The sequence below is a fragment of the Cricetulus griseus genome, chromosome 2 (assembly GCF_003668045.3).
Source record: "Cricetulus griseus strain 17A/GY chromosome 2, alternate assembly CriGri-PICRH-1.0, whole genome shotgun sequence".
NCBI classification, from domain to species: domain Eukaryota; kingdom Metazoa; phylum Chordata; class Mammalia; order Rodentia; family Cricetidae; genus Cricetulus; species Cricetulus griseus.
The window spans coordinates 344,875,627-345,003,544 of record NC_048595.1 but is presented as its reverse complement, the minus strand read 5'-3'; the positions used below and the strand labels follow the sequence as shown (position 1 = coordinate 345,003,544).

The 127,918-nt window shown below is 41.8% G+C and overlaps 2 protein-coding genes across 3 annotated transcripts; one reads left to right on the top strand and one right to left on the bottom strand.

Annotated features, from left to right (window-relative positions):
* Positions 1-11,236: 11,236 nt before the first annotated feature.
* Npr3 (natriuretic peptide receptor 3) lies at positions 11,237-75,301 on the top strand. 2 transcript variants are annotated; one of them, XM_027401263.2, is made up of 8 exons: positions 11,237-11,990; positions 22,004-22,126; positions 32,484-32,650; positions 62,423-62,558; positions 69,115-69,209; positions 72,154-72,289; positions 74,001-74,085; positions 75,064-75,301. In XM_027401263.2, the coding sequence occupies exons 1-8, from the start codon at positions 11,237-11,239 to the stop codon at positions 75,173-75,175; spliced, it is 1,608 nt and encodes a 535-aa protein (XP_027257064.1). In that variant the 3' UTR covers positions 75,176-75,301. The 2 variants fall into 2 exon arrangements, with proteins under 2 accessions (XP_027257064.1, XP_027257063.1); XM_027401262.2 differs by having other exon boundaries at positions 73,998-74,085.
* A 25,414-nt stretch (positions 75,302-100,715) lies between these two features.
* On the bottom strand, positions 100,716-101,336 carry LOC100773511 (peptidyl-prolyl cis-trans isomerase A-like). Its single transcript, XM_027401264.2, has one exon. The coding sequence runs from the start codon at positions 101,293-101,295 to the stop codon at positions 100,801-100,803; it is 495 nt and encodes a 164-aa protein (XP_027257065.1). The 5' UTR covers positions 101,296-101,336; the 3' UTR covers positions 100,716-100,800.
* Between the last annotated feature and the right edge of the window lie 26,582 nt (positions 101,337-127,918).

Here is a 127,918-nt window from a genome sequence, read left to right as displayed (position 1 = left end):
AAGGATTTTGAGCACTTTCTTAAGTGTCTTTCAGCCATTTCAGATTCCTCTGTTGAGAATTCTCTATTTAGTTCTGCACCCCACTTTTTAATTTTATTGTTTGGTGTTTTGGTGGCTAGCTTCTTGAGTTCATTGTATATTTTGGTGATCAGCCCTCTCTCAGATGTGGGGTTAGTGAAGATCTTTTCCCATTCTGTGGGCTGTCGTTTTGTCTTACTGACTGTTTCCTTTGCCTTACAGAAGCTTCTTAGTTTCAGGAGGTCCCATTTATTAATTGCAAATCTCAATGTCTGTGCTACTGGTGTAATGTTCAGGAAGCAGTCTCCTGTGCCAATTTGTTCAAGGGTTTCACCCACTTTCTCTTCTAGAAGATTCAGTGTGGCTGGATTTATGGTGAGATCTTTGATCCATTTGCACTTAAGTTTTGTGCATGGTGACAGATATGGATCTATCTGCAATCTTCTGCATGTCAGAATCCAGTTGTGCCAGCACCATTTGTTGAAGATGCTATGTTACGATAAATCTTTCCGCCAAAGCCACTCAAACCCTACCGCCATGTGGCCAGCTGTCCTCTGCCCGCTGCGTGGATGGACAAAATAATACATAGGCTTATATTAGGTACAAATGCTGCTTGGCCAATGACTAGGATTCTCATCTGTTAGTTCAGTCTTAATTATCATAAATCTATATATTTTTTAACTTATCTTATTGGACACATCCCATTGATGTCCCTCCTTGCCAGTGGATCACATTGTTCCACTGGAGGAAGAGCGGAGGGGAAAAGGACACCTTCTGTTTTTCCTTGTTTGAATGAGTCTCTTTGCTATGTCACTTCCTGCTTGGATCACCACTTCTCTACTACATCTCCCAGAATCCTCTTTGACTCTTAGTCCTGTCTAACTTGTTGCCTCATTGGCCAAACAGTATTTAATTATCATCCAGTAAGACAAACACATACAGAAGCACTTCCCCCATCAATGCTATCTTTCTTCCATTGTATAGATTTAGCATCTTTGTAAAAAATCAGGTGTTCATAGGTGTGTGGGTTAATATCAGGGTTTTCAATTCGATTCCATTGGTCTATCTGTCTATTTTTGTGCCAATACCAAGCTGTTTTCAGAACTATGGCTCTATAATAGAACTTAAAGTCAGGGATGGTGATACCGCCAGAAGATCCTTTATTGTACAGAGTTGTATTGGCTATCCTGGGTTTTTGGTTTTTCCATGTAAATTTGAGTATTGTTCTTTCAAGGTCTGTGAAGAACTGTGTTGGGATTTTGATGGGGATTGTGTTGAATATGTAGATTACTTTTGGCAAGACTGCAATTTTTACTATGTTGATTCTACCTATCGAAGAGCATGGGAGATCTTTTCATTTTCTGGTATCTTCTTTAATTTCTTTCTTTAAAGACTAAAAGTTCTTACTGTACAGGTCTTTCACTTTTTTGGTTAGTGTTACCCCAAGATATTTCATGTTGCTTGTGGATATTGTGATGGGTGATGTTTCTCTGATTTCTTTCTCATTGGATCTATCATAGGTATATAGTAGGGCTACTGATTTTTTTGAGTTAATTTTGTATCCTACTAGTTTGCTGAAGGTGTTTATCAGCTGTAGGAGTTCCCTGGTAGAGTTTTTTGGGTCACTTATGTAGATTATCATGTCATCTGCAAATAGTGAAAGTTTGACTTCCTCCTTTCCAATATGTATCCCTTTGATCTCCTTTTCTTGTCTTATTGCTCTAGCCAGAACTTCAAGTACAATATTGAAGAGATATGGAGAGAGTGGACAGCCTTGTTTTGTTCCTGATTTTAGAGGAAACACTTTGAGTTTCTCTCCATTTAGTTTGATGTTGGCTATTGGTTTGGTGTATATTGCATTTATCATGTTTAGATATGTTCCTGTTATTCCTGTTTTCTCCAAGATCTTTATCATGAAGGGATGTTGGATTTTGTCAAAGGCTTTTTTGGCATCTAGTGAGATGATTGTGTGTTTTTTATTTTTTACCTCAATCTGTTTATATGGTGGATTACATTGATGTATTTTTGTATGTTGAACCATCCTTTCGACCTTGGGATGAAGCCTATTTGACCATAGTGGATGATTTTTCTGATGTGTTCTTGGATTCGATTCGCCAATATTTTGTTGAGTATTTTTGCACCAATGCTCATGAGGGATATTGGTCTGTAGTTCTCTTTTTTTAGTTGTATCGTTGTGTGGCTTGGGTATCAAAGTGAATGTTAGGCTTGTAAAAAGAGTTTGGCAATGTCCCTTCTGCTTCTATTGTGTGGAATAATTTGAGGAGACTGGTATTAGCTCTTGTTTGAAATTCTGGTAGAATTCTGCAGTGAAGCCATATGGCCCTGGGCTTTTTTGGTTGGGAGGCTTTTGATGACTGCTTCTATTTCATTAGGGGCGATAGGTCAATTTAAACTGTTTATCTGTTCTTGGTTTAATTTTGGTAAGTGATATCTATCCAGAAATTGTCAGTTTCCTTTAGATTTTTGAATTTTGTGGAGTACAGGTTTCCAATTATGATCTGATGATTCTCTGGATTTCCTCAGTGTCCTTTGTTATATCCCCCTTTTCGTTTCTGGTTTGTTAATTAGCATGCTTGCTCTCAGGCTTTTGGTTAGTTTGGATAGAGGTTTGTCTATCTTGTTGATTTTCTCGAAGAACCAACCCTTTGTTTCATTGGTTCTTTGTAATGTTTTCCTAGTTTCTACTTTATTGATTTCAGCCCTCAGTTTGATTATTTCCTGGCATCTACTCCTCCAGGGAGAGTTTGCTTCCTTTTGTTCTAGAGCTTTCAGTTGTTTTGTCAATTCTCTAGTGTGACTTTTCTCCAGTTTCTTCATGTGGGCACCTAGTGCTATGAACTTTTCTCTTAGCACTGCTTTCAGAGTGTTCCATATGTTTGGGTATGTTGTGTCTACATTTTCATTAAATTCTAGGAAGTCTTTAATTTCTTCTTTTTTTTCTTTTGTTTCTTCCTCAACCCAGGAATGGTGCAATTGGGTGTTGTTCAATTTCCACGAGTGTAGGTTTTCTGCAATTTGTATTGCTGTTGAATTCTAGCTTTAAAGCATGGTGATCTGATAAGATACAGGGGGTTATTTCAATTCTTTTGTATCTGTGGAGGTTTGCTTTGTTGACAACTATGTGGTCAATTTTAGAGAAGGTTCCATGTGGCTCTGAGAAGAAGGTATATTCTTTTGTGTTTGGATGGAATGTTCTATAGATGTCTGTTAATTCCAATTGGGTCATAACTTCTGCTAGATCCTTGTTTCTTTGTTAAGTTTCTGTCTGGTGGTCCTGTCTAGTGGTGAAAGCTGGGTGTTGAAGTCTCCTACTATAAGTGTGTATGGTTTTATTTGTGGTTTGAACTTTAGTTGTCGAGACTGCCTCGACCAGCAAGGAAGACCCAATGCTGAGACTCTTCCTTAAGCAGTTTACTCAGGAAACGTAAACAATCTTCTGACCCTGGGGAAAGCGAGCCCACAGCTTAAAAGCACTCTTGCCAGTCAAACCCAGAACGCCACGTGGCTAAGGTGGATAGGCTCGCATTTGCTAATGCAAGTTTGAATCTTAGACTAAGCCAAATAAGGAGTTGTTTATTCCAGAGAGCGCTCACCCTCAGCATAGTGGAAGGCGGAAACCGGTGCCATCTTTAAGGTGCGGCGCATTGCAGCTCTCCACATTTAGTAATGTTTCTTTTACAAATGTGGGTGCCTTTGTATTTGGGGCACAGATGTTCACAACTGAGGCTTCATCTTGATGGACTTTTCCTGTGATGAGTATGAAAGGTCCTTCTTCATCTCTTTTGATTGATTTTAGTTTGAAGTCTAATTTGTTAGATACTAGGATTGCTATACCAGCTTGTTTCTTGGGCCCATTTGATTGGAAAATCTTTTCCCAACCCTTTACTCTGAGGTAACGCCTGTCTTTGAAGTTTATTTGTGTTTCTTGTATACTGCAGAAGGATGGATTCTGTCTTCATATCCATTCTGTTAGCCTGTATCTTTTTATGGGCAGGTTAAGACCATTGGCATTGAGGGATATTAATGTCCATTGATTGTTGGTTCTTGTTTGTTTTGGATTTATTGTTGTTGGTGTCATTGTTTGTGGATTTCGCTCTCCTGTGTCTTTTCCTGTTTGGTAAAATTGGATTATCTATTGCCTAAGTTTTTGTGAGTGTAGTTATCTTCATTGGGTTGTAGTTTTCCCTCCAGAACTTTCTGTAGTGCTGGATTTGTGGATATGTATTGTTTAAGTCTGGTTTTGTCATGGAATATCTTGTTTTCTCCATCTATAGTGATTGAAAGTTTTGCTGGGTACAGTAGTCTGAGTTGGCATCCATGCTCCCTTAGTGTTTGTAGGATATCTTTCCAGGACCTTCTGGCTTTCAAAGTTTCCATTGAGAAGTTGGGTATGATTCTGATAGGTCTGCCTTTATATGTTACTTGGCCTTTTTCCCTTGCTACTCTTAATATTTTCTTTTTATTCTGAAGATTTGGTGTTTTGATTATTATGTGTTGAGGCACTTCTTTTTGTGGTCCAGTCTGTTTGGTGTTCTGTAAGCTTCTTGACTTTCATAGGCATATCCTTCTGTAGGTTGGGGAAGTTTTCTTCTATGATTTTGTTGAATATGTTTTCTGTACCTTTGAGCTGTATTTCTTCACCTTCTTCTATACCTATTATTCTTAGGTTCGGCCTTTTCACGGTGTCCCAGATTTCCTGGATATTTTGTCTTAGGGATTTGTTGGAATTGAGATTTTCTTTGGTCGATGACTGTATATCCTCTAGCGAGTCTTCAACAACTGAGATTCTCTCTTCCATGTCTTGAATTGTATTGGTTATACTCTCATCTTTAGTTCCTGATCATTTATCCAGCCTTTCTATTTCCAGCATCCCGTCATTCTGTGTTTTTTTTTTTATTGTATCTATTTCAGCGTTCCTGCCTTGAACTGTTTCGAGTGCTTCCTTCACTTGTTTGGTTATTTTTTCTTGGCTTTCTTTAGATTCTTTAAGAGATTTGTTTACTTCTTGAATTTTTTGGTTTGTCTTTTCCTCCATTTCATGTAATTTTTTGCCTGTTTTTTCTTCTATTTCTTTAAGGGATTTTCTTGTTTCCTCTTTAAAGGTCTCTATCATCTTTCTAAGAATATTTTTGAGGTCCATCTCTTCTTCATCCTCTGTGTTGGGCTCTTCAGATCTTGCTGGTGTGGAGTCCTTAGATTCTTGTGGTGTCATATTGTTTTTTCTGTTGTTGAGTGTGTTCTTGCTCTGTCTTCTTCCCATCCCTTCTTCCAGTGAGTGCAGGTGGGGTCTCTCCCTATCTCTCGTGGCAGGTGGAGGGCTCAGCTTCTGGTGGCAGCTGGATGGCAGAGGGCGGTGGGTGGAAATGTGTCCAGACTCAGGGTGGGCCTTCCAGTCTGGGCAGGTCCACTCTTGCCCTGGTGGGCTCTGGCAGAAGCGAGCAGGGGTTGATGGGGTAGGTTGGGAGGCAGAGCAGTGCCCAGACTCACCTGAGTCTCAGGTGCCCACCACAGGACCTCTTTTATTTTTTTTAAAGATTCATTTATTTATATGTATACAACATTCTGCCTCCATATATGCCTGCACTCCAGAAGAGAGCACCATATCTCATTAGAGATGGTTGTGAGACACCATGTATTTGCTGGGAATTGAACTCAGGACCTCTGGAAGAACAGCTAGTGCTCTTAACCTCTGAGCCATCTCTCCAGCCCCTAATATCTACATTTTAAAAACAACAAAATTTCTGTGTGTAGTGGTGCATATATGCAATTCCAGATCTTGGTAGGCAGAAGTAGGGGAATCAGGAATTCAAGGTCATCTTTGTCTACATAGGGAATTTCAAAGCCAGCCTGGGTTACATGAGAGCCTGTCTCCAGAAATGAACAAACAAGCAAGCAAACAAAAACAAATGAAAAAACTGAAGGTTTAATTTGTTGGATGACAAGGTACAGATATGTTTGTGAGGTTTCTAAGGGCATGTTCTTCCCATAGTACACTAACTACACTGGAGATTGAATCCACACCTGAATAGGTAGATAGATAGATAGATAGATAGATAGATATCAATGCAACTTAGTGTGATCATAGACCCAAGGAATGTTTTGGATCTCAGATGAAAGAGCAAACATCTCTGAGGACTAGGGACAACTCCAAAGGCTTAAGGAGAAGTTGTTCATCAGATAGCAAAACTCTGGAGGAGGCTATGCATGTGCCTAAAATTTCATTTTATATATTTGTGCACATTTCAGGGTTTTTTTTTCAGAGAACACAGTATACAGCTTAAGAAAACCCAAACCAAAACAAACCAAAAACCAAAACTCTAACCAGATATAATCAGTATTGCTATGTATGAATTTAAAGCACATATACATTTCAATTTTTTGCATTTACATTTTTTGTGTGGGTGTTATGTGCCATGGAACATGCGTGGGATCACAAGGCTACTTATGAGAGATCATTGTCTCCTTCCACTATATGTGTCTGAGGGGACTGAACTCAGGTCATTAGGCTTGGAGCAAGCACTTTTATATACATCTCTCTGGCCCATATATTTGTTTTTACTACATTAGACTAGTTGTCTATAAATTAACAACACTATATTGTTTGCATTTTTTATGTCAGTACTCAGACCAAGTCACAGATGGGGATAATCGGGTTTCAGAAATCTTTCTACTGTCATTGTGTCTCAGAACATCTTCAGAAAAATGAAAACAGTATTGTAATAGATGGAAAGCTCTGCACTTTCAAGAGAATCCATGGAAGCCACATTTAACTATAGCTTTTAATTAAATTGAGTCATAAATTTAAATAAAAATACATATTTACTATTATTTGTAATACTGGCAAAAAAAAATCACAGATTTGTATACTAGAAGAAAGGGGTCAATTAATAGAGTCCCCTAAGGAGAGCCAAAACCCAGAGGCAAATTTTTACTTTAAGGTTTTTTTGTGTCCACTTATTTCTCTCTTACTTCTTGAATAGCTTCCTCTAAAACATCAACTATTTGTTTAAAAACAAACAAACAAACAAACAAAAAAACACGAAAATCTCAGTGCTCATTTAACTACAGAAAGGTTCATGGATTATGTGTCTTGTTCTTTCATCTTTTCTGCCTCTAGGGGGAAGTGTGTTTTCAACAATTCTGTCTCCAGAAAGTATGTTCTTGTGGGTTAAGGCTTCACTGTGGCATTCTTTAGTGTGACTTCAGAATTGGCTGAACAAGAAGGAAGGATCTTTGAAAATCTGTAAGGACCCTCACTTTACAGGTTTTATTCGGGGTTCTGAGGCAGGATGATTATAGAGAAAAAGCCCCAGTTTGTTTGTTTGTTTGTTTTTCTACATTAAGAATCATGGTAACTTTTCCACATGGTAGTCTTTCTTGGTGATAGCTGAGAAACATCTGGATACAAACTTCACTCCACAGAGCTAGAAACAAAATGTCTCTCAGATATTGACAAAAACATTTCTAAATTCTATAAAAGTCTTTTGAGTTTTTAACATCACATTTAACACTAATGTGTTTAGGATTTCAACTGGCTAATCCTATTCCTTTGTTTTCTTTGACAATTGAAGTTGATAATTGAATTCTGAATGTGAAAAACTTGCCCCCTCCCCTGAAAGGAACAATATTTAAATCCCGAGTTCAAGGCTATTTCTGTTCCCTTCCCCCCCCTCTCTCTCTTGCTTTGCTAATATTTATGATTAAAATATTATAAAAGTTATATTATCAGGTGGTATTATTATTTTCAGTTTTACTGTTCTGGAAACCCTGAAAATTTATTTTTACATAAGATGTTATGTGTATGTCTATGTGTGTGTGTGTGTCTGTGAGTATGTGTGTGTATGTGAGTCTGTGACTGTGTGACTGTGTGACTGTGTGCATGAGTGTGTGTGTGTGTGTGTTACTTAGGCAAATAGTCCATTGAGCCCTATCTCCAGCTTTCTTTCTCTCTCTCTTTCTTTCTTTCTCCTATTATTTGGTGACAGGACCTTACAACATTAAATTGCCCAGGTTGGCCTTGAATTACTCTATAGCCCGGCAGCCTTTGAATTTGATATTCTCCCAAGGAGCTGGGCTTTCAGGCCTGTGTCACCAGGTCCAGCTATAAGTGTGATACAAAGAATATCACTTACAGTGGGAACCAGCTTGGTTACCAACCCTGTTTTACATAGTATTACAGGTGACCTTACCCAATAAAAAAAATATTCTCAGGGGACAAAGAGGTATTTAAACATAACACGTACAATCTTTGGGCTACGGTTCTTCAACTACAGAAGCAGTGATGTCTTTTCCAGCCTAAGATGGCAGAACTACATGATAGTCACACATGATAGTTCCAACTGGTTGCCTAAAAGCAAACAAACCCTCCTTACACTCAAACCCTTTGGCTCGTATTACTGTTTATAATCTTGTGCTTGTTTGCATTTGATTTTTTTTTTTTAAATCCCGGCTTCTGTTCATTTGGAATCTGAAAGGATGTGTTGAATACAAGGGTAGCAACATTGTGCCTCCCCTCTCCTCTGTTACTGGGTAGATCCACAGCTTCCTCTTGCCTGTGCTCTTTAGCAACAAACTGGAAAACTGAGAGCTCCTACCTAAAGGCCACAGGGAGGATATGGTCCCAGCCATAACGTAGTTGCACTGCCCTGCTGTTGACCCAAGGGCAAGGCCTGAGATTCGAGAGGCACTCATACTGGGTGCCACTGAAATCTCACACTCTTCTAGTGAGCCCGCACAGTACACTGCAGAATCGTATCACTGTTGGCCTGTGTTCCCCAGACACAGGGCATACCGGGTGGTAACAGGAAACCTCCGTCCTTCATGTCTCCTGGCAACCAGTTGAAATCCACTAAGACCCTTGGAATCCAGGATTTAGCTGTTGTCTTTTTTTTTTTTTTTCTTAAATAGCTATGAGCCTATAAACAAATGTTTGCGCTCCCAAGAGTTCAGGAAGGATTTAATTGCTGTGAAGAGTTAAATGTCAGCTTCCAATGTGTGTGGATAACTCTTCAGAATTAAATTTTATATGGAAGCCTCTTTTAGTACTGGTTAGCAGCTCTAATTAAATAAACAAAAGCTCACCCAGGATTTAGAAACTCCTACTTACAGCGAAGGTTTAGGGACCACAATGCAGAACTAAAATCTAAATGGCTCCGGGAATGAAAAGCTACCCTGAATTACATTTTCACTGCTAGAAAAAGCGATGGAGAGAATGCTGATGACTGGAGTTGCTATGTCCCCGGGCACCTTAATCTGCCATTTCATAGCCACAGATGAGAGCAAAGACACTTTAGAGAGGTCTCGGAATAAAAAAAAAAAAAAAGAGCAGCGCCAGTGAGAAATCGCGTGCAAGTTTCTGCCGAAAGAGGGCGTACGTTTTAGACTAATAGAATTCATGCACACACCGACATCCTGCTAAATGAAAGAACATTTTTAAAACATTTTAAACTTAACTTTAATTTGCGGGACTTTAGTTTTAGAACTACATCGTGCAATACAGCCTGTTCCCACCTCAAATGTCTTTGCTGCGTTACCACGAAAAGAGGGTGCAGGTCCTTTTGGACCTGCGCAGCTGCGCCGTGGGTCCTGCGCGGCGCGCCTCTGGTCTGGGACATCCCCACAAGCGTTTCCACTCCGTCGGCATCGCTGTGGTAGTTGTGACCAGTGGGAAGATTGGGTCTCCCAGGCAGAACCTTTTTGGGCATCCCAGAATCTCTGGCATCCTGGAAAGAGAAGCGGCTGGATCTCCCAGCACTGGGGTTGGAGCAGACTGCTGTTCGGTACTTAGGGATTCTCTGGAGAAGATTTTTTTGAAGGTGGGGAGTGGGCGTGGGGGAGAACCACAGTCCCTTTTAGTTACCGGGTTTAGCAAACAGAACCTTTGCGGGGGGGAGGGATGCTTTTCAAATTCCGTGGCATTTCCTGGAGTGGAATCTTCGGAAGCAACAAGTTTCGCTTTTCTGGTCTTGGTGACCCTGCGGAGGGGTCTGTGCCCTGAGACACGGCGACGGCTGAGGCCGCTATGTGTCCCAGCAGCCCGGAGAGGGGGACCCACGCCTAGTGGGGGAAGGACGGGTGCGGAAACCGCCCCGGCCAGATGGGCATACTAGGTCCGCAAATGAATCTTCTTCCTGCACTGGGACCTTGTTCCTTGTTCCCCGACCTTGCTCCGGGGACCTGTAAGGTCAGGTGCGGGACAGAACTGGGCGCATCCAGACAGAACCAGGCCGGAGCAAGAAAAGAGGTGAGAGCAAGTGAGACCTGTGGAATTTTGCACCGAAGCCACCAATTTGGAGACACCTCGCCCCCTTTTGCAGATTGTGTGTATGCGTGTGTGTTTGTGCATGTGTGCGCGCGCATTTCTTTCCTTTCAAACTTACATACATTTTTTTTTTTTTTTTTTTTTTAAAGCGGGGGCTAGAGTGAGCAGAGCCAACGAGAGGCGGGGACCTTAGAGTCGCGCTGCGCTGCGAGGGCTCCCGCGGGTGTAGACGTGGGCGGCTGCGGCTTTGGGCCAAAGCTGAGCACCGGCAAGGAGTGGGGCTTAGGGACCCGGCAACAGCGAGTAGGCCAGGGGTGCGGGGAGGAGCCCTGATGTAAGAATGTTAATGAGAGGCTCCCCCAGCCCAGCCCCCACCCTTCCCCACCCCACCCACCCCACCCGCTGCAGAGACAAGCCCGGCCTCGGCGCGCCATGTGTGGTAACGCGCTCCGCCGCTGCCACGCTATTTAAACGCCGGCTATGGATCCAGGAACCCGCGCGAATCAATGGGATCAAACGCGAAGGAGGTGCACCATCAATTACAAGCACCTGGACAAGTCTAACTTTTTTTTTTCTTTACAAATAACGCCTTCAAATGCAACCTTAGCAACGCCCAAATAAGAAGCCACCTCTGAGCCAAATAGCCTATGTGCAAAGGGAGGGAGAATATATATATTTATAATAAGTCTATACGTATATTACAGACGCACAGGTTTACATTCGGTGAACTTTTCTTTTTATCTTTGCTTTTATTTTTTTCTTTTGAAAACCTAGGGACACTGCAGAGGAGTCTTCCTCTCTCTTTTGGCGCGTTACTCAAGGGGGTATTCTGTTTACTCGGAGTGCCCAAGAGGGCGCAGGGACAGAGGAAAGAGGCAGGGTGGGCGGGGGGCAGAGGGCGAGCCGCGGCCAAGGCTAGGGCTTGCTGGCAACACGATGCGGTCCCTGCTGCTGCTTATTTTCTCGGCGTGCGTGCTGCTGGCCCGGGCGCTACTGGCTGGCGGCGCGAGTGGTGGAGGTAGGGACACCGGGCCAGGCAGCGGGCGCCGGCAGAGAGAGGCGCTGGCGGCTCAAAAGATCGAAGTGCTTGTGCTGTTGCCCCAGGACGATTCGTACTTGTTCTCGCTGGCCCGGGTGAAGCCGGCCATCGAGTACGCTTTGCGTAGTGTGGAGGGCAACGGCACCGGGAGGAGGCTACTGCCTCCGGGCACTCGCTTCCAGGTGGCTTACGAAGACTCGGACTGCGGCAACCGTGCGCTCTTCAGCCTGGTGGACCGCGTGGCGGCGGCGCGCGGCGCCAAGCCGGATCTTATCCTTGGGCCGGTGTGCGAGTACGCCGCAGCGCCGGTGGCCCGGCTGGCGTCGCACTGGGACCTGCCGATGCTGTCTGCAGGAGCGCTGGCCGCCGGCTTCCAGCACAAGGACACGGAATATTCTCACCTCACACGCGTAGCTCCTGCCTACGCCAAGATGGGCGAGATGATGCTCGCCCTGTTCCGCCACCACCACTGGAGCCGCGCTGCCCTGGTCTACAGCGACGACAAACTCGAGAGAAATTGCTACTTCACCCTCGAGGGGGTCCACGAGGTTTTTCAGGAGGAGGGTTTGCACACTTCTGCCTACAATTTCGACGAGACCAAAGAGTTGGACCTGGACGACATCGTGCACTACATCCAGAGCAGTGAGCGAGGTGAGTAAGGGCGCGATCTGGACGCTTGGCTCCCACCCAGAGGTTCTCGGTGGCTCCCCACAAGTCCCATCACCTCAGCCTTTTGCAGATCTCACCCTCTCCCGAAACCCGAACATCCCAAGAGGGTGCGCGCAGGGACTTGCTCAGGTGTGAGCTGCCTGACCTAGGGGCGGGTTGATGGTAGCCCATCGCTGTGCAAGGGGTGTGCCTAGGGAGTCCTGGGGGAAGTGGCTGGCCATTCGAGGGAACCTCTGAGGTCCCCAAGTATGTCAGTTGTTGCCAAACACCAAGAATTTTCCCTATCCGACAGCTCTGGGGTCCCTAGCGGTCCAGGAACTTACTCTGTCCATTGCCGTCGAGCTCCCCCCTGATAGGGTGACATCCAGCAGCAGAGCGCAGCTTCTTGACTACCTGGGGGTCTCCCGGCTACCCTGGCTGCTCTTTTCACAGACCCTAAGTCTCTTTTAAAGGCTCTTTGTGTTACTCTCCCATGCTCCCTCTAGTCTCATATAAACAAGCTTCTGTGGTTTCCACCGAAGTGCGTCGCGGTGTCTGGACTCAGGCGACACTCACTTCCCCCGGGTGCGTTGGGCTTCGCAGACTCTGAAAGAGCGCAGAGCTAAGCTTGGCCGGAGCGCGTGCGGGACGATCCTGCGTGGAGCCTCCTTCCCACTGGTCCCCTTCCCGGGCTTTTCTCCCCGAGTAGCTGAGGGCTTGAGACAATAGCCAAACTAGACAGAGAGCTCAGTACTGGGTGTTGTGACCTTGGTTAGAGGGAGCGTGTGAACCTCCCCCCACTCCCACAGCTGCCACGTTTCTGTCGTGAAGACAGCTGAAGGAGTCGGAATCCCCGCAGAGGGCAAGGAGTCGGGGTGTCCCGACTGGGGTTCACAACATTCCGGGAATCCCGCCTCTGCTTTCCCTTGGTGCGCAGGCGCCCAGAATGTCCGTGGTATTCCCCCTTTCCCCCCTCCTTGCAAAGCTTCCGACGCCCCGGGGTGCTGTTCGGTTGAGACCTAGGGAGACCGGAGCCAGCTAGGCACCCGACTTGTCTTCAACTTGAACGTCTGGGGCCTGCCTGTTTCGGGCCAGAGTAGCATGAAGCATGGAGATGCAGAACAGGTGAGGTGGGCAGAGCAAGCTTCCAGAGTGGTATCACCGCGGCCTCTCTCTCCAACTTGGCCACTCTGAACTGAAAGAGCATGCCCTGTAGAGCCAAGAGGTGTTGTAGACGGTGTGGACAGGACAAGTCTGACCATAAGAACTCCAGGCTGTCTGTGCAGAATCATTGTTAGGTGCTGAAGCAGGGCACTGGTTAAGTGAAAGGAAAGTTCTGCCCTATGTGGCAGATTGCCCCTGCTGGGTGAGAAACCCACATCTACTTTTCTCCCACTCTCAGTCATCAGGCTACTGCAGCCTCTTGTGGTCCTGGTAACTCCTTCAGCTCTGGGCTCCCCAAGATGGAGCTAAAACCTGTAGACTTCCTAGGACAGGCTGGAGATGGGGTGTGACCCCTCCTGGCTAGATCAGAGGTTTGCAAGCCTTATCATTGCCTTGTTGAACCCAGTGAGACATTGACCTTGGCACAGTGGCCTGGGATGAGAGGCCTGGCAGATCTGTCTGTCCTGCTGTGTGGCCCTGTGCACTGTGCTCCGGAGCCCTGGTGCTGGGAGGGTCAGAGTGTGGTAGAGGGCCCAGGGATTGGTGCGGCCTGGTTTAAAAGGACTCCAGCTTGCATGCGGCCCATGCTATTATTTTTAAATACACCACGTTTGGAGGTATACCCAGATCTCTTTGCTTTTATTTACCGTCCATTTTAATGGTGAATGTTTGCTAGACCGGTGTGTGTATCTTATAGGTGATAAGGTTATAATCGTACTATTCTTTCTCTAAAATCTGTCTCTAACAGTGAGTGATATGGCAGATTTTCCAAAATACAAATAAAAATAGTTTCTTTTCCAGGCTGACCTCCTCTCAATTTCCTACTCTTTGTAGAGAAAGTGTAAGTTCTCAGGGTGTTTCCTGTAGATTTGAACCTTTACTTCGGAGGGGGCGTCACGGGGTTTAGTGTATGCTTTCAGTGGAGTTTGTGGCTCAGCCACATGCTAGCTGGCAGGATCCTGGGCTGTTAAACTGTACCCCATGCTCTTCAGGCAGGTAAAGCCGGCTTCTGCAACAGCCACATCTTGGGGATGCTGGCAGAGTTTAACGAGCAAAGCCACCAGAATGCCCTGAAACCATGCCAGATCCATGCAGTAAACTTGTGGCTTCATTGTAGTGGGTGTTGTTTTATATATGATAATAATCACCTAGACAGGGAAGCCATGTCCTGGGAAGCACTCTAGGTTGAGAAGCACACACCCCAGGATGCAGCTTCTCTGCCTTGCAAGGCACTGAATCTGGAACGTGTTTCTTCTGTGGAACAGAGAGCTGGGTGAGAATCCAGGTTGTTCCAATTGATGATCTGGGGTCTGGATTGTATTTCTCCAAATGTAAAAATGTACCTGCATTCCACCACAGTGCATCTTCTATCCTTATGAGCCCTTCCCACCTCCTCTTTTGAAATTTTTTTTTGAAAAAAAATTTCAACTTTGAAATCAAATTGTGGATATCTGGATATCTTTACTGTCAAAAAGTGACCTGTGGCCACCCCAGTAATAATATTATTAAATTTTCTTGTGGTTACATGATGCCCTTTAGAAAGGAAACCTAAAAACCAACCAACCAAACACACCCCCCAATCCAAATAATTCTTATCTTCTAGGGTTTATCATCTAAGTCAATAGTTGAAAACTTTAAAAAGTCTAATGTAATTAAAATACATATGCCTGAGCATGTGTGATTTAGAAAAAAAAAAAAAAACAGACCGGTGATCTTACAGCATGCATTTATATTAGTGGCTAAAGTGATGACACAGTCAATCTCAACTCCCAGACATGAGGGCAATAGAGAGTTTACCAAGCCTAGCTTCAGACAGCCTTGAGAACTAGGGAAAAGTAGATGAGATTTCTCTAGGGGCTGTTTGGCTATGGTGTTTATCACAAGATAGCGACCTATTTTTTATATACATGGGGTGGTGGTGGTAGAGAACACTTAGATGGTAAAATCAGAATATCCAAGTCTTTTCATAAAGTTTCTGTGTTTAATTCCAGAAAAAATTTGCATGTAAAGGAGACGCTATTATTTTTTTTTTCCCAGAAATCCAACAGAAATTGGACGTGATGACACCTTAGGCAGGTGGCTAAGTCTTGCTAGCCATTTACACTCAGGATTTGTCTGTTTCAGGTACTAAGGCTATTCTAAAAACACTTTAGCAAATAGATGTCTGGTGGCAGACATTTGTCTGTGGCAGAAACACAACCCCCCCCACTCATCCCACCAGGAGATCTTTGATGGGTGTGGTGGTACAAGTCAGTAATCCTCGCATTCAGGAAACTGAATCAAAAGAATTGTGAGTTCAAGGTCAGCATGGGCTATAGAATGTGCCTTGCTGTCCCACAGTACAAACAAACAAACAACAGACAAATGCTTTTTTACTTATTACTGGATTCATTTGTATAGCTGACTACTGACCTTGATATGTCAGTTGAAATGATACATTTACTATAAAAAGACAGAGAGAAATACATTTTTCAAGCAGTGAAAGATCATAGTTGTTTTGTTTATGTGTTCCTAAGATGCAGAACTAGAAATGATCTACACCACATCCCTTGCTCTGTAGTGTAGAAACAGAAAAACCTGCTTTAGAAAGAAATTAGATTTTTGTTTTTATCCATGTTAGGTATATATCTATGTAAATCCAGAGAAAGACATGTCATATCTTGAAAAAGTCTCTGGCCACTTACTCCCTGTTTTGGACTTACCAGAGGCATCTTTTCTGACTGCTGTCAATGTTCCATAGCAATTTGCCGTTAGAACTCCAACTAATATTGCTACATTTGATTTTTTTCTTTCAGTTTTAGGTTTTAGCTGTTGGAATGCCAGTGGAAAGTGGCTGAGTTCTCCACTAGTATTTGCTATCTGCTAACTACATATACAAGTGTTTCCTCTCATATTCATTCCTCTCATATGGTCACGTCAGCATTTTTTTTGCTTAGCTCTGTAGACAGCATTGGTATTTATTCATATTATCTTCTAAATGCTGCTCACAGTTGACCCAGTTGGGGTTATTAAAAAGAAAGCCTTTTGTTTGTGTAGTCACTTATGGACTGATGGCTAAAATCATCTGTAAATTCTCTGTAAACAACTCCTGAGTTGTTTCAGCTTAGTCATTTTCCTGGCATTCTGTATTATTATCATCCTGAGTTTTTTACTTAGTGTTTTCCAAAGACTTCCATCACCTATAATTTTGAGCCTGTTCCCTTTGTGCATCCCTTTCCTGACTGATGCTCTTGTTTTGGTGGACCACATCCTCCAGGAGCTTTACAAAGGGTGGATTACAGATACACTTTGAAATGTTTCATAACTGAAAATTTACTCCTTTTGTCCTTATACAAAACTGTAAAATTCTGCACAGAATCCCATGCTATATGTGATTTTCCTCAAAATTTGATAGCATGACTCCATTGTCTTCTAGATTCTCAAGTCAATGTTAGTTTGAATTGATTTAGATTCTGGATTTAGTGTTTATAATTCCTACCCCACCCCCAAAACTTGGGAATTTTCTTTTTGTTCTCTCTAGCACTTCACCACCATGAATATTGCTGTCAGTATTTTGCCTTGTGTCTTGGTAGGCCCCTTCCCCCAGAAACTCATGTCTTTTAATTCTAAGAAAATTTCTTAAATTATTTCTTTGATTATTTTATTCCCTTCATTTTTACTATGTATTTTTAACTCGATGATAGACCATTTGACTGATTCTCTATGTTTCTTGTCTCCTACTTTTTGCCCACTTAACAAAAAAAAAATGTCTTTTTTTTTGGCGGGGATTTCTTTTGGCTGCTCTTCAAAATTACTATCACATTTAAATATTTTTAGATTTATTTTTATTATTTCATGTACATGAATGTTTTGCCTGCATGTATGTTGTACATCACATGTGTGCCTTGGTGCTGGAGGAGGTGATGAGCCTCCATGTGGGTGCTGGGAATCACGCCTGGGTACTTTGCAACAGTAAGTGCTCTTAACCAACTCTCCAGCCCCTACTATTGCATTTTCTTATTTCTATGATCACATTTTCAGTATGCAGCATATGGCATACTCCATGCAATAGCTTCTTTCTTCCGTGTCTAAGTATAGGTCTACTTGGCACATGAGTATAAGAGTCAGGTGGAGAGCTGGGAGGTGGTAGTGCACGCTTTTAATCCCAGCACTTTGGAGGCAGACTCGGGTGGATCTCTGTGAGTTCCAGGAGCTCCAAAGCTACACAGAGAAACCCTTTCTTGAAAAACCTAACCAAACCAAAACAAAAAACAAACCAAAAAAAAAAAAAAGTCAGGTGGAGAATGTGGGAAATGCTCTTTTTATTGTTCCTTTAAACTAGTTGGAGAGCATGCATTTAAAAATGCTGTCAAAGGGTTCTCTCACCATCAGCTGTAGTTAGGAACAGCCACAAACCACAGAAAGTGTACTTACCTGAAAGTCCACTTGTCAACGGTAGCCTACAAAGTGTGTTCTGTGCATGTGGAGGTATCTCAAAGAAGAAGAAAGAGCCCAAGCCTTGACTGGTATTTCAGACTGACCAGTAAGGAAACTCACTACTTTCCCTCTTGCTGGGACTAGTGAGAGGACAAATGAAAGCCTCTTGAGAGGCAGGAGATGCTAACCCATTGCAGTTGTCTGAATGGAAACCCAAGGCTGGGGAAAGGAGATTCCCCTAATGCATGTGTGGGTACCATTTGGAATGTGTTTATCTTTCTTAATTAACATTTGAAGCCACTCCTGTGCACTAACCTCTTTGATTACAAGAACAGGCTGCAGTAATGAGAAACCATTTATGGGGGACAGTGTGGCATCCAGAAGGGAAAGGATGACATCTAATATCACAAGTTAAAGTGGGGGTAGGTTAAAAAAAAAGGCTACTAAGAAGCACTTAGCATCATGTCATTAGCCTTTCTTTCTTAACTTTAATATTTTGATCTCAAATAAATATTTATGAATTAAAGCCTGGCTTGGTGGCACGTGCCTTTAATCCCAGCACTTGGAAGTCAGAGGCAGGTAGATTTCTGTGATTTTGAGGCCAGCATGTTCTATATGGTGAGTTCTAGGACAGGACAGGGTCACACAGAAAGACCCTACCTAAAACAAACAAAAAGATCAATTAATATTTATGTATTGAGATATACATTGAAACAAGAAAAGCTGTCTGCCTTGATACCCACTTGTGCAGGAGGATTGGCAGACCCTGTTCCTCTGTAAATCTTACCTATTGTTGGGAGGTCCAGAGAGCTAGTATGTTTTCCTGAGTGTGACACACACTTCTATACATTTCCACATTTTTCTTTTTTCTTCTTCTTCTTTTTTTTTTTTTTAGAAAAGAAAGAGTTTACTTTGAGCTCACAGCTCCAGAGAGCTCCAAATGGCAGGGAAGCATGGCAGCAGGAAGCAGGCATATAGTGGAAGGAGCAAGCTGAGAGCTCACCCACATTTTTTTTTTTTAAAGATTTGTTTATTTATATGTATGCCTGCAGGCCAGAAGAGGGCACCAGATCTCATTACAGATAGTTGTGAGACATTATGTGGTTGCTGGGAATTTAACTTAGGACCTCTTGTAAAGCAGTCTTAACCTCTTAACCTCTGAGCCATCTCTCCAGCCCCCACATTTTTCTTAAGACTTGTACTGAACCTGCTTATGCCACTTGTGCTTATTAACTATGTAATTTGGTTACTGTATAAAACAATGGAATGTGAGTGAGAAAAGAAAACTATCTCAGGGAAAACATTTCAAGCCTTTGATAAACGGTATAAAAGAAAGTCTGCTAAAAGTAGCCACAGTTGAGTTAAGCATGAATGAGACAGCCCTAAAAGATGGAGGACACCATAAAATGCCAGCTTCTTTATTCTGGGGGCTTTGTTGGTGGTGTTAAATTTTTGCTTCTACTTGAGCTGAAACTAGATGACGATGTGTGCTATGGGTTTATATCATCTGAGAGAAACAATGCCTTGCACCCCGACCTTGGATAAGAGGATTTCCTTTTGGGAGTAAACCACATATACTTGACACAAAATAGGCAAGACTGAAAAGAACCAAAGCCTAAGCAGGTAGACGAATGTTACTCTCTGACACTCTTGCTCAGCCACACATGGGAAAAATTTATCGGAAGCAGTGGCAGCAATAGGGGGAGAGTGAAGATAAAGAGGCAGAGCAGGAGCATAAAATACAGATGCACCATGAAAGCCAGGTGGTCCAGGACTTTGGGATGCTAGTCCTTTGCCTTCAGGGTACAGTCTGTTCTAGGGAAGGTATAGCTCTCAAATGGATGCTTAGCATCAAAACCTGGTGCCTTTGGATGCTTGAATCACCCCACTGGCTTCTCTGACTCATATGTCCTCCTCTGTAGAATCCCCCTGCTTATAATTTGGCTCCCCAGTTAGCATGCCTAGATATAGGAGATATTGACACAAGTGTACTCATGGCCATTCTGTTCCCTCACATCCATGGAACTTAAGCAACCCATAGTTCTGACAGTCTATTTGCAAACATCATGTAGGCTATGTGCCCAATGTGCCAATAGAGTCAATTTCTACATGTGGCTGTTAAGAGACACTGAACTCTAAACACATGGTGCAAGTTGATAATGATAAGGGCTCCTTAATAGACAGCCAATCAGAGCTTCCTGGGTCCCTCTGGAGATGCCCACTCTTGGAATCCATGCTCTTCGAACTTGCTCAGCCTTAGCCTCTTGTTGGCTGTTTTACGAGATACCCTGCCTGTGATTTTTCCCATTGAAGGGGCTTGATCTAAAAATGAGGGCCCAAGTTAGTAATTAAGAGTTTCTTTGAGAGCTTCTTTATTGAGACATCTTGGGATTTTCCTAAAATCCCAAATGTATAATTATATTTCCAAAGGAAACAACACCTACTCTCACTGTTATGGGCTTCAGGAGTTTTGCATTGTCTCAAAACCATGTTTTCTAAAGTGCTGTTACCCTGTGCATGAAGCCTTTCTGTAATAAAAAATGTTGGTCATAGCCTGACATTGCGAGCTAATGTGTATAGTGAATGGTGTATCAGCACGAACCCAGGCCTCAACACAGAATGCCAAGGCTGTTCAGGCACAGCCTACAGTTTGTTTTATGTCTTTTAGCACCCATACTTTTACAAGGAACACACACATCTCAGAGGGCTGGTGTGTATCCTGATAAGGCAGTTTACAGCACCTAGGCTTCTGTGGGTCTCCTCGAATGCTGTGTAAAAGGCAAATACAGCTCTCCTGGTCATGGGGCCTGTGAGCCAAGAACTAGCAGATTGACTGGACAGTGGCCAAGTCACCACTTCACTCTAGCCTGAAAGACTGTGGAAAATGTGTGTGTGTGTGTGTGTGTGTGTGTGTGTGTGTGTGTGTGTGTGTGTGTGTGTGTGTGCTTAGATCTTAGTATCTATTACCTCTGTATGTTGGACCTCCTTCAGAGTAGTGTCTGTAAATGAACACAGAAGAAGGTGTATACCCATGGTGGATTTGCCGGAGAATGTTCTTTCTGAACCCATCCACTCTGCTTTCCCCAGACAATGTGTTTACTGTGTTATTAAGAATGAGGAGCAGTCGCCATTCTCCTGTCTTTTTTCATTTGCTTTGTTTTTGAGGCAGGGTCTCACACTGCAACTCAGGTGGCCTAGAGTTCACTATGTAGCCATGAAACTCATGGCAATCCTCCTGCCTCAGTCTCCCATGTACTGTAATTACAAGCACAAATCACCGTTCCCAGTTCTTCCTGCCATATAGCCTTCACTCAAATTTCATCAGTTGTTAATTCTTTGTTCAATCTGTCTTAACATCTTACATACCTCCTTTTTCTTTCCTCTGTCTCTTCTGATTTCCTATGTATGTATGTACATACATAGGCATGTATTAGGAATCAATAAAACATCCATCTACCCATCCACCCATTGTCTATCTAGATCTATTTGTTTTTCAGACAAGGTCTCATTATATAGACCATGGTAGCCTTGAACTCATGATTCTTCTACCTCTGTCTTCAAAGTTCTCCGATTACAGGCTTGAACCACTATGATATGAACTTTATTGATATGTGTTTATTTAGACATACATACATATAAAATTACAAAGACAATACCAAGATTATGTCATGAAACATTTGAGAATAATTTACAGGATCATGCTTCTATATCACTAAACACATTTCCTTTTTTGAGACAAAGTCTCACTTAGCACACTGTGGCCTCAGATTTCAAGGATGACCCACACAGTGCAGTGTTGAGACTGCAAGTGTACACCACTGTACCCAGTTTTATGTGGAGCTGAGGATCAAACCCATAGCTGTGGGCACTCTAGGCAAGGACTCCACATACTGGAGTCACAGCCCCAGCTTTCTCAAAACATTTAAGAACAAGGGTGTTTACATAAATAACTGCAGTAGTAGTTTTGAAAAACAATAGCTTTAAAGAAAACATACTCTGCTAGCTAGCTACAGACCTTACGTCAAATGTCACTGCTGTCTCGTGATTTGAAAATTTTGAGTGAAAAATTCTGCAAGCAAACAATTCATAAGTTTTAAGTTACCTGTGTTGTAGTGTATTGTTATAATCGTTCTGTTTTATTATTTGTTACTAGTGTTAATCTGTCACAGTGTCTAACTTAGAAGTTAAGTTTTATCATAGGTATGTATGTTTAGGAAAAAAAAAACATGGTATGTTTTTCTACCCAACTTCTGGTAATGCTCTGGGGTCTGGGAACGTACCTCCTGTGGATAAATGGTGACCCTGAATTGGGTAGTTTATGAGGAGATATTCAAGACTATATAAATTGCCCATTCTGCATCTGTTGTCACCTGTCTGTTTGGGCTGGCTATCAGCTTGATGTGTTTGGGTGACTCACACATTGTTTCTCTCCCCAGTGGTTATCATGTGTGCCAGTGGTGACACTATTCGGAGCATCATGTTGGCGGTGCACAGACATGGCATGACCAGTGGAGACTACGCCTTCTTCAATATTGAACTCTTCAACAGTTCTTCCTATGGTAACTCTTTTGAGCTTCTCCAACTCTGTTAGAATGTAAGAAAGCAGAGTGAGGAAGAGTCAAAAGCTTTAGTGAGGTCCTTAGATGTGACTTCAGTTACTATGGGAGCCATATTTGATTTTGAAAATTCATGATTCTGAGCACTTCCACAATGCCTCATAGTTTCTCAAGCTTTTCATCTCTTTCAAGAACCCAGTGGGAGCAAAGCAAAACAAAAACTGTATGTGGGGTATCAAGGAACTTGTGTGGGTCAGTGTAGTCCATTACTAACACCACAGGAACTCATGCAGGTGCCAGAAGTCTTTGTCATGCTAGATTGCCAGAATAATTTAAGTGTGATTTGGGGTAGAATTTTAGGTAGCAAGAACAGATTAGAACATAATGTTATAGGATAGATTATGCCAACATGTACCATAGTTCGTATATGTATTGCTTCATAAAACTTTTAGTAATATAAAATATGTAAATATGTATTTGTTCATATTACACATATGTTTCTTATAGGCTACAATAGGAAATAAAATAACGAACACTGCAAGTTGAGACAAAAGCACTTGGAAATCTTTGTTCCTCACTCTTACTCTTAAGTAGAATTTCATAAGCCATTGACATATAGGGTAAAGGCATTTTTGATTCCTTATAATGGATTTGGGGACACTCCCAAGGTCTGTGTAATAGAGGATTAAATTAAAAAAAAGTTTTTTTTTTCTGTATCTGGGTGTTTTGCCTTCAAATATGTCTGTGAATCACATGTGTGCAGTGTCTGAAAAGGCCAGTACAGGCCATAGGATACCCTGGGAACTAGCCTTATAAACCATTGTAAGCCATGTGGGTGCTGGAACTTGAATCTGGGTCCTCTGGAAGAGCAGCCAGGATCGTAACCACTGAGCCTTCTCTCCAGTCCCCAGTGTAATGGAAGTATGTTTAAGGGGATCATCACAATCACAAATACAAAGCCTTTTCTTCCCACTGTAGCTAGGACTGTCTCGGAAGTTGACACTTCAGGACATTTTCTCATATACACTGGCTGCTCAAGGCCACACAGCTCTAGAGCTGTAAACGTGTACACCACAGATGTCATGTCTATGGTGAGCTCTGCTTCTGAGTGCTTGCTGATGATATATGGTTATTTAGATAAGATCCAAGTCTTTAAACATTCACCATGTTTTCCTGCCCCAATTTCCTGGCTTACTTAAGCAGTGATCATTGTGTATATACAGATAACACACTTCTGGGGAATAAAGAAAAGTTGATGAAACAAAAGTAGCCTCTGCTTCCTGTAATGGATAGCCCTGGAGATGTGGTGCTTGCAGGATAAATGCAGTATTTCATGCTACTCACTATCAATATGGTCTTTTTCCTCCTTCTTTTCTGTTAAGTGGGATGTTGTCCTCACTTACTGACTTAAGGCCAGAATGTCACACTACTAGTGGCTGCAGAATTGAGTTTTTTAACACAGGGGTCAAAACAGGGTAAAGGAAAAACATCTATTCTGTCTTATAAGATGAAATACGGAATTTATGATAATGCTAACAGGGACTGATCCAGACCCCCTAAACGTGGGTGTCAGTGAGGAGGCCTTGGGTAGGAGATCAGTATTTATCCCGGGCATACAAATGGACTTTGGGAGCCCATTCCATGTGGAGGGATGGTCTCTCAGCCTGGACACATTGGGGAGGGCCTAGGCCCTGCCCTGGATGATATGACAGACTTTGGGGATCCCCCATGGAGGCCCCCCCTCGGGAGCAGGGGGTATGGGGGAACTGCTGTGGGGCTGGGGGAGAGGGAAGGGAGAGGGAGCTGGGATTGACATGTGAAGCAGGCTTGTTTCTAATTTAAATAAAAATAAATAAAAAGGTGATGCTAAGAATGCATGCTATAAATAGATAAGCACATTTATATGCATGCAATAACACGTGTTACTGCTTGGATTCCTTTAATCCTTTAATGCTTCCCCATTATTATAATAAATAAGCATTGTAGAAAAATTGGAACATCTATAGAGGCAAGTGGAAGAAAATAAGTTAAAATTCTGCCACTCAGATAAAAAGTTACATTATAATTTCTTAGAAACACATATCTTTTTTTTTCCAGACAGGGTTTCTCTGTGGCTTTGGAGGCTATCCTGGCACTCGCTCTGGAGACCAGGCTGGCCTGGAACTCACAGAGATCCGCCTGCCTCTGCCTCCCAAGTTCTGGGATTAAAGGCGTGTGCCACCAACGCCCAGCAAAACACATATCTTAAAGAAAAAAGAAATATGTATTTGTCTATTATATGTATGTATATTTTACAAGAATATTTTTCAATAAAATGGTCATATGATGGTACAACTATCTAGTATATCTTTAATTAATCTCTATTTCTTAACAATGCTCCCAGACTTTTGTTATTAAGAGTAGTATATATTGAATAGTCTGATGTGTATATACACTTATAGCCACACAGTTACACATATATTATTACATGATATAAATTCTTAGAGGTACAAATTCTGGCTCAGTTGTATGCCAACACTGATAGGAATTGGCAATTTTCCTCATACAGAGGTTTTACCAATTTGTATATTTGGACAATGATGAAATTTTCTGTATTCTTGTATCCTTTATCAGGTTTGCAAAACATAACTTTGCAAAGTTTCTGTAGTTTTAATTTTTAATCTTTTTATTTATTTATTTAGTGTGTGTACACACTTGCCATGGTGTGCATGTGGAGCTCAGATGACAATTTTATGGAGCTGTTTCTCTCTTTTCACCTGTATGCGAGTTTTGGGGACTGAATGCTGGTCATCAGGTTTGGGTGACAAGTGCCTTTACTTGCTAAGCCATTGTACAGACACATTTTATTTATTTATTTATTTATTTATTTATTTATTTATTTATTTATTTATTTTATTACTATTATTTTGTATGTATTTTTTTGTGCATGTATGTCTGTGTACACCACTTGTGTGCCTGGTGGCTGCCTGGGAAGGTCAGAAGAGGGCGCTGTATCCCTAGGACTCAAGTTACAGATGGTTGTGATCTGTCATGTGGTTGCTGGGAATTAAACCTGGCCTCTCTGGAAGAGCAGCCAGTGCTCTTTATTCTGTGCCATCTCTTCAGTATCCCTCCCCAGTTTTAATTTTAATATACACATTTTAAAGTTATATTTAAATTTTTTTAGAACTATAAAATTAACCACTTTTTTGAGACAGAGTAGCTCCTCTCTATGTTGCCCTGGTTGTCCTGGAGCTCGTTATGTAGACCAGGCAGGCCTTGAACTCACAGAGACCCACTGGCCTGTTCCCAAGTGCTAGCATTAAAGGTGTATGGCACTATGCCTGAGCAAAACTAATTTAGCTTGAGCAACTGTGACTTTTAGACTTATAGGAAACTTGCAAATATAATAGAGAGTTCATGCATATATCTTTATATTTAAATTACTTATTTATACATTAAAAGCCTTCTTATTCCATGGTTTCAATTTTTTTCTTTTACTTTCTTCTTGTTTTAGACTTACGTCTTTTTTTGTTGTGTGTGTTGGTATTTGCCTGGCATGTATGTATGTGCACCATGTGTGCCTGGTGCCCAAATAGGACGGAAGAAGACATCTGGTTGTGAACCACCAAACTCAGGTCCTCTGCAAGAGTAGCCAGTGTTCTTAATCACCAATCCATCTCTTTAGCTCTAGTTTGGTTTTCTTGAAAATTTAATTGCAAAATGGTTTCACACAAATCACAACGAATTCTTGATGTTTCTGATTAAATCTGCATTATTTTGCCTTTCACTGTACATTTGCTCAGACTTTGGGTTCTGATCTCAATTAGCCTGAGTGACTGACCCATATACTACTAAGTCTTAACTGCTAAGACCTAAGAGTTAACAGCTAAACCTTTGAACAGTGAGTTAACCTGTCCTCCCCTGCAGCCTTAGTCTGTTCTGATGATACACTAGGCTGAGCAACAAGTGAACACGTGACAGGATGTGTGTTAAATACCTAGCTGATCTTAGGAAATATAATACCTATTTAACAAATATTTGCCACTTACATTGTTGGTCTTAGTTTGCTTGGACCACTGCACATGGAACTTAAAAAAAAATGTACTTAAGTTTTCAAACTTTTCTCTGATGGTAGTTTTTTTTCAAGTGATACATTTTGCTACTGCAGTCACTGACTTTCAGCTAATCTACCCCAAGGGGCTGTGTGCATTATGAATTACACCTGCAAGTGAATAGTTATTACACTCAACTAGAATGACACAAATGTAGAAGTTATTTTACCTGAAATAGCTCTGGAGGAGTGAAGTCCAGGTTAGGGACCTGATTCCATAATGTCACTACAGTTACAAGCTTCTTACGTTTTTTGTCTCCATTTTCAATTATCGAAGATTGTGGCCAGGGCTCCAGGGGCATGCCTTAATTCTAGTCATGCTAGGTCAAGGATAGCAGATGAGCAAGTCTTCCAGGTGCTCTACTCAACTTCCGGTTGTTTGAGTTTAGCTAACCTTGGATAAAACCAGGTCAGAAATTGAATTTTCAGTTGGACTCCCTAATACCCAAACCAGTGTGGGATGCTGCAAGTAAGGAGGGAGGGGTGGAGGATGTAGTGTGGTGCCTCCCTGTGTCTTCCACAGACCCTGGTGCGTCTTCTTCCTCAGAGAGGAAATGGCCAATGGAATCATACAGTGGGCGGAGTCACGAGAACCAGAGTTCCGGAGGATCAATATAAAGGTCTAGAATATAAACCCCCCATAATCAGAGCTGTGATTCCAAAAAGTTCTTCCACGCCTGGCTTTCCTTATGACTCCTCACACAACTGTGTACCAGTTCTAGAGCAGTGGTTCTCAACCTTCCTAACGCTGGCACCCTTTGATACAGATCCTCGTGTTGTGGTGATCTCCAACCATAAAATTATTTTGTTGCTACTTCGTAACTGTAATTTTGTTGCTGCTATGAATCGTAATGTAAGTATCTGATTTGCAGGCTATTTTGCAACTCACAAAGGCCCATGTGTTGAGAACCTCTGTTCTAGAGGAAAGGCATCTGTTTTCACCGGATCTTTCAGAAAACATAGTTGACAGAGTGTCTATATTTTTTGATTACTAAATATCTCCATCTTGGTGAGCCCTCAGAGTTATCTCCAGGCTTGCCGAAATTTTATGGCAACAAAAGTTCAGTGCACAGTATAATGTGGGGGGGGGGAATTAAAGTGCTAAAGGGATTTTAAAACCGCTCTTAAAAAATGTAGAGTAGACAATTATATTATCTTACAGATGCTTTCATGGCATCTACTGGCATTTCTCTTTAGTCGTATTAGCTTTCTTAGTACCTTCGCCAAAGGTATATAGTGGAAGTTACTTGTACAATCCCAAACTGCAACTGTTAGGACTGTCACTGATGCCCTCCCTTTGCCTTCTTGAGAACTAAGACAGCAGGAATTCAGGTGAGGTTTGAAAGAAAGTCGAACACAGACACAAGAAGAGGGATTGGATTTCTAATGCTTTGCCACAAAGATGATAAATGCCCATTAAAGTCAATTTGGAGCAAAAAGGAAAAGAAAGGAATTTTCTTTTTTTTATATATAATTCCATACATTTATCCAATGCATAATGATCAAATTAGGATAACTGGCATTTTCATCTCAAATATCAAGCAAGAAAAGGAATTTTCACACAATCCTTTGGCTGTAGTGATTGCCTGGCAGCGTTCTAGGATTTCTCCAGTTTTTTCTGTGCTACCATTTTCTTTTGCATCCATTCATTGTGCTCTGGAGATGCAGTCTTAAGTCTTGGAGTGCCTTAACTTGGAGGAGCTGCACATAGATGGGACAGAGATCAAGCATCTGGACCCTCATTTGCATTTGCTCCTCTTTCTATGATTAATCTCCTAGCTCCTTGTTTTCCTCGTTTGTAAGGCATCACGTTGCAATCTTTTATGTAGGATTACTATGAGAATCGAAGAATGCAATACTGCAGGCAAAGCAGCTATATAGAGTGGTGAGCAATACTGATGGACTGTCTGGGAGCCTAGCCCCTAGCATTGTGTGACACTGGCACTGTGTAGAGTGAGTCAGACCAGACATGATTGGTGCTTTTCTTTCACATACAGTCACTAGAACTGAAGAGCCACAGTGGTAGTCAGGCAGGGTAGGTGAATGACAGGCACTCAGATCTTGGACAGATTATGTGATGTCACATACATTGAAGGCCTACTGTGTACTCAGTCCTTGGTAGGTGCTGGGAGTTGCAGGATGTCACAGTTACTGGAACATAGGCGGCAGTCACTAAAGCCAGATTCCTGGCCATAGAATTGCTAGACACAGACTGTCTTTCCTTTTTGGGTTTTCAAGAGTTTATAAACATGCTGGTTGCAAAGCTTGTGAAATTACCTGCAGGTTTTGGTTTGGTAAGCACTTGTCATCCTCTAGCCAGGCCTTTTGAGTTCCAGAATTATAGGTATGCATTACTACTCTGGGCTAGCTACCTTCTATTTTGTGTTGCCTGGGTAGCCACTGGTCACATGCTGCATGTGGCTGACTACTGAATACCTGAAATGTGGCAAATATGATGAAGGAATCGAATTTTCAGTTAATATGAATTTAAATGGTAACACGAGCAGCTGGTGGCCGCTACATGAGATGATGTAGCTCTAGGGCAGCCTGGGATGGTTTCTTCCTACTCCTTTCTAGAAATCTTATGCTCCCAGCTTTGAGACCACTGTTCATTTTCTGGTTCTGTTAGTGCTCCTTTATCTCCTAACAATTTCTGTTCACTAACAACTGTCTGTGCTCAGCCTTCTCCTTTTCCTCCTGCATTTTCTTCTTTAGACAGCCCTTGAGCTCCAACCCTGATCTGTGTATAAATGATACCAAATGGCTTTTCTAGCCCTCACTCTCTCTGGCTTCAGACCCATTCCTAACCTTAGCCTGGCAGTATCCTTTGGGCATTCTGCAGTCACTTTGGATCTGCAACGACACTAACTAACATCATCATTTCTTCCCCTCCTCCTCTGTTTCACTCGGCTTTTTCTTCTAGGGAATCACTGTTTTTCTTCTTCCCTTTGGTGTCATGTCATTTGTGATGCAATTCCCTCTCTGTTGACCACCCCTCCCTAGCCATTGTAGACTTTGGGATTCTTCTTGTACAGTTGTCTTGTTTTCATTTTCAGGGGTTGGTTCTATCTCTTTTTATGATTATAAAAGTAAAAAATATTTATTTTTGAAAAAAATTGTTATTGTCTCAAAAATGCCAAAAAGGAAAGGAAATGTAAAAGAAAAAAGAAAGAAAGAAATAGGAAAAGGAAGCTTCTTAGTGCGCTTGACCTCCTGGAGGCCAGTTTGGTGTTTTTGGTGTGTGACTTGCCACATATGACCTCTCTTACCCTCCTGCTTGGATTACTGTGGCTGAGAATGCTCAGTGTCTCCCCACTCTAATCCACTGCTATTTCCTAAGGCACGGTCCTCATCCTGTCTTTCTTCTGTTCCGCTCATAAATCTCCAGTGGCACCTAGTTGTCTGCTGAATTAAATTTGTCCCCACTGATGGGACACCACACAAAATCAATCTTTACTTTCCTCGGTGTTCAACAGCCCCAGGGTGTGTGGGAGAAGAGCTCAATGAAAAAGTTACGGTTGTGAACAGACACCTACTTAGGTTTGAAGTTTTTCAGCACTCTAATTTCCATTGTTTTCTTTCTAGAGAACAAAACCCTAAAGTTATGATATTTTAGGTCATGTTTGCTGCCATTATTAGACTGGATTTCACCTATTTTTGAAACATATGTTCTTACTGTTTCATTTACTGAGATAATTGCTGTTATATTTCTGCTTTTTTTCTAACACAGCATAAGACCCCACAAGGTTAAGAATTTCCACTTTTAAGTTCTGGGAGAAAACTGAACTCTTCTCCATTGATGAAAAACTATAATTTTCTTTATCTAGAAAGATCAGTACTAATAATTACCCCTACTTATGCCTTCTTAACCCTAGTCTGGAGATCAAATTCAGGCACTTGTGTATGACAGGGAAGTAGCATGTGTTCCATACCAGTTCCAGCAGAGTCTTGACACGTTGATTCAATTGAAAACAAGCCAGTAGGGCCCCGAGAGATGGCTCGGCAGTTAAGAATGTATTGCTCTTGTAGAAGATCTGAGTTAGGTTCCCAGCATCTGAATTTGGCAGTTCAATGGTCCCCTGTAACTCCATTTGAGGAGGTCCAATGCTCTCTTTTGGTCTCTGCAGGCATGTGAATTCTTGTGGTACATTATACAGATAAGAAGGCAACATACACATTATTAAAAATAAACTTGAAAACACGAACATTACTTAGTAATAAAATTACTTATTGTGTGTCTGTAGGAAATAGAGTCCTCCATGGGAACTCTTGACTTCAGGGTCTTCCATGGCTAGTGACTGCTGTGCATCCGGGTCTTGGGGATTGAGAATCTTTCTGGGTTCCCCTGCATTTGACAGAAAGTACAGCTCACTGGATCCAGAGCCAGGCAAGATATCTCTTAGGCTGTGGTCTCCTAAGGATTTGGGAGAGGTAACAGAAGAGGAAGAGGAAGAGGAAGAGGAAGAGGAAGAGGAAGGAGTAGAGGAAGAGGGAGGATGAATTTGTCAAACTGTGTTTTATGGCTTGAAATTTAATTTTGTGGTCAATGAACACAAATTTAGTCTTTAACAAACTGTGTTCTCAGCTATGTCTTATTTATCTTTTAGTAACTCCCTGGCCATAGTAAACAATTAATAAATGGCTGCCATTATTAGGATTCTGATGAAACAGATGGTTTCCATAAACACATTCTCCACTTTTGCATTTTCTTTTCTTCTACACTGATATCCATCTTCCTGCTGGATGCTATACATGTTTGCACCTTTGCCTGGTAGTATGGGTTCTGCCAGACCCGCCTTTCTACCTTCTTCTCACCTATTAAAATCCTATTTACACATTCAGGACTAGACTAGTTCCTTGTCTTCACATGAGATGGCTCCTGGTTGGAGCTCATTGTTTGTTTTCTCTGTCTTGTTTTTCTGTCCCCAATCCCTATAGTATGCTACTTGGTTGTTTATATGGTTCAAATCTCTTTCTCAAATTTGATGGAGAATGTTGAAGACATTTATGATGTCCTCTATGGCTATTGTAGAGTTGTGCATGTACTATGCACACAGTCAGATGCATGTGGCTCTAGCTGTGGTGAGATTCCAGAGTCATTCATTCTTCACTGACCTTCTGGAACTGTAGAGTGAGTACCATAAACCTTCCATGTGCCCAGAGGTCCCACGAGGTCCCAGAGGTCTCATTGCTACTGAGCTGTGAGGTTTGAGCTCTCACTGCAGACTGGGTCTTGAGGTTTACAGTTAATGTACATGGTACTCTATCAGGCTGTAATCCTGTTTTCAGAGAGCTCCAGGGTTTATAATGATGCTCCATTTGAAACTCATTATCACAAAATAGAGGTCTACCTTGTCTTCAAGCTGCAAAGATGGAATCAAGAGAAGATAATGATACTTACCCAGATGATTGGCATTCACTTTGTGAGGCAGGATCTGGGAAGCAACAGGCTATTTCAATTTCCATATCTGTCAAGTAGGAAGGATATTATGAGGATTGAGTTTATGCATAAAAGGTGTTTAAGATAACTATCGTCCATCATCCATGTATTTATGTATATATGTATGTATGTATGTATGCATGCATGTATGTATGTATGTATGTATGTATGTATGTATCATCTATCTATCTTTTATTATTTATGCTCAAAATACTCATTATACTTTACACACTTCTTTAGCATTGTTTAATGAGTAATTTTGATGTTGCCAGTACCATAAAGATATAAACCCTCATGTCCACACAAGCCACTTTTCATCCTGGAGAGATGAAAGAAGTATCAATAACCCTCAGCTTTAAACAGTACTAGCTTAGTTTGCATGCTGTCCACCTCATGCCTTAATGTAACCTGCCATTCCAGGTCGAATGGCATTATAGTCATAGACTTGGTTCACCTCTTTTGTGGATCGTAGGGATTGAAAGTAAGTCTGAATGGAAAGGAACCAAAACTTCCCTTTGCTTCTGCAGTGCCCCAGTCCTGGGGTGGTGGTGGTGGTGACAATGGCAGTTTCATAGTTATTATAAGACAATTACATCAACAGAGCTTGTCTATCTCTCTCACATTTCAAAGGAACATGTGTCCAAAGAGCCTCCCTCTCCTTTAATGATTTTGACATTGTCACATCATACCCAAGTGCAAAACTATGACAATACCTCTTGCCTCAGCTGTCAAAAGTACCATGTAGGGACACATTGCAGTTGAAAAGAGAGAATGGCCTCTTTATGGTGACTGGCTTGGAATTATAAATATTTTCATTTCTCCCGTAGGAGATGGCTCATGGAAGAGAGGAGACAAACACGACTTTGAAGCTAAGCAAGCATACTCATCCCTCCAAACAGTCACCCTACTGAGGACCGTGAAACCTGAGTTTGAGAAGTTTTCCATGGAGGTGAAAAGTTCTGTTGAGAAACAAGGGCTCAATGAGGAGGATTACGTAAGTGCTTGATTATGAGCCCCGCCCTTCAGCATCCTGAAAGCAGGCGTCTAATTAAACCAGAGGTGACAAAGTATCCCATTCCAAGTCATTCAAAAATTCTGAGTTCAAGTCTGAATGTCACTGTTGCCTTCCATGTGTGTTTTTTTCCTGGCCACTTTCCCTCCCCCTCCCCCATCCCATCATCATTGCTGCCATTCACTCACTCTTCTCCTTTACAACAGCTGCAGGGTGGAAAACTGCCTTTTGCTGGGGACCTGCAATTGCAGAGCGCGGTGGGAGGAGGCAGTTGAAGGAGTGCCCAAGTTTTGCACGGCTAATTTGTCCAAGCCTTGGTGGCAGAGATATTTTAGGTTTTGGAGGCTCTCTCTTTTGACAGTCTGTGTCCTCTTCTTGGTTGGTCTGCTCCTGTCTCTTGCAGGGCAGTGGGTTTTTTTCTTCTGTGACAAGCTGCTTCCTACTTGGGTGTTCTAGGTCTTCTTGCTCCAGTAGTGCTCTTGACTTATTAATTCATTTTAAAGCAGCTCAGTTCTGGGCTCAGGGTCAAGCCCCTCCCTGGGTGCTATTGTTTGGGCAGCCTTTGGCCCTTTTAGCTATGTTTCTGAAATGTCTGCCATAATGTCTAACCCTTTCTCTGAACAGGACTAGGAAAAGGCTTTTGAGTTAGTAGTCTGGGCATGCTGGTCTCTCTCTCCTTCCCTGACAATAATGAGAATATAAAGGTATTTTATGTTTTCCTCTATGTTATTTTACCTAATGGTCCATATTATCTTTATGATTTGAAAACTCAGTGACAGTGTCATGTGTCTGGATTTCTCCCTGAAGTTGTTAAGTTCAATTATTCCATCATACGTTGTCTGACATTAATGAGACTTATTGGACAACAGTTGGCTTTTCAATATGCTCCTTGGATATTCTGGATTATCACTTATTCTTGGGGAGAAACCTAAATCTTATTTCAATTCTAGTCCAAGTCAAACCTCATTACGAAGGCATGGCTACTGTGACAGTTCTTAGTGTTTTCCAAACCGGATCCTAGTATTTTCAAGAGTATTTGCATCTGTGAATTAAAATATGGCCTCTCCATGCTGCTTGACTTTTAAAGTCAATAAAACTTATAATTTTAAGTAGAATTGTGGTAGTTATAATAATTTATTCTAATTCTGAAGATACATTCATTTTCCTTTCCTCTTTTTTCTCAGTTCTGGGAGTCAACCCATGGTGTTCTCTCTCTCTCTCTCTCTCTCTCTCTCTCTCTCTCTCTCTCTCTCTCTCTCTCTCTTTCTCCTTGTAAATGTGTGTGTGTTCCATCACCCAGCCCATCACCCACTTTACCCTTTCTGTAGTGCTTCGGAACACCAGTTGTTGCTAAGGTTAGTCAGCAGCCTGGGCCCTCAAGGAATCTAGACCAGTGCCACGGGATGCCTCATCAGTCTGAAGGCATCTCGCAGACTCAGCTTTCCTCTAGGTCCCTTAGCTTCTCATATTTGCATCCATGGGCTATCCTATCTGTGTGTGCAGAACTTAAGTTCACAGAGCCTAGCTTGGGCTCTGCACCTCTGTCTTTATCTCATACCCAGCAATTTTGTGGACCCATTAGTTCTCATCTGCCCCAAACTTTCCCCTGACAGTCACAGTCTCTGAGCAGGGTCTGATTTTTTTGTTGTTGTTGTTAGTTCCCTTTTAATGCTTTTATTTTGTAATGCTTATGCTACTGTGCCTATTGCTTAATTAAAATTGCATTTAGTTAAATTTACAAATTATATTAAGTATATTGAATGAAAATAAAATACATCAAAATTGTAACTTTTATGGTGCTGGCAAGGATCCCAACATGGTACTGAGTTGTCTAAACATTAAAATGAAAGAGCATGCCACAGATTTCTTATCTGTTTGTGTCCCTACAGATGACATTATTCTATCTTGCTGGTGCGTGAAGCAAAATGCTTACTATGGGGGGTTGAGAGACTATCTCAGATTAAGAAATTCCCTTTCATTTTTCTTTGGTGAAGATTTTCTGCTTTTCTTAACTGACATGTTTTCTTGAGATAACTGAAACAAAAAAAATGGCACAAGCATTAAGGATTGCATTGTCCAGGGTGAGGAAAGGCCTTGTGCCTTTGAAGTTTTGTTTTAGCATTGGAAACTGAATGAAATTCCTGTTCCAATTTTACATCTATTAGAGTCACATTAATATTAGAATGTTGCCAGTAGTAAAGGTTATGATCTTTTCAAAACTGGAAATATATGAAATTAAATTTTTTTAAACAAGCTATACTGTGACATTGGAAGGACAGAATAACAATGATTTCTTTTAATAGTAAAATGATCTGACTATTTTAATAGTACAATGATTTTTACATTTTTTGCTTGCTAAACTTGGATGGGATAACTCAATTTTTTATGTTTACGTGTGGGCATATGTGTACTCAAGCATGTGTGCCTATGTATGTTGAGGTCAGTGGTTAATGTAGGGTGTCTTTCTTACTCTCCATCTTATTTATTTATTGAGATAGCGTTTCTCACAGAACCTGATGCTTGTTGATTCAGCTAGAAGGGCTAGTCAGTGACTTCCAGAGGCCTTTCTGTATCTGCCTTCCCTAGTCTGGGATTATAGGCATATGCTGCTATGTATGTCTGGACTTTTACATACGTGCTGGAGGTTGAACTCAGGTCCTAAAGCTTTTGCAGTAAGAACTCTACCAAATGAACCATCTCCCTAGGTCTGATTGATAGAACTTTGTTTCTGTAAAATTGGTCTTCATCTCCATCACTTGCTCCCTATTTTAAAATATTAACAGTTACATAAGAAAAACAGGGGAAAGAGATTTATTTCTTATTGAGGACGTGGGCAACAGTAGGTTTCCCATGCTCCAGTGGAGGGAATGTATATATAGACAATAATAACTGGATTTAGTGTTTTTTTTAAAGATATGAAGTTGGGAAGGGGCATGTTTGGAGGACATGAAGAGATTAGAGGTGGGTGGGAGGCAGATAGGATCATTTTTCATTGTGCATATGTAAGAAATTCACAAAAACAAAGGAAAACAGTGACAAAAAAATGGAGTGTAAGATGCCATACAGAGAGATCCCTGCATAGAATGCCCAGTTTCTCCATGGTAACATTTGGGAAGATTATATATTAAAAAGATGTCAGTTTGGTGTGTTCATTGGTGTCATCTTTAATGGCCGCTAGAGGAGCTAGAAGGAAGTTATGGAAGAAAAGCTAAGGACTTTAAGCAAGCTGAACAAGGTCACCAATGGGTTCACAGATGAGGCAGAGTCAGATTGGCGAGACCTAGGGTGGGCCTGAGGACAGTGAGCTTTTCTTATAAGCTCAAGGGACAGAGAACAGGGAATGCCAGACAGGCTGGTGAGGCTTGATCTCTGAAACCATGTACAAAAAGGAGATGTATGTATGCAATCCTAACTTAAAATTCAACTTCTACATTCCCCAGTAGGGTGATTGCTAAGTAAGAAGAGGACTATCATTAATGATTAAAAATGGAAACCATAACTCATACCCCACTTCTGAGGGATCTCAGAAAGTATAAATAGAGAATTCATGTGGTCTGCTAACACAATAAACCAAGAGTTAGATAATCTTAACCAAAAGATAGGAACAATATTTACATAATATAAGTAAAATATTATGTTTCTATATGAGCTGAAGAAATAGTGTGGTATAAATGAGTTTTCATCTAATAGCTTTAAATTATCTAATGCAAAAAACCTCATCCCTTTTCATGTTCTAAAGGTGTCCAAAACTTCCATGACTTGGTCCTATGAGATATTTGGTATTTATAGTCCAGCCATCTGGGAATGGTGGGCACATGGTCACATGGCTGCAATCCTAGCACTTTGGAAGTTACACATGAGGATGAAGACTTGAAAGTTTTCGACTACATAGTGAATTCAAGGACTTGGGCTTACACAAGACTGTTTCAAAAACACACAAAGATTTTATAGCCTGAATATATATTTATTCTGAAGGAATAAACTTCTTTGCAAAAAAAGATGTCAGCCATGTTTTTGGCACTGAAAAATGCCCTCAAAACACTCAAGATTTCTTGTTTTACTTATGCTAGTGTGAATGGTATGCTCTAAATACCTTATTATCTGTGTGGATTTTTGTGTTTGAATTCCATCCAATGCCTTGATTTTTCTTTCTTTAACTTTTGAGATAGGATCTCATGCAGCCCAAGCTAGCCTTGAACTCACCATTTAGTTAAGGATTCCGGATACTCCTGCCTCAACCTCACAAGGGCTGGAATTACTATACTTGGCTCCATGACTACTGTGACAGTTTCTTCACTCTCTTATAAGGTTATATATTAGTTGCATTTCTCATTGCTGTGTGTGGTAGTTTGATAAGAATGACCCCCATAGGCCCATATATTTGAATGCTTGGTTATCAGGGAGCAGCAGGATTTGAAAGGATTAGGAAGATTGGGAGGTGTGGCCTTGTTGAAGTTAGGGGTGGCCTTGTTGGAGAAAGTGTGTCATTGGGGTTGGACTTTGAGGTTTCAAAAGTCCATACCAGGCCAGGTGTCCTCTCCCTCCCTCCTTCTCTTCCTCCTTCCCTCCCCCCCTCTCTCTCTGTCTCTCTCTCTCTCTGCCTGCAGATCAGGTTGTTGCTCTTAGCTATTGGCTCCAGTACCATGTGTGCTGCCATTCTCCCTGCTGTGATAATGATGGACTAAATCTCTGAACCTGTAAGCAAGCCCCCAATTAAATGCTTTCCTTTTGAGAGTTGCATTAGTCATTACAGCAATAGAAAAGTGACTAATACACAAAATATCCAACAATAGAAACTTAAGGAAGAAAGTTTATTTTGGCTCATGGGTATGGTACACCATGGTGAAGAAAACATGGTAGCAGGAACATGATGAGGTGGTGGGAGCATAATGAAGCATCTGGGCACATGGTACACATAGTCAGGACACAGATGAATCGATGAAGTCTGGTGGCCAATTCACTTTCTTTGTTATGTATTCTGGGAAGCCCAGGCCATGGGATGGTGTTGCCCACATTTAGAGTGTCTTTTCACCTTAATTAACTCAACCGTGAGAGAGAATCCTTCGTAAATATGTCCAGAGACTTGTCTCCTAGGTAATTCTAGGTCCTATTGATGATTGCATCAAACAGGTTAAAAATGATGAATCACATTACTGGAGTTTTCTTGTGTTAATTTCTACCCTCCTGGAGTAACTCCAGCATTTCTTTCCTGGTTCATACTTTGGAGAAGTATAATGGCTTGGTGGGACTTCTTAAGCCTAGTCCTTTCAAATGTCCCCTCCTGATCTACCAAACTCTGGTGGTTGGTCAAAGGGTCCATGTGTGGTGTGATAGGAAATAGGATGGTTTAGGCTGGCCTGCCATTGGGAATGTCGGTGCTCAACACCTGGCTAGTTGTTTAGTTATTACTGCACATCTTAGATTCTCCATATGTATTCTTCTAGGTTAATATAATATTGTAAACATACATTGTCCTCTTACTTGTGAACCTGGTAGAAGCCTATGCCATTTCCATTTATTATGCTTTAGTGGGGCCCAGTGGCCATCGCTGAAGGAAGTATGGTACAGTGGTTAAATATACATCTTTGAGTACCAGGTTGTAGTGCTTGTTTGCAATATCAGCACTTTGGGATCAGAGGTAGGAGTATTTCCAGTTTGTGGGCAGCCTGGGCTACATATCTCAAACAAAACAAAGCAAACAGAACATGGAGATGCTCAGATGTGGTCCTGTCTTTAAATATTTCTTATCTTGGACATATTTGTAAATTCTGCCTTAGTTTATTGACTAGAACATGAAGAAATAACTAGTAAAGTTACTGGAAGACCCAAGAACTAATACAAATAATATCCATTGAAACACTAGGCGTCTGGTAAGTATTCAGTACATGGTAACTACTGTTGTTCTTATTTCTTACATTCCTGGCTTGGTGCTCCTGATGCCTCATGCCCTTAGTGGTTCTACTTATCTTTCAGATCTCAAGCCAAATACCACTTTCCCAGGATGGTTTGTCCTGACAGTCATACTACCCATGTACAGTTCCTTTCCATCACAGCTCTCTTGTGTGGGATTTTCTGGTGGACTTTGGTCTCTGCCAAGCTCTATGAGCAGGAGCCATGCCTATTTCTGTTCATTCTTGCAACCCCTCCTTGTATGCTTGGCACATAGGAAGCAGATAACAAAGGTAACTGTTAAAAACAATTTTGCATCCATAATGCAAACAATTTAAACTCTGAAATTGTCTAAAATCTAAAACTTTGAGTGCTGGCATGACATCACAAACAGAAAACTCACATCTTGTGGTGGCTTGCAGTCAAAATACAGGGACAGTTAAGATTTTGTACAAAATTATCTTTAAGCCACATATGTAAGGTGTATAGACATCATTGTATTTTGTGATTAGACTTAGATCCCACCTCCCAAATAATATATATATATATATATATATATATATATACACATATATATATATATATATGCATATGCATTTACCAAAATTGAAAACAAATCTGAAACCCCAAATACTTATGGTTCTAAACATTTCAGGTTCTCAACCTATATTTTGCTTACCAATTTTGTTATTACTGAACTGGAAGGACATCAACCTTAAACTCTTCTCATTCAAATGGCCAATACAAAGGCTCAGGTGTGTTAGCCTTTCCCACTATCTATCTTAGTACAGCAATGCCCATCAACAATGGGTTCTGTGTATTGACCTCCTTAGTAATACAAAGTCATGTGTTTAGCTTCACCAATCCTGTAGGAGATGATGTTTGGTGGTAAAAGGGGTTCTGAAGACTTCTTGGGGTCACTAGTAACCCACACTGACAAGTAATGTCCCATTGGAGAGGCTCTTGGGGCTTAAGGCCTGGCTTAGACAAGGTTTTGCCAAGTGCTTGCCTGGCCTTTGCCATTGGTTTGTATTGGGTCACCTACATGTGCAGTGGCTCTTACTCAAGGGCATTTTAATGGAGCTGCCTGGTCTTTGCCCTAGGAGTGGTTCCAATTCCACAGCGCTGGTATTTGGTTTTAGAATGCGCTGTGTGGTGGCCAAGCTGAGATTAGTTGTGTCCCCTGACTCTTGGGCCAGTGACTTTCTTTTTCCACTGCATCAGTCTGATCCTTTTAACAACAATGTGACCAATAAGGAGGCAAACTTATGACACAGATTAAGTGTATCAGGGCCCTGTTGTGTGAACCCCCTGTGTGAGCTTGGCGGGGTCCACAGACTGAAGCATTGCCTTTCTGTCTCAGTACCCACAATCCAAAGCACACACCTTTGACACACCTGCTTTCCTTTACTCTTTCATGTGTTTGACAAAGTGTGGCCAAGACTCAGTGTCCTCTTCAGCTGCAGTCACCATTTGCCCGTCTTCCTTCCTTCCTTCCTTCCTTCCTTCCTTCCTTCCTTCCTTCCTTCCTTCCTTCCTTCCTGTTTTTCGAGACAGGGTTTCTCTGATTTATTTATTTTTTTCTGAAGCGCAAACCATCATTTTCTTGATCATCAGAGGCTGTTTATTGAGTTCTCTGGGGAGCACAACTGTGAACATGATCCCGGAGAAGGAGTGCTCCCAGATGGAATACTGACCCTCTAAAAGCTCCTGAGTAAGAATAAAGTATCCTCAGTCTTGAGCTCTGGAGTTCACATATAAAACTCATCCTGAGTCAGTACACAGAAAATGTCATGCACCTTAGCACTGTGACATACTGATGGTACCTATAGCGGTCTGGACAGCCTTCCCAAGAAGAACAACCAAAACAGTGGACCCTTTCACAGGCTCTCAGGGGTCCATAAGCACTTTAAGGGGATGAAGGCTTCCTGCCTTATTGTGTATTAACTTTTTGTAATTATGTACCAGACTTTGCAAGTGCACAGAGTATACATTTGGAGAGAGGAGTCAATGTTTCATCTATGGGATCTGTGTAGAAAAAAGGTAAGAATCAGTGGGCTAGACCATGGCTATGGCTGGTCAGTGTACCATTTGTCCCGAGTCCTGTTTATCCCTATGGATAAGAACAAGGTTTGTGCAGGGTTACACTGAAAGAAATAATTTCCCCAGAAGAAAAATGAAGAAAATGTTCAAGTACTAACTAATCTTATATTAGAGAAATCATTATTATTTCTGAGATGAAAGAGACATTCACTCATTCATTCATTCTGGACTAAATCAGCTGACTTTCCAAGACTTGTTGTTCTCACTACTGTTTCTTAGGACTGAGTGAGCCAAAGTTGTAGACACTTTTTCGGCCCTGGCAGCATCCCTGGGTTTTCCTTCCTGTAAATCCCACTCCTGGCCTCAATCCATTCTTCCTATTGTGTTTGGCGGTTCTGAGACCTATTCACCCGCTGCCCTTTAACTGTTGGCTTTCTCCTTGGGTGAACTTCACTTTCTTTCCCTCATGTTGTTAAGTAAAAATAACATGTAGCTTTCCAGATAGAAAGGACATGATACAATGAATGAAAAAAGTGGTACAATTAATTAAAGATAATTTATAGTAGACATGCATGAATTCCCCCCTTGTTCCTCAACTCTGTGCTTCTGATTATACAGGGATGACTATTGTTTTTTTTTTGTGATGTTGCCTGCATACTTTTAAAATAGATTATGTTGTTCTTGATATTATAATTTTGATGCTATATCTTGTTTGCTGAAATGGAGAAAAGATTACATTATTTGACATACTTTTTCTCCACTAATATTTACTTTTCCTTCTACACCTCTAATATTTTATAATACAGTTTCTTGTTAAAGGGATTTTTACAAAATAAAGTTTGAAGAAAAGTTAAAAAAATGACAGTTGGAGCCTTTTTTTCATTTTGCCCGTGTAAATACTTACAGCATAATCATATGTTGTTTTATGAGTACCTGCTGTTTCTCTGGCACCTCCTATGGAGTTTAATGAGTTTTCTTATTTGCTCCCATATAGTTTTCACTATTTCATTTTTATTGCTTTAGTAAAAGGTTTTCTGTAATGATATTAACATTTTTTAACAATATTTTGCTGCTCCAGCTTGGAATAATTTCTTTTTTTTTATACATCAGTTTGGAGTTGTCCTTTAGTTGTCTCTTGCATTGCATGGCCCTTTTCTTGGATCTCACATCTCCTTTTTTGTTCTTAAAATTTGTGTTTGTTTTGAAGAAAGAGGGTATTAATGATAAAACTTTTTGATACTTTTCACATCAGAAAACATTTGATGTTATAATAATAATATTAATAGTTACAACACCCAGTTGACAGTTTAGCTGGGTATAAAATTATAGTTTGAAGATTGTTTTCCTCAAGACTTTGATCTTATTACTCTATTGTTTTGTAGCTCTTGTGGTTATCATTCTGATTCTTTTTTTAAATGCTATTTTCTTTTTCTCCTTAGAGGCCTTTAGTATTTTCTGTGTATGATTGATTGTATCAGTGAGCTTCTAGTCAGGAAAATAGAGCCTAGGCCAGACAATTCAGCAGGAGTTTAATAGAAGGAACAGAGTTTAAGGTGTTAGAAGAGCTGAGATTCCAAATGGAAAAATAAAGCAAGCCAGAGATTGAAATAGCAAAAGTCACTAGCATCACTAGAGCTTGAAGGACCAAAGAAGAGAGACTTTTAGTAGGTTCCCAAAGTTAGGACTGCCCACAAAAGGGAGAAGGATAGAATAAATAACTAGAGATATTACTCAAGGCAAAGAAAGAGCTGGGAGACATGTCCTGGCTTTCTTCTTCCTTCTGGTTCTGTTCTCCTGCCTGTGCTTCATGTTCACTGAAGTAACCAGGAGCCACATGACAGTGAAGTGAGACAGAAGGAGTAATCTTTGTATGTTATAGAACAAAATGAAGCAGATGGAGGAAGGGAAATGAGTTGGAGAACAAACAAACAAACAGAAAACTGGACTGATGGGTGATCTGAAAATTTACAATGATGGGTCCTGGGATGAATTTGTTTATTTATTTTTTTATATTTTGTTGTTTGGGTACAGAGTCTGGCATTGTTGCCCCGGCTGGGCTGGAACTCTCTATGTAACCTAGACTGGTTTGGCATTTGTGGTGAGTTTACCCTCTTAGCCTTCTGAGTGCTAGGATCAGAGGTGTGAGCCATCATGCTGGCTTGGTGTGGGTATTTCAAAATCTTGCTGCTTGCCTTTAGTATCCTTCTTCTGTAACTTTCAGAATAGAGTGTTAGCCATCATTAGCTGGTTCTGTTATTTTCCCTCATTTCCTAATACCTAAGCAAGTGTTATTTTTCAATTTTGCCCTTTTCTTTTCCTTTCTGATTATCTTAGCTTTATCTTCCAAAATACTGGATTTTAAAATGTCTGCTATAGTTATGATTTTCAAGAGCTTTCTAGGTGGGTGCAGTGGTATATGTCCATTATCCTGGTAATTGAGAAGTGAAGTGGGAGTCTCAGTACAAGTTCCAGGTCAGCCTGGGCAACATAGTGAGCTCCAGGCCCGCCAAGACCGTGGTGAAAGACATTGTCTTCAAGAACCAAAAATTAGGAGGAAACTAGAAAAAAGAAAGACAAAGAGAAACATTATACTTTTCTCTTGTTTTCTGAGTGGCTCCCTAATTCAAAGCAGCACCTTGATTTTGATTTGTGAATAAAGAAGCTCATTTCTCTAGTGTCCCTTCCATTAATTCTAGAGTGTATGTTTTAATGTTTTATTCATTTAATTATCTAAAGATGGGGCTTATTTTGTAATTGATTGTCATAATTTAATAGACAATCTGGGTAAATCTTTTCTATTTAAAACATATTAAGCAACTTTTTTCTTCTTTCCTTTTTTTGTTTTTGTTTTTCAAAACAGGGTTTGTCTGTATAACTCTGGCTGTCCTGGAACTCACTCTGTAGACCAGGCTGGTCTTCAACTTACAGAGATCTGCCTGCCTCTGCCTCCCTGAGTGCTATGATGTTTTTTCTTATAATTGATAGTATTTTACATTTGTTGAGATAAGATTCTTCCCATATTTTTAATTGTTTTATTTATCTTATATTGCCCATTTCTTTCAGGTTCTGATTTTTGTTTGTTTGTTAATATTTATCTTTTTGTCTTTCATATTAGAAGTATTTCTTAAATGGTCTGTTTCTATTTCTGAGTGCCTCCTTCAGCACTCCCCAGGGCTCTGGATATATAAGCAACCTGTCTAATGGTGGACTGTATTGTAGTCCCATGAGTATCAACTTAGCTATTCCAAAGATCCTAAATAATTTGAGTATATTTTTCTCTCAGACTGGTCAATTTCATGAAAAAATTTTCTCCTGTATCCCTTTGGAGAGTCATTAGGCTGTATTATCTTCTGGGAGTCAGGAAGGAATATCATCTAAGATTCCAGATTTTCAACTTTTACATCATTCTCAACTTCGTACTTCACCCATCCTCCATCTGTTCCAGGTCTGTTCCTATGTCTTTACTCAGGGACATACCTGTCTTCTGCCAGGATGGGGAGGGACAATTTCTTCTATGTGTAAGCTTGGGGAAGGATCTGACTGTGTGTGTGTGTGTGTGTGTGTGTGTGTGTGTGTGTGTGTGTGTGTGTGTGTTGTGGTGAGAGTGCATGTGTGTATGGGTACATGTGTGTGTGTGTGTGCACATGCACAAGCACCTGCACACCTCTAATAGTCTTTCTTTAAAAAAAACAAATGAGCAACATTGTATGTGTTTGTGTATATATGAATGTATATGCATCCATGCTATATCATGAATGTAGAGGTCAAAGGGCAAGCTTTTGGAGTTGGCATTTGAGTTCCATCTTTTTCTTTTTCTTTTTTTTTGTTTTTTTTTGAGACAGGGTTTCTCTGTATTCCTTCGGAGGTTGTCCTGGAACTCGCTCTGTAGACCAGGCTGGCTTCGAACTCACAGAGATCCACCTGCCTCTGCTTCCCGAGTGCTGGGATTAAAGGTGTGTGCCTTCAACGCCTGGCTCCCATCTTTTTTTAAAAATTATTTATTTTTTTAAGTGTTCATTGGTGTTTTGCCTGAATATATGTCTGTGTAAGGGTGTCAGATATCCTGTAACTGGAGTTACAGAAAGGTGTGAGCTGCCATGTGTGCTGGGAATTGAGCCTGGGTTCTCTGGAAGAGCAAGCAGTTCCCTCTTGTTTTAAGATGGGGTCTCTCTTGTCTTTGCCTCTTGGGTATGTAATCTAGGCTGGCTGGCCCTTTAGCTTCTGGGTGATTGTCTGGCCTCTGCCTACATTTTGTGGTATGAGTGCTGGTGTTACAGGTTGTTACCCCTTTTCACACAGGCCCTGGAGATATGAACTCAGGTCCTCAAGCTTAAACAGCAAGCACCCTTACCCATCAAAGCATCTCCCTAGCTCCACTTCTTGAGCTCTTTAGAAACAATTGTGCATGAGCAATAACTAACACATTAACCATAACTCTTACAGAAAAGAGTTGTTTTTCTTATGGCCTTCATATGTGAAGACTAAAATTTATTTTGCTTTTTGTTTGAGACGAGGTTGTTCCCTCTATTTTAGCTCTTATGTTGGCTTATTTTTAAAGCCTACACAAATAGGAGCACACATAGGAACCCTGTTGTCTGGGGAGGTAGAATTTTAGGTTTCAAAGTACATTTTCTAAAAGCTCTGATGACTCAACTTTAAAATTAATTAGTTAATGCTAATTCTGGGATAATTACATAAAAGTTAGTGGAGATGTTTGTGTCCCAGAAGGTTATTGTATTTATCACAGTGTCATGCAGCATCTGCACACCCCCCCCCCCTCCATGCTGCATTGTGAAATAAACATTTCAGGAAAACATGCTGAGATACCTGGGAGCATAAACACATCTAGAATATCCTAGTGTAGAGCTCTATCCTTCTAACATAATTGGAGCCAGCAGAGACCACCTCCTTAGTAATCTCAAGTTGTAGACAGTGTTATTCTAGTGTTGGGAGGAAGGGTTCCTGATCTTGGACCAGTGCAGTGAGTTCAGGCTGAGAAAGCCCACACTCAGGCTCTTGACTTCTAGGGCTTTCTCTGCTGGACAACTAGAGATTCTAGTATCACCTCAAAGGATCTTCCCATTTCCAGGTCTCTGTCATTTAAAACCCAATGTGATTTCTAACTAATTTTAGTTTAAAAGTTAAGTGTCATTGTCATTATCTATTTATGGAATTTGTTTATTCTTTATTGTATAATCACCTCCCAGTCACCACACTCACAGGCCATTGAATGTTTACACATATGTACACACACACCCCACTCACGGACCCCCCCCCAGGAGAATTTTATTACAGTCATCAACACACAGAGCCCACTGCAGGTTTACACACACACACACACACACACACACACACACACACACACACACCACACATACACCACTGCAGGAGAATTTTATTACAGTAGAGCATTCTGCTGTTTGTAATACTACATCGGAAAAGCTTCTTGGAAATATTATTCTGGATTTAAAGTATACAGAACCAGCTTTTCTTTAGCTCTAAGCTGGCTACCAGCCCGGATTGTTTAACTGCAAAGGCAAATCCCAGTGCTGGACACATGAATTCATTCTACAGCTGCAAGGCTTGCAGATGTAGAATTAGTGCCTAATTTTAAAGACTGGGTCAGGATTTCTCTGATTAATTACAGCCACAGCTTCTTCTGGGGACCAGAGCTTGATCACCAGAACCCCCCTGGTGGAAGGACTCTTGCAAATTGTCCTGATCCCCTATGGGCAGCATGGTTTGTGTGTGGCCCCTCACAAACAAACAAACAAACAAACAAACAAACAAACAAACAAATGAACATTAAAAGAAAAAAATTAAAAGAATGTGTGATGTCCATTTTAAAGCAAAAATAGTTCTGGACCCTTAGTGCTTTGGGCTTTACACTGAGTTTTACAGTTTTCCATGTGATCTGTTTTTAACTTGGGGTAGAATTTGGTAAACACTATTTTTATTTCTAACCAGGTATTCTGAGCATGGATGATATTACAACCTGAGGTATTTGCTCATGTGGTTAGCAGGCCACCCATAGCTTGCTTTTTCTCCTTATTAAAAAGTTGAACATTTGACTAATTAAACAAATACTGCAGGAGAGTCTGATGCATGGCAGTGTTTTGGGGGAGGTGGGGTGGGGTGTACTGGTGCATGCTTCCTCTCCAGGTCTCCCTCTGATGCTCACCAATGAATGCAGAGTTGGGGAATGGGAAGCTTATCTAGGCACAGCATTTGAGAGAGACAGGGTTTAATATATAATTGTTTAAAGAGGCTAGGTGTGACATATTGGGATGTTCAAGATGCTGAAAAATAGTACCATAATTTCTCTGAGGGGGAAAGCCCAGCCATCACAGTATTTGATCTAAGTTGTGTTTTGACACTAATTTTACACAGAAGCTGTGTGGGAAGTGACATTAGTTGAAAATTTATCAGATCATTAATAAATTCTTGACAAAACAGTTCACTCTTGTCTCACATCACTTAATTAGATGTGAATATTCTTAATTGAAGGGTTAAAAAGTTAGGTCTTCAGCCAAACTAATGAAAGAGAACAGAATACAGCTGATACAAGATGTATCTGCCCCACATCTGTGCACAGGCAAGCCTTTCTGTGAGGGCCGCTAGAGTAGGAGGAGGTGCCCTGGAACAGGGTTACCTCTCTCCTTTCTCTCACCCCATTTCTTCACAGTCAGCCAGGGAATTGTTTTTTTCCAATGAAAAGGCCTTTTCAGACACAAGAGGGCCTTGCTAATTTGTGAGAATAAAATCAAACCTCAAGTTTTTTTTTTAATAGTATAAGAATGATGAGTATGTATGCCAACATTTTAATAAGATTAGTCTTATTAGGGAAATGGAATCAGGAGGATAGAGGCATTGTGTCGGGTTTTCTCTCACTAAAGAAATATTGCTTGACCTTCAAAGCATTTAAATGAAGATTATTGGATTTAAAAAACTTACTTTCATTTTCTTAAAGGAAAAAATTGTTTTAAATTATCCAGGCAACTTTGAAATAGCACTGAATAGCACTAATAGATTATTTGAAAAAATTGGAATATTCTGGGTTAAAGTGTTTTTGATTATAAATAAGCATTCATTTTCTTGTGATTGTTACACGTCGGTGGCTGGTGGCTTTCTATCTAAAAAAACTTCTAACCTAGCACATTCTGAAAATGATTAGCAAAGAGGCATGGGGCTTATGCAAAAGGACTTCCAAGCCAAACATCCTATTCCATCCCTTTGAAGGGCAATCTCTGTTTTGTGCTGCTGTTAGTATGTGTGGTGATGAAATTATTGTGAGCCACAAAGACATTTTGCAGCAATGGCGACACTACACTCAGATATTCAGGAGTGAAATAGCATAGTGGTGTGCAAAACTATTCACTACTGAAAGGCAAAAGTGAAATAGCATTGTGGTGTGCAAAACCACACAACTGAATGGTTTTACAACTGAAGAAAGTTTCTTCTTTTACTGAGTGGCCTAGAAGTGCATGCCAGCTCATCTGAGCAACTTTCTCACAACTGAAATACAATGTAACTCTTTTTAGAGAAGTCGGATCAACACAAATCCACACTGTAGACCCAAGGCCAGTTTCACCTGTAGGAAGAATGTGTATCAGCCTGAAGAATTGAGTGTTGGAAGGACTTGGAGAGAAATATTAGAGAATGAAGCTCAGCTTGTTTTTTCTGCATTTTTCATCTTTTCTAAATGCTTTGTGTCCTCCAGGGCCTTGGCATCCCCTTTCCACTTGGTAAAGACTCCTTTACACAAGATGTTAGGGCTGTAGCTTAGCTTCATCAGGAGCCTGAACTTAAAGGGAGAACCCGGAAAAGGAAGGTCTGAGGTAAATGAATCTAGAAGTGGTATTGTGATGTTCTTTGAATATCAGGGCTTCTTCCTCTATGGGAAAGAACTACTCATGAAGTCATCCAATGGCTAGAGGAATATGATACTTTCATAATTTAACCTTTCTTACACGAAAATTTGATTATTAACTCAGTGTAACAGCAAAAATAACTCGTACCTCAAATCACTTGGCAGGAGCTAGAAGGTAATACCATATGTTCCAATTTGGAAGCAAGGATGCTGACAGGCCCACATCCGCTTCCCTGGCCTCTGGGCTAATAGAGGACTCTGATATGGGATGTTGACAGCATCTACAGGGTTATGTAGCTAAAGGCCAAGATTATGAGGCCTAACCATTGATGTTGCTGTCTGCATGGGTACATGTGGTGGGAGAGCCCAAGGTTGTGGTTCAATAATCTTGGTTGGCCTTGCTCGGCCCATGTTTAGGCAGTCAAGTTTATGAGACTTTATGGGTGTAGCTCCTAGGAGACATAATCTCACATCAAACTCCCTGTTTCTCTGGCTATTCAATCTTTCTGCCCCTTCTTCCACAATGATCTTTGAACAATGTTAACATGGAAGAGGTTGTGGGAAGTCCAGGATCTCAACCCTACACAAGAACTACAGGCAACTAAGGAATGCTGAGAGTGGGAGAAATGGTGTTCCATAGGGAAGAGCACATCAATTGGTTTTCCAATACCAAATCACCTGAAAACACACATACAAGTAACATTATACAGAGCAGCTAGGTTGTACGTATGTATTTAGGAACACATACATACATACATACATACACACATGTATCTATTTAGCAACAATTAATGAAAACAGAAGCCATAAAATTGAAAAAGAGCAAGGGATATATGGGGGTTTGGAGGAAGGAAAGGGAGCAGGGAAATGATGGATTATATTATAATCTCAAAAAACAAAGGAAATAATTACAAGAAGTTAGCGGATGGGTATAATGGTCATTTTTAATTGTTATTTTGACACAACATATACCTACTTGTCAAGGGAGATCAGTGATGAATTGTTTAGATTGGATTGGCCTATGGGCATGCCTCTGAGGGATTTTCTTGATTATGTTAATTGACATGGGAAGAGCCAACATGAAAGTGGGTAGCGGCATTCCCTAGGTCCTGGACTGTATAGGTAAGAGGGGAAACTGAGCTGAGCACAAGTGTGCATGCACCTATTGTTCTCATTTTGACTGTGGACATAACATGAGCAGTTTTCTCAAGCTCCAGTCACTGTGGTATCCCTGATACTGATGGACCATTGGATACTGATGGACCATTGGATACTGATGGACCATTGGATACTGATAGACCACAATCTGGAATTGTGAATTTAGCAATCCTTTTTTCCCTATTTTGCTTTTGTGAGGGCATTTATTTTTCATAGCAACAGAAAGGAAACTAAGACAATGGCCATAACACAACCAGTAACATAAGGGCACCTGTGTGCCAGAGACTTTAATCTGTTAAATGGATAAAATCATATTAAGTTACCCTTGGGAGTTATGAAAAATGTTTGGAAAGGGATTCTATAACTTTAAGTACACAGAGTGAGGGTGTCCAAAGGAAACAGCTCAGCAGTTGCAAGTAGAACATCCCCAGGCCCTGCAGCAGCATGAAGGGACAGTTTTAAGTGACATCTTTTCTGGGACCTAGTGAATTGTTAATTAGGAAGAGCAGAATAATGTACTACTGAGGATTCAACCTTAACCAGCTTGCAATTTGAAAGTGGGCTGAGCTTTAGGATATTATTATGAATTAGTCTGTTCTCTCTCTCCACTGGGGCAAACTTGTTTCATTTGATAACAATCTAAACATCTTGGCCCCATGGATTGTGATTTAGAGGTAGGAATTTTTTTTTGGTATAACAATTTGGCTTTTGGCTTTAATTTTAGACTTTTATCAATTACCTCTCCCACTCTGCTATCTCTATGGGGAGTGAAGTCGGATATGTGTGCTTCTGTCTTATCGTAAAGAGCTTAAAGAGATTGGGCCCTGGGTCATTTTAACATATTAATTTGAGCCCTTTTAATAGTATAGCCTCTTTCACCTTAATCTTTGGACATTTCTCCTTTTCCATACTCAGTAGTGACATACATTGATGGCAACCATCTGCCTACTCCTTGGATTGACCCAGATTAAGGGCTGTCTTATTTATTGGTGTCTTCTAAATGCATGTACCTTTGTACTGGCCAACCACTTGACCTGTGTATCAGCAGGAATATGTAGTTGAACCTGAAGACAATTGTTGATTGAGCCTGGTGAACATCAACAAGCACTTTACTAAGCTCCTCCTTGAGACAAAGTGTTGCCCTACAACTCTGAGGACAGCCCAGTGCCTGTGCAGGTGGCTTTTGATGGGTAAGGATCAATGAGCCCTTTAACTGAGACAAATAAAAGGGACACAAGCTTGGAAGCAGGAAAGCAGTAGACACAGCTGGGGGACAATGACAGCACAGCTCCAGGGGGGGCCTCTTCAGAAGAGTTATTTGGAAAGACAGCTCTCTCATTTGGAAACTTGCTCTTACCCTGGCTGCCCAAGCACCACCACGTGCAAGTTTTCCAACCAGAGTTGTGTTTCTAGTCTTCCTTGATGATTTTTTTTTACCACTTGCTCCACAAATATTGCTATTTTGCAAGTTTCTTCCTCTGGCCCCTTTCTCTCTAAACATATTGTGTGCGTGTGTATGTTTGTGCATGCGTGCATGCATGCCTGTATGCGTGCACACGCGTGTAGCGTGGGTTCTCATCTCTAGTCAGAGGTTACAGCTTCTCTGTGGATGACACCTAATTTCTATGTCCAACTGCAACCTGTCACCTGAGTGGTAGGCTTCTACATGTAGTTTCCCTTTGGCAACCGGGTCCGAATATGTCTATCTACAACTTTACTCTCTTGAGATGGCTCCATTCAGAGCTCATCACCTGTAGCTATTTTACTACTTCACAATGGTCTACTCAGTGGTTTAATGCGTTCACTAAGAGTGGATTCAAAATGAGGTCTGGTCTGTTGGCTGTAGGGAGTCATCCTAGCCCCGCCCAATAGTCCTGGGGCAGGTACCAGGTGGATCCGGGGACTCGCCCAGAAGGGCGTGGTGAAGGAAAGCCGGGGTGACGGGGTGACGTAAGGGAGCTTCTTAAGGGACTGCACGTGGGGACCGGGGCCCTTTTGTTCTGGCCGAGCTGGCTGGGTTCTATAACCTAGCTCTGGCCTGTGTTTTACCTTGGTGTCTTCTGGAATAAAGAGACATTAATCCTACAGTTGGCCTGTTCTTTTAAGTTGATACTTGAGGCCTGTAGGTATCTTTAAAAAAAGTTTCAGTTTGATGATAAGGAAACAGCACAGAAAAAGTGCTAACCTTATTGTTAGGATTTTCAAATGTTTTAAACACACCCATTGCCTGCAGAAAAGCTTTCAGAAGTTTCTGGGCCTTTTTTTCCATTTAGGGAATTGATTAATAAAGAGCCTTGTAAAGCTGGGAGTGGCAGTCTGTGCCTATAGTGTTAGCACTGGGCCACTGAGGCAGAAGGATTGCCATGACTGAAAGCCAGCCTAGGTTACACTGTGTGTTCAAGGTCAGCTCTGGACACAGAGTGACATTCTGTTTCTAATAGCAGCAATGACAATGGCGGCAGCAGCAGCAGCAGCAACAATATCCCAAATAAACAAACAAGAACAGAAAGTCCTCTCACAAATAGAGAGCCCACTAATGTGAAATTCTGTGTGTTCACCACTTAGCATGCTTTTATAGTGACCAGACATCTGATTTCATGTGCAGTGTTAACCCATCTTCAGCCCCTGATAATCTGAGGTATTGCTAGCATTTCACCTATGGATATTTTAGTGTGCTTCTAGAATATAAACTATTATTTTTTAAAAACTCATGTGAAGTTAAATCCATAGATCTAAGCATATAATATAGTTTTGATATGTACATATATATGTAACTACCAGTCTATTGAACATATAGGACATTACACACACACACACACACACACACACACACACACACACACACCTTCCTTCATGTTGCTTTCCACTTACCTCCTACCACCATTATTTTCATGCTTTAATTTTGCTAGTTTCTAAATTTGCACAGCACATACTGTGTGAGTGGAATCATGTAGACTTTGTGTGCCATATAATGCTTTTGAAGTTTTGCATCCTGTCACAATTATTTATATTTTATTCTTCTTTTAATGGCTGAGTTACACTCCCTCATATAAATATACTATAGGTTTGTTTATTCTTTTAGGGCACATATTTTTCCAGTTTGAAACTGTTTTAACCACACCTGTAGTGAGCATCTCTATGAGTCTTTTGGTGGATGTATGTTTGCATTTCTTTTGTATAAATCATTTGGAATGAAGCTGCTGAATTAATAGCAGAGATGGATGCTTAACTTTGTAAGAAACTGTCAAAGTAGTACCACTTCACATTCCCAGCAGCAGTGTGAATACTACAGCTGTTGTTCAACTCTATCCACTGTCTGCCACACCAGCCTTTCAATCTTAGTTATCTGATGGGTGTAAAGCTGTTCCTCATGAGTTTTGGTTCCATCCCTCTGAAGACTTGAAGTGTGGGCTCTCTTTTCAGGCGCTTGCCCTCTTCATCATTTCTGTGACCTGTCTGTTGATGTAGGCTTCTTGTTTAAAAAGATTGTTTCTTTTTGCTCCTGGCATGAAAAGCTGTTCATAAACATTCTGGGTGTAAGTCAGATGGCTCTTTAATGGCTATTTTGTTTCAGTCTTTCACTTGCTCTTTGGTAGTGTTTATTTTTAAACATTTATTTATCTGTTCATTGTGTATGGGGCAAGTTCCTATGTGTGATTCCTGGCATGCATGTGCTCTGGGGTTTGTGTGGAGGTCAAAAGACAATCTCTAGTCTTGCCCTATTCTTTTCCAAAGCAGGGTCATTTATTGGGTCATTGCTGTGTCCTCTAGTCCAGCTGGCTAATGATGTAGATCCTGGGGCTTCTCCTGTCTCTGTCTCCTTGCTGTAGGAATGCTGGGAGTATAGGCACATACTTCTGTGTCCAATGGGTTCTGTGGATCTAAACTCAGGTCCTCACATATATGCGACAATCACATTACACCAAGCCATCTCCCAAGAGCTACTTTTTTTCTTTTAAAATAAAGACATATTTAAATGTTCAGTGCTTTATCAAAAATTTGCCAGTGCCAAAATCGCAATGATATTCCATTTTCTTTTGGAGCTGATAAAAGTTTTAGCTACCATACTTATGTCTATGACTCATCTCAAATGAGTTTTTGTATTTGTTGTGATTTGAGAGTCAAATTTTAGTTGTTCCCATTTTATTTTGTCCTGCCATGTGCTGAAAAGACTTTTCTGCCTGCTGAGTTGCTCAGGTGTCTTAAACTCAGATGACTGTGTAAGTGTGTGTGAATTTTAGATTACTTAGCTTTTCTATTGCTCCTTATACAAATCTCACACTGTAGGCATATAGTAATAATACAGCATGCCTCAAAGTTGCCTATAATTCATAATTCATTTATACATAATTTCCAAAATGTAGAACTGTGAGCTTTTCATGAAGGCAGTGATAATTGATCTAGTTTTGTTATTTGGTAGCAAATTTGATGGAAAAGATGTCTTAAATTAAAATTCTGCTTTCTAATTCACCGATTGAACTTGCTACTTTCAGTATGAGCCTGCCTCTGTTGGCTTGGGAGTCCCTCCCTTAAGGTGTGGAACCAATATTACAGCAATCTCAATCAACAATGTGCAAAGAAGGCCCTTGAACAGCCATAACACAATGCCATTTATTGTGTTCATCCCAAGAGAGGCTCTCAAATTCTTACTTCACAACCATTTATTCTGTGTCTGTTCTGATTTTAAGATGGGATCTCATTGTGTTGCTCAGACTGGCCTCAAGCATGTGAGCCTTAGCAGTCCTGGTGCTCAACCTCTAGCATCCCAGAGACTCTGGGTGCAAGCCCTCTGCCTGCTTTCCCCTCACATTAAACATCACTGTTACACTGTGATTTCTTCCCCTAGTTCACAGAACATCTGTATTAGCAAGCAACCAAGAAAGTGGCATGCTAGAGGCAGGCATAAGTGAGAGTAGCAGGAAGTGACAGGTGACAGTGGTGTCAACTCAAGTGAATGCAGTTTCTGTAGTTTTTACTGGTCATCAGACCTAGGAAAAGAAACATGCTTGTGATAAGGTTTGTATATTCTGTAGCTGTGCAGTGCCTGTGTACACAGCCATGCAAATATGTAAAAGAGACTGATGAGTGAAACAGTACGAATTAATGCTTAGCGTAGTTGCAGAAGAAAGGAGGGTTTGGCTGGCCAGAGAAGGTTTCAGTAAGGACAAGAGTAAGTGGGTCATAGAAGGTAGGTGAATCTGTGAGTGTGCCTGGGAGGAAAGAGAAGATATGCTTAAGGAAAATAACAGAACTTAGTAAAGGTACTATTTGCAAAGATATGGGTGTGGAGGAGGAGGGGTTTAGGAAAAACAGTAAGCAATGCCAAGATGCTATATTGTAGGTTGGAAGGGGTGAAGGAGGGACAGGTCACCCAAACTGTCTTATAACAATTGGAAAAGCCTCCTGTGCTACTTTTGGAGGACAGCAGGCCCCAGCACCCAGCATGGTACCTGCTGTTTAAACCTGCCTTCACCCATCTGAATGCCCTCTCTTGAAAAGGACACAGATCATGGATTCTACATAATATATAGAGATATCAAGGCTAAGGAAAGCTATCACTCACTTTCTCACCTGAAAGCTAGTGACAATTATGCCATTATGGATATTCCTTTTCAACTAAGCCTTCCAGTAATATGGGTGATGGGATAAATCTATAAATTGTGTGTGTGTGTGTGTGTGTGATACACATATCAGATGATGTAATTCCCCATGTGAACATTGGAAGTGCATTAAAGGTCATTGCCACTTGTGCTCTGTGTCTACCATCTTCCAGTGTGAAGCCCTGGAGTCCCATTCATTGCTCTTCTATAGCAGAGCCTGGGTATATTTCCTTGCTAGTGTTTGTTCAGGTCAGTGAGTTCCACATGCCAGTCCTGTGGCCCCCCAGGGTAAGTCAACAATGTCATTGAAGTCAGTATGAGGGATGAGTGGGGACATGATCTTATGATCTTACAAAGACATATTTTTTTTCCTAAAACATTCTGTTCTAGGTGAATTCTGTGACGACAGGACTGGTATAGAAGAGTATGGCATCAGTTAGTAACGGTGAGAGTGGGGAGAGTGTGGTAGCCCTTGGAAAATGGTACTTTCTACTGTTGCCAGGTTACAGACTTTCAGTGTTATGACTTAAAGGGAAACTGAATGAAAATTAGTAATACACAGAGTATGTTTGTGTGGTGTGTGTATGCATGGAGGTAAACATGTATATTTGGATATGTGTATACATGCATTTAAAAGCCCTACATTCATACCAGGAAGACATCCTTAGTAGCTCCCTACCTTATTCATTGAGGCAGAGTTTCTCAATTATACCCAGAGCTTGCCTAATCAGCGAGTGCAGCTAACTGGCCAGGGATCCTGCTTCCATCTTCTGAGCACTATACTTACAGGTGAGCCACCATGCTCACCCAGCATCCATGTGACTTCTACAGATCCAAACTCTGGTCCTCATGCTTCACAGCCAGCACTATATCCACTGCGTTGTCTTCCCAGTCCTCGGTAATATACTTATGAAATAAAAAGTGTATATAAAAGTGTAAAGTATAAAGAAGTGATGTGTTAAGTGTTTCTCAAATGTAGCATTATTGTTGACCTTTGATCCACCTACTCATCATTTCCAAGCTCTCTTGCTGTCTGCTGTGTAAGTGGCACATGGCAATTGGACAAGGTCCACTTTCAAGGCCTTATTATAATATATATTTGACAGGGTGATGCTGTCCCTGTTAGTTACAAAGTGGGAAAAACAGTCCATCTCTTACTTTCTCTCCTTCAAAATTTCACTTTTTCCTATGTAATCTTCAGCTGCATGAGAGGTTAGAAGGCATGTCTTTTTTTCAGAGAAATTAATACCCACAGCTTTCTTTGTGTAAGGAAGATAGGACCACCCTGTGACATGCTTGAGTTCATGTGAATGCCACAAGCAAAACTGCAGGACAGTTTAGCTTGGCATTCCCCTTAGGGAGCCTTCTTCCAGCAGCAACCTCCACCTGAGAGCTTTGTAGGTCTTCTTGGTGTCCAGATACTCTGTTGTTTTTTCCCCAAGACATGGTTTCTCTGTGTGTGGCAGCAGTGTTGGCTATCCTGGAACTTGCACTGAAGACCAGACTGACCTCGAACTCTCAGAGATCCACCTGTCTATCTATGCTCATTTGAAAGAGGGCAAATATGATCATTTTTGTTTGGCTTTGTTCATGAGAGAACGTGGCTAGCAGAACTGGCAGAGAAGAGGTCTTGTCATAACTTCTGTGTGTACAGCCTCTCTGCGTGGGATTGTGATTCTGTCTGGTGGGGATTATGAACTGCCATGTTTTCTTAAACCAACTTGTTCATTATCTAGCGTGGGAGTGGCTGCATTTAGGAATTTAAGACCTCAGCAAGTGATGCTAGGGAGGATTTTCTGGCTAAAAGGATGCTATGATGGTGGGTTTTGATTGTCAGCTTGAGGAGATCTGTAATCTCTGAGGAGACAAGCTTCTGAGCACACCTGTGAGAGACTATTCAGATTAGTCAAGCCTCTGGATGTGCCCATGAGATGTTAGCTAATTGAAGTGGAGAAGCCACACTAAAGGAGAGTGCCAGCTTCCCTGGACTTGGGTACCGGGTTACATCTAGAGGAAGAAGCTAGCTGAATAGGAGCACTCATCACTCTGTGCTTCCTGGTGACATGCAATGTGACTAGCTGCCTTAAGTGGTTCCTTCTATTCTGGAGGTCCAAAGGAAGTATCAAGTTCCTAATACAACTTGATACTGTTCCCCCCTCATTTTTTTCTCCTTCATTTGCACTTCCAATTTACAGTGGCCGTAATGTGCTAACGGGTTTCCCTCCCACTGTGAGAGTGAGAAGTCTCTGGGGTTTTGCTTCTGACTCAAGGGCCTATGAGGTAGGTGTGATGAAACCTCCTCCGCAGGCCAGGGTGCCGCTGCTTCAGCAGGGTCAGCATCCTCCTTCGAAGGGAGAGGGAGACACTCAGCCACTTTGAGAGGAAAGGAGGTAACTGTTGTGATCCACTTGGAAATCAAGATAGTAGGAGATTTCAGACCAGAGTTTCTGTCCAGAGCCTGCCTGTCCTGTTTTGGCATCAAACTTGTTAGGACAAAAACAATCCAAGTTCATCCTTCTTGGGCAGACAATTGTTCTTCCTATTGAATGTGGATGGGAGAGGATGCATCAAGCAGGAAGGAATGGGAAGGGTCAATTAGGGCGTAGCACTTGGTTGCATGACCAGCTGTCTGAATGGCCAACATCAGTATGGTATCCATGAGTGAGGATTTAGAGAGAAAGGATAGGAGGAAGACTATGAAGGAGGAGGAAGAGGAGGACCATGAAGGAGGAGGACCATGATGACAGTAACAACAAAGTAAGAAGGACGAGGGCCAGGAACTCTTCATATTTTAAACAGGGATGCCCTAGGTGTCTCAGGAACACGTGTTTATAGAGCATGGCATGGAAGAATGAAATTCAGGAAGACTGAGCAAAACAATTGTCCTCTCCTTTCCAGTATTTATTACTCTTAACAATTTCATGCATGTATTTGATGTATTTTGATCATTTTCATGTCTATTGTTTCCCCCTCTTATTTCTTTTCCATGGCTGCTAAACTCCCTCTTTTCTAGTTCCACATCTTTTAAAAGTTGTAACCCACTAAATTTCACTAAGGTGACTTGCAGGAGCATGGGTGGGACATTATTTACTGGAACATGGGCAACTTGACAGTGGCTATGCCACTGGAGAAAATGACTCCTTCTTCTGAAGCCAACCATTAGTAGCTGATAGCTTCAGGAAAGTATGGGAAACCTAGAGCTTTTTTTTTAAAGGCACCTACATGCCCCACATGTCACAACTATGATTCTATGACTTTCCCCTCTAGCAAGATGGTTTCTATAAAGCTATAAAAGAGAAGATAGACTTGTGGAGGAAAAATGATCATGTCTTGAGAATTAAATTTAACAGCTAAAGTCTACTTATTAAAATTCATCAGCATGCATGCTTTCTCAAATCATGATGACTTCATGGTCTGAGTGAAAATTTGTATTCCTTTGGAAAATTAAATTAGCATATTCAAGGCAGCTGAAAATTATCTTTGACTGGTAGATGTTATTTCTATGCCTAAGAAAATAGTGTCTCTGAAACTTAAATTTGACAGCTAAGAGTAAAAACCAACATCTGCCCAAGGCTTTCATGGCCTCTGGAACTTTCTTAGGTGCTTTGATACTCTAATTCATTTAATCCCCAGAAAAATCTATGTGAGGTGATCCTTTACTTCTCAAATGAGGAATTGGGAGACTGAGAGACTGAGTGAGGTATCTGGGTTAGGAGTAGACTGTGGATCCAGCTAGTTGCCAACTACAAGATCTCTGTGTACTTGAACCTGTCTTATAGTCCACCTCTCCCAAGGGTCACTGGGATAGACCAGCTTGGATAGTGCTGTTCTAGTAGGCATCACTACGATTATGATATTATAAGAGATCTGTCTGGGGCACCAGAGTGTGAACAAGCAGCTCTACTTTCCATCAAGTATAAAGTGGGTCAATAAGATAGGTCACTTATAGGATGTTGCTATTCAGATTTAGAAGCCAGGCAGAATCCCTGGGTTTGTAACTCCTCATCTCTTGGCAATGGAAACAATGACAGCTGTCAGGGGGCGATGGTGGCAGAAGCTGTTTGAAGTCGTTTACATTTCTCAAGTCAGAGAAAATTGATAGCAATCTCAGGAGGAAGGTAATGTCATTTCTTTCATATTCTTGATGAGGAATTGAAGGCCCAGAAGGAGATAGGAACACAGACAGCTAGAAAAGGCAGAGTTGGAGCAACCCAGACTCTGGGCTTTGGAAAATCTGAAATACATGCTCCTATAGTGCAAAACAGGACTCAGTGGGGGTTAGGATGAGGACAAATGTAACAGGGTGTTGAGTGTGCCTTTGAAACAGGTGACATCATTTATGAGTGTGTCTTTGAACCAGGACACACCGTTTATGAATATGCCCTTGAGTCTGGCCATACTTGAAGATCAGTGGAGGCACCCTTCCTCTGGGCTAGCAGTTTCTCACACAAGCACCCCCCCATCCTCTGAGGAATCCCTCCTCCTCCTGTAGCCTTAGCTTTCTGCCATTAACTCAGACTCTTGAAACAAGGTATGAATATTTTGTGCCTTCTGTACAGAGTTTGTTAATTACCCCGTGTTTTAAGATGGTATTTGCTCATCCCCCTATCCCCATTTATGTTATAATGGTATAAACGTGGAAGCAGGACCTACCCAAATGGACTTACAGTCTTTCTAAGGAGGAAATAATTTAAGTCAAGTGATCAAATGCTTACTAAGGACAGTCCAAGTTCCCCAGAGAGCGCTCTTATTTCAGAGGTCCGAGTTTCTGCTGGTTGTTTCCATGTGACCTTGTTCCTCTTGCTTCAGCCCAGCAGAACAGTTGTTTTCAATGTAGCAATGGTTAAGATATGCCTTTGCCACATTATTCTAGCCATAGTGTTTTCTCCAACTTTCCGCCCTTGCAAACATCTATTCATTTTCAGAATTCAGTTCAACACTTGCCAACACCATTGAATTTCTCTTTATCATGTTTCCCTTGTCTATAACACAAACTGCTCTATTTTTTCCCCCAAGAGATTATTTTTTATTAATTTAAATTAGAAGCAAGCCTGAATCACAAGTCAATCTCTTCTCCCTCTCCCTCCCCTCCCCCACAAACCCCTCACCTCATCCCCCTCTGCTCCCCACGGAGGGTAAGGCCCTCCACTGGGGTTCCCCAAAGTCTGTCATATCACCCTGGGCAGGGCCTAGGCCTCCCCCATGTGTCCAGGCTGAGAGAGCATTCCTTCATGTGGGATGGGCTCCCAAAGTCTCTACTTATGCCAGGGATAAACACTGATCCACAACTAGGGGCCCCATAGAGTGCCAAGGCCTCCTCATTGACATCCACATTCAGGGGTCTGGATCAGTCCTGTGATGGCCTCCCAGACATCAGTCTGGGGTCCATGTGTTCCCCCTTGTTCAGGTCAGCTGTTTCTATGGGTTTCACCAGCCTGGTCCTGACCTCTTTGCTCTTTACTCCTCCCTCTCTGCAACTGGGTTCCAGAGTTCAGTTCATTCTTTAGCTGTGGGTGTCTGCCTCTGCTTCCATCAGCCACTGGATGAGGGCTCTAGGATGGCATATAAGGCAATCATCACTCTCATTATAGGGGAACGGCATTCAGGGTAGCCTCTCCACCATTGCCTAGATTGTCAGTTGGTGTCTTCTTTGTAGATCTCTGGAAATCTCCCTAGTCTCAGATCTCTCTTCGAACTTGTAATGGCTCCCTCTGTTATGGTATCTCTCATCCTGCTTTCCTCTATTCTTCCCCCAACTCAACATTCTTGCTCCTCCATTTCCTCCTCTTCCCTCCTCTTCTCCCCTTCTCATTCTCCCAGCTCCCTCTCCCCTACCCTTATGCTCCCAATTAGCTCAGGAGAGCCTGCCCCTTCCCCTTCTCCGGGGTCCATGCATTCTTCTCTTAGGGTCCTTCTTGTTTCCTAGTTCCTTTGGTGATGAAGATTGTAGGCTGGTAATCCTTTGCTCTGTGTCTAGAATTCATATATGAGTGAGTACATACCATGTTTGTCTTTCTGTAACTGAGTTACCTTGCTCAGGATGGTTTCTTCTAGTTCCATCCAGTTGTATGTGAATTTCAAGATTCCATTGCTTTTTTTCAGCTGAGTTAACATACCACATTTTCTCTATCCATTCTTCAGTTGAGGGGCATCTAGGTTCCTTCCAGGTTCTGTCTATTACAAACAATGCTGAACTGCTCTATTTTATGTCTTTTTACTATATCCTGAATAATATTCTAGCATAGTACTGAGAACATCATATGGTCCATAAAACTATTTAATACTTGATACACACTAAGCATTTTTCTCTGTGATACCATATGATTCTTCCAGAAGGTCTTGTGGAACCCTTGAATAAGGTTCTACACCACATTCATAGGTACAGATGAAAACTGAAAATGATGAAGCAACTTCCCTATGTTCAATGGACAGTGTTTGCATTTATGAAACTAAGTTTATGGAGAACAAGGATACTTTTTCTGAGGCAGAAATCAAACAAAATGTACCAACAGTCAAGTCTGTATTCATTTCTGAGCTTGGGAGAGGGGTGGAAAGACAGACTGAGGTGTTATTGCTAATGCAGGAGAAAACACTGTGTCAATTCTTTGGATAAGTGTTGGCAGTCGGTAACAGTTTTGTTGAGTATAAACAAATGGATACATACATTTTTGTTTTGTTTTTATATCTTGAGACAAGGTCTGGCCAAGTAGTGTAGGCTGGCCTCAAACTCCTGACTTCTCTGCTTCAGCTTGCACAGTTACTATTGTTCTGTTCATGTGGCTTACACTCAGAATGTAAAGAGATCATATGGGCAGTGGAAGTTGGAGAAGACTTCTCTAGGGAGTTGGGCTCATGCTGAGTTGAGGCTGATGGAAGATGTGGGCAGAAGGGTAATTGCATGAAAAGAGGGTTGAAGTTCCTGGGATAATTAACCTGGACAGCAGAATGGTTTCTTTGACTTCTGCAATGTCTTGTTTGCTCTGTAAATTCTCAAGTGAGGAAGGGTTTTTCCTACTTAGTACCAGGAAAACATAAGATAAGATAAGACTCTTGGTAGTTACTTTTGATAGCTCTGCCCACTTCCTTCATTGATCTCACACCTCCAGACTTAGGTTGGACCATTTTGCTTGCTTGCATCATTGATGAACATAAAATATCAGGTTCTCAGGCTCACTCAATGGGTTTCCTTTGCAGGTGAACATGTTTGTTGAAGGGTTCCATGATGCCATCCTCCTCTACGTTCTGGCTTTACACGAAGTACTCAGAGCTGGCTACAGCAAGAAGGATGGGGGGAAAATCATCCAGCAGACCTGGAACAGGACCTTTGAAGGTAGGGATTCGGTTTCCATGGCAGCAGCACTGTGGCTAAGTGAGCCACTGCTTCTGTGGTGGCTGCTTGCTACAACAAAGACTCTTTCTAGAGACTTGCTTTTCCCAGTTTTAATGTATGGAGAATAAGCCAACTCACCTCACCGGCTCCTAAAAATAATATCAAACAATTCAATACATGTAAATATGGCATTGAGCAGATTCTACTTCATTAAGAACTATCTTGCTCCTGGCTTATTTAGATAACACTTACACTATGGTGTGTGTGTGTGTGTGTGTGTGTGTGTGTGTGTGTGTGTCTAAGCTAGAGCTTTATATCAGGTTTTATTTTTCTCCAACTTAGTTTTTGAGGCAGAATCTCACTGAATCTGGAGCTCACTGTTTTCACTAGATTGGCTGGGCAGCAAGCCCCTGAGACCTGCCTGTTTCTGCCTCTGCCAACACAAGGATTACAGATATGAATGATTGTGCCCAGCTTTTCACATGGGGTAGAAAGTCAGAACTTGGGTCATCAACCTGCACAGTAAGCACTTTACCCACAGAGCCATTTCCCCTGCCTTGTGCACTTAAAAAAATCACATTTAACATAAGTGTATTCACCCTAGAACAATGGGTGTGGAAGATCTGTAGTCAGGCTTAAAAGTATGTTAATCCATGTGTACATCCCCATGTTTGGACCATGTTGGTTTTAGTGAAATGCAGAAGATTTTAGCTGTCATATCCAACCTGGTGGTTAGAGGTGGTTAGCAGGTCCAGGCCCTCTGCATTTATTTGACTTTTCAAAGTAGTGAATATTAGTTCCTGCTTAAAAAACAAAACAAACAAACAAAAAACAACAAAACAGGAACATGTAACAATAACAACAAGAAGAATATATTGTCTTATCATTCCAGTGACATACATTGACTTTTAAAAATGGGACTATTCTTGGCTAGAAAGCTTAAACAGTCTAAAAACATACAAAATAAAAAGTGAAAACTTTGCTTCTCACCACTATCTCCTTTAGCCAATGCGATCACTGTTCTAGACGACTCCAGAAGTGTGTATGCTTTCTGATAGCACACAATATATACCATGTAAAATTTCTATGTCTCATTGTAAACACCAGTCTTCATTTTTGTTCCATTTATATTTCACTTCTTTTGGTATTTCAAAAAAATTCCATGTGAGCACTCATAGATCTATCCTATTTTAAAATGAGAGTTAAGAGTGATTCTACTACATAATGATTTCCTTAATTCTTTTTGATAATTTGTTTTGAGGCAGGCTCTTACTATGGAGTCCTGGCTGACCTGGAACTTGCTTGTATAGACTAGACTGGCCTTAGACATGAGGCATTCCCATCTCAGCCTCCTGAGTACTTGGGTTACAAGCCACCCCCCCCATTTCTAATTTACCTTTGATTGGTGGATACTTCAGTTAGTTACAGTTTTTGTTATTCTGCAGTATGGCATCATAGGCTCTTGTGCACCTTAATGGAGTTCTGTGACTATATCTTTCAGAGAACATCCCTAATGGTGAGGAATTTGGGTCTCAAAGTATCTTGGTGCTTTACAAAGGGCATCAAATGTTGCCAAATTTCTTTTTTCTTTTAATAGGCTTTGTTGATTCATTTACCACTTTTTTCTTTCTTCCCTCCAAACCCTCATATGTACTTCCTCCTCCTCTCCTTCACATTCATGGCCTCTTTCACTTTCCACTAATTGTTATTACGTGCATATGTGTATATATCTATGTACATATTTGTATATACACATATATATTCCTATATATATATAACCTGTTCAGTCAGTATAATGTTACTTGTAAGTATGTTTTCAGGGCTGACTATTTGCCAAACATCTTATAGATTCTTATAGATTCTGCGAATCTATATTTTTTGTCAATAGTGTATATAGGAGCGGTGGTTTCTTCTTACCTCAGCAACACTCCAAACTGGCTTGAGCTGGTTCCTAGAACAAGCTCATCTAATACATCCAACAGGCATCTGTGATATACCAGGCACTGTTCAAGGAGCCTGGGATGAAGCAGAGAACAAAAGATGTTGCCCATAATCAGTTTGTCTTATGTGCAAATGTGTGTGTATAGGAAGAGACAATACCCCCCCCCCCAGGGGCTGTAAATTAAAGCAGAGTAGGGAGACAGGAAGTGGTGGGATATGAGCAGTCAAGGAAAGGCCATGAACATGGCAGCTGATTGGGACCTGAGGGTGATAGAAGTCATCTTGTTTAGGAGACAATGCCACAGAGGAAGCAGCAATTGCTTTGTAGTCTGAATGTATGTGGTAGGAGATTGTCCCCTGAGGATCTGGGAGGTATATGTGACTGACATCTGAATAGATGGGGCAATATCATAGGACCCATAGCTCAAGATGCAATGGGGCCAGCCCCATGGACCTGGAAACCCACTGAAATAGAAAGCCATTTTAGTTTCCTTGGAGGTGGTATGCCTTATTGGTGCTCTGTAGCACCTAACCTGTAGCATGCTGGGGAGCATCTTTGGCTAACCATCAGCACAGAGTGCAGACTGGGGAGATAGGAGGCAGGAGCCTGCGTCCTCTGTAAGGAGACTGGGTCAGGTAACTGAAAAGGGCCTTTGCAGTTCTCCATCATGCCAACTTGTCCTGGGAGCCCTTTAGTGGACTGGAGTATGCCTATACTTACTTGTAATCACACGAGTGAAACTTTTCAAAGGCATGAACAAAGACAAGTCTAGATTTGAGAGGGGAGTATAGGATGGTCCCCTGTATGTTCAATGACCTCAGCTTGTCCTCAGATATTTAAAGGAAAGGGCAGTAGGGTGGAGTGAAGCTCCAGCTAGGGTTGTCTGGGTAGCAGCTATGGTAGCTACTGGTTTCTTTTCTCTATGGTGATCTCAGTGAATGCCATGTTTCAATCTGGACAAGAGTGACAGCTTTCATTTTAGAAAAGTAGTTGCTTGGGGATGAAGAAGCTCCCTTGATGCACTCACATTGCCTCTTCCTGCTTCAGCTGAGGGGCAGGAATCAAATAGGGCAATTCAGGGGTCATATTAGGACAAAGTCAAATTTCCCAGAACTTGTGCACAATACACCGAGAAACTGGTGTGTGGGGACACAACCTTGGTCAGGCACATCCCATTCTTAGCTATTACTCATTGCATGGTGTGGTCATTTGTTCTTGGTCTTCTGACAGCGGGACAGGAGCCAGAGTTGGGGATGCTGAAAGACACCACTGGGTGAGGTGGTTAAGAGAAGGGCAGGTGCCCACAATGGCTGGGATATAGTTCTTTTTAGAGCTAAGACAGATGCTAAATTTTCTCACATGCCATCTTGATGGTTCCATTTGAGGGCCAGGTCTACACAGTCAATATACACCAAGAGGAGAAAGAGTTGTATAGTTGAGTCTAAAATTAGAATCTTATGTGTTCAAAATGTAAAGACTGATGCCAAGGTGAACTTGGATTTGAATGGCTGGGAGAGCCTATTTTATTTGCTGAGCAGTAGTCCATTTGAAGGCACCCCCCTCAAAGAACTCTAAGGTGGATGTGTGAAGAAAAACTCAAATCTTCCTAACATTAAAAACAGCTTTAATTTTAGTGGTTGCTGTAAGTGACCATTAAGTTGTGAGGAGAAAAAATACCCTGGATGTTGTTTGACAAAATTGGATTTTATTGCCAGGAAGCCTATGATCAACTCTCAAGACTTTCAATAAATGGTTCAAAAAGAAGCCGTGTTTCCTCTGTGTGAGAGGTCAGAGGGACAAGGTAAACAGGACTGTGTGTGGCTCGGGACATAGGCTCCACTCTAGGCAAATAGAAACCGGGTTGGAAAGAATCATTGCTGATATGCAGGAAAATTCTGCTGTCACCCTAACAAGTTCACCTTCTGCTTGATACCCTCAGGTGAAGTCTCACTTTGCAAAGCAGCCACCCTGAGAGTTCTCACCCCATTTCTTGGTAGAATTGCAATCACTTTAGGTGTAATGAGGTGTTGGATTACTAGGGCCACTGCATCTTATAAAATACTCTGCATAGCACTCAGCAGGACACAGCTTCCAAACACTTCTGGACAGAATGACAAGTCATTTTGGATAGCCACATATTTAGAGAACAGATGTGTATATGTATGTGTATGTGTATGTGTATGTGTATGTGTATGTGTATGTGTATGTATATGTACACATATACATGTATGTATATGCATATACACATTTATATGTATGTACTAAATGCATGTGATTTGAAGTTTTATAGGCTCCCAAGGATGCAAAAGTTTGTGATAGGTGCATCCTTTGTAACTTGCCCCTATTAAGAAGACAAAAAATGAAGATGAATGGTAACTCCATTCTGTTTCCAGCAAAGTAACCCAAAGTCTGGAAAAATCAGCGGACCTTCAAACCACAGCCCAAAGAACAGTAAACCCAAATGCCTATCCTCTCCAAACCACACAAGAGGATGGAACTTTCCCTTGGGATGCTCCTCAGTAGACATTCATTTTCCTGGGGCAGTCACTACTTCTGGGGAGAACCAAACTGATGGAAGGAAGGACCAATTAAGAACAGTATAGAATTCTCCCACAAAGAGAACAAATGCTTGTGTTAATTAGAACATGGCTGGTGTACACATCCTGCTACTTAGTGAATGAAGATGCAAATGCAGACTGTGTAATATCAGCCATTGTTCTCTGGTGGCCTTTTGGGCATTAGGTGCTGTGAGCACCCATCATCACTGGCCAAGGTGGGTGGGCTCTCTGTGCTCTGGCTGCTCTGCTCCAGCCTCGTGTTTCACTGACTTTGTTCGTGAACATGAACTGTTTTTATCAGATGCTTCACAGTTCTCTGGTTTTTTTTTTTTGTCTTAGGGTCTTTGTAAATTAAACCAGTTCAGAAACTTACATTTCTTGATAGTGGTTTGAATCATAGGTTTCCTCCTGTGTGCCTGTGTAGAGATTTTATAATTCGATAATCCCTGACTTTTTTTTTAACTTGTGCTGAGTGGTCCTCTGAGTGGTGGAACATGGTCAAGTGCTTCCTATGATACCTCAAGCACAGTAATGATAATGATGACTTTAAAGTAGCATCCTCCATCCTCAAATCTGAGGCTCAACATGTCCCCACACTGGAATAGTTTGTGTGTCAAAATGGCACCACAAATGGAAACTTCCTAATAATGGATATTTATATTATGCAAAAAATTACCACCAAAACATCCGTATTCAGATTACCTTCTGGCCATGAGTGACCGTGTATACGAAATGAAAGAATCTTGTGCTTAGACTTGCATCTATCCCCAAGATGTCTCATTATATGCATGCAGATATTCAAAAATTTGAAAACTTCTGAAATTTGCAACATGTCTTGCCTCAAGTACTTTGGCTAAGGGCTACTCAACCTGTGGGAATAATAATAATAGCAGTAGTGATACTGTAGAGGAAAACAGCTGGTGTTGCTTACGTAAATCTGTTGGAGCTGCCTCACGTGTTTTATCTCATGTACTCATCTCCACAGCCTCCTGGTAGGAACATGACCTTATGCCCGTTTATGCTAGTTGTAGAGGCTGAGGTTCAGAGGACTAATGCCTTGGCCAAGGTTGCAGAGGTAGGGAAAGACAAAACAGCAATTCAGCATTCTGATTCTTTAAGAAAAAAAAGAAAAACAATCTAAAATTAGATTGAAATTTAAAAAAAATTATTCTCTGTCTCTGTCTCTGTCTCTGTCTCTGTCTCTGTCTCTGTCTCTGTCTCTGTCTCTCTCTCTCTCTCTCTCTCTCTCTCTCTCTCTCTCTCTGTGTGTGTGTGTAAGTCAGAGGACAACTTTTGGGAGTCAGTTTGCTCCTTCTACCATGTGGGTCCCAGAGATCTAACCTATGACCTTTGCTCAGTTTGGTGGCAAGCATCTTCACCTACTTCTCTGGCCCCAACCAGTTTGATTCTAATGCGAAAAGTTGAATCCTTAGTCCAGGGCCCTCCTTGAGCAAAGAGTCTGTCTGCTCTAACTTAACCTTTGCTGCAGAACTAAGTCAGCACCTAGGAATCTTCCGGATAATGTTTGGATAAGCAATGAATGCACACACATTGGGCAATGAAGAATTGCTCTTTAGACATTGGCTCCAAGGACCCACCAACCAGACTTCCTGATCTCCCATGTATTAATGCAGGCTGTGTGAAGCGTGTTCATTGAATCCTGGGCCAGCCTGATTTTCCTCAGGAGTTGTCCAATAACCACATGAACCTATGTAGGATAAGACATCTTCTCTGCTACTTTTCAGAATATAAAAACCCTCAAAACTCTAGAATAAGTACACTGCCTTCAGTGTTAGCCTTAATCTATTTTTTAAAACTATTCCCCAAAGATCCTTTCTTTCTTTTTCTTTTCTTTTTTAAATGGAGAAATGTTAAGAATTTAGGAATGCAGACACAGATGAAATTACAATGTCTTTTCAGATGCCAACAAAAATGCTTCCAGACTGATGTGATTCCCTGTGGCATGAGTTTGTTTTAAAAAATCCCATCAATTTGTTCTCTTGGCAGGCAGAGGTACCATAAGTTACTAACGCAGAGTTCTTTACCTCTTCCATAGGTATTGCTGGGCAGGTGTCTATAGATGCCAACGGAGATCGGTATGGGGACTTTTCTGTGGTTGCCATGACTGACACCGAAGCAGGCACCCAGGAAGTGAGTAAAGGGAAATTCTTCATTGGTCATTCTTGCAAGTGGGCACTCTGAGTGTGTATTTGTCCTGGTGTTCAAAGCACCCTTCAAATAAAACCGAGCCTTCCATTAAGGAAAAACTCACTGTTGATTGAGGGAACAGGCAGAAGGCAGGACATACAGCCATGTGTGTTCTTGGTAGAGAAGTCCTACCTGTCACGCTGTCAAGTGTCACTCCTTAGCCCTGTGTAATAGGGGCACCAGTCGGTACAGGAAGCATACCTTACTTGCCCCTAGCATTTCCAGATTTTTTTCCTTAGTGGTTGCTACAGATTTTTAGGTGTTACTATTTCAAAGGATGGAGTTTCAGGACAGAGAGGTCAGTCCTGGACTGAAGATGAGTCTGTGACAATCATCAGGGGCATGGGGTTTCCTGCTTCAGTTTCTTCAGCTGCAACATGGGACTCATACGATTTTCCTTGCTGGTCTCATGATATTATTAGAACAATATGAAATGAAACCAAGAAAAGTAACACGTGACCTCTAATTGCCAGGTAAAGAGAAAGAAATAGGTATTAAATAAGTATTCAGCAGCTAATGATGACTGCTCTGTTTCCTTGCAAGGTCACCACTCTTCCTTTTAAAACTTATTTTTAATAAGTCTTTGTGTCTTTCACATCATGTTATATAGATCCTATTCATCTTTCCATCCCTTCATATCCATCCACAGCTCTTGCACCCCACCCCAATAAAATAAAATAAAATAAAACAAAATAAAATTTAAGAGAGAAAAAAGAATCTGGTTATGGAAGCTGTAGCGTGACATAGTGAGTCACACATATCTTTACTTTCAAGTGTACATTACAAAGAGTCTGGTCTGAGGCCTCTGGTTTATGCTACACCATCAATACTGGGACCTCACTGGGGTTCCTCTTGAATATCCTGTGTCATGGAAGTCCTGCAGCTTTGAATCTGCAGGATATGCCCCTTCCCATGAACCAGAAGATCAGAGATGGGGTGGTTGTTGGGGTGGGTCAACTCATAACTCTGGTTCTGGGCTTAGGTAGTTGCAGGTTTGGTCAGCCCACCGGCTTATCCCCCACCCCCAACACCCGAGTGAGCTCTCAGGCATTGCTTCAGCTAGTTCATCCTATGCAGCAATGTGCCAGGGGCGGAGCCAGTTCCCCTGGTTTCGCGCTCTCAAGGTAGGCTTATCCATGCCTACACCTTCAGGGCCAGCTCTACCGTGTTGCCCTGGCAAGGTGCATAGGCCACTCTCCCGATCACTGCAGCTGGTGAGGGGCAGATACAGCTTTTCTATTCTAATGACGGCCATCACTCTTGTTGCCTTTGTGGGCACTGACATTTGGTATTTGCTGTTTTCCTTGATGTGGGGTGTGTCTAGCCTTTGTGGAGGGGAGAGGGAGCGGGAGCCCTCTTGCTATGTCCTGGGTCCTGTTTGCTTCCTCCACTGGAGAAGGTAGGAAGTAACAGTCCATCTCATCCCATTGTGAGGTTGTGGTGTGCAGAGCACTTGGGATCTGCCCAGCACAGAGCAGCCACTGTCATGTTCATCAGAAACAAGAATTGTTTTGACCCTGAGCAGATACAGCCTGTGAGAGCCTGCTGTAGCTCAGTCAGGAGGGAGGAGAAATGTCACCGGCCACCCAGGAGCCTCAAATTTGTTTCCAGACAACAGAGGGTAATCCCTGGAAGCTATGTGTGAGGAGACACTGCCAGATAGTCTCACGTGTCTGATCTAATCATCATTTAACTGGAGCATGACCCTGCAATTACATCAGGAATGAATGATGAGTTTTTCAGGGGTCTAGGGTGACAGCTGAAACAGAGGTCAGCCTGATAATGGCAGAGCAAAAGGAGTGAATTCATCAGAGACGAATGTGACCCCTAAGGACATAGCACTAACCAAAAGAGGGTCAACCAGAAAGTTCTTCAAAGATACAATTTTTAAATTGCATTTATTTATTTATTGAGTGTGTGAATGTGTGTGTGTGTGTGTGTGTGTGTGTATGTAAATTAGAGGACAATTTGTAGAAGTTGGTTATCTCATTCCAACATGTGTATCCTGGGTATCAAATCCAAGTCTTAAGGCCTGGTGTCAAGGGCCTTTATCTCCAAAGTCATCTTTCTGTCACTCTTTTTTTTTTTTTTTTTTTTTTTTTTTGGTTTTTCAAGACAGGGTTTCTCTGTGTAGCTTTGGAGCCTATCCTGGCACTCGCTCTGGAGACCAGGCTGGCCTCGAACTCAGAGATCTGCCTGCTTCTGCCTCCCAAGTGCTGGGATTAAAGGTGTGCGCCACCAACACTCGGCTCTAAATTATATTATTTAGTGTTATATTTATCTGCCAGTCTAACCAAGGAGTGTGGGGTTGGGTACCTGTCCCATGCTTAACCTAAGTATGTATGCAGTAGCATTGGTTCTGTCACATATCCCTAAGGAAAGTAGGCTTTATACATGACTGACAGTGTGGACTGGTCTGTGGCAGAAGGCCAGACATGGCCCTATGGGATGAGCCAGGAAAAAGCTGTGAATTTGTGAGTCTGCAGATTATTGTTTCATAGGGAAATGAAAATCCCATCCTCCCCACTATGCAGCAAATGATGAATACCAAGGAACAACATTGGAAGGACTTAGCCTCCAGGCCTCAGTTGGGACTGTCTTTGTCATATCCACACCTTTTCAAACCTACATGACCCTGCTTCCTTCACTGCCATGAGAAGCTGCTGTGACAGTTTGTGTGCACAACAGGGGAGCCTCTTTCCCATTTCTTATGCTTTTTTGAAGCTCTTGCTGTCACTTCCTGCAGGTGGTGATATGCAGAGAAGTGTAGATGTGTAGATCAGGCTACGTTTTGGGAAGCGAATGCAAGTCTGTGAGCTTCTGCCTCCTTTGGGACCAGGTACCTTTGGCCTTTCATTTTGTACGTCTGACTTTTGCCTTTCTGTAGGTTATTGGTGATTACTTTGGAAAAGAAGGCCGGTTCAAAATGCGATCCAATGTCAAATACCCTTGGGGCCCTTTGAAACTGAGAATAGATGAAACCAGAATTGCGGAGCATACCAATAGCTCTCCTTGCAAATCATGTAAGTTCAGAGACGTAATTTACTGTTCCTCCTCTTTAGTCCCAGGTTCATATGAGTCTGACACATGTTGCTCTCAAGGACTCATGTCCTGAAATGCCCATGTCTTTTTCTGATGCCTTCAAACCCATGGTCACCTTTCCTCCATTATCAGAGGTGTCCAGTTTTCTTCCCTTTATTCTTTTCTTCCAAATGGTAGAATATTCTGTCTGGATTTATATTTCTTTTTACACTATCTTAGTTATTAGAGGTTTCCAGTTCAAGAAAAAATAAAAATATTATTAACTGTCTCCTATTCATCTACTGTTACACATCTCATTATTGATTTCAAAGTTTACAGTTGATCTCCAAATCCTCAGGATGAGACAGACACTGCTCTTAAACACCTGGCAACTTACAAAGTGGCAAATAAGTATTGGATATATTATTTACAGCCAATTTCTGGATGTAGTTAGAGAAGCAAGTGTCTCTTCCTCAGAGATAGGAACATTTTTTGCGGTGATTGTCTTTGATGGGCTTTAGTAACCACAAGGAAGAACAAGTGGTATCAATCTTGCATGCCAGTTAGTGATTTTAGGTGAACATATGAATGGTCATTATGTCTCACGACCGGGTTCAACGATGAGGAGTTTATATCCATGAAATGGTTATGAGAAAGAATTAATGGAGTAGTGTGTTGACCACATAGTCTCTCACTTTGCTTCTTGCCTGTTTGGAGATGCCAGGAAGAGTTCTTTCAAGTCACCAACCCTCACTTTTCTCACACGTAAAGTGAAATGTACCCAGCTTTGATCTGAGGAGCCAATGAGACAGTGCCCTGCAGGCTTACTCTAAATTCTGCAAGGAGAGGAGTTGTTGATTTTTCTAGAACTGAGATCCCAATGAGAAGGACGGATCCAAGTGGTTTGCATTTTCACAAGCTATGTAGGACATTTTGAGATGGAATTCTGGTTTTGGTGAGAGAACATCTAAAAACAGAATACTGACCCAATACAGTTTTCCCCAAACCTTCTAGCACTTTGAAGTGTTACCATCCACCTGTGAGAAACAGAAGAGCTGGGTCAGTACCTTTGTCCATCCAGGCATCTTTCTCTGACTTTCAACTAAAAAAGAATATGGATGTGTCTGAAATCTTCAGTTTCCAGCCTCATCAAACTCTTCTTGAATCTGTTGTTTCTTTCTCTGTCCATCATTCCTTCCAACCTTCCTTCCCCCCCTACTGTTCTCTCTCCCTCTCCCTTCCCTCCCTCCCCTTCTTTCTCTCCCTTTCCTTCCCTGTTACAGATCTTGCTATGTAGCCCAGGCTGGCCTCAAACTTGAGACCCTCCTGCCTCATCTTCCCAAATGCTAGGATGACTGCCATTTGTCCCAAGATCAACTCAGAACTTGTTTTGCTACTGTTCTTTTCACTGTCATGTGACAGTGCATATATCTAGTGCTTTCTGAAAAGCATATACCAAGCAAAGAAGACAGTCTAGGATTTCTCTGTATATATATATATATATATATATATATATATATATATATGTATATGTATGTATATGTATATATATGTATATGTATATATATATGTGTGTGTGTATGTGTATATGTATATGTATATATATCAAAGAAAGGAAATGTTGTTTCAACTGGGAGATGAGCACAAATCAAAGTATTTTTACTTATTTCTTTCAAAATGAGCTCTGATTAGTGATGTTTGTTTTTCAAGCAGGTGGCCTAGAAGAATCAGCAGTGACAGGAATCGTGGTAGGGGCCCTACTTGGTGCTGGTTTGCTAATGGCCTTCTACTTTTTCAGGTAGGGACCATTCATGAAGTTAAAATTTTTTTTTTTTTGCCTCTGTCTCCTGTCTTCGCATAATGCTCCCTGTGATTTGCCCACACCCTTCTTTCAAAGAAGAAGGACATGATTAAAATAGCAAAGCCATTCTTGGGTACAATCTTGGGTCTGGTGGCCATCTTGGGTTATGAGTTTCTATTGTAGCCTTGCCACCATGGGCCAGAGAGTTGCTGGGATCTCTGGATCACAGATTTGTTTATGAGAGTCCCTTCTACCTACCAAATGTAAACACGAAGAGGAAATCTGGACCAACGGTGAACCTCTCCTCAGACTTCCCGCAATTCAGAAATAAGTGGTCGTGTTCACCTTGGACAGCTGGAGGGATCTCCCAGTGATCTTTGATCCAGGCTGCAATGTGTTTTGTATTTGGAGAAGTCACATGCTTAGCTGTTGCTGTGGCTCAACCTCAAGGCTCGTAAACTGGTAAAATGTACATGTGCTCAAGGTTTTGGTCGTTTGCTGCAGTGGTGGTGGTCCATTCTTTTGTAATCTCCAGTGGTTGAATTCATGGCTTATTTGTAAGGTTTCTTCATTTTCACATGGAAATGTGAGTCTGGGTGTATGTGGCTCTTTGTGGGAACAATAGTGTTCCTGTTCCTTTGGTCACAGTACCAAAGATCTTTATCTGGGGGCATATCCTGGGAGTTAAACAGAGCTTCTGGGGCAGAATAGATAAGGCTGAACCCACAGGCTCCCAGGGAAGAAGGGGAAGGCTTGTTCTATGGCATTTTGGAAAGCAGGCCAATTTTCCTCCTTGAATAAGGACATGATGCCTCGGGGCACACCGCTTTAATCTCTGACCAGGGTTTCATATGTGTCACTTCTAATTTATCAAACCTAACCCAGATGTCCCCTGAAGGCATTCTTCTAAGAGGAGCTATAGTGTTTTATTGTTGAGTGAGGTTTTATTATTGCATTTGTTCTGCTTTTACCCAGGAAGAAATACAGAATAACCATTGAGAGGCGAAATCAGCAAGAAGAAAGGAACATCGGGAAACATCGGGAGCTGCGCGAAGACTCCATCAGATCTCACTTTTCGGTGGCTTAAAGGCCCTCACCCCTTTGTCTGCTTGAGAGATAGTCGCAAGGAAGGACATCAGTGGGACAGAAGGGGCGTTTGTGGAGAATTCTTTGTTTTAAGCAGTAGTCATTTCACTTTAAATTTCCTTTAGAAGCTCAGGAATGATTATTAATCACTATCCGCCTCCTGGCCGTTCATCTCACGGCAAACACATAGAAGGATATGATGCCATTCTATTAGGTGTTCTGACTGCTGGAAGGGCTCAGGTTTAGATTTATGTTTTGAATATCTGGTGTTTCCATATCTTGATGGCTTTGGGGGCCTTTCACACAAGGATATAAAAATGTGGTTATTCTGAAAGGAAATGTTTTATAGTTAGAATAAAACACTTTTTACAAGTAGAATATTCTTGGAAAGAATTTAACACCCAGTAAGAGGACAATGGAATGAAAAAAAATCTCAAGGCTGAGAATGCAGGGTTACCCTCTCTGGAGCCAGTGGACAGGTTTGTGGTAGACAAGGGCTGTGTCCAGTGTCCACATTCAGGTCTGACTTTGTGTCTCCAGAAGGCATCCTCCCTGTCTCTTTCAGTGTCTCAGAAAGGCTACTCTGGAAAATTGTAAATATTAGCGAGCTAGGAGGATTTATATAGGAAAAGCAAGTCTAAAATGTTTCTTTTATGATGTAAAAAGAAAAGCCCTACTTCACGCTAACATTTTATTTTTAAGTATTTTAATCTTATATTTTGGTATTAGAAATGTGTCTATTTTTTCATTTTGAAGATTAAATTTCACTTATATTTTAAAAGCATGGAGGAAGTGTGTGACAAATCCATGGTGGCGAAGGGATGGCCTATCTCTCTTTGCTGTCCCCTTTCCTTTGGCTATGGACAAAGACTAACTGCTGCTCTGACCACAGACATCTAGAAATGAATTCAGCTTACAAACCTTACAGGAATACATTGATGTTAAGCCAGTTTTCATTTTGATTGTTTTAAATACTGGAGGGCTCCATCCCTTCTAAGTATGGCCAAATGATGCACTTTGAGAAAACTGAGAGATGGAAGTTAGTAGAGTTAAGCAGGGCGAAAATTTGACAGCAAAGCACAGAAATGATACATTAAAAGGTGTGCGATTTATCAAACTGTGGTTAAAAGAGGGGATGTTGGTATCTGCTGTGTCCCCCGAGGCCCGCAAAGTTTTGCAGCCACCATGAATCACCCACGGTGCATTAGGATAGTGCATCCTGGGTAGGATTAAGTTAACTTTAGCTGGGTATCCGATTTGCAATCAGTTCTGTGCATTGACTGAGGTTTAAATTTGGGTTCCCACTTCATCATTTGAGGACAGAACAAGAGCACTGTCCTGTAACCATGCCTCTCTTGGTAACATTTAAGTAACTGGAGCACAGTTTAAAGGGGAGATAGAGCATAATTCCTTGGAGGCCATATTCATTCAGGTTAGCTGAAGTGGGAAGCCTAGCGAACATAGAAAGTTCTGGAAGCTGTCTCATGCTTGTTTCCCTGGGAAGGGATGCATCATGTCCAATTGCATCCCACTCGAGTCAAAGTGAATGGGCTGTTTCTGTGTGAAGTACACTTCTTTTTTATGGTTCAGGAAATGGGATGCAAACCGTGTGATAAAAGAATTAGCCATGGACAACAGGAGCAACTACATTGGTAGTTCTGCAATGGGGCTGTTAAAGGAAAAGTGCCAACTTCAAAGAGAGTGAAAAAGTAGGCAAGAAAGGTAAATTTCAAAATTCTAATGCAGGAGGAGAGTTTTCGATGTAGAACTCAGGAAAGCAGTGGCTGATGGTTGGAAACTCACATAATGAAAACAGAGTGCACAGATTGCAACCGCTTCAGTTATCTGAACCAGAGAGCTGATCTCCCTCTTCTACGTTTCAATAATCTTTTCCAGATATTTCAGAGATACTCAGTTTCTAATGTTTATTTTTTGAACCTGTGTGTTAATTTCAGGAGGTTGGTATTGGGGAAAGTCTGACTATATCCTGACTATATCCTTTGGTGTAAATATTTCTAACCTTTCTTGAACTTATACAGTGACCCATTAATGGCAGCATTGTTACAACAAATATCTTTTACTTCAGCTAGAGGAACTGTTCCAAGTTTAATAACTCATCCCCAGGTAAGGTGTTAAAGATGAGAGGGGAGTTAGCCTTGTAAAGAAAGACAGGATGACTTAAGACATCTCTGGAGTACGGAGTAATTTCTAGTATTATTAAGGTAACTTACATGTCTGCTATGTAGTTTTTCTTTCTTAAACATTTTCACATGGCTAGGCAAGGTCTTTAATCCCAGTACTTGGGAAGCAGAGTGGGTAGATATTTGTGAGTTTAGGGCCAGCCTGGTGTACGTAGTGAGTTTCAGGTCAGCCGTGTTTACACAGTGAGACCCTGTCTCAGAAAAAATAAATCTTCATATGAGTTGCCCGAACTACATTAAATTTTGAAAACACCACTAAGCTGGCAAACCTTTGCTGAGATTATAGATGTCAGTTCTGTGGTAGCCCTGGGTTAAGAACTCTTAAATTCCTAACTGCTGAGCAACAGCATTGACAATTAGTCATTCATAATCTGCCAGTAGCCAACTATTATATAATAAACTAAATGGGGCTTTAGTTCTTAAGCCAGTCTATACATTTTTATTCTTAAATCCAATAATTAAGGTTTCAAAGGGGGATATCTCACTAGTATTTTTCTCATCTAGTCAAATATAAGTTCATACACAAACTAAAATAAGCATATAGTTATGGTGTTGGAAATAAACACACATTTTACAGCCAACATTATTGTCTTAGATTTGGGAGAGAAGACAAACTCAGAAACAAAACTTTCTGTGTGGATCTGTGTCTCTTCCACCCAAACAGAGGTGTTACAAGGAATCCCTTCAATGCTATATTGTTCTTAAGAACCACTGGTGCATCTTTTCCTGAACGACAGACATAGTTCCACAGGCCTTAAAATAGTTCTCTACATCTTAGCACTCACGGGGAGAGGGAGAATCCAATGGAATGAGAGCAGATGCCCCCCCTTTCTTCTCCCATGAGTGAAAAGCTTTGGAATGGCCAAGTCTTTTCCCCTGCTTGAGGCTTCCTACTGAAGACACATGTACCCTTTCTGTCCCTAACTTTCCTCCTTTCTTTTGGTTGGGACTGATTGTAGGGATGTAAGAGGGCAGTGGGAAGTGAAAAGGGAGGCCTTGTGTATTTCAGACATACAGTGAGTGCGTTCAGAAGCTTTTCCAGTGGCACCATTGTTTTCTTGAAGCTGAACTACTTGTGCAGTTCTGTACACACACACACACACACACACACACACACACAAATAAAAAAAGAGAAAGAATAGTGCTTATAAATTGGAAACTACTAGTGCTTATGTTTTTTTGACACACAAAGAACTCTGGATCCCTAGTGGATACAGCTTGGAAGGCAAATGCCAATTTGAAATTTGGTTTCTCTACCTACATGTCATGGATTTTGTTTAGTTCCACCTTGTGGTTCAGGACTTCAGAAGGAAGCTGATAATGAGCTGGATTTCTCATTCAGAGGAATAAAGGGAAACTGTGTAGAAACACAGAGTGCTTTAGGGACAGCATAGAATTAGAGAGAGAGAGAGAGAGAGAGAGAGAGAGAGAGAGAGAGAGAGAGAGAGAGAGTTGGTAGCTCCAGAGGGACCAGTCTGTCTTCCAGTTGTTCTTTAGAACTGAAGAATAATGAACACTTTAGACCTCCTGCAAATAGCCAGTCTCACCAAGAAGCATTGGGCATGCCCAGTAAGAAGAAATCAGAAGCTTATTTCTCCCAAGGCGACAGAGAAAAGAGCTTTGCAGCTGATACTGTCCCTACTGCTTTTCTTCCCAGAGCCCCACCTGCCATCCATCATGGCTCCATAAGTGTGTCAGCACCTTTCCCATGCAGGTGGGAACTTGAGAGGAGGCCTCCACACTTACTCAGAGAAAAAGACAAAATAGCACTGGCTGTGAGGAGATAGCTGACTTCTAACGAGAAGACTTACAGTAACTTGGCCATACATGGCCTTGGACAGTTCAAGCCTGTGATTTACATGTACACTAATGAGCCTTGGCTTTGGTTCTCAGAGTACAGATTTTTCAAATGTCTCCTACAGGCCTACGGGGTGAAAGCAACTCTTAAAAGGTTCCAGGTTGGATGTTGTTCAAATCTCTTATTAATCACTAATGTTAACTTGTACCAAACCCAGAGAATGCATTCTGAACCAGCTGATGTTGGTGTTTATGTTTTAAGACACTTCAAACACAGTGAAAAGGATTTCTGTGAGAGCTGAATCTCAGAGGTAAAATTCCACACAGTACAAAAACTCTTTAGTGTGTCAGGTATGAGATGATTCTTAGCAGAGAGATTTGAACAAGTAGTCCCCAGAGTTAATAAAAAGTTACATATTTTTATTCATATTTAAAGACACAAATTTTATGCACAGGAACAAAGGGTCCATTTACCAACAGGCTACCAAATTAATTTTTATTTTCTAGAACAAGGCTGTCATAGTATATAACTATTATTGGGTAGAGAAGAAATTATTTTTGCAAAGCAAGAAGAAAATGTGGATTTTGTCATGGAGTATATTATTCATGATTCAATGCCTGTGTCTGAAAATTTTCAGTGTGGCATAGCAGATAAGTCATCAGTGAAGTGCCCTCAACAGGCCAGATGTGCTGTGGTTCTAAGAATCAGAACTTTGTCTCCTGTATAGCTGAAACAAGGGGGTCATGAGCTAGGCATTGAAGAGGGTCAATCCTGGAGCCCGTGTCTTTTGAGCCATATTGTCCATGGTTAATTTAAATACAGGACTACCAAACAAATACAAACCTACCATGAATCTGGTAGAAAGGTCAAAGCTGCACTAGCTACATAGAGCTTACTATTCTAATGTAAGTAGAACTATCTGCATATAATGTGATTTAATTTATTGTCATTTTGTGTAGAAAGTGAGAATTGATAACTGTGGATATAGCCCTGTTTTGTATAATATATTTTATTTCTGGTGCAAAACTGGTCACTTAAACAATCTACTTCATTTGGTGTTTGGATATAAATGTCTGTGTTCTTGTAAACATTTCTATTAAGCAAGAATACCGTGTATTCCAAATATAACAATATTTCTCATTAAAATGTACTCTACAGAAACAGTTGCCTGTCTATAATTTGACTAACATATATTGCATATATCCAAGTTTTCTGAGAATTTTCTATTCTCTTGAATAAGCTGAAGTAAAAGGTCAATTAGTGGAAATGAAGGATTGTGTTATTTGAATGACATTCACGAAAGACCTTAAGAATTCCTGCATCACAAAAGGAAACTCACAGAGATAATATGTAATCACAATGAGTCCCAACCTCTGAATACATAGACTTAGCATGCACAGGAAGAAGGCGGCATGGAGAACAACCACTCTTTTTGAACCTGTGCATCTTGAGACACCATGTTCTCCAAATGATGTCACTAACTCATGTTATTATGCCCATCATCCACTTTACAGAGACCTTCAGTCCTATTGTCCAAAGGGCTCTTAGGCTCCTGTGTACCAGGCAGAGTGACCAGTCTTCAGCATCTCTAGGGTCATCTGAGTCGAATAAAAAGCTATCTCACTCTCTGGGAAGTGACCATAGTAATTGGTATGGCTGGAAAATGTCCCCTTGGTCCTGATACCATGATCAGTGAGGTCCCTGAATGACACCACAGATGCTACTTGCACTGAGAGTGTGTTTGAGGTGATGCTGCAGCAGATGTTGGTTGGAGTGAGGCAGCATGGAAAGGCATTGTAGGAGTGAAGGACAATGTTCTCTGGGAAACAGGTATTAATTCCTGATATTTTCCCATTCATCTTTGGGGCCATGGATTCTTGGACACTTTCCCTCTATCCCTACCACTCAGTCCGCTCTAAACACCGTATGTACCCAACAACTTCTGAAAGGCAAGGATGCCTTTTTGAGACCATGGCAGTGTCAGGGGTGGGTTTACTCTCTGGGCATCGGTTTTCGGCTAAACTGGTCATTGGTTGGCCACTCCCTCAATCTCTAGGCCACCCTTACTGTGGCACATTACATAGGCAGGACAGACTGTAGGTTGAAAGTTTGTGGCTGGGGTGGTGTCCCAATCCCTCTACTTGAAGTCTTGCCTGGTCACAGGAGATGGTCAGTTCAGGCTATGTATCTGATGTTGCTAGGAGTCTTAGCTGGCGTCATCCTTGTAGATTCCTGGGGGATTCCCTTGTGCCAGATTTCTGTGTCATCCTTCTTATGGTTTGTGTTTGTCCTCTTTTGAGAAATCTCTTCTTTCTGATTATAGTCAAACGATCAACAAGTCACTCTTAGACCCAAACCATGGATAGGAAAAACCATCTCAGGCCACTGCCCCTTTCATAGAAAGTTCTTAGTTGATTTTCAAAATACTGAACTTCTGTGCTTGTGCATGTGGTGTATTCATGTGTCCACTTGTGGACTTGTGTATGCATGTGTGTTACCTGAGTGTGGAAGCCACAACCAATGTCATGTGTCTTCTTCACTCTCAACCCACCTTTCAGAAACTTTATTTATTTATTTTGGGTGTGTGGGTGTATCAGCATGCATACCCATGATACATGAATGGAGGTTAGAGGACAGCTTGAGGAAATCAGCTCTCTCCTTCCATCATTTGGGTATCGAAATCAAGCTTGGCAGCAGGAGTCTTCACCCTCTGAGCCCTCTCACCAGCCTCTGTCCACCACTTTAGTTTTTGAAGCAGAGTCTCTTATTGAACCCAGAGCTCACTTATTTGGCAAGAATAGTTGGTCAGCGAGTCCCAGGGAATCCTCCTGCCTCTGTTGTCCCTGGTCTAAGATTACATGTGCCACCATGCTCAGCTTTTTGTGTGAGTCCTAGAGATCTGAGTTCCCCATGCCTTCAAAGCAAGTACTTCATTACCTGAACTATCTCACAGCCCAAAACACTGACCTTTTAACTACAACCAGCAGATTCTATAACAGAATACATCACGAATTTATGTGAATGATAATTCTCACTCAGACACATCAGCCATGTCTACTTAGCAGACTTTCCAAACCACGAAGTGGATGGACACATTCCTAAACTTGGCTCCTTTGGGTTAAGAGCCAAAAGGAAAAGTCCCTGATTCTAATTCCCTGAATATTAGGGTGGATGATTTTTTGGAATTTGCTCCTCATTTCTATCCATTCAACATTCTACATCCTCACATCCAGGGAAGCTGTGTTTCCAAGCTAGTTTTTCAGAGTTTATTTGAGAATTAGTTGGTTTGGATCATACTACCTTGTGAGTACAAATGATTATAATTTCAGGAATTTTGTGAGCTGGTTGGTAAGCAGCATTTTTAAAAATTGGAATTATACCTATAATTAAATAAATTTTGTGAAAAGTCAAGGTAATAAAAATTCAAAACACATTGCTTGCCAATTTATGTTTTTCTACTGCATTTGTTGCACAAATGATTCCCATCTACCAATATCTATGGTAGGAATACTAAGTGACAGTGCATCCCCTCCCAACTCCATGCCAGAAAATGTCACATTGCTGTCTTTAAACTGGCCACGGCATCAATATTTGCACCACAGTAATCAGAACTGAAATTCATGGCATTTCCCCTTGCACTTGGTCATGGGGGGTGATTAGCATACTGCCATCCATCCCCTTCCTCGTGTTACTAGGTTGACCCAGCATGTCGAAGACATCCATCTTTTAGAGAAGAGGGAAGCTGTATGTTCTTGATGTTGAGTGATTCATTCATAGGCTTTCAGCAGGGAAGCAGTAAACTCAGGTCTACACTTCCAGCTCTGAAAAGGGCAACAGCTTTAAAGAGAGGTTTGTTGTAGGGCTTTGCCAAGACAGCAAAGATTTTGATTCTCCAAACAGACATCCTTAAACACCAAAATGTATTTACGGTTAAGAGTTCCAATCTTTTGTCTTGGCTGAAGCCCTTGGTGGATAAGGGGAAAGTAACACAAAAGGACAAAATTACCTGGAATATGACAATTGGAGCTTCACTGTTTAATCTTTCAGATCTTCTACCTCGTCCTAAATCTAATGATTCCAATCCCATAGCCACTTCCCCATATATAGTATGGATGTAAATGTGATAAAAATAGGAAATAAAAATTCAAAATGATTGAGACATATAGTAGGGTTTCCAAGTAAAGCCCCAGTCCTTACTACTTGAAAATCACGGCTGGATATTTAAAATATTATCTTTATAACATATCACTAACGTAAGTGCATTATTGGGGCAGTGACATATTTTACAGGCTTCCCTGAGATTAAGGGTAATTGTTTCTTTAAACAAAACAAAACAAAACAAAACAAACAAAATGCTTCTTATTTCTACCAGATTAGTAAAATGAATATAATTGATAACAAATTAATGACTTACCTTGTACTTTTAGGACATTATTTTATAGTCTAACTACTGTTCCAAGAACCAATGTTAGTTAGTATTGCTAACGATCTAGGCTAATGGTCCTACAACTTTTCAGTGAAGAAAATAACGCTGTCATGACACTTTCATACATGTTTCATATTGTACCTAACTTATAATCAATCCCACTTGTGGTGATACGTTGTTTATGATCTAATAAAACTTGCCTGAAGATCAGAATGCAAACCTAGACACAGCCATAGAGGCCAGGCAGTAGTGGTCACACTTTTAATCCCAGGACTCAGGAGAGAGAGGCAGATGGCTACCCTGGGCTACACAAGATTGAATCACTCTAAAAGAGAAACAGGGCTCACATCTTTAAACCCAGCACTAGGGAGGTGGAGAGAGGAGAGAGGAATGTAAGTTGGGAGGAGACAGGAACTCAGAGGATGGCCTTCTGAGAATTTGTAGAGGCAGGATCTCTCCTTTCAGTCTGAAGATTTTGTAGAGGAGAGAGCTCTCTGCTTTGCCTGTCTGATCTTCAGCTTGAACCCAATATCAGTCTCTGGGTTTTTATTATTTGTGTTACAACCATTGCCTTCTCTAGATGGTTGATTCCCTCTCCTCGATAGTCATAGACACTGTCTCCATAGGCTCACATATGCCTCTATAATGGCATTTCTGACTCAGTGCACTGTATTTAAAACCAACTCCTTACCACCCAAACCCTATCTTCTTCTCTGCCTGAGGAACTCAGGCACACTGTAAATCTTTCTTTCAACAACTCTAATATGGCTTTGGTGTTTGTCTAGATGCCCTGTTACACTAAATTTTAAAAAGGACTGAGAATGTACTTTATGTCAAGCCCTGGACCTGTCATTCAAGTGTCAATGATTCCCCAAATTATGAAGTATGAAAATGGTTTGTTGTATACACATGCAAGTCCAGAAATAGTCAAGAAAGTGAGAGGAATCCATCTCAGATCTCATCAGGTGTATTGGCATGCCATTCACATGTTCACATGATTCTCCTAGGCTTACATAAAAACCTGTACTGGGAAGTATGGGAAGCCGAGCTTGTAACACTGAGCACGGAACTTGCATTTCAGAGAAGACCCATGAAGATAACCTAGGTAGGTTTTTATACTGCTGTCCTCATAAGTGATTTAGAAGATACAGAGGATGTGCCCATGCCGTGTCACTGAAATCCTTCTCTAAACAAACACTATGTTTGGTGAGGAGGATTCTTCAAATGACCTGAAGCTCTCTCACCTTTTGCTTGGAGGTCCTCAAGGGCTTCATTCTTTAAATCCCTTTCCGGCATGTACAGGGGGCATTCCTGCAGCCTACCTAGGAAACTATTTCTTGAGGAACAGTCATCACATTTCTGAAAAATTATGGTAGCAGCTGATCCAAAATCTTGGCCTTGAACTCCAGCCAATGTTTTCTTGACTCCAAAGTGTCCTGCCAAAACAAAGTAATTGCACAGCTGACAGAACCTCTCTTGTTACCTCTTAGGAATGACCATAATTTACAGCCACTAATGCCAACGAGGGTCTCCCGGTGAGCTTACAGCTACTCTGAGTACATTGTGGTGAGTCATCTCGGGCTAAATGACCTTCTCATATTTACCCTCTCAGGGAAACATGGAATTCTCTGTGTGAGGAGAATGAATGCCACCGATAAGGAACTCTGTTTTTGCACTTAGCATGGGCTCTTTTCCCCCTTGCACGTGTGTATTAGTTATCTGACTTAATGGTTTGTTTGTCATTTCCAGAGATTTCCAATTCTTCCAGTTTGCTGGCCCCAGACTTGACATAACCATGGCCCAAGCTACCACTATTAAGATTTGTTGGAGGAAAAAAATCATATTTTGTTTCAACAAAACGTAAAGTCCTTCCTTCTAAAAGGAAGAATTACATCCAAGGTTTCACAGGGAGCCTTTTGTTTTTATTGCAGAAGTAGATTCTAGACTATGGTTCTAGAATCTAAAATAATCTGGGATAGGCAAGGAAAGCAGATTTACTCTTAAACTTTGTGGGTCTGGATCAATTGAGGAGATGTGAGTATTCATGGGTTGCTAGACACTGCCAAGGCTGGAGGACACCAGAGTTCTCTAGTATGTGTCACCATGGCTTAAATGACCCATGCTTTCCAAAAGAGAAAATTGTATCTAAGAGAAACGTCACAGTAGTTCCACTATTTGTTCTTCATTAAGACCTACCAATAGGAAGAAAAACCTGGGGCTGGTTCCTACTGGAAAGCAAGTTGTTGTCTTGAGTCACCCACAAGAGATACCTCATCCTAGCCAATTTTCTCTATATTAGATATCTGTGTAAGTGGAATCACATAGCACTTGCTCTTTTTTAATTTAAATTCTTTCATTGCTTCTCATATTTACATATCCATCATTCCCATTTCCTCACCCTCCCTTCCTCCCATGTTCCCCACCAATCCCCCCGCAACCCATGCCCCAACTCCTCCCCAGGGATAGTGAGGCCCACCATGAGGGACCTTCAAAGTCTGTCATATCATTTGGGGGAAGGCCTAGGCCCTCCTTGCTGTATCTGGGCTGCAACAGTATCACTCCATAGGGAATGGGCTCCCAAAGTCCATTTGTGCTCTAGGGTTAAAGACTGGTTCCAATGTTAGAGGTCCCATAGACTGTCTTGGCCTCCTAGCTGACATCCACATTCAGAGGGCTTGATTCGGTCCAATGCTGTTTCCCCAGCTTTATGACTAGGATCTCCATGCTCTCACTAGGTCAGGTCCACTGTTTCTGTGGGTTTCTGCAGCACCATCTTGGCTCCTTTGCTCATCCCTCCTCCCTCTCCACAATTAGATTCCAGGAGTATGGTTCAGTGCTTAGCTGTGGGTGCCTGTTTCTGCTTCAAACAGCTACTGGATGAAGGCTCTAGGAATGGTAACCAAGGTAGACACCAATCTCATTATAGGGAAAGGGAATCAATAGCATTTTCTCCACCACTGCTTGGATTCTTAGTTGGGGTTATCCCTGTGGATCCCCTAACATTTCCCCCATCCCAGACCTCTCTCCAAACCTGTACTGTCTCCCTCTATCAAGGCATCTCCTTTCTTGCCCTCCTCTATTCCTCCCCTGTCTCAGTCCTCTTGTTCTCCTCCCCGCTCCCCTCTTCCCTTCCCACCACTTCCTCTCCACTCCTGCCCTGTGCTCCCACTTTCTCTTCTAGGAGGTTTAGTGTGGCTGAGTTTATGTTGAAGTCTTTGATCCATTTGGACTTAAGTTTTGTGCATGGCGATAGATATGGATCTATCTGCAATCTTCTACATGTCCGAATCCAGTTATGCCAGCACCATTTGTTGAAGATGCTTTCTTTCTTCCATTGTATAAATTTAGCTTCTTTGTCAAAAATCAGGTGTTCATAGGTATGTGGGTTAATATCAGGGTTTTCAAGTCGATTCCATTGGTCAACCTGTCAATTTTTGTGCCAATACCAAGCTGTTTTCAGGACTTAGGCTCTATAATAGAGCTTGAAGTCAGGGATGGTGATGCCTCCAGAAGTTTCTCTATTGTACAGAGTTGTTTTGGCTATCCTGGGTTTTTTGTTTTTCCATATGAATTTGAGAACTGTTCTTTCAAGGTCTGAGAAGAATTGTGTTGGGATTTTGATGGGAATTGCATTGAATCTGTAGATTGCTTCTGGCAAGATTGCCATTTTTACTATGGTGATTCTCATATCCAAAGATATGTTGATCCTCATATCCAAAGATCTCTCATATCCAAGAGCATGAGAGATCTTTCCATTTTCTGGTATCTTCTTTAATTTCTTTCTTTAGAGAGTCAAAATTCTTATGGTATAGGTCTTTCACATTTTTGGTTAGTGTTACCCCAAAGTATTTTATGTTGTTAGTTGCTATTGTAAAGGGTGATGTTTCTCTGACTTCTTTCTCAGTGCATTTATCAGTGCATAGAGTAGGGCTACTGATATTTTGAGTTAATCTTGTATCCTGCCACTTTGCTGAAGGTGTTAATCAGCTGTGGTAATTCTCTGGTAGACTTTTTCGGGTCCTTTATGTACACTATCATATCATCTGCAAATAGTGAAAGTTTGACTTCTTCCTTTCTGATTTGTCTCCCCTTGATCTCCTTTTGTTGTCTTATTGCTCTAGCTAGAACTTCAAGTACAATATTGAAGAGATATGGAGAGAGTGGACAGCCTTGTCTTGTTCCTGATTTCAGAGGAATTGCTTTGAGTTTCTCTCCATTTAGTTTGATGTTGGCTGTTGGTTTGCTCTATTACTTTTATCATGTTTAGGTATGTTTCTGTTATTCCTGATCTCTGCAAGACCTTTATCATGAAGGGATGTTGGATTTTGTCAAAAACTTTTTCAGCATCTAGAGAGATGATCATGTGGTTTCTCCTTTTCAGTTTTTTATATGGTGGATTACATTGATGGGTTTTTGTATGTTGAAACATCCCTGCATATGTAATTTCTGTAGGGCTGGATTTGTGGATATGTATTGCTTAAATCTGGCTTTGTCATGGAATATCTTGTTTTTTTTTTCAGTCTATAGTGATTGAAAGCTTTGCTGGATACAGTAGTCTGGGCTGGCATCCATGTTCCCTTAGCGTTTGTAGAACATCTATCCAGGATCTTCTGGCCTTCAGTTTCCATTGAGAAGTCTGGTGTAATTCGGATAGGTCTGCCTTTATACATTACTTGTCCTTTTTCTTTTGCTGCTCTTAATATTTTCTTTATTCTGTAAGTTTGGTGTTTTGATTATTATGTGGCAAGGGGACTTTTTTTGTGGTCCAATCTATTTAGTGTTCTGTAAGCTTCTTGTACTTTCATAGGCATATACTTCTTTAGGTTGGGGAAGTTTTCTTCAATGATTTTGTTGAATATGTTTTCTGTACCTTTGAGCAGAATTTCTTCACCATTTTCTATACCTATTATTCTTAGGTTTGGTCTTTTCACGGTGTTCCATATTTCCTGGATATTCTGTGTTAGGGATTTGTTGGATTTGAGATTTTCCTTGGTCAATGACTGTATATCCTCTAATGAGTCTTCAACACCTGAGATTCTTTCTTCTATCTCTTGTATTCTATTGGTTATGCTTCATCAGTGGCTCCTGATCATTTACCCAGCCTTTCTATTTCCAGCATCCCCTCATTCTGTGTTTTCTTTATTGTGTCTATTTCAGCTTTCATGCCTTGAACTGTTTTGAATGCTTCCTTCACTTGTTTGGTTATTTTTTCTTGGCTTTCTTTAGATTCTTTAAGAGATTTGTTTACTTCTTGAATTTTTTGGTTTGTCTTTTCCTCCATTTCATGTAATTTTTTTGCTTGTTTTTTCTTCTATTTCTTTAAGGGATTTTCTTGTTTCCTCTTTAAAGGTCTCTATCATCTTCCTAAGATAATTTTTGAGGTCCATCTTTTCTTCATCCTCTGAGTTGGGCTTTTCAGATCTTGCTGGTGTGGAGTCCCTAGATTCTTGTGGTGTATGAGTATGAGGTAGCAATATCTTTCTTACATGTCTTTATATAGTCCCTAAAATTAAGGATGTGTGCAGGTAATCCAATTAGTCACCCATGGGTAACTCCGTTCTACTTTCAAGGGCAGTAGGAGGTTCAAATCATAGTCAGGTTGCAAAAGCATTTTGACAAATTAAAAATTTTCTGATCAAGAGCAGAAAGCATGCAGAACATTCATGCTTGGTTCTCTTCCAAAACTGTCACTCAGCTAACATTCATCACCAAATTCCACCTGGTTTCATTACACAAACTGTTGAGCTGTCCTTATGTGCCTTTTATTAGTATCCCAGTGATGGGAAGTCCACTTCATTGTCAAGTCCATCATACAGCCATATTCACTTGTTTATATCTTCAGGTTAGACTAGAACTACTGGAATTGACCCCTCTTGGTCCTAAGTGTTCATCACTTCTCAAGCTGAAGTGGCTAGCTTAGTTTGGAGCTCGTAAAGGCCATTTTTATTATCTTACAGAATGATAACAAACATTTTCATCTCTAATAACTTTTTTGTTTATCAGATTTTATTTTCAGTTGTCATTGAATCAGAATGTGGCATGTTTAGTTTGGCAACTTACCCTCCTGTCAGCATCATGGAATTCCTAAGGAAGGAGAGAGGGACATACCTTTGGTTGTCTTGTGTTTCCAGTCAGATTAGTATGCCTCTAAACAAGGAAATCATACTTTTAATATTCTCCTTTATTTCCTCATTATCTGCTGATCAGCACAGAAAGTACAGAGTAAATGACTCATAGTTGACGATTATTTCATTTTATTGGGAGATAGTTCAAAAGCATCCCAGTGGGTCACATATACTTGATCAAAACAAGTAAATAGTTCAGCCAAATACAACCTCAAATGCTTCTGATCTTGAAACTTGCTGTCTTCTGAAAATAAATTAGTAAAGGACTGTGGTACTTTTTGGTCATGTTAGGAGGGAAGTTGTTCTTAAAACTGTGCACGCTGCTGAGACAATTGAACCTGAGAATGTTATGTGCTCACATTTGAAAATTGCTTGCAAAATATCCCAGTAAAATTAAGAGATAAAACAAGGCCACTTTAGATAACAGTTCAATGAGGTGTTAATAGGGAAATATTTTTGTTATGGCCAAAACTATAATGAAACCAACCCAGAACTCTTCAAAGGTGGAAGGACCTGGATTCTTGAATGTTGATGATCTAACTTGAGCCTTCATCTCCAGGTATTTCTTGTTGAGTGGCACCATTATTATTGAACCTAATTGAGGGTTGTGGGCAGGGGCATTCTGCTATTTCAACACAAAGCATCTAACTGTGTAGCCACACATAGGATTTAGCCTTTCACCAATAAACAGTGTGAAGACGCTAAGGGATTTTAGCAAAAATGTGACTTAGAAAGATGTGGATTTTGGAAGGCCTAACCCTTCCTGGGGAGCAGAAAGGGGATGGGATAGGGGGCTAGTGGGGGGCAGGGGAGGAGGAGAGGGAGAGGGAACTGGGATTGACATATAAAACAAGCTTTTTTCTAATTTAAATAAAAAACAGAAAGATGTGATTTAAAGATGCGTTTGTTTCAGTCTGGGAAAATGGGATCATAGAGTTTAAGGATGGATTTAGGAGGAAAATTGAAAGTGGAGCAGATTCAAAAGGGGAAATTATAAGGTACATCTAAGACACGTATATTGTAAATGGCCTTTTGGTTTTCTAGTGGTGATGCCAAGAAGTCAGTGACATGCCTGGACTAGAAACGACTAGACTGGTAAGAAAACAATAGGTGCTGCTAGTCACATACCTGCTTGTTATCAATGTGAAAGCCAATCCTGATTGTCACTTTCACTGGGATCTGAAGTGCCCTGAGTTTAGAAAGCTCACTTCTGGGTATGTCTTGTAAGAACATTTCCAGAGGCAACACTAAAGGAGAAGGGCAGCCCCATCAAGAGGCTGGGGATCTTGAAGGAACAAGATGGGAATGAAAGGCTGCCTTACATCACATGGTATTTCTTTGCTCTCTGACTGCCATAAGGTGAAAAACTGCTCTGCCATACTTTTCTCCCATGATTTATTTCATCACACACACACAAACAATACAACCAGATTAATACAGAATGAAACTTTCAAAACCATGAGCCAAAATGTCTGGTATGCATAAGGCCCTGGGTCCGTTGCATAAACCAAGCACAGTAGCACAGACCTGTAATCCTGGCACTCAGGAGGTAGACAGGCAGGAGGATCAGAAGTTCAATGTCATTTCTGGCTATGTAGTTTGAGCCAGCCTGGAATACATGAGACCATCTCAAAAATTATCTTCCTTCTATGTTGTTTTCTCAAGTTTTACAGTGAAGAAAAGTTGTTTACCACACATACCTATGACTTCAACAATTAGACAGTTGATATGGATATTTTGAAAAATAGTATGGCAGTCAGGTATCTGAGGCTGAGTTCAACTTTGAAGGAAAAACAAGGATTTAAATAATTTTTCAAGTTGCAATGAAGTTTGACCAAGGAAATTTGATCAATAACAGAAACCATCCAGAGTGTTCATTCTTGGTTTTCACCCTACATTGTCACTGTGCTAATGATTACCACCAAATTACATATGACTTTATTACAGAATGAAAGATATGAGTGGATGTGGGTGGATGGGCCTGGGATCGAGGCTGTGGAACATCAGAATCTTATGGCAGAGATAAGAAGGCGAGTCTCCAGGGCAGTGGTGCTGTATGCCTTTAGTCCCAGCACTTGGGAGGCAGAGGAAGGCAGATACATGAGTTCCTGAGGCCAGGCTGGTCTACAGAGTGAGTTACAGGACAGCCATGACTACATACAGAAACCCTGTCTCACCCTTCACCCCCACCCAAAAAAGAGGGTGCATCTCCAAGGAGACTGAAAGTGAAGAGTGAAAGGTACTATAGGATTATATAGAGACCTGAACATCATGAAGCCAGTCCATGGATTACCACTTTAGAACACACAGGATGTAGAATTGGATCTGATTTCTCAGGCTGGCTTGATCTTGTGCAAGTCTTGTACAGGGACGCACAGTTTCTGTGAGCTCTTGAGTACAGTGGTCCTGTCATGCTCAGAAGACTATTTTGTTGAATTCCTAAATATGATCTAGAAAATATGACTGAACTCAGCAATAAATAGAAAACCAATTCTGAGGTTATGTGCAATTCACAGAGCATAGCATGCCCTCTGAAGTTCTCTACCCTATGAGAGTGAAGATCTAGATGTCTTGCTAATACAATAAGATCAGGACCAATAATAGACTCCTCAGCTTTGATTTGATCAAATGCTCACAGCATATATAGGTTAAAAATAGTTCTTGTCTTCACCAGGCATTCTTATGCCTTTCCCTCACAAAGATTATCATTTTTCTTTCTCATATAGTACTTCTAAACAGGGCCCTTATTCAGTTGAGGAAGGAATTCTTCATTGACTAAAGCAAACTTCAAGAACAGATTTATCATAAGAGATAGTTGTCAGCTTGGTTACTATAGCTCAGTTTTGTTATTGCATTTTTAGTATGTTCAACCCAAAGAACACATTCAGCATTTAACTGAGTTAACCACAACATCCAAGTGTTGGCAAAGAGTTGATCCAGTCTTCCTTGTGTCCTCAACTACAGAAGACACAATGGGAGATGAGATTAAGAGAACATTTATTAAACCCTTCTATTGACTGGCCTCTTTGACATTGTTCTTTCATTTGACAAGAGGAAAACAAGGCATGTGCACATACATTTTGTTTTATATTTATATTTATCAGTAATTAATTTGAATATTTGTAGAATAGTTACAAATAATTATGAATTTAAGATTAGGGGAAATTCAACAACTTTTAAGTAACAGGGTTTTAAGAATTCGATATTGACTTTTCTGTTTTTGCATTTCCAACAGCCTCTAAAAATTTCCTTTTTGTGAGCTATCAGCCATAGAGTTATTCTTAAACCCACACAGGGGACAGAAAGCCAGATAGGTCTGGGTTTTGGTATCAGTAGTGTCTTTGTTGTGGAGAGATGTCAGTTCTCAAATTCTGTCTGCACTATGCAGACCTGTGTGCCCCAAGCAGCTTTATAGGTTAAACCCTGCTCCTCAGGGACTTATAGCAACTTGTAAATCCATGAGGAATTTTTCAGCAAAGTCCTATTTCTTAGTTTATTCATGGATTAGGCTTGTAAGAGTAGATTCATTCTAAGGCCTTAATGAGGAGGATTTTTCCCCCCTCACACTGCAAAAAACATTTCTCTATTTCCAACATTCAGGGCACTATGGTTTTAGAATTTATGCTGTCAGTTATATCCCTCATCGACTTTGAAATCTTAAAACCTGCTTACCACAGCTCCATAGAAAGCCTTTCTTTATGTAGCATCAGAAAAAGGAGACCCACAAAACTATTTCACATGAGTGTGCCGCTCTGGCTTACTTCGAAGAACATTGGCTCTGCTCTTCCTGCTAGCCAGAAGTCAGCACAGCGGTCTAGTAACGAAGCCATGCCTGTTATTAGGGAAGGGCTGTGTGTGTGAAGTGGCATTCCATGATCGTTTTCTCAGAATTGGGCTGAGGGCAGGGTTTTGTTTTGTTTTTAATTTCACCAGGAAAAAAACCCCAAAAGTTGAGTTAGACCTCACCCAACAAAAGGTTTCTTAGAATATTGTCCACAAAAGAAGCCCGAAAGTGCTGGCATCCCCTTTGCCCACTTAGATGATAAGCAAATATAGGTCTATGGCTGGTCTGGGCCAAGATATTTCACTGGTTCCTAGGGGCAGCCACTCTGTGTCCTCTGTCTCTTCAGAACAGAATTTTGTATGAGTCTTCAATACCTGCTCATTTCTCATCCATCATTTGCATGTTCATTTCCAGCTACATTTCAAGGGTATCATTGTCCTTTGGAAGCACAGAACACTAGTCCTCTTGACCTGACAAGTTCCTTGGTGTCTCCCAGTCACAAACCCTTCCTTTAATAGGTTGGGAAACCTAGGTGCAGAGAAGGGAAGGGCATCACTAGACATGAAACTGCTCTGTGGGATTTGCCTGGATCACAGCTCAGCTGAGAAATGAGACAGCCACTATTACTTCACTAGGATAAGAACAAACACATGCCTGGACAGTTTGTTCTTTTATGATATATTACTCATAGATATGCAAAAATCATCACAAACATGGTATCATAAAACAACATATGTTTATGTCTTATAATTTCTGAGGATTAGGAGTCTGATTAAAATTTGTCTAGGGTCCCTGGGTTCAGGATGGAGCAATCAGTGTAGCAGCTGGGCTGTATTTTCATCTGTGGCTTGAGGGGAGGCGATCCTCTTCCAGGCTTACTCATGTCGTTAGCAGAGAGCATTTCTCAGTGGCTGTAAAACTGAGTGTCCTTAGCTTCATCCAGGCTGTTTACTAGAGGTCACCTTCATATCCTTGCCATATGTATTTTATAAACATGCCCACTTCCTTCTTCAGAGCCAGGAGAGAGCAAGTCCTTGGGAAGATGGAGTCTTTCCTAACTTAATTATGGGAGAGACATAGCCATGCTCTAGAGAAGCAGGATTTAGGTGACACCAAAACCCAAGGAGGGAAAAATAATTTGAGGACACAGATACTAAAAGATGAGGCTCTTGGCAGATGCTTTAGGATCTGTCATGGGGCCCAGACAGAGGACTGAATTCTCTAAAAGGAATAAGTTGCAGGCAGGTGATATTTTTACTGTGGACCACTGTTAATTGAAAGTATATTCTAGTCCTGCTCTTCAGAGCCTTGTCTTCCATTCTTAGTGACTTCATACCAGCAATCCCATGAAGATTCAATAGGCAAATATTTCAAATTTTTGAATAAATGTAATCAGAGTCTTAGCAATGTGAAGGGGATAGATTTTTTTTGGCACTTAACAAGATTACTTTGTACTTGAACTTCTCTGTATGTGAGCATCTTCTGTTGAGCCAAAAGAATCCAATTATTTTTAGAGAGAATTCACATTATTGGGGTAGGAATGTAGAAATCAGTGACTGGCTTTTATACTCTAAGTGGAAATTTTTGTGTTTATAGACTTAGAATATTTTACAAAAGGTAGAGTTTGGTGAAAGAATTGATTTTCTAATTTTTTAGCTCTCCCCCACCCCTTCCCTTGCCTCCTTCCTCTAGTTGGAATTGGCCATGAATGCCTTTGTAGTGGAGGATGATGTTGAACTTCCAGTATTTCTGCTACTACTTCCCGTGTGCTGGGATTACAGGCATGACCATCACTCCTAGTTTATGTGGTGCTGGAGGTGGAACCCTGGGCTTCCTGCATGATCACTAACCAGTCTACTAACCAAGCTTCATCCCCATCCTCAGCCCTTCAATGCCATTCTCTGTTTTTTGTTTATTTGTATTTTGCATTATACTTTGTTACTCCTGAGAGCTTTCCCCCCGTTCTTTAGGCTTTTGTACATAAACATGTTAGAGCTGAATAGAAATTGCTTGCTTGTTTCTATGCATTTAACTCTAGACAAAGAACTAGGCACTTAAGGAATGCTAGAGAAATAGTCTTTCCCAGGGAAGAACCTACCAGTTAGTTATTCAATACCAGATGGCCAGCCCTGAAAATATATACATCCAAGTAACATTGTTTGGGCTGAGCAGGTCGTATTTATGTATCCAGGGACATATGTACATGCAAACATGCGTATAAAAGCAATTAAAGAAAAAGAGGTTGATGACTACCTTCTATGCCATCCTAGAGCCTTCATCCAGTAGCTGATGGAAGCAGAAGCAGACACCCACAACTAAACACTGAGCTGAACTCCTGGAATCCAGTTGCAGAAAGGGAGGAGTGATGAGCAAAGGGGTCAAGACCAGGCTGGAGAAACCCACAGGAACAGCTGACATGAACAAGGGGGAGCTCATGGACCCCAGATTGATTGCTGGGAAACCAGCATAGTACTGATCCAGACCCCTTGAATGTTGGTGTCAGTTAGGAGGCCTGGACAATCTATGGGGCCTATGGTAGTGGTTCAGTATTTATCCCTAGTATATGAATGGACTTTGGGAGCCCATTCTACATAGAGGGATACTCTCTCAGCCTAGACACATGGGGGAGGGCCTAGGCCCTGCTCCAAATGATATGACTGACTTTGAAGATCCCCCATGGAAGGCATTACCCTCTCTGGGGAGCAGAAAGGGGATGGGATAGGGGGTCAGTGGTGGTCAGGGGAGGATGGGAGGGAGAGGGAACTGGGATTGACATGTAAAACAAGCTTGTTTCAAATTTAAATTAAAAATCACAAAAGGTTGATTCCCCTCCCCAGATATACATCCATAGCTAATAGTTCCCATAGGGAGGGGTAAGTCCCTTTGATCCCCTCCCCAAACCATTGCTGATAATTGGCAGGAAGGTCTTCTGCAGGCCTAGTGTAGGCAACTGCAGCTGCTGTGAGTTTATGAATGAGGAGGCTATGTCATGCAGAAGATGGTGTTTCATAGTCTTTGTCCCTGTCACCCAGCTCTTACATTCATTTTGTTCCATCTTCCATAATGTTCCCTAAGCCTTAGAGGGGACCATGTAAGTACCTGTTTATCAATACCATTTTTAATTACAGAGTTTCAGCATAAGTTATAAGGAAGAGGGGACTTAGTAATGGGGCTCAGAAGCCTGTGCCCAGGAGGGAACTCATACCTTAAATGCAAATGGGTGGTGGAAAGGAGGGAGGAATCAGAATATGGGAGTCAGATATTAGGGTTCTTAGAGACCTCCTGAAAGACCCCCAAAGAGGTACTTTCGTAGGAGGAGACCCCCGTACTCAGGAATCAGCGAGACCACAGACTTGGATGCAAAACCGCAAGAGGTTTTATTAGAGACGCGGGTACCCGGGGCGACTTAGCTTCTGTGTGGCTAAGCGCGCCGAGCCAAGGGAAAGGGGTCCTTATATAGGGAAAAAGGCGCAAGCTAGAAGCAGGGATTCTATTGGATAATTCTAATGAGGCATTGTACAGAGCTATTCCCATTGGTCAATGTAAATGAGGCGCTATACAGGGTTATTCAAATGAGGTGCAGTACAGAGTTATTCAAATGAGGTGAAACACAGAGTCTTTCAAATGAGGCGAAATACAGAATCATTTCTATTGGATGGTTCAAATGAGACACAGAGCCATTCCAGATCAGCATATTCTCAAGGTCTGGTGTCTGGTACAACAGACTCAATTCCCCGCCCCCTCCGCATCCAGATGGCTGACCTTGGGGGCGGAGACCTTGGGACGGAGTGTTTCTCATTGGGCGGGGGCTCAGGGGCAGGGCTCCAGGCCGGCTCACTTGGTGTTTGTTCTCGTGCCGGCCCACCTGGTGCTCGTTCTCGGGCCTGGGCGTGCGGCGGGTGGCGGGGGAAGTGGAAGCCGCCGGGGGTGGGGATCGGGGAAGCCGCCGACAGGAGGAAGAGGAGACAAACTTGAGAAAGAAAGGGCTAAGGGGCAGGGGTCTTTCACTCCACCAAGATAAAATTTTAGGGCTGCAACACTATCTTGACAGGTTACACTTGGACTTATGAACTTGTTTGCCTGGCGTAGCTGAGAGTAACTAGCAAACTCCATGGATGAGTCTCAAAATTGGTTGTGGCTACACAGTTTTCAATATGTTATATCATTCACAAGGAGGCAGATCAAGAATTCAAGGTGTCATTCCTAATTTCCTGTGATCTCACTGACCTCCAAACCTGGGAATTCCCATGTGACCCAGGGAGGCACACAGATGCAGATAGCTCTTGGAGTCACAAGTGAGGTTTGGAGAGCCTTACACAAGCCCTGTGATTTCAGAAAACAAGAGTCATGGATGATGTCTGTTCACTCAGAGCAAGGCCTCAAACAGGCTCTCCAATCTCCTATTTGGCCATAATTAGCCAACTGTGTGTTCTCTGATGTATTAGAACAAGACACTTGATAATCATACTTAGGATCTTTCCTAGTCCTAGGTTTCTGAACTTTGACCTTCTTGAGTCAGAAGCAGTAATTAAAAGTGCCCCCCCCCCAAATCATCTGGCTGGTAGGACAAGTATGCTCTGATCATCTGGTCTACCACCCAACTTGACTCTTCCACCCACTTCCACATACCTAGGCCTTTTCAGCCTTATTCATTTCCCTCTATAAAAGAAAATCCTTGGCCTAAATTCTGAAATTTGCAGGAGGTCTGATGCCAGCATTCTGATCACTGGTATATTTCTTTCCCTCTTTTACAAGAATATTTTGCATAGTTACTAAGTCTGGATTTGTTTTTGTTTCCTGACAGCATACAGTGAGTTTGTGACTGAGGCAAATGGCTGGATTTTTGAGTCCAACTGTGGATGACAGTATGAAGCTTGCATGTTAAGAAGAGGTGTCTATAACCAGGTTGACACCAGAGATGTAGCCCCATAGAATAGGCCAGTGTTAACCGGACAATGTCATGTGAATTTGGAGCCCTCTTGCTCTCTTCCTGATGTCTCAATTAGCCCCTCTTTTAGCCAGTTAATATTCTGGAGAATAGGGCCTAAAGTTCTCCTAAGGACTGATAATTTACTCAAAAAAATGTCAGTTTCTTACAATGTAAAATCTATTTTTTTCTGAATGAGCTCTGGTCTCTGCAATTCTTTTTCCTGCCATGGAGAAACTAGCTGTTTCCAAAAACTGACAACAGTATGTGCAAATTTGTGATCAGACACTCCAGAAGAGAGAGTCAGAATAACTGGACCTATTCCACAGCAGTAAATGTAAGACCCTACCATTGAGTTAAGGAACAAAATAAAACATGTAAATTTACAGGACATGAATATTTGGTTTAGGAACAACATGGTAGCACCCAGCAAGAAACAATTAGGGGCTGTATTAGTCAGGAGTTTTGTTTTTTTTTTTTTTTTTTTTTTTTTTTTTTGTTGTTGTTGCAATTTACAGAAACCCAGCTGGAATTAGGCAAAAGGCAAAAAGGGAATTTATTGGCTCTCAGAATGCAAGAATAACCAGTGTGAGGGAAGGGAAGGAAAGCCACCAAGGTTTAGGGATAAATGGGACAAAGGACACAACAGCCCTGCCTGGGGTTTCTCTGTTCCTCCCCAGTCTCACAAGCCTCTCTTTGGGTGGCCTTTTCTCCCTGGAGTTTTAATCTCTATTACTACAGACTATCTGTCTGCCTAGCTCAAGATCATGGTCCTCAACTGCATGAGTCTCACTGCCTCTGATGTTTGCTTCTGGATGGAGAGAAGCTGTCTGTTTCAGATATAGCCAGAAAGATGTATGTGTGAATTCTGATAGGACCCTGGTAAGGGCTCTTCTGTAGTCCAGGAGAAAGGGGGCGGGGGAAGAGAGAGGAGAGAGAGAGCCTTGTCAAAAAATGGGAGTTCTTAAAGTAACATTTTAAACTTAAATGGCCCAAAGGAGAGAAGACAGAAGGGGTATTTTCCATTTCCAGGATGTGAATAGGGTTTCTGAACAGATAAGTCACCAAGCCTGTGCACACACATATGCTCAGTGTTATAGCTAAGTCAGTGACTGTGGATTTTAGAGATGAGGGCATGGCAGGTGGCTGCAGAGGAGGATGTGGGGAATGTAGGGTATAACGGATGGGCCAACGCTTCTGCCCTGCCTGCAGCTGTCTGGTGGGCATCTATGCAGTGCACTGAAAGACCCAGAGAGAGGGCTGTCTGACAGTGCTGCTCAAGCCTAGGGAAGGTCTGGCAGGGATGGGAAAGATGGCTAAGGTAAGAGAAATGTGAAGAGCACCTCAGAATGTGGACGAGGGTCTCAGAGGGAAGGAGGTGAGGCTGCATCCATACAGGTCCCCTGAGGTTCTGCCTCAGGCCTTTTTACTTGTCCAGAGCAATTGTTATTCATGGCCTGGACACAAACAATGGAAAGGGACAACTAGGACTCCCTAGGTGGGACCAAACCCGAGATACTGAGGCACATTGATCACTCCTTACTTAGAGCTTCCATGAGCTCATCATCCCTTCCCTCATCCATTTTCATCTGCTCTCATCTCTTTTCTCCACTGGGATGAAATGTGTGACATGTCAGATGCAACATAACATACAACGCTGGGGACTATAGTTTATTTACACCTTACTGAGAATATTTTTGGCCAAATGACCATCCTCAGTTGTATTTGGTGTCCCAGAAGTGGGAGGTTTGTAGGATTTGTGATACAGGAGCCTTTCTCCCCTTCCAGAGTGTTTTTCATATGTTGGGTCATGGATAAAAAATTCGACTTTGTGGGTCACAACTAATGGTTTTTGTTCCAGTCGTTTTAGGGATTGAGTCAAGAGCCTTGCACATGCCAGACTGGCTCTCTACCCGTGAACTACACACCCCTCACTCAACACTGGTGTTTTACAGGACAGAAACATGATTTAATAGGATGGAATAGAACAACTAAAACATAAAATTGATAACATGTAGAAAGGATGAATTATTTCAGGTAAATACTTGTGCTTGGGTCATGTATGCAATATATATCATACTTACATAGTTTATATTGTATATTATGCTAATAGAGTTTATATTATATTATATTATATATGCTTTATCTTATTATTTTTTTTTAGTTCTTACTTAGTTTTTATTTCACAATCATAAACTTAACTCTGCCATCCAGCTAGACTTGGAGGGGAATGAGGAAAATATGGAACCCAAAGAATTTCAGTGAGAGCAGAGATTACAGGGCATTCGAGCAGATGGGGTGGGAATGCTCTCCTGAGCTACACAAGGAATGGTCTGGTAGGTAAGAAGCCCGCAAGTCAAAAGAATTAGAGTTGCCCACAGTCGGAAATGGTGATCTTCTTGCTGGTCTTGCCATTCCTGGACCCGAAACGCTCCATGGCTTCCACAATGTTCATGCCTTCTTTCACCTTCCCAAAGACCACATGTTTGCCATCCAGCCACTCAGTCTTGGCGGTGCAGATAAAAAACTGGGAACCATTTGTGTTTGGTCCAGCATTTGCCATGGACAAGATGCCAGGACCTGTATGCTTCAGGATGAAGTTCTCATCCTCAAATTTCTCTCCGTAGATGAACCTGCCGCCAGTGCCATTATGGCGTGTGAAGTCACCACCCTGGCACATGAATCCTGGGATAATTCTGTGAAAGGAGGAACCCTTATATCCAAATCCTTTCTCTCCAGTGCTCAGAGCTCTAAAGTTTTCTGCTGTCTTTGGAACTTTGTCTGCAAATAGCTCGAAGGAGACGCGGCCCAAGGGCTCACCGTCGGCCGAGATGTCAAAGAACACGGTGGGGTTGACCATGGCTGCAGGAAGAGGCGACAGGGGACAGCGGCGTCTGCAAAGCCTGCTTTATCTTATATATAAGCATTTTTTGATGTGCATTAGTCAAATACCTGAAAAGTGTTATCTTAAATTCAAATTCTAAGAAAGAATGATTTGTTTTTGAATGGAACTATTCAGCTTTTATCTGTTGAATCAAGGTAGTCTTCACTAGTGCAGCCTGCTGGATGGTAGGCTCAGAACACGTTTTGAGTTTTTCCATATCTTTTTGAGAGGAGTGAAAGTTGTTCATATTTTCCAAGTCATCTCAGGAAACAAAACACCAACTCTTGTTACTGACCTAAGGGAATGAGTTTTGCTAATGCCCCATCCCAGAAAACTTGGCTCTGGATTTGTAAGCAGCTTTGAGAACTAGAGTCATCCGTAGTGCCTATCTGCCTTCGCCAAGAGCAAATGCGGATTTCCTACTGGACTTTTCCCTTTGCTGAGGCCAGAAGGCTTATTTAAGTTAAACAAGGTTACTGTTTGAAGATGTTATCTTCCGGAAGAGAAGTGGGAGCACTAATCGTGCTGTTGGACTCCCAAGTCCAGGGCAGGAGGCGATGGCTCAGAGGTATGCCCGTGTATGCTCTCACTGAGGAGTATAGGCTGGGCACGAGGCACGCATGAAAAACCCTCTTGCCACAACCACTGTGTGAGCACTGAAGAGAGGTATAGAGAATTCCTTTTCAACCAATCAACAGGCTGGTTTTAAAAAGGCCAAGCTGATTAAGTTTGCGATGAGACAGACTTTACCAGACGTTTGTAAGGACAGGTTGGAGGGTTTCTGCCCCAGAGAAACCACCCAGGATTGTAAACTGATTGCTGGGGTCATGAAATTTGCCCAGAATCCGTGCCCACCCAGATACAAACCAAACAAAACAGAAAACATCCTCCTGCCCCAACTGTTCTTTGGCCAAACTGACAATGAGTAACGATTAACAGAATGTTCTTTGCCTTGGCTCAATGCCTAGGAGAAAGACTGTTTCTCGAAGGGTATCGTCCTGGGCCTGTGTATAACTCCTCATTCCACAAGAAATGAGAGCTATCCATTGCCTTTCTTCCCAGGGCAGCTCTCTGTGTTAGGTGCTTCTACGGGTCCAGCTGTATCCTAGCTACACCCTGATCATTTCAATAGCGAAACTTTAGGAAGCAGAGGGCCAGTGAGCAATTCCTGAGGATCCTGAGAGTGGCCAGGCTCACAATCATTAGTGGATGTCATAATACTATGATGCAAGAGCATGAAAACATAATCTTGATGCTCCCTTCATGAAATTCACACTCATTTAGCACCAAGTACAAGTCAAGGCTGAGAGGACAGCATGGTTCATAAAGCAGTTATGTTGGCAAGCATAATGACCTAAATTTGGATCCTTCCAACCCCCACAAAAGCCTGGATGCCATGACCTGCACATGTAATTGTGACAATGGCAACATAGGAGGAGAAACAAGCAGAAGCAAGGACCAACATTTGAAGTTGTACCTTGATCTTCACATGTACTTCGTGAGCACACAGGCGCGTGCACACGTGTGCACACACACACACACACACACACACACACACACACACACACACACACACCAAGTTATTGCTAGGTCTAGTAAGTGCCAGAGGAACATTGGGTTAGCTGTGAGACTGTGTCTCTTAGAAGTTACACCCATGAAGTCCCACCAACATGGCTGCCTAAACACCAGCTGAACAAAGTTGATGTCAATAGACAGGCTTGCATGGACTGGGAAAGCTCAAGGGGCCTCAGCTTTCCATGAAGAACTACAGGCAACTAAGAGGAAAAACAATCTTCTCCGGGGAGAGCACACCATTGGTTATCCAATACCAAATGGTCAGCCCTGAAAACACACACATAAAAGAACCATTATACAAACTGAGCAGGTTATATTTACATATTTAGGAACACACACAAACAGATGCACACGCATGCACGAACACACACACACACACACACACACACACACACACACACACACACACATATGTCACAACAAAAAAGAGGCCACGAATTTGGAAGATCAAGGTGGTGGGGGAGAAACATGGGAGGGTTTATAAGGAGAAAAGGGAACGTAGAAACGGTGTAATTTTATTATATTTCCCCCAAATGAAAATAATATTAAAAAAGAAAAGATGACTAAAGCATTATTAAAAAGGGAAAAAGAATACTTGGGGAAGGCTGGGAATCTCAGATGTTACTAGCATTCATGTCAGATTTTGCTGTAGGAAGTTCATGTTGGCTTGTTCAATAAACAAGGGTTTATTAAGGAGTAATGAAACCAAGAAGCCACAAGCAGGGTCTCAGTAGCTGCTATTTCTGGAAGATGCATGCCACCATGATTATCAGAGGGCACCAGTGTGCTGTGATTGGACCCTGACAGGGACTTGGCATAGGACAGTTTTCAAATAGAGAGGTTTGCTTCGAAACGACTGGTTGTCTCAGATTCTCGCCATTGCAGGAATCAAACCAGATGGGATCCAAGTTTCACAGAAACAGTTTATGGACCAGAGAAGTATGTTTGGAGACACAGTTGAAGAAAATTCAGTAAAAGCTATGAAATGTAAACGAAGCTTAAGAGGCCTTCCATGAATGTCTGCAAGGATTTCTTCTCAAGCAGTATGCTGGGAACGCCAGATGGTAGTTTTCAGTATTTGCAAGCCTGAAGTATTCAACTCTCTGCTTCTGGGACTGTTACTTGCAGTGTGCCTCTCTGATCTCCTTGAGAGAATGCACACAATTTTCAGATACATCTTTGAAGGAAGGAAGAAAAAACTGAGGAGAAAGAAAAGCAAAGGATGTAAGGGCAAGAATGAAAATGAAGAAAAAAAGGGAAAGAGAAAAAAAGAAAGTGAAGATAAGAGCAAGGTATGGAAGAAGGGAGGGAAAGGGGAGGGAGGAGGGAAGGATGGATGAATTGGATGGATGGAGGGAGGGAAGTAATTTGAGTCCCAGTGTTGGAAACAGAAGTCAGTCAGGGACAGGTGTCACATGTCCTGTTCTCAGCCTGAGGCTGGGACTGTCATTGGTTTCCTTGTTCTAAAGCAGGAGAGAGATCTCTGCCTGGTTTTGGGGTGAGGATGAGAGTGGGATTCTAAGTGTTCAGCCCCCAGGAGCCCCTTCTGTGGACCGAAGTTGAAGCACATCTTAGCTAGGTATTAGAAAGCAATCTCCCAGAGGCTCCACATGGGGGAATGATGCAAATGAGTTTATTTCGGATCTACCCCATATGTGATCTGAAGGCTGTACTAATATTACATACCTAAGCTTGGGCATGACATAAAGTAGGAGCTCACCAGCAGTTACTCATTGTGGTCTAGTTAAAGATCTTGTGGTTGGCAGAGCATTAGGTACTAACATGTTGGCATTTTTCAAGCACGTTGGCATCTTTTAATCTCGGATTGATGTACAGATTGTAACTCAGTTTCTTTGGTGAAGCTGATCCCATCAGGATTTGTTGGCCACACATTCTTTGTCTTTTTGCTTTGCTGTGATCATGATATGGGTGACTTGCTCTTTCCTCCCCTCCTCTTCCCTCCTCTCCCCTCCCCTCTCTTTTCTTTTTCCTCCCTCCCTTCCCGACTCCAGAATAGAAGCAAAGAGAACTTATTGACGGAGAATTCACTTCCAAGGGAGTATACAGTACATGGGCCTGAGCTCAGCAGGAGGTTAGAACCCCAACTGCCCTGTTCCACTTGCTATTTCAAGACTCTCAAGCTTTTTATTTTATTTTGTTCTTTTGGTGGATAGTGACCAAGTCGAAGGCTTTGTTCATTGCCGCTGGCATCATTGCTTCTGAAGGCAGACTGCCTTTATTTCCTCCTGTCTTCCCACTCACTCCTTATCCACCATTGTCACCCAGCAGGGACTGGAACAACTGTGAGAACCTGACACTGTCCCACACTCTCTGAACACCTGGTTTTCTGTCATTCCATCACTTGTCATCTCCCCTGGAGTCTCCACACTGCCTCTGGTATTCCCACGCCCCCCCCTTTTTTTGCTGGCAGTCCTGCCAATGATGCCCATGGTTGGATGAAAAGGAATGAAGAGGGGCCTGAGTTACAACACTCTGAAGTTCTGATCTGTAACTTGGGTGGTTTTATTCTAAAAGGGAAAAATGAGAGGTTTCGTGATATTCTTAGTGTGGTACTGTCCTTCAGGCACACCAGGAGTTGAGAAGGAATCTGGAGATTGGTTCGCAGTATGACCACAATATTTCTATGGCAAATTGGTTATTAATTTGCTAGCAACTAACCTATAAAAGACTTATTAGGATAAGATACATTATGAATGAAATTGAGTGTATTCTGACAATTTAGTATTTTGTACAAAACTCAGATGGCTCTAACTTGCCTGAATCAGTGCCTTCCAATAAAATCTATTGAATACATCCTATTCTGGAAGCTTTGCCCTCCTCCCAGGTGGCTCTGTACATAGGGAGAGAAGTAATAAAGACTAGTACTCTGGTGATTCTAACACCTTCATGATGTTTGTAGAGGGAATGACCTCGGGCCAACTGAATAAGACAAGAGGAAGTTTCCCAACCACTTCCAAGGGCTTGAGGCTGAAGAACAGATGTCTCCAGGCTGCCTAAATGTCTGCCACATGGCCCAGCAATGTTCCCACTCCTGAAACCCCAAGTCTACAGCTCAGGGTGGTCTGGAAGGAAAGGATTGTTTTCCTGAGAGTGGTTTCAGGAATGTAGCTCCTCACCTAATAAAAGGAATGTGTGATGATTAACCGGGCCTAATATTAGTATCTGCAAAATAAAGAGCAATTGGGCCTGGTATGAGAGAACAAGTACCGCTTGCACCCACTGCCAGGTAAAATCTGTTCTGTTTCAATCGTAAATCTTTCTTGGACGCCAGAGAAGAATTTTACTTCCGCTAGAAATACCGAATGAACCAGAGAAAAAGAACATGTTGTTTTTTGAGATGAAAGCACAGTAAGTTTAAAGTTGATGTCTTTTCTCTCCACTTTGCTGGCTTCTTTCTCACGGAGGGCGCACTTGACTTGGCTGTGACTTGTGCTGTTTTGCATAAGATGGGAGGGCAGTGAGGCCAGGCCAGGATGAGCTATTTGCTTCTGGCTTCTGCTTTAGTTAGAGAACGTGCATTTAACGCCCAACCTCACTGTCCTCCTGGTGGGCCATTGGTTATGTGTCTTTGAACAACCCTTGATAATTATTAAGGATAATTAGTAGACTTCATCCTTGGGAAAACCACTGGCTACAATGGAGAAATGGAGTAGACTCCTTCATGAAATAAAGTTGCCACTCTTGATGAACAGAGGCCCAAATTGCAAGTAGTCACTTTACTTACATCATCTAATGAGCCTTTGATGTCAGTTCTCAAATTATGGTCCCTATAGCATCAGCATTGTCTGAGAAACTTGGGAGAAATATGCATCTTTAGTGCCCTGCTTGGCAAACTTACTGGGCCAGCAATGTGTGCTTTAGCAAGCCCTTCAAACATTTGCAATGTACACTGAAGTTTAAGAATGCCTGTGTAAGAACCGGCTACCCTGGGCTTTATTGTACATTACGTCATGAATTTTGAAGTTCCCTTTAATAAAAATTTCAGTGTTGAACTGCAGGTTTCCAGGGATCTTCAGTACCACGTGTGCAGAAAACACATGTTGCCCTGGGGCTGGGGAGATGGATCAGTTGTTAAGAGTACTTGCTGTTCTTGTAGAGGACCCAGGTTCAGTTCCTAGCCCCATATGGAGGCTCACAACCATCTGCAACTCCAGTTTTAGGGTATCTTATGCCCCTTTCTGGTCTCTGAGGGCATAAGACACATATGTGATGCATGTGACTACATGCCAACAAACAATCATGCAGATTAAGATAATTTGTTTAAAAATTAAACAAATTTTTAAAAATAAATGCCAAGTCTCAAGACTGAGGCAAGATGACTCAAGGTTCAAGTTCAAATCTAGCCTGGGCTATCTGATATCACGTTAGGGACCATCTACTTTCTCTTTGCATGTCTATTAGATGGGGCAGATGAATGGATCTTGTTCTCCCAAAGGATAAAACCTCTCCTTTCGCCATCTCCCTGATAGATAACCAAAGTGGCCTACTTTCTGGGTTGAGAGATGGCCCACAGATATTGGAGGGACACTGGGACTCTTTGGGATAAAGGAGAACAATGCAAACCCTCTGTCTATTCCTGAGCTTGTGAGTATCAGGAGAATTTGTAGTGTTGTGAGGCTTCTACATGAAGAAAGTCTGCTTGGGAATGTTAACCTCAGAGGTTAACAAAACTATTGTTGGAGGGAGAGTTGGACAAGGAGCCAAAATTTTCCTCTGAGTTTGTAGATTCATCATGTCATTGATGACATCCTCCTCTATGCCCTTCAATGTCATATGATGAATTTAATATTCCTTGTGAATATATTTTAACCCCAAAGCCTATTGATATCAATGCTAGTAGCTTTTTGTTCTTGATTACAAAATAAAATCTTAAGTTCAGCAGAAGGAGGTTTTTGTAGAAGATATGCACAAAGTATCTGTCATCACCTGAACTTTCTTGATAAGGATGACATGAACTTTTACAGATTTCCTTCTGAATTTTCTGCAAACACATTAAGCAATATCCATCTACACTATCACGTTGTGTTACAGAAGAGTTGCAGGTTCAGAGATTGAGGTCTGGCCCTGCAGTTGTAAGCCCTCCAAGGGGGTTATTAAACCTAATGAGCTCACAAGCAAGTTGGGCTAACGATAGCAGAGCTTGTGTTCATAGACCAGTTCCAGTAAGGTGCGTCCTGAGGGCTGGATGAGGACTCCTGGGTGTTTAAGATACATTTGACCTTCAAGATGTCAATCAGAGGGTGAATAGGCAACCAGCTGCTTGAATTTGAGAGTGTAGCACTTGTCACTTCATCTGGAAAGCTGGCTATAGAACACTTGTAGGACAGGAGGGGAAAGAAACAAGACTAAACTAATAGATGTAACTTGGTTCTCTTCTGCCTGCCAACTGTTTCCAGCTCACATCACAAAACAGAATCATATTGTCTACCAAGTTTAGTTGACACTCAGGGAAGCTATTCTTTAAAAAACAAAGTTCTCTGACAATTACACACACACACACACACACACACACACACACACACACACACACACACCCTTATTCTGATCTCCATTACCTCAATCCTCTCTTATTTTCTCCACACCCCCTCCCATAAGTACTTCTCCCACATTCACCTCTCTGCTTTGTTTTATGATACACCAGGGCTGACTGTGCCCATGGGTTTGGTACTATTCATCAATGACTTCTGAGGACCCTCTGCCCTTCCCACAGAATCCATCAATGGATCGTATTTTAGTAGGGAGAAGTAGGGGCAATTGGGCTGCTCCTTGATCTATGATTGACTGTCAACAGGACCAGTTTTGTGCAGGCGCTGCTGGTAGCCACCACTGCTGTGACACGATGATTGCATTGGCTGCATTATGCCAAAGGATAGCATTTCACAGCTCTCCTTTTTATCTGCAGGCTCATCTATTCCTTCCACTCCCTCTTCCTCATTGTTTCTGGAGCCTTAGAGGTGGTGGGATGAAGGTCCCACTGGGGACTTGACTGTCACTGATTCTCAGTATCTCGAGCAGCCATGCCTCTTTACATTTGCTTTAATAGCAAAGAGATTAAATCTGGTTAAGACTGAGCATACAGAGATATGGGGAGCACCAAGGAAACAAGCTTCTAAAGACAGCAGGACCAAGGCACAATGAACTCACATAGACTGGGGTGGGGCTGCATGAATAGGACCTGCACTGGATAGGGTTCAAGAGCTGAAAAGATTAGTGGACACATACCCCATCCCTAACCCAGAAGCTTCTCAATTGATAACCTCTTCCAGGTGAAAATTTAGTTAGATTTCTAAAGTGGCTGTACAAGTTTGCACTCCTACCAGCAGTGGGAGAGTATTCACCTTACTCTGTATCCATACCAGCATGAGGTGTAACTTGTGTTACTAATGCTAGTCATTCTGACAGGATCCTCAAAGTAGTTTTCATTTGCATTTCCCTGATGGCTAAGGATGTTGAACATTTCTTGAAGCGTATCTTGGCCATTTCAGATTCCTCTATTGAGAACTGTTTAGATCTGTATCCCATTTGAAATTGGATTATTGTTTTTTTTGACATACAGTTTCTTGAGTGATTTTATATATATATATATATATATATATATATATATATATATATATATATGTGTGTGTGTGTGTATGTATATATTTAGCCCTCTATCAGATGTGTAGTTGGTAGAATCTTTTGCTTTGTTTTTTGAGACAGGGTTTCTCTGTATAGCTTTGGAGCCTGTCTTGGAACTCGCTCTGTAGACCAGGCTGGCCTCTGTCTCTGAGTTCTGGGATTAAAGGCGTGCACCATCACCACTCGGCGTAGTTGGTAGAATCTTTTCCCACTCTGTAGGCTGCTGCTTTGTCTGAATGATGGTGTTTTTTGCTATTCCCAAGACTGTCAATTTCATGTTGTTGATCTTAGAGCATGTTCTAGTAGTGCTCTGTTTAGAATGTTGTCTCCTGTGTCAATGAGTTCAAGGTCAGTCCCCACTTTATCTTCTATGAGGCTCAGTGTTTATCTAGTTTCATGTTGAGGTCTTTGATCTATCTGGAATTGAACTTTGTGCTATGTGATAAATATGCATCTATTTGCTTCCTTCTACCTGCAGCCATCCAGTTTGACCAGCACTGCTTGTTGAAGATGTTGTCTTTTTTCCAGTATGGATTTCTGGTTTCTTTATCAATAATCAGGAGTTCAAAGGTGTGTAGGTTTATGTCAGGATTGGAAATTCAGTTCCATTGGTCAACATGTTTGGATAAGGGTTTGTCAATCTTACTGATTGTTTTTCAAAGAACCAACTCTCTGTTTCATTGATTCTTTCTATTGTTCTTTTTGGCGAAGGTAAGAAGGTCTCATTCTGCAAATCCAGGTAAAGGTCTGTGGACCTTGAGTGAGGCGGATGCAATAGGCCTTTGCCCACCTGCAAGCTGCTATTAAGTGTGTATTTTGTGTATGGGACAGGCTCTGTCCTGATGTCTAATGCCCGCTTTAACCCAACATTACTTTTCTTCCTTAGAAAAAGCATATTTCTGTCATTCCAGACAGCGTGTTCCTGAGAGATGGTAAACTTCAGATTACCAAATAACGTACAGAACAGTTAAATTTGGATTCAAGCAAAAAATAGATGATTTTTAGTGTAAGAATGTCTCATGCACTGTTAGAACATACTTAAACTAGAAAAATTACTCACTGCTAACTTTTCACTGTGTATCTTATATTTTTATTTGCTAAATATGGCAACCCATAAACTGACTTCCTAGGCAAGAGTAAGTTTGTTGTCTGGCCCCAGATCTAGAATCCACTAATAACTGTGGGGCTCCATTGCTTACTGAGTTCCCTAAGATTCTTGAACTTCAGGGACCCCCTTTGAGAATCAATGGTTAGCAGCAGTCCCCATTTCCTCAGATTATTTCAAGAATTAAGTACAGTAATAGGGAATATTTCTGTCATGGAAATGCTCTATAAACTATATGAGTTTTGCTATGTGCTACCTCTCTCTAGAGAGCACAGTGACAATGAGCCTATAAATACCTGTGGTTGGTGTTTATATATCTATCTGTCTCTCTTTCTATATATTATATAATATACATTACATATCCATATATAAAACCTGCATAAAATAAATGTTTATATATGTAAATACTAAATGCTGAATAAATATATGTTTATATATGAAAGTATTAAAGGACTCAGCAGCAATTCATAACTTACTCTTAGGTTTGAGCCCAGTGTTTCATTGTTGGCAATGAGCAGAGTAACAGCACAGTGCAAAGTGTACATCAGTGAAATCACTCATATCACAGGCTAAAGAAGAAACAACAAAGAGTAAAGAACCAGCTGGCATGAGGGGTTGATGATATTAAAGTCAGTCTTGGGGCTAGCTTCACAGCTCAGTTGATAGATTGCTTGTCTAGCATGGGCAAAGCTCTGAATTAGATCCCCAGATTCTGGGAATGGTGGCATTTGCCTATAATCACAAAACTCAGTTGGTGAAGCCTGAGGATCCATTCAAGGTCATCCTTGGCTATACAAGGAGTTCAAAGGTAGAGACCCTGTTAAAAAAAATAAATAAAAAGTAAAAAGGAAGCATATTGCATTCAATTAAAAATTTAATATAGGTGTTATTTATTTTGTGCTATTTCATATTTGTCAACATATATGTTGTACACATTAAATACATATTTGCCAAGTTGAGAACTATTGTTTTCTCTTCTTTCTTTGTGAATATCGACCTTTCTATTAAGATCAATGCCAAAGGTCACATTTTAAAATACTGTTCCATGCATGACACTATTAAGCAGCCCACTTAACATTTAAAAATTCTTTATAAACTGTAAAATATTTCAGACATACAAAAATATGTAAAACAATGTTTTAGCTTAAAGTAAAATCATTTTTTGCTTTAGATGTTTATTTTCAGATTAAATACAGAAAACTTTTTCTTTATTTTTTATTTTCGTTTTCACCTTTTAAAACATTTCATATAATATATTTTGATCATACTCTTGCCCTTCTCCTCAACTCTTACCAGACACTCCTCCGACTTCATGTTCTTTCTCTCTCTCAAAAAACAAGCAAACAAAGCCAACCAACCAAACAAAAGCATACGATGTTAACAAAAGACAGTGGAATTTGTTTTGTTGGCCAATCACTCTGAGCATGGGGTTTTGCCCTGAAGTGTGATTGATATACTCACTGTCATTGCATTGAAGAAAACCAATTCTCTCTCTCCCAGCAGCTATCAATTGCAAATAGCTCCTTGGTTAGAGGTAGGCGTGTGTGCCCACTTTTCCTTCTCCATGCTCGGACTGTGTTTAATTTGCACAGGTCCTGGGCATGCTGTCACAGTCCCTGTGAGGTCACAGGTGTATCAGCCTTATTGTGTTTGGAAGATGCTCTTCCTTGGAGTTGTCCAACACCACTAGCTCTAATCTTTCTGTGTCTTCTTCTGCATATATTCCCGAGCCCAGGGGAAGAATGTGATGAACTTAATCACCTTGTCCTGTTGTGGGTCTCTACTATCTACTGCAAGGAGAAGCTTCTCTGGTGAGGGTTGAGCAATGCTCTCATCCATAGGTATAGCTGTATGTCATTAGGAGTTGCAGTAGCTACAAAGACGTGGTCTACCTGTCCTTTTGGGATTTGCTAGTGGCTATAGAAGTCATGTCTTTGAGAAAGCAATCTGTTACTATTCCTCAAGAGTCCTGAGGCTGTTTCTTTGGCCCAGTTAATCCTGCATCAGAACAACTGGCCTCACAGCAGATAAGCCAGTTACCCACATCTAAATGTTCTTATGCACGTCCACCTCTTTCTGTAAACCTATGTATGTTTTTTTAAACCCATGTATTTTAAAAACATTTATTCATTGTGTTTGTAATATGTACGTATGCACATGTGTATGCTTGCATGTGGGTCAGTGCATGCAATGGTACGTGTGTGCAGGTCAGAGGACAGCTTGCAAGAGTTGGTTCTTTCCACCATGTGAGTACAGAGGACCAAGTTCAAATTCTCACAGTAGTGAGAATGAGTGACCTTTGCCGCTCTAGTCATCTCCATGCTCAAATCAATTCTTCAGTAGAGGGAATCAAAGCTAGTTTTAAAAACAGTCACCAGTCTAGCTGTACAAATCCCCCTGCTCCCATGCTCATGGAGGGGTCTCATTTTGGGGTCTAATGTGCTGTGCTTGTTGTTCTGGAGTTTGTGCTATACAGTGAATCTGGTGGGAACGGAGGCTGCACACAAGGATTTGGATCTGTAATCCGCTATCCTCTCAATCCTGCTATCTTGTTAGTTGGGTGCTCTGCCTTCCTCTCCCAGGAGTCTGTTAGGTTCCTGCTATATCATTTGCCTCTGCTGGAGTGAGTAGGTGCAGGACAGTGTGAGGTCCATACTGTGTCTGCATATCGAAGGCTGTGGCCCAAGGCACCTGCAAGGGTTTCCATTTGGAGTCCCCTCCATGCTTCCACGATAGTATGGTGGTAAATACAATCAAAACAAACAACAAACAACACCTTCATATACCAAAGAGGGAATTACAAAAGGAGGAAAATCTTCCCTGTTGTTTTAGACAGAAATTCATGTTTTCATTTCATAGGACTCATTAACTATGCACTCACTGGAAGAGAAACGCTGGTAGATAAAAATCCAGAGGCCTCGGGGGAGGACCCAATACAGTTTCATCAAGAAATTACTCTAGATAAAGTAGGAAGAAGGAAAATTCCTTCTTTTTGCTTTTAGCTCAGGCTGCAGAAATCCTGCCAGGAAGGGAGAGAATTTCTACAGAGGTCCTGAGGACAATTTATGGCTTTTCCCACACTGAGAAGAAAGTGATGTCAATTCTTGGCTCTGAGAATTATTGCTCTTCCGTAGTACATACGTGTGTGTGTGTGTGTGTGTGTGTGTGTGTGTGTGTGTGTGTGTGTGTGTAGGTATGGGTGTAGGAGGAGATGTGGAAGCCAGTGTGTGCATGTTTGTGTGAGAGCATATGTGTAAACTTGTGAGTGTAGGAGAAGGCACATAAGCCAGTGTGTGTAATTGTGTGTGTGTGTGTGTGTGTGTGTGTGTGTGTGTGTGTGTGTGAAGGTGTGTGTGTGAAGGTGTGGGGGTAGGAGGGAGGTATGGAAGTCAGTACTTGTCTATATGTATATGAGTATGTATGTATGCATATGTGGAGACATAGGTATAGGATCAGGTGTGGAAGTCAGTGCTGTGACTGTATACATATGTGTATGTGTGTGTGCTTGTGTGTGTATGAGGGTGTAGGAGAAAGGTTTGGAAGTCAGCAAGTGTGTGTATGTGAAAGAGAGTGTAGCTGTGCGTGTGTGTATGTACAAGTGCATGAGTGTACGTGTCTGCATAGGTATGAGTGTGTGCATGTGGGTGTAGGGGGAGTATAGTAGTCAGTGCTTCTGAGTTACTTTCTGCAACATGTCTTGCAATTTTCTTGTTTTCCTTTTAATCTTCATTTAAAATAACCATCCCATCATTTGTAGGAGAGTTGTGTCTGGTGAGTCTGAGGAAAAGAAATCTCAATTCGGCATGAAGGAGGATTCAGCATCTAGGCAGCCCCAGCACTCTTGCGTGTAATTGGGTCCGCCATTGGTGAGTAGCCACTTGAGAGGAAAGGGCTCAGCCCTGCATGGTGAATGAGCTCTTTCAGGGCACCAGGCCTGGGGGAGGGCTGTGCCATGGCCTCCTGCCAGGAGCATCCTAGAACCCTGGCATATTAGCAGCTCGGCTTCAGACCCGGCAGCACTTTGTTTCTCTGGCCATGCAGATAAGCCTCTGTTTGCTCTCCGTCTTCCTGGTCAGCTGGGCTGGGGTCCTTTTAGAGAGTCACTGACATCTAAACATCTGGGGGTTTTGGTGACAGGAATGGGAAATGGACTCACCAAAGACTTGGGGCACTTTTGTTTGACGTGGGAAGAGCCAGCAACAGTAGTTTCTGACGTCAAGTTCAAGGCTGATGAGGCCATTCCTTCTTCCAGCCTATCGTTCTCTGGGGCATTGGAAATCAACTGTTTATAACAAAATGCCAACTCCACTGGAAGTTTCTCCAGAATTGTTCTAGGAGATTGGTGGTACTTTGTCCTCCTCAACCTAGTCCAGATAATGTCTTGTTGCCCATTAATATCGTCAGGGCCCCATATTGTCAGGTTTTCCCCCACCCCACATCCAGTAGAGGCACTGGAGATTACTGAATTGATAAGGAAGTGGGGTTCCTGTGTTTATGTCTTCAGACAGTTAACTGAAAGAACACCCAGCTGCCTCTCCTTCCTGTTTTCCAAGAACTGTCTGTTTAGGAGGTTGATGGCTGAGTTTACATCTTCAGCAGTGTGTGTAAGAATCGCTGCAAAGACCTCTTCACTGGAAGCCCAGGGCTCTCCTGTGAGATATTTTGGTGCTTTGGAGAAACCGTCCAGTTACTTTTATGAGGTGAAGACTATGATTCAATTATAGGGGAAAAATAATACAATTAAGTAAAACACAGACTTTCTGGGCGCATCCACTTGAAAGGATAGAGTAAAGTAGTCCCCCTGGAAAGGACTGAGCTGAGCAAATGCAAAACACTGAGAAGAGTCCTTAATTCAGCTGAGGACAAGATTGCTGAAAAATATTCTAAAGGCACCAGTTTCCAACTCTCTTAGCAATAATCACCTTGGATTGCGGTTTTGTATTTGTATTGCTGATTCCATTTGTAGAAGTCCTTTAAGCTTACAATCTGGAACAAATATAATCCTCCAAGGTTCTGTGAGTGAAGGAATAGATGAGAAGTCTCATTTCTATATATTGTGAGGCATAGAAGAGGGGCATTCAGGGTGTGGTGACATCCTGAGCCAAGCACTGGATGTATTTTTAAGGCCTCTGTCTTCAAAGAAGCCAAGAAAGCATCCAAGGGGAAGAATGCTCCTTGAGGGGAAGGGCGCACCGGCAACACCCCGACTTGAAGCTCTCATTTGATAGATGATCGGGAATCTGGAGCATAGATGCCCCTGGGAAACCTGCCAAATGCATTGCAGGGCTGGGTATCTTCAATCCACAGCAACAGCTTGGACAGATTGAGTTTTCTCTCACCCCCACCCTTACAGGGCCTCTCCTTGGCCAAAGTTGCTTTCCTTTCCCTTTGGTCTTCTCATTTTACTCCCAGGAAGAGAGCGAACTGTTTCCATGAAGTTTTATCTTTAACTTTCTGTGGCCAGTGGGGAGAGCACAAGGGCGTGTGTGGGGGAAAGAGGAGGCAGGTATGGGGGTGGGTTTCCTGATTCACAGCACCAAGCACTTGACACTTGAGTAGTCTAAAACAAACCTGAGGTCTTTGTCTAACTTTGGGAAAGCATCAGGTTTTGAAGAGCGATGTTTCAGCTCTCCTCGAGCCTGCTCATCAGAATCAGATGCCTGCACATTTTTCAGCTGTCATCTCGGCAGACTCAAAAGGACACAGCGCCCCAGAGTAATGAGCTTCCACAGCCAACCTGATGCGACAGGAATGTTTTATCAGAGAACGAAATTCACATCAGGCATGGACATGTTCAGCTGTCTCCTGTGCTGCCATGATTAATTTTGTCACAGCTCAAGGCTCTTTTCCCTGGTTTACCCATTTTGACAGCTGTTACCGTAGGACCCTGACATCCTTTGGATTCCTCAGAGGCAGGTTAACCTGTCTCATTCCAGTTCCAGCATCATCCAGGCAAGAGTGGAATTCACTGGGCGTGGCTAGCACAGCCGAGGAGAATAGTGAGGATCAGGACACCTTCTCTTCTGGCCATGTTCAGTGGGGCTGATTTATACCTGAGAAGTTGAACAGAGCAGAAAGGTTCCTTCTGGATGATCAGTAGCCCCCAGCTCCTAGTTGTATGTAGCAGGGCTTCTTTGTGCCACCCCCACAGTTGAAAGTAGCCCTGCCTCTAAGACGGAGCTTAATAGTGGCCCCACAATGTGGCAGATTTTTTTTTTTCTCAAAAAGGGCATCTTTCAAAAGAGAGAAGAGAGGGCTAGCAGAAACATGGCCAAGGAGACCATGCAATTCCGTAACTAGGCCTTTACTGCCAATACAAGCTCTCTGAGGGAAAACCATACTCTCAGAAGGCCTTGTATCCCTCTGCAGTAGATTGCTTTTTCCTGTAGTCCAAAGCCTCAGTTCTTGGACATAACACTCAAAGTCTCCTTGCTATGGCCTCGTTCACTTCTTTCTTTCTCTCTCTCTTTTTTTCTGAGAGAGAATTTCTCTGTAGCTTTGGAGCCTATCCTGGAACTCGCTCTGTAGACCAGGCTGGCCTCGAACTCACAGAGATCCACCTGCCTCAGCCTCTCGAGTGCTGGGATTAAAGGCATGTGCCAACTCTACCTGGCTTACTTTTCTACCTTCATTTCTGGACGTTTTAGCCTCAGACTCTATGCAGCAGTTGCTCACTTCTTTTAGGTCTCTTCCTTGGTCTACAATGTCAAAACTGTCCTTGTGCCTCGTACTTACTTTGTCTGACTAACACCTCCTTTAGGCTTCAAAGCAAAGTGTCATCTTGTCTGTGAAGTTCCTTCAAGACTCCCAAGACTGGATCAGGTTCTCTAATACTTCTGAATGTCTGACTTGAGATTTTTGGATGCTTATCTGTCTCTCCTTCCTGTCCCATGGGGGACACTGATTTCCCCTGGGTGAAGAAGAATTTATCCCCTCAAGACATTGGAGGTGTCAGTGGAGACAGCTTCCAGCTATGAGCTTCCTTCAGGGATTGTCTTTGTTGCAGAGTCTGATGGCTCTCCACCCTTAAACCCAGGCATGTTCAAGTCTAGACACTCATCAGAGCTTCTGGGATCCCTGCTTGATCTCCGTGAAGCTACACCACATCACAACCTCTCCTTGCAGCCATTTCTGTGTCTCTTATTGATGTCAAGAACTTCTTACATGCTGGCCCAGGTTTCACAGGGAGCTTCCAGAGTCCTGAGGAGGGAGGGATTTATGCCTTCATCTGATGGGAGGGACTTGATATTCTACCTATCTTTGTTTCTAGCACCCAGTGCAGTGTCTATCAAAAAGTACCATGATCTCAATGGATGTTGCTAGACAGATTTACTAAGTGAGATTACAAACAAGGGGGTGACTATGTTTCCTCAGGAGGTAGAGAGCTGTCCTGTGGTCTGGTGTGAAGGGAGAAGGGACAAAAATGGTCCCCCTTCTACCAGCCTCACCTTGGGGCAGACCAATGGGTTGGCCTTATAAGGCCCCCAGAGAAGAAGAGAGAATGGGAATGGGGAGGAGTGAGGGAAGTGGATTTGGATTCAGAAACAGAAGACTCTAAGCACAGAAACCCGGGTGACTGATGAGTGCCAATGATTTGCCTCCTTCTTGGAGAAGGGAGCTGCACCTAGTTCCCCTCCCTATTTTTCTAAATACCTAAAACAGGCAATGGAAACCAAATCCTGAGATATGTGCATGGTCTGTGTGAACATTTTATTGGAAGTGTTCTATCATTGTTTCTGTGTGTGCCTCTTCATAAGATTAAGGCCTGTCCAAATTGCCCAAGACTTACAATGGGTATTTCTCATTCAGTAACCTCCATGCCTGCTGGCTCTGCTGACTTTGAATTCATGGGAACCAGGGGTTGGAAAGGCCAGCTTGTAGGGCCCTGCCCTTCTGTCCCCAATGTACAGTTCTTCTTCAGTTCATACACAAGCGTGGAACGTGCTTTCCTCTGAGAAGGGCTTCAGAATAGTGAGCATTCTTTGAAAGGATGGTTTCTCTGGATTTATTTAATATTCATTTAGAAAAAAGTCTATGTAAGTGTTTCTCTGACTTGTGTCATAGCTTTAAGATCCCCCCCCCAATCTAGTGAAAAGTGGCTGGACTTTGAATCTGTACTGCACAAAATAATGTGCCCTTGGTGGGGGTGAATACGAGAAACTTAAAACTGCTCGAAAAAAAGTCTAAGGAGTCTTTTCTTGTTATTGTTTCATTGCTTGATGCAAATACTTGTGTAAGTGTATAGCACTTAAAACCCTGGGGAGTTCGAATTTCCTGTGTCTCTCCCCTTCTTTTTTCCTCTTCTCCCTCTTCTTTTGGTACATATGTACATTAATTTTATGCATATTAACTGAATACTTACAGTATACCAAGAAGCAGAGACAGAGCAGTGAAGACACTGAGAAAAATGGTGCTTATGTTCTAGTGGGAAAAGATAAGGCAGTCCACAGTACACATCAATAAAATCTACATCATGGGAGACGTTGGCAGTTGGTTGAATAATAAACTAAGAAAAGGATGGAAGGAGAGGGGGCTTGCATCTTTTCTGAGTGTTCAGAAGTGCCCACATCTCACTATTTAGATGGTAATAAACCAGTGTAAAGTGGCCACACAGACTGCATACCCTGAGGTCCCGAGTTATGAGTTTCTTCCTTCCTAAATTGCTACCAGTGTGTCAGGACAGAGAAGGGAGATGTACTCCAACAACCTTGAAATGATCAGCAGAAGATACAAACTCCTATTTTCTTTACTTGTCTCTCCGGGTTCTTCCTCTGTCTGCCAGAAAACAGCTTTAGCTCTCCCATTAACAACTATCCAGAACCAGCTATGGTTTCACAGACTAATAGCATGCAGTCTTCCTTGGGTCATTGTGATGAACACTGTCACTACTCAAGTGCCGAGCCCCACACATTAGCTGGGGCAAAGCTTTAAGATGTCATGTTCCCATGTTCAAACTTTCAATGCTTCCTAATGCATGCAGAATAGACTCTGGCTTCTCTGCAGAGTCACTTTGGAGGTCACTCAGACACCCCTCCTCCCTTTCGGTTCACATTAGCCTCTTCAGTCAAAGGGTTTCCTGTCTTTTATCCCCCTGCTTTATTTTCACTTCATCTGGAATGCTTTTCTGACACTCTCACCTAACCCTTGAGGCAGAGATATCTTCTCAGGAAGCCTGTGTCCCCTCCCAGGCTCAGTCTCTCCTCTCTTCACTTCTGCTCTTCTCCCCAGCCCCCATAGCATGCTCTGCTGTTTTTTTTAAAGCCCCACAGTGCTTGCTGTTTTTACACTGTCTACAATCTTTACTAAGTCATCCACTATTGTGTTAATGTGTGAATCTGTTTGCTAGATCATTGACTCCCTGAGAGCAGTTGCCTTGTCTGTTTTGTGCACTGAGGTATCTATGTTTTTGCCTTAGAGAGGTGTTTAGTAAAAAGCTTTTGTAGGAATAACAGATGTTTTCTTGTGTGAGTTTATACGAATAACATACAGCCACATACACATAGACAATCTTTCACACACTCTGCCTCTCTCTCATACATACTCTCTCTGTCTCTCACACACACATGAACACTCATACACACACAGACTTTTCTCCTCATTTTCTCTCAGAACTGCTCTCCCTCACATTCCTTTGCTAAGCCCACTGCTGTGGGATAAATGTTTGTTTCTTTCCCAGATTCATATGTTGAAGCTGTAAGCCATATTGTAGCTATTTTTGCAGGTAGGGCTTTTAAGGGAGTATTTAAGGTTAAATAATGTTATAAGAAAGCAAGAATGTAATAAGATTAAGGTCCCTGTTAGAAGATTAGAAGAGATGCCAGGAAACTAACTCTCTCTCTCTCTCTCTCTCTCTCTCTCTCTCTCTCTCTCCTCTCCCCTTTCTCTTTTTCTCCTTCCCCTCCTTCTCTTCCTCCCCCTGCCTCTCTCTTTCTCTCTCCGCATGAAGGTAACAAAAAAAAAGGCAAGGTGAGCACACGAAGAAAGTCTTCTGCTAGCCAGAAAGAGGGGCTTCACCAGGAATTGTTGATCTGGGGCTTGCAGCCTCCAAAACTGTGAGAAGACACTTTTCTGTTGTTGAAGCCATTCAGCCCGTGGTATTTTGATACAGCAGCTTGAACAGATTAATACACCCACCCTGATTTAGACTAACCTAAAAGCTCTCCCCCCAAGTCATTGTCAACTGTCATTCCACAGATACAGATTCTCTCACTCTTTCCTTGGCAGGGGTAGGGGTGGGAAGTGGGGGGTGGGGCGGGGGTGGGGTGACTGCCAACTTGTTATCTTTCTGCTTTAGACACTTGACTGTTGGGATTACATGCATGTACCACGATTCAAAACTCCATTTCCTGACTTCCCACAGCTTTTTTGTCTGTACCGCACTCACAGAGTTTGGCTTTAGCTTGCTTTCCTTGCCTTTTCATGTGTACTTGCCCCTAGTCACTCATATAAAACATAAGCTACTGTATGGGGGAAGCGAGTGAGTGAGGCAAATATGAGCCCATAGTTCCCTTGATGAAAGCAACAATTGTCCTATTCACAGGGAATCATTTTGCAGTCTGAAGCAGTATATGGAACAAAACTAGGCTTTGAACATGAATATAATCAAACAGTGATATTGAGTTCTTTTGTAAGGAAGGCCACTGTAGAAATGTGTCTGTGACCAAAGGTATTTCCTAAGCATATATCCCTGAAACTATAATGAGTAAAAGTCAGCATGTTGCAAGGGAGATCCTGGCTCATGTCTCATCTCTAAGTTGTCCTTCCTTTCCCCACTTCTTTTGTGCTGTGCAAGCAGGTGAAAAAGTGACAATGGGGTGACATGAGGAAGAAGTACAGGAGGACGAGGAGGAATGGACTATGAAAAATGTATATGAAAATTGTATAGCTGAATGAAAAAAATCTCAAAGAAAGCTTGTATTGACTGCTAATGATTAAGAAAGAAATCATTCTAGGGGGAGAAAGTAGATGTGTTGCTCTGCTGAGCATCCAGAATAACATTTGGGGAATATCCAAGCTTTGGAGCAGGCTTCTGTATGTTGTTCATTTTCACTTTGAAAAGCACATTCCTTTTGATAGGAACATGCCAGTCATTACCTTTTTATCTATACAACTACCAAACAGAACAATTCAGGCATGCACTGAAGGAATTTTATTTAGGTAGCAAGAAGAAGTAAAGATGAGATTCAGAGAGAGCTTTACTCCATAGTTTTTCCATTTTTTAATTTAAATTAGAAACAAGATTGTTTTACATGTCAATCCCAGTTCCCTCTCCCTCCCCTCCTCCCCTGCCACCCCCAACACCCTACCTATCCTATACCCTTTCTGCTCCCCATGGGGGATCTTCAGAGTCTGTCATATCCTTTGGAATAGGGCCTAGGTCCTCCCCCATGTGTCTAGGCTGAGGGAGTATCCCTCTATGTGGAATGGGCTCCCAAAGTCCATTCATATGCTAGGGATAAATACTGATCTACTACCAGAGGCCCCATAGATTTCTGAGGCCTCCTCACCGACACCCATATTGCTGGGGTTTGGATCAGTCCTATTCTGGTTTCTCCACTATCAGTCTGGGGTCCATAAGCTCCCCCTTGTTCAGGTCAGTTGTTTCTTAGGGTTTCTCCAGCCTAGTCTTGACCCCTTTGCTCATCACTCCTCCCTTTCTGCAACTGGATCCCAGGAGTTTGGCTCAGTGTTTAGTTGTAGGTGTCTGCTTCTGCTTCCATCAGCTACTGGATGAAGGCTCTAGGATGGCATAGAAGGTAGTCATCAATCTCATTATCAGGGGAGGGCATTTAAGGTTGTTAATGTTGCTTAGATTGTTAGCTGGTGTCATCCTTGTCGATCTCTGGACATTTCCCTAGTGCCTGATTTCTCTTTAAACCTATAATGGCTCCCTCTATTATGGTATCTCTTCTTGCTCTCCTCTATTCTTCCACGACTCAACCTTCCTGCTCCCTCATGTCCTCCTCTCCCCTCCTCTTCTCCCCTTCTCATTTTCCTAGCTCCCTCTCCCCCCATGCTCCCAATTTGTTCAGGAGATCTTGTCCCTTTCCTCTTCTCCGGGGGACCATATATGTCTCTCTTAGAGTCCTCCTTGTTTCCTAGCTTCTCTGGTGGTGTGGATTGTAGGCTGGTAATCCTTTACTCTATGTCTAAAATCCATATTTGAGTGAGTACATACCATGTTTGTCCTTTTGTGACTGGGTTACCTTGCTCAGAATGGTTTCTTCTAGTTTCATCCATTTGCCTGTGAATTTCAAGATTCCATTGTTTTTTTTTTCCCCCCCGCTGAGTAGTACTCCATTGTGTAAATGTACCACATTTTCTGTATCCATTCTTCAGTTGAGGGGCATCTAGGTTGTTTCCAGGTTCTGGCTATTACAAATAGTGCTGCTATGAACATCGTTGAGCAGATGTCCTTGTATGAATGTGCTTCTTTGGGGTATATGGCTAATAGTGGAATTGCTGGATCTTGTGGTAGACTGAGTCCCATTTTCCTGAGGAGTCAACATACTGATTTCCAAAGTGGCTGTATGAATTGGCACTCCCACCAGCAGTGAAGGAGTGTTCCCCTTTCTGCACATCCTCTCCAGCATAAACTGTCATTGGTGTTTTTGATATTAGCCATTCTGACAGGAGTAAGATGGTATCTCAGAGTTGTTTTGATTTGCATTTCCCAGATGGCTAAGGATGTTGAGCACTTTCTTAACTGTGTATTAGCCATTTTAGACTCCTCTATTGAGAATTCTGTTGGCTTGATGTCGAGCCAGGGATGCATACGAGAAGGGAGGTGGGCAGCTGAGACCACAGCCCGTGACTGTAGCTGAGGCTGCAATACAGATTGCATGGAGACTTTGATTTGCCTCTTGGTACTTGAACTCTCTACACCTGACTCCCTTAGCTTCTCAGCCCTAATCTCATCTGTAGAATAAATGCAGCTTTTCTATCAGTGGACTGGTGTGAAGATGAGGTGAGAAAAGGAAACTGAGGCTGAGAGGAGAAAAATCCCCTTCTGCTGCTGTGGTGAGATGGTGGAGTTGGGAGTGGGAGAAGGAAGGACAGGGTTAGGGACTGGCTGGCTGGCTGCTATCTAGAAGGCACTAAGAGGTAGAAGGTGGGATGTCATGGGGAGGTCACAAGAGAAAAATGGAGGGGGACAGCATGTGCATGCTTGTGCTGTTCCTGCTAGAGTCATGCAGTGGAGGGCATCAATGCCTGATGAAATCTGTTTTGCAGTATTTAGCACATCTTCAACTTTCTTCTTCTTCTCAGTCTCCTTCAACTCCTCCTTCTTCTTTTCTTCTTTCTCCTTCTCCTCTTCCACCTCTTCCTTCTCCTTCTTTAAAATTCTCTCCCACTAAGAAAGTAGCCCAACATCTGTGGGTTCTTCATCTGTAAGAACTATTGAGTTGAGAATGTTAACAAGAAATATATATATATATATATTATATATTATATATTATGATTATGTAATTGCTCTACATATCAGTGGCTATCCAGAAGGGCCTCAGTGTCTGATCCCTCATTGAGATAAACAATTGATCACATTGAGGCTTTTCCTTTCCCTTTGTAACTCAATAAGTACGCTTCTGAATCATGTCATCCTATCTTATTCCTTCATTTGTATAGAGGCCTGACTCCCTTTTGAGTGCTTGGTATCTCATGAGTGTTTGGCTTAAATTCCCCAATCAACCTCACAGAGCCTGCTGCATTCAATCAGGATGGCTTCATGCTATTTCATGGTCCGAGAGGTAATTTTAAGCACTTTGTCAATATTTTAAAACCTCATTGAAAAAGGGCTTCAGTTTTGCTCTATGACATAATTCAGTCTTCCAGTTTTCTACAGAAACTAAAACGTATGAGACTGAGTGAGTGAGAGAGATACAAAGACAGAGACAGAGAGACAGAGACAGAGAGAGCGCTAACTTGTGATTTAGTGTAACTAGCAATATTCAGTGCCAGGCCTGGGAAATCTCTACCTAGGCCTCTAGGATCAGGTTTCACTCACTCTGTTGTCTTTTTGGTTGTGAGTCTAGCTGGCCTTTGACAGTTGAGCCTCTCTCCAGCCCCCTTCCCCACAACTTGCTCTCTTAGATCCCTTCCAGCCTAAGGTATAGCCCAGCTATATTGTTTCCAAAGAGAGTTAAACCCACTGGGGTGTTGAATAGAATATTCAAAGAATCTTTTAAATCAACAGCTCTGCTCTCTTGACTATGAGGAATGTGCCCTCCCTTGGGATGCCTGGAGAAAATGGAATGTGCAGTGGGTCTTTGCCTGTCCTCCTCCTCTGCTGCCCTCTGCAATGTGAGAAAGGGATCTTAGCACTCCTTGCATCCAGGAGGGACAAAACTGAGAAGGGAATGAAACCGAGTCTTTCACCTATTCTCTTCCAATGACTCTTCCACCTTCATGCTGCCCTCTGGATGCTCAAAGTGTGTTTTGGGAAGGAGGTTCCATATCAGCTTGTAGGCTGATGGCCCATTTATAGATGATTTGTCTCAAGAGTCTTGCTAGTTTAATCAGAAGTGGTTGCAACCATTTTGTTTCAGGTTCCCAGAATGTCTTAAAAAGAACCCAAGGTCCTAGCTTCCATAGATCCAGTTTCTCGTATCAGAAAGGTGTTGCCTTTAGATGGGGCCAGGCCTGCTGAGTTTGCTGCAGTCTTCATTTCTTCCTCATGTCTTAAATGGATCAGCTTCACTCAGTGATTTTCATTTTTATTGTACACCCGCAGATAATTTTTTCTCCCTTGTAAGGTAGGGATGGGGATAAGCATATGGAATTAGTTATATTTCCATTTCACTCTGTAATGAGGGCGAATTACACAGCTCTGGACATCTTCTTTTTCTTATCTTTGGCAGGAGGAAAATAATTCCTACCTATATATTGTGGGGATTCTCAGAGCAAATTTCCGCACAGCATATAGAATGGGACCTGGCTGATAGAAAGCTCTCAAGGAAGGCTGTCTATCTTTAATACACCAAACAGGATACTTCTTTCATGATTGTGGTGGCTCGAATGAAGATGGTCCCCATAGGCTCATATATGTAAATGCTTGGTCCCCAGTTGGTAGAACTTTGGGGAGAAGGATGAGGAGGTGTGGCCTTGTTGGAGGAGGTGTGCCATTTGGTTTGAGCTTGGAGGTTTCAAAAGCCCCAGTTTCTTTCTCTTCCATGTGCTTATGGATCAGATGTAGGCTCCCAGCTACTGCTCCAGCTTCATATCTGCCTGCTCTGCACTTCCTGTCTTGATGATCATGGACTAACTCTCCGAGACTGTAAGCAAGCACCAAATTAAACTCTATAAGTTGCCTTGGTCATGGTATCTCGTCACAGCAATAGGAAAGTAACTAGCACAATGAACCCATTGAATAATAATATTACATTTTCACTATACATGGGCCATATGTACACAAAGGGGGACACAGTGATAATAAGCTACAAATAATGGCTTTCATCTATAATTGGCATGCTATGTATAAACTAGCTCTTTTTACAGAGAAGAGCATGTCTTCACTGACTTGTTAATTTCTGTGGTGTAAATACTTCCACGGAGACCAATTTCAAGCCTCCAATGATTTAATAGCCATCTCTTATGAACTAGAAGAAATTGTTCATAACACATACTGTTTGCACATAGTTGACCCTACAAGGTTCCTTCCTACAGCTCCTTCTATTCATAGTCCTGAGCAGGCTCCATTGTACTCCTATCGAGGTCATGAAGATAAGTGAAGTCCCAGGAAGTACTGTGGCTTTCCCAAGATCACAGAGAATGAGAACATGGCGCCACAGAACAGACTTCTAGCTTGAGTCAGCACTGTTTCTAAACGTGGCCTTGTAAATCACCCCTTAAACTTTCACAGTCTCTCAAGAATGTAAAATGTAGCTGGTCACTCTGGGAACTCCCGTCCTGGGGTCCTGGGGTCTGCAGGCAGATCAACTTGGCCCCTGAGGACCAAACAGCCTTGTATCTGCTGAGATCACTGGGCTACTACCGTCCCCCACTCAGGGCAGAGGTGAGCTGCTTCAGCCCCTGCCTTGGACCCGACTTCCACCTGCTCTGGGGTTTGCAGGCAGGTTGACTCAGTCCCTGAGGACCAAGCAACTCAGAGTCTGCTGACATCTCTGTGCTAGTCCTGCTCCCACCCACCTGGAGAGAGAGTGCTTCAGACCCGCTTGCATCCACCTTGAGACCCATCATAGTATCGGACCCTTTTGCACCCACAGGAAGAGAACATTGAAGCCATACACACCAGGAAAGGAAGTGATATCACCTGCACCCACTGGAAGAAGAGATGGAAAGACAGCAATATAAGAACACATCCAACAACAGAAAAAACAATATGACACCACCAGAGTCTAGGGACTCTACACCAGCAAGATCTGAACATCCCAACACAGATGAAGCAGAAGAGAGCAACCTAAAAAACAATTTCATGCAGATGATAGAGACCCTAAGAGAGGAAATGAGAAAATAATTCACAGAAACGGAAGTAAAGACAAACAAAAAGATCCTAGAAATCAAGAAAAGCCAAGGAAATAAAATAAAACATCTGAAGGAAACAGTTCAAGACCTGAAAACTGAAATGGAGACAATAAAGAAAACACAAACTGAGGGAATGCTGAATAAACAATCAGGAACCACAGATGCAAGCATAACCAACAGAATATAAGATATGGAAGACAGAATCTCAGTCGCTGAAGATAAACTAGAGGAAATAAGCAAAGAAAATCTTAAGTCCAACAAATCCTTAACACAAAATATCCAGGAAATATGGGACACTGTTAAAAGGCCAAACCTAAGGATAATAGGTATAGAAAAAGGTGAAGAAACCCAACTCAAAGGTGCAGAAAACATATTCAACAAAATCCTAGAAGAAAACTTTCCCAACATAAAGAAAGACATGCCAATGAAAGTACAAGAAGCCTAAAGAACACCAAATAGAGTGGAATTCAAAAGAAAGTTCCCTCGTCACATAATAATTAAAACACCAAACTCAGAATAAAGAAAGAATATTAAGAGCAGCAAAGGAAAAAGGCCAAGTAACATATAAAGGCAAACCTATCAGAATTACACTGGACTACTGCATGGAAACTCTGAAAGCCAGAAGGACCTGGAGAGATACTCTACTAACTCAGAGAACACAAACGCCAGCCCAGACTACTATACCCAGCAAAGCTTTCAATCACCGTAAATGAAGAAAACAAGATATTTCACGACAAAACCAGATTTACTCTTTTTGCTTTTTTAAATTTGAATTAGAAACAAGATTGTTTTACATGT

Coding starts and splice junctions, on each gene's coding strand:
- Npr3 (XM_027401262.2), top strand. CDS start 11,237: ATGCGGTCCCTGCTGCTGCTTATTTTCTCGGCGTGCGTGCTGCTGGCC. Junction 22,127..32,483: donor CTTCAACAGTTCTTCCTATG/GTAACTCTTTTG, acceptor TTTCTCCCGTAG/GAGATGGCTCATGGAAGAGA. Junction 74,086..75,063: donor ATGGCCTTCTACTTTTTCAG/GTAGGGACCATT, acceptor GCTTTTACCCAG/GAAGAAATACAGAATAACCA.
- LOC100773511 (XM_027401264.2), bottom strand. CDS start 101,295: ATGGTCAACCCCACCGTGTTCTTTGACATCTCGGCCGACGGTGAGCCC.